Source organism: Brachypodium distachyon, chromosome 1 (assembly GCF_000005505.3).
Source record: "Brachypodium distachyon strain Bd21 chromosome 1, Brachypodium_distachyon_v3.0, whole genome shotgun sequence".
Classification (NCBI taxonomy): Eukaryota; Viridiplantae; Streptophyta; class Magnoliopsida; order Poales; family Poaceae; genus Brachypodium; species Brachypodium distachyon.
In genome coordinates, this window is record NC_016131.3 from 41,249,193 (window position 1) to 41,391,301 (window position 142,109).

At 48.7% G+C, this 142,109-nt stretch overlaps 8 protein-coding genes across 12 annotated transcripts; 3 read left to right on the forward strand and 5 right to left on the reverse strand.

Annotated features, from left to right (window-relative positions):
* Positions 1–45,068: 45,068 nt before the first annotated feature.
* LOC100825799 (UDP-glucose:2-hydroxyflavanone C-glucosyltransferase) lies at positions 45,069–46,706 on the reverse strand. Its single transcript, XM_003563896.4, has one exon. It carries the CDS (start codon positions 46,608–46,610, stop codon positions 45,192–45,194), a length of 1,419 nt encoding a protein of 472 aa, XP_003563944.1. The 5' UTR covers positions 46,611–46,706; the 3' UTR covers positions 45,069–45,191.
* Positions 46,707–47,022: 316 nt separating this feature from the next.
* Positions 47,023–49,174, reverse strand: LOC100827331. Of its 2 annotated transcripts, XR_729606.3 has the most exons (3): positions 48,665–49,174; positions 48,038–48,589; positions 47,023–47,833 (listed from the first exon to the last, which is right to left on the reverse strand). XR_729606.3 is itself a non-coding variant. In XM_010229453.3 (2 exons), the coding sequence occupies exons 1-2, from the start codon at positions 48,734–48,736 to the stop codon at positions 48,101–48,103; spliced, it is 561 nt and encodes a 186-aa protein (XP_010227755.1). In that variant the 5' UTR covers positions 48,737–49,174; the 3' UTR covers positions 47,035–48,100. The 2 variants fall into 2 exon arrangements, 1 of the variants encoding a protein (XP_010227755.1); XM_010229453.3 differs by having other exon boundaries at positions 47,035–48,589.
* A 2,894-nt stretch (positions 49,175–52,068) lies between these two features.
* Positions 52,069–54,059, forward strand: LOC100827632 (leucine-rich repeat receptor-like serine/threonine/tyrosine-protein kinase SOBIR1). The gene has a single exon (XM_003560755.3). It carries the CDS (start codon positions 52,179–52,181, stop codon positions 53,667–53,669), a length of 1,491 nt encoding a protein of 496 aa, XP_003560803.1. The 5' UTR covers positions 52,069–52,178; the 3' UTR covers positions 53,670–54,059.
* Positions 54,060–68,118: 14,059 nt separating this feature from the next.
* LOC100826114 lies at positions 68,119–71,125 on the reverse strand. The gene is made up of 3 exons (XM_003563897.4): positions 70,929–71,125; positions 68,585–68,776; positions 68,119–68,437 (listed from the first exon to the last, which is right to left on the reverse strand). The coding sequence occupies exons 1-3, from the start codon at positions 70,932–70,934 to the stop codon at positions 68,393–68,395; spliced, it is 243 nt and encodes an 80-aa protein (XP_003563945.1). The 5' UTR covers positions 70,935–71,125; the 3' UTR covers positions 68,119–68,392.
* A 17,961-nt stretch (positions 71,126–89,086) lies between these two features.
* On the forward strand, positions 89,087–103,054 carry LOC100826424 (sister chromatid cohesion protein PDS5 homolog A). Of its 4 annotated transcripts, none has more exons than XM_010229456.3 (33): positions 89,088–89,418; positions 91,735–91,938; positions 92,060–92,241; positions 92,908–93,034; positions 93,183–93,401; positions 93,721–93,937; positions 94,021–94,166; positions 94,265–94,410; positions 94,929–95,078; positions 95,178–95,226; positions 95,308–95,496; positions 95,817–95,999; positions 96,836–96,987; positions 97,089–97,215; positions 97,294–97,446; positions 97,524–97,589; positions 97,680–97,816; positions 97,900–98,017; positions 98,126–98,260; positions 98,339–98,538; positions 99,065–99,215; positions 99,318–99,458; positions 99,575–99,655; positions 99,746–100,291; positions 100,390–100,488; positions 100,630–100,703; positions 100,788–100,839; positions 101,279–101,365; positions 101,458–101,492; positions 101,999–102,064; positions 102,136–102,293; positions 102,393–102,532; positions 102,614–103,054. In XM_010229456.3, the coding sequence occupies exons 1-33, from the start codon at positions 89,329–89,331 to the stop codon at positions 102,647–102,649; spliced, it is 4,656 nt and encodes a 1,551-aa protein (XP_010227758.1). In that variant the 5' UTR covers positions 89,088–89,328; the 3' UTR covers positions 102,650–103,054. The 4 variants fall into 4 exon arrangements, with proteins under 4 accessions (XP_010227756.1, XP_010227757.1, XP_010227758.1 ...); XM_003563898.4 differs by having other exon boundaries at positions 100,393–100,488; XM_010229454.3 differs by having other exon boundaries at positions 89,087–89,418; positions 94,929–95,226.
* Positions 103,055–103,226: 172 nt separating this feature from the next.
* Positions 103,227–106,569, reverse strand: LOC100826736 (DNA oxidative demethylase ALKBH2). Its single transcript, XM_024455168.1, has 4 exons — positions 106,240–106,569; positions 104,047–104,163; positions 103,734–103,920; positions 103,227–103,637 (listed from the first exon to the last, which is right to left on the reverse strand). The coding sequence occupies exons 1-4, from the start codon at positions 106,471–106,473 to the stop codon at positions 103,438–103,440; spliced, it is 738 nt and encodes a 245-aa protein (XP_024310936.1). The 5' UTR covers positions 106,474–106,569; the 3' UTR covers positions 103,227–103,437.
* A 176-nt stretch (positions 106,570–106,745) lies between these two features.
* Positions 106,746–107,747, reverse strand: LOC112268901 (early nodulin-like protein 1). The gene is made up of 2 exons (XM_024455173.1): positions 107,487–107,747; positions 106,746–107,408 (listed from the first exon to the last, which is right to left on the reverse strand). Exons 1-2 carry the CDS (start codon positions 107,677–107,679, stop codon positions 106,969–106,971), a joined length of 633 nt encoding a protein of 210 aa, XP_024310941.1. The 5' UTR covers positions 107,680–107,747; the 3' UTR covers positions 106,746–106,968.
* Positions 107,748–123,773: 16,026 nt separating this feature from the next.
* On the forward strand, positions 123,774–124,457 carry LOC100828852 (nuclear transcription factor Y subunit B-8). The gene has a single exon (XM_010231570.1). The coding sequence runs from the start codon at positions 123,774–123,776 to the stop codon at positions 124,455–124,457; it is 684 nt and encodes a 227-aa protein (XP_010229872.1).
* The last annotated feature ends 17,652 nt before the right edge of the window (positions 124,458–142,109 follow it).

Here is a 142,109-nt window from a genome sequence, read left to right on the forward strand (position 1 = left end):
CATCCAATCGCATCCTTGCCCTGGCGCTGGATTGTGAACATTCTCTTCCAAAGACCCAGGTGTGGGTTTATACCAAGAAAGCATTCACACAGCGTCACAAAACACGCGATATGGAGCTAGGAGTTTGGAGAAAGATTATGAAGTTTGAGCCCGTAGGCCAAAAGCAAGCTATGAAGGAAATGATGGACTGGGAATGCTAAGCCGCGGGTCATGAAATCGTAATGCACCACTCGCTCTCCATGCATGGGCTAGGGATTACCTCCTAGCTGGGAAAACGCACATGCCCAAGCCGTGGGGACAGCAACCCTTCCTCTTGCATGCCGGACACCATCTCGCGATCCACGGAGGACAGCGGCCAAGCTTCCGCGCTCTTCTTGCTCTTCCCCATTTTTACTGGGTCGAAAGACGTTCTTGTCTGGGAACACGAAGGGTTTTGGCTATGGAAGCTAAAACCTTGGGCGCTTGAGCTCTGGGTGCGGGGAGGAAGAAGGGTTAAACTAATTTACCCTACCTCCGTTTTTTATCCTTACCTTGGCAAAAAATCTGGGACACACGATCTCGTTCATGGCCACGTGTTCCGCATCAGCCGGAATATGAAACGGCAAGGATGAAAATAACTGCTTACTTCGTGGGCGCGAGAATCAATGAGATCATCATTGTGTCTCGTTTACTACGCGAAGTGTGGTCATTTCTCTACTGACGCACGCCTACAGTGCGCCTGGCTGTCAGGCTAGTCTGTGTACCCAGTCACATCGGCTGACCAAATGGCTCTTCATCTCCAACAGGCATCAATGACGAAGTCTGACTTGAATCTCACGACTCGAAAATTATCTTTCATACAAGATGACGAAGTTTATCATAAATGTTGAAACTCGTTTTGAGTCTCGACTGTGAATACTAGGACTCTCATTCGAGTCGCTAACTAACCAGCTATTGCTTTATACTGGCTAAAGACTTCATACAGTCAGCTATTGTCTGTTCTTTACTTACAACAGTAAAACCAGAGTAATGACCCCGACACAAAACAGTCGATTTCATATGGTCGACTCAATTGAGTCGCATCAGCTGCGTCACCTCAGTTGTTTATACTCATTTGCATAACAGTAAGCCTCTTGGATTTCGTCCAAAGAACCTGGAGCCGCACCAGCTGCGCTGCTCTAGTAAACCCATGCTCATTGTATGAAGATAAACCTCATGGATCATTCCATCGAGCCCGAAATCGTACCAGCTGCGTATTTCAGCAAACCCATTCTCATTGCATGAAGATAAGACCCAAAAGTTCTCTATCGGGACTGGAATCGTACCAGCTAAGTTATTCCAGTCGAGTCTATACTCATTGTATGAAGGTAAGTCATAAAATTTAGGCCTGGATATGCATCGACTGCATCCCTCATGTAATAATACTCACTTAAGGGTCACTCCCTACAACCATGTTCATTACATGAAGATAAGACCCGCAGGCTTCCTATAGGGCCTGGAAGCGTATCAGCTGCGTATTTCTAGTACAATTAATCTTGACGAACGAGTCGAGTACTTAAAGCTGGAATTCGACTCTATAAGACCCCAGCAGGCTAAGTCGAAATTCGCCAATTGCCAGGTTCGAGCCCGGGGACTCGAATGGTGATGAAAGCTAATGTTTTATTCTCCCTAGAACGATTAACTGGGCTCGATTTCTCCAGTATCAAGGCATATTAAGCATATATCCTTATAACTCCTACTCATCACATTGTTCCGCTATTAAAATCATATTGTGAAATTGTTGCTTCACAGTATCATCTGTTCAGACATTTTTTGAGTCAAAATACTTCTCTTTCGAAGTACAAGTTCATAAAATGTCAAAGTCCACGGCACTATGCAACTGGCTTAACAGCAAAATAAGTTCATTCTTTACGGCAAAAGTTCCTGATCAAGTCTTCGACTCAACTAAGCACTTGGGGGCTACTCGGGGGCGGAGCTAGGTGGTGACTCTCTGGTGCACAGGCACCAGGGTCAGAAATAAAAATTAAGGCTAATTGTTGCAATTAGTAAGTGCACCGGGGATTAGCATGACGATTGCACCAGGGACCGGTCGCAGCCACCCGGGCAGCGAAGGCTCGAAGTATGGCTAGCGTCCACGCGGCCTGCGGCGGCTCGTAGGATGCAGGCTAGCCAGGGCACTCTGCCTAACTTCTCGTATCTCACATGTCGTTAGCGAGAGTGGGAACGACAGATGAATCAATTGACCCTGCCCGCGTGATTCTGGCCGCTATTTGCTAACTTTTTTTTCTTGTAAATTCCGCTCGGACAACAAATGCGGCCGCTGCCCCTGAGAACTCAATCGGAGATCCGGCTCGCGCAACAGATCACGGCGGCATGTGCGCCTTAGAACTCGATTTGAGGCTTGGAGCTGCTGCCGCGCTGCGATTCCAAGTCCATCAGGCGGCATCAGATTGTTGATTACTTCCTCAATGCAACAAAGCATGTCTCAATTTTAACTAAATTTAAATGCACATATACACTAAGTCATGTCTAAATATATTTAAATTTTGACAAACTTAATACATCTTTTGTTGGACGGAGGAAGTACTATTTTTCCCTGGTTCTTTGATTTGGTAAATTTAGTTCCTTTAACTAGTCTTCTTTGTTTCAAAAAAAATTTGATTTGATGTACAACGGTCCAATCATGAATTGTCACTAGTTCTACAGTGAACAAACATTTTTTTAGTTTGGTTTACCGATTTTCTTTGGTAATTGGTAAATAGCCGTATTATATTAGGTTTAAGTTTGGTTTGTGAATGAGACGAATCTTTGTTAAGTTGCCCATGTTTAAAGCCTCATAATCATCACTTCTTTGCTATTTCTCCCAAGTAAAATCGCTTGTTTGCTACTATATCCTACGCTTTTCCTTGTCTATTTGTGTGTGATCGTTAAAGCTGTGCACCAGGGTATTTTTTTCTCTAGCTTTGTCCTGGGGCTACTGACGTGGTTATGACTAACCACGTACTCGACTCGAGCATACCCGGTACAGCCCAGATGGGGCCCACAAGGAAGCCTACTACGACTTCAGGAGTCTACATGCCAAATCTTGTGACTCAAGACAAGAAAGATTAATTAGAACATATTCCCTCATTATAACCGACTTGAACTCTACTTTAGACCTGAGTTCTTGCATATATAAAGGATCAGGAGGGGGAGCCAAGAACACCCCAACTTAGATACAAGTCGCCTAGACACACTCGTCGACTCTGTGCATCTAGATTCTGCGGCACCCCATTGTAATCGACTCAGCAATACATATCCGACAAGAAAGACGTAGGGGTATTACCTCATCGAGGGTCCTGAATCTGGATAAAACGTGTCCCCTGTGTCCTTGTTAGCCGACGAGTTCACCAACACACACTCAAAATCTTTCCTTGATACAAGTCCATCAATATGGACATTGTCGAAGCCACATCTTCGTCATGCCAATTCTCAGACCTGCTGCCGTCCCCCCGTTCACCCGGATCCCTCAGTTGAGAGGGACGAGAACCCACTGGCGTCGTACGCGACGCGCTATGGTCGTGACGCGGCTGTTGCGGCGCGTCCTCAGCCCGCGACTGAACTCGCTTGCTAGCACGTGCGACATTGAGGTCGCCCGTGCGGTTGGCTTCGGCGCTCGGCGCCGCAGGTCCCCTCGGACGGTTGTCTGCCGACGCCCGAGCGGGTGGCGGTGGCAGCTGCGGTTGCTACTGATGATGATGTTGCTGATGCTGGGGGGACCCCTGGTCCCCGTGTGTCGTACCAGTGGCCCACGGGGCCCCACTGGCACAGGACGTGTGGGTCGCAACTGATGAGATCCTGCAAGGCCGCTTTCCTGGGAAGGGCGAACCCGGGAAGCTACCCGTTCGCTCCCCCGCAACTTGCCGGGCAACGGTACCAGGGCGCTCCCGGGTACCAGGGCTTCGGGGTCGCAGGTGGGGACGACGGAACAGTGCAGACAAGACCGCACAGTGGGCGCAGTGCATTTAATGCACCGATAGTAGTCACATCGGCAGGGCTAGTCTTGCTCAACAAGTCTAGAGCGGCTACCCTAGGAGCTGTTTTGCCTACAATGCACAGTGGCTTGGGCGCTGCAGGAAGCCCAGCGTGGATCTATAGTACGGATAGTTTTGTGGCAATGACACGCGTATAGAAAACGTGTCATGCTGCATGCATTGGCACCTGTGGTATCCACTTGACTATAAAAGAAGGACCAATGCCACCGGTCAAAGGGTTCCAGTTCGAACCCCAATTGGTAGTACCAAGGAGTATTGCTCCTGTTCATAGCAAAATCTCTTAGGAGAACAAGTAGCTCACCCGGGAACTCCCCGGGGCATCCTGTAAGAACACACACACATATCTCATGAATACAACACAAAGCAGGACGTAGGGTGTTACACCTTCGGGTGGCCCGAACCTGGGTAAACTCATGCGTCGACACTTCGTGTCTTTCGTCACGTCGGCGATTGCCGGAGCAATCGCCTCACCCTCCACCGAACCAAAAAAGGGGGTGTCCAACATCCCCAGTGTCAGAGTTTCGTGCTCCGACATCTGGCGCGCCGGGTAGGGGGGCCTGCAGAGAACTTTGGGTGACCGCCGGCGTCATCGCCTTCGCCATCGGCTTCTTCGTCGGTTTCTTCATCAGCGACATCGTCCACGACTAGATCGCCATGCCACCTAAGAGGCAGACGTCCCCGGGTCGACTTGCGCGACACGCTAGCCATGCACACTCGATCGCACGACGCCGCACATGGGTCGCAAGGCCAAGGGGACCAAGGGTCTCCTCAACAGCAGCATCAGAAGCAATCGCAGCTGCCACCGCCACCTCCTTGGGCGTCGATGGACAACCGTCCAAGGGGGCCTGCGGCGCCTAGCGCCGGAGCCAGTCGCACGGGAGACCTCAACGTCGCACGTGCCAGCCAGCGAGCTCACTCGCGGGCTGAGGACGAGTAGCGATACATGCGCCATGACCACAGAGCGTCGCGTGCGACGCCAACAGAGTCTTGGCCCTCACATCCGAGGGCACCGGGCGACCGGGCGGACGGCAACCGGTCGGAGAACCGGCAGCCTCCCACCCCTACCCTGGCGGAAGCCATCATCACCGCGCGTCTCCTAGTGCGCTACGAGCCACCACAAGACACGCCAGCGCACGACGCGTGGAGCGCGGAGCTGGATGCGCTCCTCGCGCTCGCTGCCCAACAGCCGTAAGGAGAGGGCGGCCCGGCCGGTTCGGTCAGGGGACAAAACCCGGGACGCGGACACGCGCCCCGCGTCTCGGGGCATGGAGAGCATCCTCCACCTTCGGGAGGACAAGGTGACGAGGATCCCGAGGACTACTCGGCCTCATCGCCGACCGTCATGCCAAGTGACGCGCGGGGCGTCCTGAACACCCGCCAACAAGAGGACCTCCGCTAGTGCTTGCAGTGCCGGCGCCGGCGCGAGGTGGAGCGCCAGCGTCCAGAGGAGCAGGAAGACGCTCCCATGGGCGCCAACGACGGCTGTGCCACATTCTCTCGCGAGCTGCGCCGGGTGACATGGCCCCGCAAGTTCCGAGCGCCAGCGCTCAGGACATACGACGGGACCTTGAATTCCAACGACTTCCTCCTGACCTACACGTTGGGCATGCACACCATCGGTGCTGACGACACTGGTCCTAAAAGGATCAGCGAGAACCTGGTTGCTCAACCTGCCCGTCGGGTCCATCGCCTCCTGGGCTGACCTGCGCGAGCAGTTTGTGAACGCGTTCCAGGGTGGCTACAAGCGCCCCGGAACCATGGCGGAGCTGCACACGGTGGTGCAGAAACCGGGGGAGACATTGCGGGACTTCACCAATAGGTTCTCCAACATCTCCTACTCCATCCCAGAGGCGGAAGCGGCCGCCATCATCAACACTTACGCCATCAACGTCCGTGACCCGAAGATGCGTGAGAAGTTGAACACGCACCGGATCAGGACCACAAGGGATCTCTTTGCTCTCGCGCACAAGTGCGTGATGGCCGAGGAAGGGCGCTTAGCGCCTGAGCTTGCTGCCAAGGCGGCGGCAAACCCACCCGAGGGCTCCGGAAAGAAGGGCTCCCGGAAGCGCGGCGGGAAGCAAGTGCTTGCCGCGGAACCGGGGGCTCCCCAGAGGCCCACCAAGAAGGCAGCGTTGGTGGGAGCATTGGGTAGCAAGCTAGCGGAGGCCGCACGCTGCCCCATCCACACCAACACCACCCACGACACGCAGGACTGCCGCACTCTCCAGACCATCAAGGAGAAGCGCGAGCAGCGCCACGAGGAGCGCCGTGCTGCCGGGGCCTGCTTCAACTGCAGGGATATCGGGCACCTCTCCCGAGATTGCCTGAACAACCCCCGCAACGGAGCGGGCCGGGGCGCAGCCAGCGGTGACAAGGGAGAACCCACGGGGGGTCGCGGTCAAGCCCGCGGTGGCAAGGACCATCCTTCCCAGGGACGCGAGAAGTCTCGCGGCGAATAGCGCTAGGACGACTGCAGTGACGACGCCGACGAGCCCGGCTTCCAGGAGCCCCGCGACATCGCCTGCATGCACGGCGGAGCATACGCTCTCACGTCTCACGTCGTCGTGAAGCGGCTCACGCGTGAGGTTTGCGCCCTCCTCTCCTGCGTGGAGGCGCAACAGCCGTTGAGGTGGTAGCACGTGCCGATCACCTTTAATTTGGACGATCATCCGATTCGTCCCTTGGGATCAGGGGTACAGTCCCTCGTGGTGTCACCAATCATACAATGTGACGGTGACCAAGGTTCTGGTGGACAACGGGGCAAGCCTTAACCTCCTGTCCGCCAAGTTGGTGGAGAAGCTTCAGCTGCCTCTGGAGCAGATGAAGCCCACCAACCCATTCCGGAGAATCAACCCCGGAGTGGTGCAGCCCATGGGGCGAATCACGCTCCTGGTGACCATCCGGTCTTGGGAGGCGTTCCAGACTGAGCACGTCGTTTTCTACATGGCTGACACCCCGTTACCATACAACGGGATTATTGGTCGACCGGCACTAATCAAGTTCATGGCAGCAACTCATTGCACCTATGGCGTGATGAAGATGCCGTCAACGTACGGTGTACTCTCCATCAAGTGCGACCTGAAGGACGCCGCTTGGTGCGTCGGCGAGGTCGTAAAGGCCTCCGCAGTGGCGGATTCCGGCGACTACGACGTAGTCGGGAGCAAGGATCCACTTGCAGGTGAACAGCCCGCACAAAAGAAGGCACGAGCCGCTTCCGGACAGGACCTGGGGGCAGCTACAGCTCCAACCCGCACGTGAGCAAGGGCATGAAGCTAAAGGAGGAGGGCATCAAGGTCAAGAAGGTGCCCCTGCATGCCGGCAACGAGGCGCGTACCGTTTCCACCGATGCGAGCCTCGGCGACAAATAGGAAAGCGCCACCATAGCCTTCCTCTAGGAGAATTCTGACATGTTCGCTTGGGAGCCGTCAGATTTTCCCGGAGTCCCCAGGGAGGTGATCGAGCACCGGCTGGCGGTGGGGCCAGATGCGCGGCCCGTCAAGCAGAATGTTCGCCGGCAAGCGCAGGAACGCAGGAACGCAAAGACTTCATCCAGCAAGAAGTGGAGAAGCTCAAGAACGCCAGGGCGATCAAGGAAGTGTTGTACCGTACTTGGTTAGCAAATCCTGTCATAGTCCCTAAGGTTGGGAATAAATTGCGCATGTGTGTAGATTTCACCGATCTCAATCGTGCATGTCCTAAGGACCCCTTCCCTATACCCCAGATCGATCAAATAATAGATTCCACAGCCGGTTGTGAGTCTTTATGCTTTCTGGATGCCTTCCGGCTACCATCAGATTAAGATGGCGGTTGAAGATGAGGAGAAAACAACGTTTATCACCCCAGTTGGCTGCTATTGTTATACATGCATGCCTTTCGGGCTAAAGAACGCGGGCTCGACATTTCAGCGCGCTCTGCGCAAGTGTTTGGGACCCCAGCAAGCCCGGAATATCGAGGCCTGCATGGACGATATCGTCTTCAAGTCGCAACGCAGGGACACGCTCGTCGGCGACCTGCAGGAGACATTCGATAATCTCCGCAGTATCAAACTCAAGCTTAACTCCGAGAAGTGCACGTTCGGCGTGGACTCAGGGCACCTGCTGGGCTTCTTGGTGTCTCACCGAGGAATCGAAGCCAACCCACAGAAGATCAAGGCAATCTAGAAGATGGAGGCACCCCACAAGGTTAGAGACGTCCAGCGCCTCAACGGTTGCATTGCGGCACTCGGGCATTTCATCTCAAGGCTGGGCGAGCGAGCCCTGCCTTTCTTCAAGGTGATGAGGAAGAAGGGCCCAATCAATTGGATCCCCGGGACTTGAAGCAGTACCTGAAGTCACTGCCAGTCCTCGTCGCCCCCAAGCCAGGCGAGCCGTTGCTGCTATACTTGGCAGCAACGGACCAGGTAGTGAGCTCCGTGCTCGTTACCGAGAGGGAAGAAAAAGTCCCGGGGGCTGAGACAGGGGAGCCGAGGGCTCCCGGCGAGCCGGAGGAACCCCTGGCTACCACCTCTGCCTCGGGAGCCGAGGGGCAGTCCACTCAGGCTGCCCCCCGCAAGCGCCTAGTGCAGCACCCTGTGTACTTCGTCAGCACGGTGTTGCGCGATGCCCGGGTACGGTATCCGCAGGTCCAGAAGCTTTTGCTTGGGATCCTGCTCGCTTCAGGCACACAGCATCACGGTGGTGTCGGGGTTCTGCCTGGAGCGGGCACTCGTCAACCGTGAAGCCACCGGAAGGGTGGCCGAGTGGAGAATCGAGCTGTCAGAGTTCGAGCTGCGCTTCATGAATACCAAAAGCATCAAGAGCGCCGCTCTCGCCGAATTTCTCACGGAGTGGACATCAACGGGCATAGAGGAAGAAGAGCCGGAAGCAAGACTTCCCAGCAAGTTGGACGAAGGGTACTGGGTTATGTACTTCGACTGCGCCTTTTGTCTGCAGGGCAACGAAGCCGGAGTGGTGATCGAGTCGCCCACTGGAGATCAACTCAAATTCATGATACAACTCGACTTCGCCAACTCCACCAACAACACAGTATTGTACGAAGGGCTGCTGGTTGGGCTACGCGCGGCAATCGCCCTCTACATCAAGCGCCTGGTTGTTCGCGGGGATTCACAACTCGTGATAAACCATGTGAACAAGGACTACGACTGCCCCCAGATGGCAGCGTACGTGGAGGAAGTGCGAAAGCTGGAGTCCAAGTTCAAGGGACTTCGGTTTGAGCACGTGAAGCACAAGGACAACTTTGTTGCGGATGAACTGTCCAAGTGGGCAGCGGAACGCAGCAAGGTGCCACCTAGAGTGTTCGTACAGAGGCAGTGGAAGCCCTCTGTCAATCCCAAGACGGTTGCTGGGGAAGCCCCTCCGGCAACCCAAGGAGACCCCGCAGTAGCAGGGAACCACCACCCTAGGGGGGCGGATATTGTTCGCTACCTCAGGGACGAGACCCTCCCGGAGAAAGACGTTGCCGCGGAGCGAGTGGCCCGGCAAGCCAAAATGTACGGTCTGGTGGATGGGGATCTCTACTGGAGGCGTCGTAAAGGAGTTGTGCTACTCTACGTGCCCCACGAAGAGGGGCGCACGCTGCTGGAGGATATCCATCGACGCACATGCTCGCACCATGTGGCCTCCAGGGCGCTAGCTGGGAAAGCATTCCGGCACGGCTTCTACTGGCCGACAGCATTAGCCAAGACCTGTGAAGCGTGCCAGTTTCATGCCGAGAAGAGCAACCAGCCAGCTCAAGCCCTGCAAGTCATCCCGTCCTCATGGCCGTTCGTGGTCTGGGGGCTGGACATCGTCGGGAAGGTTCCGAGAGCCGTTGGTGGCTACGACTACCTCCTCGTGGCCATCGACAAGTTCTCGAAATGGATTGAGGTGGAGCCTGTCTGAGCTGTCACAACACAGGTGGCAATCAAGTTTTTCAACGGCATTGTGTGCCGGTTTGGTGTGCCCAACGGCATCATCACCAATAACGGCACACAATGCACTAGTGCGGTGTTCCAAGCTTACTGCGAGGACATGGGCACTAAAATTCACTTTGCCTCCATTGCTCATCCGAGGAGCAATGGGCATGTGGAGCGCGCCAACGCAGAGGTACTCCGGACGCTCAAAATGAGAACCCTTGACAAGCTCAAGGGCCACGGGAAACACTGGGTTGAAAAACTCCAGCCCGTGCTGTGGTCGATACGGACCACACCAAGTTGGCGACGGGCCAAACTCCATTTGCCCTCGTCTTCGGGCCAGAAGCTGTGTTGCCCCTCAAGCTCAAGCATGGGTCACCTCGGGTACGTGCGTACGGCGACAAGAGCCAACACGCGCAGAAGATTGACGACCTTACCTTCATCGAGGGGATTCGATGCCGGGCTGTTGTGCGAGCTGTAGAATACCAGCAGGGGCTCCGACGTTATCACGACAGGAGAATCCGTCCCCGGAGGCTCGAGGTTGGAGACCTCGTCCTGCGCCAGATATAAAGAACGAAGGCCGGAACAAGTTGACTCCAAACTGGGAAGGCCCTTTCCGGGTTGTGCAGGTGACCAGACCGGAGACTGCCTGGCTGGAAACCGAAGAAGGCTTGCCGTTGCCCAATAGTTGGAACATTGCGCACCTACGCAAGTTCTACCCATGAAATGGTGGTGCCATACCCACGGGTGATGCTGCGGCAGCGTGCCTCTTTAAGCTAGTGTAGCCGGGCAAGGCCCGATTGTAATCCACTAGCACAAAGTTGAATAAAGATAAGTGTTGCTTGAGTAAGTATTATGCTTTACTGTTAATGTGTGCTTCTGTCTCCTGCTCTAGGTGCACAGAATTGCCTCCTCATCCTTGGCTGTGAGCAGGGGGCTGCCGGAACCCCGAAATCAAAGCTCGTTCCCAGGCCACCCCGGAACGAGGTCCAGCAGTTGGTGAACCCGTTCACAACGTGTTGCGTGCCTACACGGCACCATGGAATAGAAAAGATGCTCACACCCAAGCCTGAGGTCGACTCTTCTGTGCCCAGGGGCTGGGAGGCAGGAGGCTATCCAATTAGTGTCGTCTTTTTCGTGCATTTCAAAAAAAATTCTGGACATTGCAAAGGTCTAACATGCAGGATAGAAGCGGGGACAAAGGTGCACGGTGACGCTCGTGGAGCAGTCACGGGTGTCGTCGTCTTGCGGGTAAGTTGTACGTATATGGCAATCACTTCGAGGCTTGATGCGACTCTGAGACAGGGCCAGTGCCTCCACGCGTCAACCGGCGGTTTTGCACGTGTGGCGGCGAAGGCAGCGCTCTGGCTATTTAAAGACCGAAGCAAGCGCGGCACCAGCAACAGGCAAGAAAGCAAGAGATGTCACAGAGAGGCAATGGTGGTGCATCCCTCTGCGCTTGTCGCTGAGGGTGTTCCCACCATCGCGGCCCTGCCACACCTCTTATGGAAGGATAACAGAAATGGCAATGCAAGAGACGAGAGGGGTCGCGAAGACGCGGTGGGGGTGCATGCATCCGCGTGTGCCACCAGAGGGTGCACTGCCTCCGCGTCTTTGCCACGGCTCTCAACGAGGTGCTCCAAGAGCAAAGAGAACGGAAAGCTAAGTACTTTGTTTCGAGTCCTTAGTTCTTCCTTTAACCACACTGATTTGCTGAGGTAAGTTCAGTCCCCGTCTAGCCGGAGCGTGGGAAGGACGCCTGCTGGGGAGGACGCCCCCCACACGTGGCTCGCAGGTCCGTCCCGGAGGCGTGCGCGCTAGGGTACTTAACCCGCAGGCGGAGTGGCTAGCCGCTGCTGCTTGGCCCTAGGTTGGCACCGCGGGTCCGTCCCGGGTCCCTAGTCTGGTCAAGCACGTAGTTGGCAAGTCCCCGGATACGTAAGGTTAAAGCACGGGAAGGACAGAGCCCTTCCCCGGTAAGCTAGTCGTAGGCAGAAAAGAAAGTAAAATGGCATTGGATATAATAAAATTCAAACGAACAAGTTCACGGATAACATTCAAAGTGACAAAAAGGCTAACAGTAAGACGCCTCGGGCCAGTTGCAGGAATGCAAGCGAAAATGGGAAAAATGGAAAGTACAAGGGGCAACTACGCGGGGGTGCTTCCGGGGTGGCGGACTCGACAACGGGCATCTCCTCGGCAGCGGCCTCCTCCTCATCATCACCGGCACCAGCCTGCCCGTCATCCGCGCGACCATCTCATCGACGAAGTGGCTGACGGCATTGGCGTGCTCCTTGTTCTCCTCCGGCGACCAGTCGTTGAAGATGGTCTTGAAGGGGAACTCCGGGTAGGCCTGGTGGACCCTCGGCAGGATGGCGCCGGCAACCTGAGATGCGGCGACACTCACTTGCCGGTTCCCGAAGCTGCGGATGCGGTCCTCCACAACCGTCAGCCTCCCCACAAATTCCACGAAGATGGGGATGAGGTACGGACGTCGCTGCCGTCGATGGCTGCTGGGGGTATCCCCAGCTTCGCCAGAGACTCGTTCCCCGCCTCCGCCAACCTGTGGAGCAGAGCCGTGCTTTCTTGGCGCTGGCTCCCGACCTTCGCATGGTTGTGGCGGGCGATCTCGGTATCCGCCTTCTGGCTCCGGAGCTCGTCCTTCAGCCGGGAGATCTTCGACGTCTTCTTTGAGTTTCCTCGTCAAGCTGTCGAAGAACGTTCCTCGCAACGTCCAGCTCGCCCTTCAGGGCTGCGTTGGCATCGGTCGCGGCCTTGAGCTGCTCCTGGAATTCGCGTTCCCGGGTTTGGAGCTGCTCCTACAACTCCTTCTCCCGGGACACGGCTCGCGTCGCCGCGGCCTGAGCTGCCGTGGCCTGCTCCCCGAGTTGCTGGATCTCGGAGGAGTAGCTGGAAATGAGGCCGCTCTTCTTATCGAGGCGCTCCTAGAAGCCCCTGGTGCTCCCCCTCGGCGCGAAGGCGTGCCGCCTCCAGCGACTCGAGCGCCTGCTGGTGCTCCGCGTGCAGCTCCTGTAGCTGGTGCTGGATGAGCGCTTCTGGGACCGAGGGCTCGGATGCCTGGGCGCGGGCTTGCTGCGCCACCCGGATCTCCTCCTGGAGGCGCGCCAGCTCCTGCCGACGCTCCTCAACTTCCTCCCGCGCGCTGTCCAGCCGACCCTGGGCTGCCGAGAGCTGTTGGCGCAGCCTGTAGTAGCAGCTGATGAATCCCAGCTGCTGCCGCTTGATGTCCTCTATGATCTCGTGCCCTTGGTCGAAGATGCTGGGGTCCCAGTTCAGCGGACCCCAACCTGCGCCCGCGATCGCACCGGAACTCGAGGAGGCACTTGCGGCCACCGTTTGTGACCGCACCCCCTCCTCGGGTGCCAGCAAAGGCAAGCGCGCCCTTCCGCTTCCACCGGCCACGAGCTCGTCCCTTACCTCCGCCTGGGGGCTGGGTGGCCGCTTGCGGCTGGCCTCCGGTGCGGCGAGATTGAGGGGCTTAGACCCGGTGTCCGCTGCCTCCCCAGTTAACGCCGGGTCGGTGGTTTGGATGCCGGGAGAGCCCCCTCCGTCCCCGGTCTGTCCGATGGGGGTTTGCTTCACCGTCACCTCAGGGATGGCTTCCGCATCGGTCACGGTGCCCCCCCGGGGTGAGCTCTGCAGCCTCCGCTCCCGCGGTTGCGGCGGCAGGAGGAGCTGCAAGGAGAACTGTTAGAAAGAATGAAGCACAAGCCAAGTGAAAACGACAGGGAGGAATACTGCGGCAGGCGTGGCATACCTTGCGCAGTGTCCCCTCCCACTGCGTCGGTCGCCCCTTGGCGGTCGACGTCGATCGTTGCCAGGTCGCCCCGGGCAACGCTTCCCGGTCCTGGATAAGAGAGCAGAAAAAGTGTTAGGCGCTGAAAAGAAAAAGGGTACCCGATCAGGCTGCCGGGCGCACCTGCTCCCGAGGCCGCCGGCTTGCTTGTGGTCTGGGCGGCATCGCCCCCACCCGCTGCGGCCGCCGTCGCCGCGCCCCCCGTCCCAACCTGGGGGCTTCCCCCACTCGTGCTGGGGGCTGTGCGGGACTTCTTGCTCGAGGTTGCCAATGGAGAGCTCACCGGACCCCTCTTCCCCGCCGGCCTGAAGTAAGAGGAATTAGTCGTCGGGAAGATGCCAAGCGAAACAGGAAGCACAGGTTAAGGGAAAGGAACTTACTTCGCTGGGTTCAACACCAGCCAGCGGTCGGCGAAGATTCCCCCCACGGGAAGCGCCTTCCGTGCTGGCAGAGCGCTCCCGCTACCGCCCGAGCCCCCCACCGCTCCGGGGATTGAGCTCCGGGCCGGTGGGCTGCACCCGTGCTGGCTCCATTGCACGGCGGGCAGGCGGGACAGTGGCATGATGTCGTCGTCGTCGCTGTCCCCTTCCGCGAGGCTGTCGGCACCCTGGGACCCCTCGTCCTCGAAGGTGTCGGCGACCTCGCGGGAGGCGTCGTGGCCGGCGGACGCGCCTGTCGGCCCCTCGGAATCCCCGTCCGAGTCATCCGAGTCATCCTCACTCTCGCCCACCGGTTGCTTCCCGGTCCGGGCCTTTGGTCGTGGGGGAGGGCTGCTTGACAGGGTCCCCACCATGATGCCCCACTCGTTGCAAGGTCGGTAGTTGCTGGCTGCCGGGTTGGCGACGTTCGTGTGAAGCGCAATCACACTCGGAGGAAGCCTGGCGAAGGGGGAGTTGTCACCGGTGATCCCCCTGAGCCACGTACGGATCTGCTCCATCGTGAGCCCGCTTCGCTGCAGCCTCATCCAGTCGCTCTCCCCCGAGTAGGTCCAGACCGGGTGGGTTCAGTGCTGCAGCGGAGCAATGCGCCTCGCGATGAAGTTCCTGCCACGTCCAGATCCGTGAGCCCCGCACGCCGCAGCACCGCGATCTTGTCGCAGATCGGCGCAAGCTCGGCGTCTTGGGCGTCGCGGTCCCGCAAGTCGCGGAACTTCTCGGCAGCATGGTGGGCTTGGTGTAGGCCTCGTCGTGCTCCTCGATGTAAAGCCAGCACCAATCCGCGCACCACTCCGCCTCGATCTTCCGGTCCTCCGTGATGATGAACTCCGATTTGAGCCCGTCCCGGAACTGGAACGAGACCCCGGAAGACATCGCCTCGCCCTTCTCGACGAGAGGATAGTAGTAGGGGCGGAACAACGCCACGGACGGCATCACCCCCACGAACGCCTCACAGAGGTATTGGAAGACCAGCTTGAAGAAAGAAGTGGGGTGAATCTGCACCAGCTGCAAGCGGTACGCAGAGAGGATAGCATGGAGGAAAAGGGAGTGCGGCGGCACGAACCCGGAGGGGATGAACCTCACGAACAACAGGTAGTAGTGCTCGCCAGGATCCGACCCGACGGGCAGGCTGCGCGTCGGGCCGTGCTCGTTGTGCTTGGTGGCCACCGCCAGGCGCCGCTTCTCCACAGCCTCGCCGTTGTAGCCAAGCTTGAAGAACGCGAACCGAGCCTTCTTCTCCTTGTCCCTACGCTCTCGATCTGACATCTCCTTCTTGCCGCTCTTCTCTCCTTTGCTGCTGGCGCCCTTGGGACGTGCTGGGCCTTTGGGTGCCATTGGTGGAGGGAGGGAGGAGAAAGGTGGGGAGCTTCTCGGGGGTTGGAGCGCAAGGGGCTTGGGGGAGGCAACGGCAGGGGCAGTGGCAGAGGGGAGTCCTTGTGACACCGCCCCTGGGTGTTTATATCCGGCAGGCGGAATTGCAACGGACGCCCCCCTCGATCGGTAATCAAGTGCCCTAAAGATTTAGAGGAATCAAGACAACTTGCGCGACGTGGCCATAACTCCTTGTTCACAGAGGAATAGTGGGGCAAGAGATCGTGCGTCCGCCCCTACCGTTCCGATGGGAGGAGGCGTAACGGCGGCCTACGTGGCCAGGTTTCCAGCTCTGACATTCCCGGTGCCAGAGTTCCGTGCTCCGACACCATGACCTTGCGATGCTTGTGCGATGTCGTGGGATCTAGTGCGTATGGCGAGTGTGTCGCGCAAGCCGACACGGGGCTCGTCTGCTGTCGCACCAGTGGCACCCGGGGTACCACCGTTGCACGACGCGTGGGTCGCACCGCTGAGTTCCCGGGAGGATCTCACCCCGGGCGGCAACGTACAGGCTGCCCGGGAAGCTACCAGTCCGAAAGGGCTAGCGGGGCATTGGGGAATATTCCCGCCTGGGCACCTCCCGAGAAGGCACACGCCGGGAGGGGGTTTTCCCGGGCGCAGTTTCCCGCCGTGAGGGCAGGGCCGAGTGAGTAGAGCAACGACGCCACGTGGGCGCGCGACAGGTGCCCAGTGTGCAGTTTTGCCACGGCAAGGAGTGAGGTGCACAGCGCATTCAACGAAAAAGCAGTTCTCCATTGGTAGTAGCCCGAAGTAGCAAAGAGCACTTAGTCAAAAAAGAGACCACCCGGGGGCTTCCCCCAGCAACCTGTAAACAGCCAATTTCACAGTAATACAAGCTCAGACAAGCCGGACGTACGGTTTTACACCACAAGGTGGCCCGAACCTGGGTAAAAAGCGTGTGCATGTGTCCTTGATAGCGTTCTTGATGTGTTCTTACGCTTCGCATTGGCCCACTGCCGAACCTAAAAGGGGTGCCCGCGCATCGCCGGTGTCGGAGCCCCGCGCGATGACATCTGGCGCGCCAGGTAGGGGGCGCGTGAGGAGAGCTCGCCGGCGGCGACGTCTGCACCACCAACGGCTTCATCTTTCTCGACGACAGAGCCAGCCACCATGCCCCCCAAGCGGGGTGGTGACACGAAAATCGACCCGTGTGCGGCCCCAGCGGCGCACACGCGGTCGCACGACGTGCCACGTGCGTCACAGGAACAGGGTGATCCTGAGCCTGCCCGAGCGCAGCCATCACAGCTGCCACCGCCGCCTCCCGTCGGCAGATAGCCGGTCGAGCGGGCCGGCGGCTCCGAGCGCCAGAGCCAGCCGCGCGCGCGGTCACAACGCAGCCCGCGCCTTGCAGCGGGGTGGCCCGCAGGCCGACAAACCACAGCAGCGGCAGCAGCCGCACGAGGAGCAGGGCGCGGAACCGGCCGTTCCCAAACGGCAGGGTGCTATAAAGCTTTTGCTGTTGTAGCGAGACGGGAAAACACTTTGCTCCCCAGCCTTCGTCTTCCATCTTCTTCGCATCTTGCACCCAAAAGCTCTGCTAGCCCCCGCCCCCGCTCCCCACGGCGCCCCCCACCACAAGGAAAAGAAAGGAAGGGAAGGCCCCGAAGAGACCGGCGGCCAGCAAGAGCAAGGCGGCCACCAAGGCCGCCGCTGACAAGGACCAGAAGAAACGGGCGATGAGGGCCACGCTCGCCTTTTACCAGCCCGGTTACAATGCCGAGGCGCTGGCCAAGATTCGGCACGCCGTCGCCTCCGGGTTCAACGAGCACGAGGAGACCCTGATCTTCCCCACGGGCGCCGACCACCAGGAATGAAGCGACCGCCCCCGTAAAAGGGTTCGATCTCTGTGCTTTAGTGCTAGTCCCTGGATCGACTCACTAGCACACACAGTTTCAAGATGTAATATCATAGAACAAAGGTCTCAATATTACAACGTATCATCCAGAATATAAAAGGGTACTTACAATTCGCATAACCTCACGGGTTAGCTAGAAATAAAACAATTGTTTAGCAGCGGAAAACGGAAGATACAAGGGCACATCAACACCACGGTGAGAGCGTGTTGGAATGTAGAACGTACGTCTTACTCGTCGTCGGAGCTTCCTGCATCATTAGACGATGCAGCCACTAGGGTCAATACATTGAATGTATTGGCAAGATTCACTAGGAGTTATACCAGAGCCTACCAAATATATGCATAGTGTGGTAAAGTGGGGTTAAAGCTATTTGCATAAAAGCTTAGTAATTGAATCCTATCTTTTAATCAAATAGAATTTTATCACTATTGGACACGGGGTAGACACACCCATGCTCCTATTATCCTAGAGCACATTGATGTGGATTCATCAAGTGCCCCTACCCTGTTCAACCATTCATTTTATTTAAGAAGTTAGAATGAGTGAGACTTTCCTTACAGCTCCACATCTAGTCGCTCAAATTGTCCGTTGCCGGGGACACGGCTAAGTACTTAGTTTTGACGCTCTCGAGAGTTTGTACACATTCCCCACAAGAAACCGACGTGTTAATCCCTTGCTGTCCTCTGGGTAGAGTAGCAACGGCATCGATTACGAGATTTTCAGAGGTAATTCCCTAAACCACGAGAGAATCACCCTCCCCCTACATAGCTACCTCAGTACAATTCCTCGGGTCTAGGTTCATACAACTTACTCTTGTCTCGCCAGAGCCCATATAGCATTGTGGTTGTACTAGAAGCTTCTAAATAGGAAACTAGTCCAGTCTCGGTTACCCCAGGTGGCATTCCACATTTGCAACGTAGGCGCTCCCCGAATCCACGGGAGAGACGTCCATGGACGATCCATTCCTGAATCCACAGGAACTCGACTCAGAGGGACCCATAGAAATGGACCTGACGCCGCTAATCCTTAAAATCTTCAAAGCTGCCCACCCAGGACGGTTCATTTAATTAATTGTTTTGCCTTACATCTAATAAAATCATTTCATATCGCCAAAGGCATAACAATAAATAATGTAGTTATTTCCCCCACGATACTACCATAGCCTAGCATTTAACTACAATCGATGGCAATATGGTAGCAAGGTAATGGCGAGGGTAAACTAGACTACCTGAGATTTATAGCTAGCATACAAGTACGAGTAATATTCCTGATGCATCTAATGAAACATCTAGTGCATAGTAAAAATATTTAGGAGAATGATCAAAGTGAACTTGCCTTGTCCAAGGTTGTGGTAGTTCTCGCACTCTTCGCAACAACAATGATTACACTCCACACAATCTAAAATAAAAGGAACACACACAATAAACACAACATTCAATACAAAAACCATGCCATGATGCACATGCTATGCTGATGCACACAAAGGTTACTTCTAACGTACAAAGTTTTGTTTCTGTTTTGAAAAGGCTCTCAAAAGATTTGGACAGATTATACAACATCAAAGTGGTAATTAATATGCAAGAAACATGGATAGGGTTTAAAACAAAAGATTGTGCGGCTTTTGTAACATAGAGCAATATTTAACTTGCATGCCATGATTATACACAAAATAATTTGTTCTCTGGTCCTAATGGATAGAGAACAACTTTAAATAATTTTACAGCAAGATAACATGCTCAAAACTATTTTGAAACAATTCATTTGAAATTTGAACCATATTCAACCCTTCTGTAAATAGCTACTGTCTAAGTTGTTCAAAACTGAAAATAAACCATGCCAAAATATTCTACACGTTACGACGATTCCAGAAAGGTGCGGAACACAAATTTTGGACAAACGGTTTGAAAGATATAAAGGTTTGAAGTTGTAGGGTCTTTTCTGCAAAAGTGCATTATCCACTTCGGCCGAAAATAAAATAAAATAAAATAAATAAAAAACCCTGCCACGTGGCAGCGCGGGACTGGCCGGTTTCTAGGGTTCCAGCCGGCGGCGAGCTCGCCGGCGGCGGCGCGGGGCGGCGCGGGCAGGGGCGGCGCGGGCGAGCAGCAAGGGCGGCGCGTGCACGGCGGCGGCGGGCGGCGCGGGGCAGCGGGTCGCGCGGGCTGCGCGGAGGCGGCGCGCGGGCGGAGCGAGGTGGTGCAGGCGGCTATGCGGGCACGGACAGCGCGCGGAGGGCGGCGGGCGGCGCGGCGCACGGGCGCGGGCAGGGGTGCGGCCAGGCGGAGCGGAAGGCGGAGGCGGCGCGCGGACGGCGGCCGGCGCTGAGGAAGATGACCGGCGCGGCGGCCGGAGGCGACGGCGGCGGCCAAACGCCAAGGCGAGCGCGTCACGACGTTCGGGACGGGGAGAGGAGAGAGGCTAGGGGAGTGGCGCGGGAAGAACCTCACCGGAACGGCGGAGAAACGCGAAGAATGGCGGTGGCAGCAACAAACTCCGGCGAGCAATTACTTTCTAACCTGTGCGAAATTGAACGTGGGGTTTGGGGGAAGTGGAGGAGAAAAGCGAGGCCTTCGGGGTGACGCGCAAGGATTTGGAGAAAACGGCCTGAGCGCGGAGAAATCGGAGGTGGAGTCATGGGCAGTTCGCGGGCGTGCGTGGCCGAATTTTTCGGACGGAGGTTGAAGATGACGGGTGGGTCCCACCGGTCAGTGAGAGCGGGCGGCTCGGGCGGGCTGAGCCGGTCCGGTTCGGTCCGGTCCGGTCCGGTTTGACCGGGCCGGTCCGGTTCGGCCGGTTCGGTCGGTTTTCCTCGGTTTTTCCTTTTCTTTTATCTATTTTCTGTTTTCGAACCTCAAAATTGATTCGGAGCTCCAAATCACTCCAAATAAAATGCAACAAAATTTGTAAAATCATATTTTCATATGATCTAACTTTTGGAGCAAGAATTTTCTCAAAATAAAATATTTAAAAATATATTTGCATATAAAATGGCTTTTATGGCCCTTAGGCTATCGAATCAACTTATTTTTTTTCAAAATACTTTCAAAATCCAATTATGGGATAGCTTTATATATGCATTAAATCCCTTTTTATCACAATACCCTCATGGGTTAAAAATGCAAATAGTCAAGAGCAAGATCAAAGCCCAAAAACAAATAAAAGCATTTTTGCAAAAGGGTTTTCTGGGAAAACTTTAGGGTTTTGAAAGTGTTCAGATGCAAGGGTGACATGATGCTTATGATATGCAATGCATATGAAGAATTTTGAAAATTGGGATGTTACAAGGAAAATGACTTCCGGGTGTTCGGGCGCTTCATCCTCACCGGGTTGGTGCTGCCCTTCTCCCTGTTTCTCCATGCGCTCATGGAGTCGTATCAACTGCAGGTGGCGCAGCTCCACCCCACATCTCTCTACCTCCTCGCCACCTTCCAGTTCCTCTGCGAAGCATTCATCGGGGTAATGCCATCGGTGGCACTGTTCCCGCATTACTTCTACCCCCGAATCGATAACGCGAATGCGATGTCGTCGGGGGTGGTGTTCCGTGCCCGCGACCGGATGAAGTCCGAGTTCATCGTCCGGTCGGAGAAGAAGATCGAGAAGGAGTGGCGGTGCATCATCACCCGGTGCGTCGCGCCAATCAACCGGTGCTCCCAGCCTACGTGGATGTACACGGTGTCCGTGCATCATCACCCGGTGCGTCGCGCCAACCAACCTGCGCTCCCAGCCTGCGTGGATGTACACGGGGTCCGGGGATAGGACACGCCTCCATCGCGAGGGCGTGGACCTGGAATCCCTCCAGGGGTGGGTGAAAGGGATCTCCGGCGAGGACCTTCCCGCTACTGGGTTTCCGCCGGGGGTTATCTCCCTCCACGCCAGCGTTGCGGGGCTCAACGACATCGTCGCCTCCTTCCCGCCCTGCAACGAGTGGGGGTTGATGGACGACTCCCCCACTCAGACCCCGCGCGCTCCCCTGCCGGCACCTCGCGGGAAGCAGGAGCTTGAGGAGAGCGGGGGTGAGTCGGAGGTAAGCTGGCCGTCCCTCCGATCTTCGGACAATGAGGCGGGCCAGCCTGCCGCATCCCAGTTAGTCATCCCCGTGGACGATGATGAGGAGGACAGCGACGACGCGCCCCTGATCGTGTGAACATGAAGGGCGCACGCCGGTGGCCGTGGCTACCTCCACGGAGGCTGCAGCGGCTACCCGCTCCGCGGCCGCAACCGCCCTGGGGGCATCTGCCCGCACCTCAGCAGTAGCTGCCGTGACCACCCCGGCAACGACCGCCAGCGGCACCGTGGCGGCTACCTCAACAGTAGCTGCCGGGGCCGCAGCGTCAGCCACACCGGCGACGGCCTCGTCGTCGGTGCCTGCGGTGCCCCGGGCCGCGGCACCCCCACGGGCACCCACGGCCCCGCCTGCTCGGGGGGGTCTTCCGGGGCTTCGCGCTCCGGCGCAACCCCTGATAGGCCGATTCGTCGGCAAGCGCTAGCAAGAGGGGGAGAGACGACTCTCCGCCTGTCGCGCCGAGCCAGATGGCGCGCGCGGACGCCTGCAACGCTACCGACCCGGCCGACACAAGGGCCCGCGGCGCTGCCATCGCACCTGCCAGCGACCCAGCCCAAACGGAGGCGGCGCCGACAACGGGTACAGCTCCTTCCTGCCTCCTTTCCTGCATTTTCCAATTGTCAATTAATCACGTAACCGTACCTTCTGTTTGTAGGCGACGCTTCGCCCGTAGCAAACCTCCCGGAGACCCTCGCCGAGACGGAGGAGGGTGATGCTCCCCCCGCAAGCCCAGTGGCCCCGCAAGGTAACCATCCTGAGCCCCCGCATCTGTCTCCGGGCAATTCGTTTAGCTTCATGCTTCTCAACCTTCTTCCTATTGCAGGCCCAAGCACGCCCGCACCGGAAGCGGGCGCTACGGTGGTTGACCTCGACCCCAACGGCGAGGTTACGGGGATGGCGGAGGGCCAGAGGCAGCCCCCATGCCAAGCCCTGCTGCGCCGGCCGCAGCGGCCGCGGTGGCCGTCGCCGCCACAGGGACCACGTCCGGCGGCGCGCCCGCGGCCGTGGACGCCGCCGGCACGGATTCTGTCGCCACCCCACAGGGGGTTGCCCCTCCCGGGGGCGTGGCAACCTCATCAGCCCCGCAGTCCTCGGGCGCGGGAGAAGGGGACGTTGCCGAGGAGGAGCAACAGGACGCTCCGCCGCAAGCCTACGACCCCCCGCCCAGCTATACGGTAGCGGCGGGGGCCTCATCATCGTCGGCCTCTACCTTTGACACCGACCTCGGCGCCCTTGCCGGGGTGGCTTGGAATCCCATCACCTGAGATCCGAGCGTCTTCGACCGGGGGCACCGATTCCTCGACGCCGTCAAGGACGAGCAACTGGCCTTCGTCACCTCCTTTAACGAGGTGAGGGAGCACCACGTCATCGCCAAGAGCCAGCTTGGCGAGCTGCGGCAAGCCGTGGAGAAGGAGCGGCAAGAACTCTCCCGGCTGCGGGAGGAGACGCGCCTCGCCAAGGAGGTGGCGCGCCTCGCCCAGGAAGCCTTGGAGGATGCTACCACACCGGTCGTCTCGGTAGAGGAACTCCACTGGCTACTGGAGGCTCAGTGCGCCGAGCTCCAGGGAGCCCTGGATTCCCTGGTGGCGGCCCAGGCGGAAACCAAGAAGGAGCATGCTGAGGCGCTCGCTGCGGCCCAGGCCCGGATCGACGAGAAGAGTGATCTGATCACCAACTATCGCGGCGAGATCCAAGGCCTGCGCGTCAAGCTGGAGGTGCAGACCAAGGCCACCGAAAGCGCGGTGGACGCAGCGGCCCGGCATGAGGTCCCGCTCAACACCGCCAAGGACAAGGCTGCCCGGCTCGAGACCGACCTGGCCACTGTCCGGGACGAGTTCGCCAAGGCTGGCAAAGACAATGCGGCCAAGGCCGTGGAGCTCAAGACGCTGGCGAGCCGCCTCCGCAAGGCCAAGGAGGCTGCGCACAACGCCCGGCTCCACCACGGCACGCTGATCGGGCAGCGGCAGCACGAGACCGAGAAGCTGCTCAAGATCGCCTAGGCACTGCGCGACCTGCTGCCCAGGTTCGCGCTGCAGGCCGCGGAGGTGGACAGCACGGACGTCTCCACACTGATCCCGTTCTTCTCGACTTGGTGGGGAAGCTCGGGGCGCTCGACGTCTGGATCGCCAAGTTTGGCACCAACGAGGTTGCCAACTGCGCTCGGGAGGTTGCCGGGACGATCCTTCCGAGGGTGCACCTCCGGGACCCCGAGTTTCCCTTCGAGACACTGCTGGACGTCTGGTCGGACAGCGAGGACCAGCCCACCCACACTCAGGCGGTGAGTGGGTTCGTCGACGAGGTGGTCGAGCGGATGCAGCGGATGCCGGACCTCGAGCCGTCCCTGGAGCCCCTGGCGGAGGACGCCGGCAACTAGCTGCCGCAGCCCCCTGCTGGCTCTTGCTGCTTTTCTTGTTTATATTCCTTAGTTTTCGTCCTGCAAGTATGGTGCTTTGCGCCGTTTGAACAATTACACTTTCATTAGTTCATGTAATCTTTTGCTACTTAGTCAATCAATCAAGCTCTTTAGTTCTGCTTAATCCTTGTTCCTTGTTCCCGGGGCTGCCTCACGGGGTGGGATCCCTTCGCCCTTGTGTGTTGTGCTTTGTGTTGCCGGGGACTCGCGCGCCTCACCCTTGACCAGACCAAGGACCCAGGACGGACCGCAGTGCCGACCTGGGGTCAAGCAGCAGCGGCGAGCCACTCCACTTGCGGGGTAACTACTCCAAGCCATGCCCTCCCGGGACGGACCCGGAAGCCGCACGGGGAGCGCACTCCCCCCGCAAGTGTCCTTTTAACACCCCGGCCACACGCAGGTTTCGGGGCCACACTTAGCGAGGCAGCGTTCAGTTACGTTTAGTTCTCAAAGAATTTATCGTTCAGGTTCAAGCACTTACCTTTCCGGCAACCAAAGGAAACCCCGCAACAGTAAGGGTCCATGCTGCTGACATAGCGGCATGCATTGGCAGGGAGACCCTTCCTTGGGCGGTAGAAATCGCCCGCTACCTGAAGGGGGAGGCTCTCCCGGAAGACGACGTCGCCGCGGAACGAGTGGCTCGGCAAGCCAAGATGTACGCCGTGGTGGACGGGAACCTCTAGCGCAGGCGTGCAAATGGAGTCAAGCTCCTCTGCGTGCCCCAAGATGTAGGGCGCGCACTGTTGGAGGAGATACATCGAGGCACATGCTCCCACCATGTGGCCTCCCGGGCGCTGGCCGGCAAGGCGTTTCGCCACGGTTTTTACTGGCCCTCGGCCCTGGCCGACACGGAGCAGCTACTGAAGACGTGTAAGGCGTGCTAGTTCCACTCAAAGAAGAGCAACCAGCCGGCGCAGGCCCTGCAGGTCATCCCGTCCTCGTGGCCATTCGCGGTCTGGGGGCTGGACATCGTCGGCAAGCTGCCGAGAGCGGTCGGCGGCTACGAGTACTTGCTCGTGGCCATCGACAAGTTTTCCAAGTGGGTGGAAGTGGAACCAGTGCGGAAGGTGACCGCACAGGCGGCCATCAAGTTCTTCGAGAACACTGTGTGCCGGTTTGGTGTGCCTAACGGCATCATCACCGACAACGGTACGCAATTCACGAGCGCGGTGTTCCAGGCCTACTGCGAGGGCATGGGCACCAAGATACACTTCGCGCCTGTTGCTCACCCAAGGAGTAACGGGCAGGCGGAGCGAGCCAACGCGGAAGTGCTGCGGGGCCTCAAGACGAGAACCCTTGACAAGCTCAAAGGCCACGGGAAACGCTGGGTTGAAGAACTCCAGCCCGTGTTGTGGTCAATCAAGACCACACCTAGTCGGGCAACGGGCGAAACCCCTTTTGCCCTTGTCTACGGGACAGAAGCGGTGCTGCCCCTCGAGCTCAAGCACAGATCTCCCCGAGTACGCGCGTACGGCAACTCCAGCCAACACGAGCAAAGGGTTGACGATCTGAACTTCATCGAACAGCTTCGATGCCGGGCTGCTGTGCGAGCCGTGCGCTACCAGCAGGGACTCCGTCGTTATCACGACAGACGAGTCCGTCCCCGGGGGCTCGAGAACGGAGACCTTGTCCTGCGCCGGATACAAGGCACGGAGGCCGGGAACAAGTTGACTCCGAAATGGGTGGACCCCTTCCGGGTAGTACAGGTGACCAGACCGGGGGCTGTCCGGCTGGAAACCGAAGATGGCTTGCCGGTGCAAAATAGCTAGAATATTGAGCACTTGCGCAAGTTCTACCCGTGAAGCGGCAGAGCCCGACCCTCAGGTGATGCCGCTGATGCATACCTTTCGAACTAGTGTAGCCGGGCAACCCCCGTGTGTAAACCACTGGTTACTGTGAATAAAGATAAGTGCCATTTCCTGAATGTTTAGTTGCCTTGTTTATTTGCATGTTCCATTCACTACTATCTCCTGCCCTAGGTGCACGGAAGTGTCTTTCCATACTTGGTTGTGAGCAGGGGCCTGCTGGAGCCTCGAAAACATATACCCATTGCCGGATCGCTCCGGCACGGGACATGCAGTTGCCGGGCTTCCCGCAACGTGCATCACGCAGTCGCTGCGTCTGGGAATAAAGAGCTCACATCCAAGTTTGCCATCGACCCTTCCGTGCCCGGGGGCTGGGAGGCACGAGAGTTATCCATACTGCTGCTTTGTGTTCTTTCGTGAATTTCAAAAAATTTGCAGCATCTCGGGCTTGGTAAGAATCTAATGTGCAGGGTAAAGGCGGAATCCTGCGCACTGTAATGCCCGTGGACCGCCCACAGGTCGCAGCATGTAGCAACGCCTTGTGGTGCGGAGCGACCGCACCACGAGGGACTCGCCGCACTTCGAGGCTCCTGATTAAGGAGGAAGCCGCCACGTGTGCCACAGCAACTTGGCATGCAGAGTGGCAAGGACCGTACCGCACTCCAAGGGGTGGGGCACCACGTGTGCTGCCTTGAACCGGCGCGCGTGGTGGCAAGCCCCCCTCCTGCGCCTATAAAAGGAGCATCCCGGCCATGGAACGGCTCAGAGCGAAGCCAGGGAAAAGGCTGCAGAGGGGAGTGGAGCCGCAGAGGCGCAATGGTGGTGCATCCCAACAGCGCCAGGCGCTGACGGGTGCACTGCCATCGCGCCCTTGTCGCATCCCTCCACCAAGCCCACTCCGCAAGGTGCTGCATAGACACGGTGGTGGTGCATCCCACCCGCGCTCGGCGCGGGCGGATGCACTGCCGCCATGTCCTTGCCCCGCCTCCTCTAGCGAGCGGCTCCGGGGTGAGGGCTGCCGCGGAAGCACTGTGGGGGTGCATTCCATCAGCGCTCGACACTGACAGGTGCACGGCCACAGTGCTCCCGCTGCACCCCTCCAGAGGGTATCTCCACAAGGAGCGAGGGTTGCCGCGGAGACACTATGGTAGTGCATGCCATCGGCGCTCAGCGCCGACGGGTGCACTACCGTAGTGTCCCTGCCGCACCCCTCCAGAGGCGAGGGTCGTCACGAGGACGCTGTGATGGCGCCGGTGCCGTCGTTCGCCGTTCGTCATTCGCCGTTCGCTCCGGCCCACCACAGCGTCCCTGCTGTGTCCCTCAGGGCTTGGAGTATTTACCCGGCAACTGGAGTGGCTCGCCGCTGCTGCGTGACCCCAGGTCGGCACTGCGGGTCCGTCCCGGGTCCCTGGTCTGGTCAAGGGTGAGGCGCGCGAGTCCCCGTCAACAGAAAGCACAACACAAAAGGGCGAAGGGATCCCCCCCGCGAGGCAGCCCCGGGAACAAGGAACAAGGATTAAGCAGAACTAAAAAGCTTGATTGAGTAAGTAGCAAACGATTACATACTAATGAAAGTGTAATTGTTCAAATGGCGCAAAGCGCCATACTTGCAGGACGAAAACAAAGGAAGATAAACAAGAAAAGCAGCAAGGGCCGGCAGGGGGCTGCGGCAGCGAGTAGCCGGCGTCCTCCGCTGGGGCCTCCGGGGACGGCTCGGCATCCGGCTTCCGCTGCATCCGCTCGACCACCTCGTCGACGAACCCACTCACCGCCTGAGTTTGGGTGGGCTCGTCCTCGCTGTCCGACCAGGTGTCCAGCAGCGTCTCGAAGGGAAACTCCGGGTCCCGGAGGTGCACCCTCGGAAGGATCGTCCCGGCAACCTCCCGAGCGCAGTTGGCAACCTCATTAGTGCCAAACTTGGCGATCCAGACGTCGAGCGCCCCGAGCTTCCCCACCAAGTCGGAGAAGAACGGGATCAGCGTGGAGACGTCCGTGTTGTCCACCTCCGCGGCCTGCAGCTCGAACCTGGGCAGCAGGTCACGCAGTGCCTGGGCGATCTTGAGCAGCTTCTCGGTCTCCAGCTGCCGCTGCCCGATCAGCGTGCTGTGGTGGAGCCGGGCGTCGTGCTCAGCCTCCTTAGCCTTCCGGAGGCGCGCCAGCATCTCGAGCTCCGCGGCCTTGGCCGCATTGTTTTTGCCGGTCCTGGCGAGCTCCTCCGGGACAGTGGGCACCTCGGTCTCGAGCCGGGCCGCCTTGTCCTTGGCGGTGTTGAGCTGGACCTCATGCCGGGCCGCCGCGTCCACCGCGCTTTGGGTGGCCTTGGTCTGCACCTCCAGCTTGACGCGCAGGCCTTGGATCTCGCCGCGATAGTTGGCGATCAGATCGCTCTTCTCGTCGATCTGGGCCTGGGCCGTAGCGAGCACCTCAGCATGCTCCTTCTTGGTTTTCACCTGGGCCGCCACCAGGGAATCCAGGGCTCTCTGGAGCTCAGCGCACTGAGCCTCCAATTGCCGGTGGAGTTCCTCTTCCGAGACGACCGGTGTGGCAGCATCCTCCAAGGCTTCCTGGGCGAGGCACGTTCCTCCCACAGCCGAGAGAGTTCTTGCCGCTCCTTCTCCACGGCTTGCCGCAGCTCGCCAAGCTGGCTCTTGGCGATCGCGTGGTGCTCCCTCACCTCGTTGAAGGAGGTGACGAAGGCTAGTTGCTGGTCCTTGACGGCGTGGAGGAACCGGTGCCCCCGGTTGAAGATGCTCGGATCCCAGGTGATGGGATTCCAAGCCACCCCGGCAAGGGTGCCGAGGTCGATATCGAAGGTAGAGGCCGACGACGATGAGGCCCCAGCCGCTACCGTATAGCTGGGCGGGGGGTCGTCCGCTTGCGGCGGAGCATCCTGTCGCTCCTCCCCGGCAACGTCCCCCTCACCCGCGCCCGAGGACTGCAGGGCTGATGAGGTTGCCGCGCCCCCGGGAGGGGCCACCCCCTGCTGGGTGGCGACAGAATCCGCGTCGGCGGCGTCCACGGCCGCGGTCGCGCGGCCGAACGCTGTCCCTATGGCGGCGGCGGCCACCGCGGCCGCTGCGGCCGGCGCGGCCGCTGCGGCCGGCACAGCAGGGCTTAGCGTGGGGGCCGCCTCCGGCCCCTCCGTCGTCCCCGTAACCTCAACGTTGGGGTCGAGGTCAACACCGTAGCGCCCGCTTCCGGTGCGGGCACGCTTGGGCCTGCAACAGCAAGAAGGTTGAGAAGCATGAAGCTAAACGAATTGCCCGAAGACAGACGTGGGGGCTCAGGATGGTTACCTTGCGGGGCCACTGGGCTTGCGGGGGGAGCATCCCCCTCCTCCGCCGTCCCGGCGAGGGTCTCTGGGAGGTTTGCTGCGGGCAAAGCGTCGCCCGAACACCCGGAAGTTGTTTTCCTGGTGGTCGGCGCCCGCGGGGAAGATCAAGGTCTCCCCATGCTCGTTGAACCCGGAGGCGACGGCGCGCCGAATCTTGGCCAGCGCCTCGCCGTTGTAACCGGGCCGGTAGAAGGCGAGCGTGGCCCTCATCGCCCATTTCTTCTGGTCCTTGTCGGCGGCGGCCTTAGGGGCCGCCTTGCTCTTGCTGGCCGCCGGTCTCTTCGGGGCCTTCCCTTCCTTTCCCTTCCTTGTGGTGGGGGGTGCCATGGGGAGCGGGGGCGGGGGCTAGCAGAGCTTTTGGGCGCAAGATACGAAGAAGATGGGAGACGAAGGCTGGGGAGCAAAGTGTTTTCCCCTCTCGCTACAATAGTAAAAGCTTTATAGCACCTTGCCGTTTGGTAACGGCCGGTTCCGCACCCTACGGGCGCGCTGGGATAATAGCTAATCAAAAGGATATTGCGAAGACTGCCCTTAACTTCCCTGTTTAAGGGGGAGGTTACGGCGGAAATCACGCACCCACTACTCCGTCCGTAACAGCGGGGTACTTGGGACGGCGAAGAGACGCGGGCCCAAGGCGAGTCGGGCCCCACGCGTCGGTTGGGGCGTAGCCCGGCAACCGACCAGGGAAAAGTTCGTCCAGGAACAGGTGTTGCCGGCCCACGCACGGGGGCTACTGTCGCACCAGTGGCACCCGGGGTACCACCGTTGCACGACGCGTGGGTCGCACCGCTGAGTTCCCGGGAGGATCTCACCCCGGGCGGCAACGTACAGGCTGTCCAGCAAGCTACCAGCCCGGAAGGGCTAGCGAGGCTTTGGGGAATATTCCCGCCTGGGCACCTCCCGGGAAGGCACATGCCAGGAGGGGGTGTTCCCAGGCGCAAGTTCCCGCCGTGAGGGCAGGGCCGAGCGAGCAAAGCAGCAACGCCACGTGGGCGCGCGACAGGCGCCCAGTGTGCAGTTTCGCCAGGGCAAGGAGTGAGGCGCACGACGCATTTAATGAGCCGACAGGAGGGGCGTTACCCGTCTAGTCAGGCGAACAGTGGCTGTCCAGTCCTATTTTTTATGCCTTAGACCCCTAGCCGCGGGGTTGGCGCTCATGCATGCATGCCAGCGCGCCGAGGAGGAGCTGCCTAAGCTTCTTGCTCGCCACTTGTAAACCATGCACCGTGGCACCTGTGGTATCCCCTTGTTTATGAAAGGAGGACCCCCGCCAACGGTCAAAGGGTTCCTTTTTGGCTGGCGCATTCAACGAACAAGCAGTTCTCCATTGATAGTAGCCCAAAGTAGCAAAGAGCACTTAGCCAAAACAGAGACCACCCGGGGGCTTCCCCGGCAACCTGTAAACAGCCAATTTCATAGTGATACAAGCTCAGACAAGCAGGACGTAGGGTTTTACACTGCAAGGTGGCCCGAACCTGGGTAAAAAGCGTGTGCATGTGTCCTTGATAGCGTTCTTGATGTGTCCTTACGCTTCGCATTGGTCCCGCCGGCGTTCGCTGGAGCAATCCCCGTAGCCCACTGCCGAACCTAAAAGGGGGTGCCCGCGCATCCCCGGTGTCGGAGCCCCGGGCGACGACATCTGCCTTCTTGGGCGACATGGCGAGTTGATGAAGACGATGTCGCTGGTGACGAAGCCGATGACGCCGGCGGTCACCGAAGTTCTCTGCACGACCCCCTACCTGGCACGCCAGATGTCGGAGCATGGGTCTCCGGCACCGGGGATGTTGGACACCCACTTTTTGTTCGGTGGAGGGCGAGGAGAGCGCTCCGGCGATCGTTGGCGTGACCAAACACACGAAGTGTCGACAGATAGGTTTACCCAGGTTCGGGCCACCCGGAGGTGTAACACCCTACGTCCTGCTTTTAGTTATATTCATGAGTGAGAATGCTTTACATATCGCCCGGGGGGTCCCCGAGTTGACTACTTGTCCCTCTAAGGAACTCTGTTGTTCGAGTGAATGCAATGCTACTTGCTATCGAATAAAGACGGAACCCTTTGACCGGTGGCATTGGTCCTCCTTTTATAGACAAGGGGATACCGCACGTGCCAAGACAAGCAGCACGACACATTAACGCCGCACGTGTCATCGCCACATGATTTCTCCTACTGTAGATCCACGTTGGGCTTCATGCAGCGCCCAGGCCACTGTGTATGGTAAATAAAATGTATCCTAGGGTAGCCGCGTAGACTTGTTGAGCAAGACTAGCTCTGCCGATGTGACTCATGTCGACGCATTAATTGCACTGTGCCTGCTATCTCGCCTTGTCTCCACTGTTCCGCCGGCCCCACCTGCAAGCCCCAAAGCTCCAGCACTCAGGAGGCATCCCGGTACCGTTGCCTGGCTAGTTGAGGGGCCAGCGAGCTGGTAGCTTCCCGAGTTCGCCCTTCCCAGGGAGCCAGCCTAGCAAGGTCTCGTCAGTTGCGACCCATATCAGTGGGGCCCCGTGGGCCATTGGTACGACACCACCACTCCCCGGGCTTCTCCCAGCCGCCTGCCGGCCATCGTAGGAGGCGCCAAGCCGGCGGCGACCACGAGGCGGCCTGCAGGTGCTGCTGCTGCGGAGGCCATAGAAGGAGGCGGAGGCGGCCTGCAGGTCGAGGCGGCTGTGCGCGGCCACAGGAGGAGGCGGAGGCGGCGGTGCGCGGCCACGGGAGGAGGTTGAGGCGGCCTGCGGGTGCTGCTGCTGTGGAGGCCATGGGAGGAGGCGGAGGCGGCCTGCAGGTCGAGGCGGAGGCGCAGTGTGGCGGCCACGGGAGGCGGAGGCGGCTGCTGCTGCAGCGGCCATGCGAGGAGGAGGAAGCTGCGCCATCCACAGGAGGAAGAGATGCGGCACAGGGCAGTGCAGGTCAGCTCTCTTCCCCTACCATACGTGGATGCCTTTAATTTTGTTATAGTGCTTGTGCTTGTGTCATTCATAGAATAAATTCAGTGATACACACTACTGAAGCTAATTATAGACTCAAATATAAATGGGGCATTCAAATAAATTGCAAATCTGAGAAATACATAGCACCCACAATCATGTAAATTAGTTGAATTACATCAGCTTAGCCCATCATATCTACTCCTCGTCTGGCTTGAAGCGTTGCCAAATATGCTCTACCAAATCCTCCTTGAGACGCCGATGTGTCGATCGTTCACGAATTTCCTTATTTCTTTCAAGGACAGCAGTAAATCCATGAATTGGGCCATGGGCAAGTCCTCTTATTGGCTGTGCAAGCTTCACACTACACATTTTCAGGAAACAATTGCTTACCTAGAGTATTTAGAGCCTGCTCATGGCACTTCAGTTTTTCCTGACTGTAACCTGAAGTATCTTTGGCCAACGCATCCAGGTATGTTTGCATCTTGTTCAATTTCTTTCGCTCCACTGAGGCTTTTGCTGTTTGAACCAAAACTGCTGATCCTTTTCCAATACCATCATGAAACAACATGTCTTCAGATGGCTTGTCTTCAGGTTGCAGTGCACTCTTTCCTTTTGCTTTCCGCCTCTCTTTTGCCTTCTTTTGCCCCTCGAGACGCATCTCTTTGTTGGGTTCTACATATGTTTCTGGGTTGGAAGATGATCCATATGCACCTGATGCTGAGATCTTTGTTCTCTTGTTCTTCTCTACAGCAAATGTTTTTCCACTTGGATTGTTCCTTGAGTATGTCCCAGAAATCCTCAATTGTGAAAGGCTTACCATTGTTTTCCCCTTTGTACGACTCACGAGTTGTTTTCATGAGCATATCATCACATTGTCCACTGACATAAGTGCTTCTTGCTCTGGCATAAACACCATTGAAATGTGCAATGGCTTTATTGATAGTACTCCGGTGACTCCTCAATTGCTTGACACTCCTTTTTGTTTCATTTACAGGTCGGTTGCTGTTGAACTCTTCCGCTATTTGCCTCCAATAGTATTCTGCCTTCTTTCCATTGTCGTCAATGGAATCAACGGAATGTTTTATCCAGGAACTTCCAAGCCGCGTGTTCTCCTCATCTGTCCAATTGGTGATCACCACTTTCTTTCCATCTTCTTCACTACTATTCGATACATCTTCAACATGAGCAGGCTCTTCCCTTCCAGATTGTGGAGTGCTTACTTGTGATCCATATGACGATGTGTTTGTCTGGACCTCCAAACAGAAAAACTGGTCGAAGAAGTGACGATGATCCAGCTGCTGCATGGCTAAATACTCCGTGCGGTAAAAAAACCAGAGAGGGGTTGCTGAAGGAGATTGCGTCAAGCGCTGATAAGGAACCCTGGGAAAGGTTTCGTGATTTCTGGGTGGATGTATGGGGCGAAGGCGGCTATTTTGGCAAATTCGAGGACAACAGTAAGTAGCATACCCTCCCTAATGTGTTCTTTGATTTTCCTTTCCATCTATCCTACCGCAGTAACACGGTGACATGTGATTGATGTGATGCAGCTGCTATCCCCCCTATGCGTTACACCTTCTCTGATCCTGATTATGGCTACCCCATGGAGACGCTGCTCTTCTTTTCAGTCAAAGTTGTTAAAAATGACGAGAGTCTACACTGGCCACTCGATGTGTATGGGTTCGTTGCGGTACGCGATGTCTTGGATCGCAAACGCAACATGATCTTCTGCTGCGAAAGGGACAACTGCCAAACTATCAACCAGCAGGTTCGTCATTGGTGGTACCTGTCTCTTTTCCATAAATGTGAAAATCATTCCTTTTCTTGAGTTATGTTGTTGTTATGGCAACTATAGTTATGCCAACTATGGGTGTTTCAACAATCCTGAAACTTGGCTTGAAACCAAAATATTCTACAAAATCTTTTGCCCAATACGGTCATGGAAACTGGAAAGCATGGCCGATGGATGAGGATCCAGACCATATGAATAAGTAGTAAGTTCGGTGTTAAAAGAAGAATCGTAAGGCATATAGGCAACTGAGCATGCATGGACTGTTCCACTTCCATTTATGTTTCTTCCAACTTAGTAGAATATAATATATTGGTTACGTTCCACTCAATGTCTTGTTGTCGATGAATCAAACATTATTATTTACTATAAATTGTTGCATGGACCCATATCTAGTACTGACAGGTCCTACTCGTGCTGTTGCTGTGTCAGTAGATCCTTCGTACTTTGAGGTTAAGTTGAAAGTAAAGGGCGCTACTGAAACTGAGGATAGAGACTTTAGCCTTTTTGCTTCGACATACAGATCTGGTTCCATGGTCAGAACTTTCACTAGCAAGCTGAGCACGCTAGAGATGACCTTCCAGGAGATTCCGTACTCTGTCGAAGCGACGGTCAGTTTAAAAGTTATTGATGGTTCATGGCCAGATGGCTTTCGAGGTGAATTTAGCGCCAGGATTGACAGTGTGCCTGACATGAAATTCAGGTTGCTAGACTGTGGAGATGACAAATTACCAACTGATGTCGATGGCAAGATCCAGCTCACACGCAGGGTCGTCTCTGTTGAACTTAGGGGATTCCTGAGGGTTCCTGTCCTAGCACACCATGTGAATGGGAAACAAATTAAGAGGCGTGAAGCAATTTTTCAACCTAAGCGCTGTGGTATAAGCTCCAATTCTAAGCTTAAAGTTGGCTCCTGTAGCATGGAAATCACTGTCAGCTGGTCCCTTTTCACTTCTCTGCCGTAACTGAAGGCTAATGCTACTAGAGTCCCATCTGAATTTTTTGGTCGTTTTAGTTTCCTTTGGTTGGTACGGAGTAGCTGTCACTTTGAAGTGCTTATGCCATATTTAATAGAGTATCTTTTTGTATTTTTGCCTGTATGGACAAAGTTAGATTTTAATCGGTGCTGTGTTGGCTGAGTTCACAGTTACCTCCTATTGTCGTTTCTTAACTGGTATCACTAGTACAAAATAGGCTATATGCGACCCCTATCAGTGGCGGGTTTATAAAACCCGTCACAGATGGCCATCCATCAGTGGCGGGCAAAAAAAACCCGCTTCTGATGGCTCACATGTGAACTCAGAGAAAACCAAAAAACCCGCTACTGATGGTTTTCCCAGAGAAAATTTAAAAAATTCATAAAAAGTAAAAAAAAATATGAGTTTTTTTGGTAAAGTTGCATCTTGCCATGTCAAAAATTATAGTAGAGTGAACTTTAGACCCATTAAGCCATTAATCTAGGTTGAGATTATACAAGAGACATGATAAACACAAGCAAATAAAGAAAAATTTAGACCCATCAGTGTCAGGTCTGCAATTTGGCCCGCCACTAATGGACGAGTGGCTGGAAAATTGAAAAAAAAAACACGGATCCGTGTACTCACTCGTGATTGGCCGAGGAGAAACCATCTGGATTGATGACCTGGCCCTGTGGACCGTCTGGATCGATCCCACCTCCCCTCCTTTATCTCCCGAGCAGACAACCCTCCTCTCTCTCTCTCGTCTCTCCCCAGCCCCCTCCCCTCCCTATACTGTACCGAGCCAGCCCCATGGAGGCCGGCGCCATGGAGACCTTCTCCTCCTCTCTCACCCACCTCCTTCAGCCCTTCTCACATGGCCGCCTGGCCGCCCCCCACCTGCTCTCTCCCTAATTCCTATCTCACCCGAAGCCTTACCTCCACTCTCCTCTCTCACCCGCCTCGCCTTCCTCCCTCCTTCCATGGCGTCCGCCGGCTCGACCTCGGCGTCCCACTCCACAAGCTCGACCCCACCCTGACGGATCCGCCGCCAGCGAGGCCTCGCGCCGCCGGCCTCGACCCCACCACACCGGATCTGCCGCCGGCCTCAATCCGCCGGATCCACCGTGCCGAGCCCCCGCGTCGCCGGATCCGCAACGCCCTAGCCCGCGTGCTGTCGGATCCGCCTCCTCCGAGCCGCGGCGCCACCGGAAACGCCGCCCCCTAGCCCACCCGACACGAGCTCCGGTGCATGCCGTCGGCCTCTTCTCCGGCCGGATCCGGTTTCCCCTCTCAGGTGTGTACTCATTCCCTCTCTCTACTCTCTCTCTATCTCTCTATGTGTGTGTGTTTCTCGGTCTCTCTCTCACTCCTGCAGAGCCGGCGACGAGCAGCTCCGTCGGCGGCACCGGCGTCCTCCGACGTGCGTTTGGGGCGGGTCTGCAAGTTGGCCCGTATTTTATTTTTTGCTGAAATTTATTAGTGTCGGTTCTGTGTGCGCCCGCCACTGGTGGGTGCCCCCGCCTCTATCAGTGGCCAACTGCTAGTGGCGGTCGGGTGACACGACACTGATCCCTTTTTTTGTCCGCCAGAGATGGCCCTTTTTGTAGCAGTGTATATTACTATTTGTCCTTGTGAGACTAGCATAGAGGCATATCGTATGTTTTTGAATTGTTTTCTGTGTGACTAAAGTTAGATTTAATCAGTGGTGTGTTGGCTGACTATACTATATACTTCAATATCCTAATTAAGTGGTGCTTAATATGGGGCGAAAGTCTTTATGGATCCATGGTTCCTCTCCATGAGAGCGAGGGAGATCGATCTTTCTGTTATTTTATTTCCACATATGCCATAAGTTAGCCATGATAAAATAGTGTGTGTATTTTGAGTGTCTACTATTATGTCTTTGGTGAATTAGGCAATATATTGTCATGGGGCTAAGGACATAAAAGCTACTTTAATGCACTCCATGGAATTCCACTGTTAAACCGAGTAATCAGTCAATTGAGAAATTTTGTTCGGTCTCGGTTCTTAACTAAAATGACCAATGTTATTAACTAAAGCCAAGTGATCGACAAATGAAGGTGTTTGGCTTGTTAGTTGTTACTGCTCTCCCTTCAAACTGCTAGATACAGATTGAAGATCGAATCCGCAGCCTCAGACTCAGCTGACGAAGATCGAACCCACGGCTTTGTGTGTCACTAGGCTGAAAAACATAAGGGCGTCTACGATGGTTGATGAGGATGTCTTCTCTTATGTGTTCCGCGCCATTTAGAAAAGGAATTTTTATTTTCGTGCCCTCCATTGCTTAGTTCTACTCAGTTTTGTCCAAGGCTTAAAATGTTGTTTGCTTCTACACTTCGTTTTTTGGCAAATGCTCACAAATGTCCTCACAGCGGACCTGTTAACGGTCAAGGCCTTTGACCGTTACCTCCTGCTGGGTGGGGCCAACCTAGCTACTGACATGTTGGCTGAAGCAATAGGAAAATGATCCCTTTGACTGTAGAAAAAATAATTAATTTGCAAGTGGGTCCATCGTTGGAAAGAAAAATCAGGTGGCTTCTGGCGACTGCCTCGCCGCCGCTTTGCCATCGCCGGAGTTGCTCTCGTGCACGACACAGGCCCCAAGCACAAGGCCGCTTCACCCTGAGGTGACGCTGGAGCTTCTCATTGCTGAAATCTTGCTGGCCGCAGGCTCGTGCTGTTTGCGGTGGCGGAGGGTGACGCTAGGAGGCGGGGCGATACAGAGCACGGGAGAGGAAGGAAAGAGGGGCAAAAGAATGAGTCGGTCATCACGAATTTGACGGAGGCGTTGGAAGGGGTGGAGGAGCACTGCGCGAGCACCTTGATGCCGGTGGGTGGCAGGCAGAGAAGAGCAGCGACGCGGGGATGACTCGGACCATGCGAGGCTCGACGAGAATCACTGGAAGGTTCAGAGTGATCAGGTGGAGCTGAAGGAGATCTGCTCGGCGGCAGCAACCGGTAGGAGCTAAGGAAGAAGATGGTGACGCAGCGATTGGAGGCACTTTGGGTCGATTACATCTGCAGGAAGGATTCTCGAGCCGATGCGGGTCTCTTGGGCAAGGTGGCGAGGCTCATAGAGGACACTGGACATGACGGCGCAAAGCAGCGGCGCGCGAGCGTGCTCTAGACGGCACGAACGCCGTTTGCGTTCCGGCCAGAATAGAGCAGTAGAGGATGCGTGGCTTGCGGATATAGCTTCGGCATGTCTACGAGGTCGTGGCGGCAAGGTTTAGCGGCCGAGTTGAGAAGCGACGGTGTCGCGATGAACGACAAAAGGAGCGGCCAGGAAGATGAGCTGCTTCGGGATGAAGAATGTTAGCCGTGGCAAAAACAAGCAGGCAGCTGCAAACGCCAAGATAGAAAACAAAGCAGCATGAAACAACTCTCTGTCTAAAAGTGCACTAAGTTTATTTGCTACTCGATGGCATTATGAACAAACATATGAACTCTTTGTCTACAAGTGCACTAAGCAGCATGAAACGATTGTTGCCCCTTCATCCCTTCCTTTGGTCGCATGAAATGCACTCGTCTGCATATACGCAAGGTGCGGCCGCCATGCCGACGCCGCAAGGTGTTCGATGAAATGCGAGATGCCTACTTACATGACCCAAAACTGCAGCGCTCGGTATACCAATCCTCGCAGAAACCAAACACGTGCGTCCGAGCTTGTCCTCCGCGTCGGCGAGATGCCTACCTCCGGTGATGGCTCGGTCAGCCAGCCGCATGGAACGCGCTCGTCTGCATGTACGCAAGGTGCGACCACCACGCCACTGCCCCCAAGGTGTTCGATGAAATGGCCATGCTCTCGAATCATGTCAAATTTTGAAAACTCGTCACATGACTTTGTATGAAAGTTCATGCATAATTGGCCTTAATCCTCCATTGTAGTCTACTTAGTATGGAAGTTGAAAAAATTCAATTACCTATCTTATTTGGGGCACTTCGTTCACAAAAAATGTCAATTTTGACACCTAAACAAATTAAATTAAATATGTATAGCTTAAAATTAAAAACTTTACTTGGCAATATTGTTTAGAATGATAAGATCCATGCCTGTGCAAAATTTGGTGAGCAAATAAAAAAATGAGAGCCCTAAGATTCCTTCATTTGGCTTAGAACTCAATAAACTTCATACATGATAGGCCATTTTGTAAAGAGAATTTCTTCCATTATGTTTAATTTGAGCTTTATAAAAAATTTTATACAGTAGTACACATAAAAGGACTCCATGCAAAAGGATTTCAGTTTTTGATAATTTTATCATTTTCTAATATTTTTTTACAAATTGTAATCAAACTTGCAACCATGAATATTTGATGTTAGGGTTTGGTTCTTTCAACTTTATTTCCTCAGGGTAGGTACAATCATACTAGCACTACATAAAATGATTTTTTCCATATTGTTTGACCAATGTATGACACACTTATAGTTGAAATTTGAATTACTTAAGGTAAATGTTTAGAAATCCATTAAATACATTAAAAATATCACAACACCTCCAAAATTCATGAAAAATTGGCATTGCTACTAAATTATAATGTACTTAGTATTGAAGCTGAAAAACTGAAACTATCAATCTTATTTTTGGTACTTGTTTTATAAAACATATCAAATTTCATAACTAAAAAAATTAAATAAATAAATTATCACATAAAATTAAAAAATCTAGTTGGCAATGTTGTGTACAATTGTGAGACCCATGGTGCAAACTTTGGTAATGAAATGAGAAACTGAGACATCGATATGTCTAGGATTGCCTCCAAACCCCTCCAACACCCAGCTCCAGACCCCTCCAAACCCAGCTCCAAACCCCCAGCTCCACACTCCTCAAAACCCTGCTCCAAACCCTTCCAAATCCAGCTTCATTTACCCATCTCCCTTCTACCCTTCTTTCTCTCTTTCACTGCCAGTGGGCCTAGGGACCCACCGGGCAGCCTCTGTCCTCCCCTTCTTCCCCATCTCTTTCCTCTGCCACTACTTGCCATGGCTGGCACACACTGGCCACTCTGTTTTCCCTCTGCTGCGCCACGCCCGAACCGGTGCAAGAGCTCGCACGTCACGTTGCATCCGCATGTCACTCGTGGTCGGACGGGCGCGGCGAGCAGGGCGCAGCATACACGCGGGCTCACCCTTGCCCTCCCCATACTTGTGCGCTTGTCGTGGCATGGTGGTGCATGGGCGCGGCAAGACGTGCGCGGGCGCTCGCGAGTGTGTGGAGTACGGGCGTGGCACAGAATGCGTGTGCACATCCACGTGCCGCCGCGGTGCGTTGTCATGGCTAACCACCTTCCCGCGCCGCAAGAACTTGCCATCTAGCTCCACATTGCCCCTCTGAGTATTTCGGTGGGAGGAATCGACCAGGGGTGCAAGGATTCGCCACCGCCGTGCCGTCTTCCTCGACTCCATAGGGCCAGCGCCGCCACGCAGATCTCATTGTCTGGCGCGTTCAGCGTGAGACCAAATAGGTGGCGGGCAGGGAAAAGAGATACGGAAAAGCACGACCGCTAGGAGAGCATCTAGATGGCGTGAAGTCCATCACAAGATCCTTAACGAACGTAACGATGCCACGACAAGTAGAAGCTTGCCGGCGGCGGCCAGAGCCCATCAACATGGACAGGAAACCACGGTGCAGTAAATCGCTAGGGGAAAGAAGCATGAGGAAGAGCAGCTCACGTAGATCGTGAATAAGTATAATACCGTCGTCGATCGGTCGTTGTCTGGCCTGAATTTGGCAGAGAAGCTCTGGCGGCTATAGAGGAAGAAGAGGAGAACGGGCTCACTGTCATAGACCTCGGTCCAATTCCTTCCGCGTGTAACTAGAGGAGGACGAGGCACAGATTTTGACGCAGTCAAGTCGTCGTGGTTCTCTCAGAGGTGGCTCGTGCAGAGAGGAGGGAGAGATGAAACGAAAGGGGCGACATGGGGGCGCGGGCTCGGGGCGGCCCACGCGTGGGCGACTGCGCATGCAGAGAGGAGAGAAAGAGGAAAGGATAGGGGCGATGCAGGGGCGCGGGCTCGGGGCGGCCCACGCACGGACGACGGCGTGTGCAGAGAGGAGGGAGAGAGGAAAGGAGAGGGGCAACGCGGGGGCGCTGGCTCGGGGCGGCCAACGCGCGTCCAGCCGGTCAACGGCACGGATTCTCATGCGCGAGCAGGCAACGAAGGGCACACGGGTGCGAGCGCGTGCGCGGGAGGAGCAACGCGAGACGTTGCAGCGGCCGAACGGCCGGAGGAGGAAGAAGAAGGGATAGGGAGGCTGTCCAGTGGGTCAGATGGCGGCCCCACCCGTCAGATGCAAACAGTCAAAGAGCCTTGACCGTTAGCAGGTACGCCGTTAGGACAAAAGTGAGCATTTGTCAAATGAACGAAGTGTAGAAGTGAGCAACGTTTAGAGCCTTGGACAAAACTGAGCAGAACTAAGCAATGGAGGGCACGAAAATAAAAATTCCTTTAAAAAAAGAGAACAAAACGTGTTGTACAATAGGTCATCTCTTATTGTGATATCTTACAATTCATGCTTTAGATGAATAAGATTAAATAAATGTTAAGAAAATGTGAAATTTAGTACAATGAAATTTTTGCTTTATGTTTCTTGTGAAGAGATCATCTCTTAGCTAAGAGAAGGCTAATGCATTTTTCTCTCTTTCACATTAACAATCATCCTACGTGATATCGTAAACAAAAGACTGACGTCACCTCGTTGTGCACGCGCTAAGGGACAGAAGGGTGCCTAGGACTAAGGGTGGATGTATTAACCCGCATTGTTGTCTTTTTGCTTCGACCACTTTATCTTTCTGAAATATGCGTTGTCTGTCTTTTTGCTCTGCTTTCGACTCGTAAGTCACAAGCCGATACAAGGGAGGGAGAAGGCGGAGTTTCCTCGTCACCAGCAAGAGTTTTGCTCGGCTGGCCATCCGGTGAGCTCCATCTTCCTTTCTGTCGTGGGAAAATCACGACAAATGCTAAGTGATAATGGTTTTGTGAAATCTTCCAATCTGTTGATTGGTAAAAGGATTAGGAAGGTTTACTATAATTCTCGAAATAGCTCAATCCTTTTTTGCTAAGACTCGCATAAAAATATGCAGCTAAAGTGAGTAAAGCTAAAGCAACCGTACTATTTATTTGTGGGCGCTCCTAATTCCCCGTGGTGTTACGTTATGTAATCATAGGTGGTTTGGGGTGGAGCTTTGCGATCATAAAAATGATAATTCCTTCGTCCAACAAATGATGTCTTAACTTTGAATGAGTTTTAATGCATTTATACACTAAGTCATGTCTAGATACATCTAAATTTGAACAAACTTGAGACATCTTTTGTTGGACGGAGTGAGTAGGTTATTTCGGATTGGGGCACTCGGCAGCACCTTTGCAGCATGAGAGAACAACACCTAGTTGAATTTGCTTGGTACAGAGATTATCTGTAAAGTACTCTTCTAATTTTATTTTTTCCGCATAAACTTCTGAATGGCAACTCCTACTTTATCCATCACAACAGTGATCGTTAACAATCGGGATGATGTAGAAACTGTGTGTCTTATCCCTAAAATCTACTCTTTCAGATCTATAATAATTGTCGAGGATTTAGTACAATGGAAAAGTTGCCTTCTCTTTGCCTTCTCCTTCTTGCGAAGAGATCATTTCTTAGCTAAAAGAAGCCTAATGCATTTTTTTCGTTCGTCTCTCTTCCACATCAACAATTATCCTACGTGAAATCATTAAGAAAAGACTAATGTCACCTCATTGTACATGTCCTAAGAGGCAGAAGGGTGCCTAGGACTAGGGGTGGACGTATTAACCTGCATTGTCCTGACTTTTTGCTTTCGACCATTTTATCTTAAATCTGTGCTGCCAGTCCTTTTGCTCTGCTTTCAAACCGGAAGTCTCAATAGGATACGAGGGAGGGGGAGGGCGGGGAGGCGATTTTGATCTTGCCTCGTCACCGACGAGAGTTTTTCTCGACTTGTCATCCGATCAGCTCCACCTTCCTTTATGTTGTGGGAAAGTCACGACAAATGCTAAGCGATAATGGTTTTGTAAAATCTTCCAAGATTTTGATTGGTAAAAGGATTGGGGTTGGTTTAATCTATTTCTCGAAATAGCTCAATCCTTTTTTGCTAAGACCCCCATAAAATTTGCCGCTGACGTGAGTAAAGCTAAAGCAACAGTAGTATTTATATGTGGGCTAATTCCCCATGGGGTAACTCTGTAATCATAGGTGGATTGGGGTGGAGCTTTGCGATCAGAAAAATGATAGGTTATGTCGGATTGGGGCACTCGGCAACACCTTTGCAGCATGAGAGAACATCACCTGTAGTTGAATTTGGTACAGAGATTTTCTGTAAAGTGCTCTTCTAATTATTTTTTCCCCGGATAACCTTCAGAATGACACCTCCTACATTATCCGTCACAATGACCTGATCGTTAACAACCGTGTATTCTTATCTCTAAAATCTGCTCTCTCTGATTCATAATAGTTGTCGAGGATTTATTACAAAGTTAGTACCGTACAACTGCAGCAGATCTTTTCCCAACAAGAAACAATTTTTTTATTCCCTCTAACGGCCCTCAAATGCCCTGGCCTGGCATTCAGGTAGAAGAAAAACAGAAATTATTTCTTCTTCCATATTAAGCTTATCATTCGAGCATGGCATTTCCCTCTAAAAAGAAAGAAAAAAGAATCACGGAGAGGAGGAGGCAGAGCCGCAGAGAGATGTGGAGCGAGCGAGGGGTGCAATTTAATAGACAGTATTAGATTTTCGACACTTGTTATGGATGAGTAATATCAACTATCTTTTCTCAACAAACAAATTATTTCTTTATTCCATCGAAGAGCAACGCCAGCCGTCCCCCCCATTTCGCATCCGGCCTGCCACATTTTTGGACCATAAGGAGGGGCACCGGCGCAAAGTGAAAATTGGGGGCCTGCCGCATCCCAGCTGGGCACCCGATAAACTCGCAAAATTTCATCAAATTCGGCAAACATTCATCAAATTTAGGCGACATTTCATTAAACTTGCGATAATTTACATAATAATAAAAAAACTAGTCGTCCAGGTGGTCCATCCACGAGTCGCCCACGCTGTCGTCGTCGCCGCTGTCGTCGCCGGAGCTGTCGAAGTTGAATCCAGAGTCATCATCGGAGTCGATGACGATGACTCCCGGCTCCTGCTTCACCGGCACGAGACCGCCGCCTTCTGCGCCTCGGCCTTGGAGGCGTACCCGACTTGCGGGCGCCGCTCCTCCGCCTGCTGCTTCGCCTCCTCCCTGCTAGCGCGCTCGGCGGTGCACTGACCCGGGAACTCCTCCGTGCCGGAGTCGCCGCGGTGGTCGATGGCGGCGCTCTCGTACTCCGGAGGAGGCGCTGACCCGGGAACTCTTCCGCTTCGGCCGCCGTGTTATGGCCGATGAAGAACCCGGCTCATCTTGGATGAGCCGGCTGGGGGGGCGAGAGGACGAGGCGCCGGTGGAGGAGGGGGGAAGGAGCGCCAGTGGAGGAGGCTGCGGGGCGCCACCGTCGAGCTGGGGCTGGGTGCCGACGGCGATGTGGACGAGGACACCATCGATGGTGCGTCCCCGCCAGAAGGCACGCCGGCCTTCGATGTTGTTCCGCACCGTCGGGTGCGGAACATCTTGGACGGCCCGGTTGTGCTCATCGGCGAAGTAGTCAGCCCAGGCGGTGCCGGTCTCCCGGTCCCCCTCCGTCGACGTTTGCTGCGCCGGCGTGATGGCGACCCAGCGCTCCCAGATGCGCTGGCACAGGCGAGCGCCCGTCGGTACCAGTAGGACGGGCATGCCGCCCCGGTTGAGTTGCCAGCCGTGGGGCAGGCAAGGGTCCGGCGGCGAGAGGTAGCCTGCCGCCCGGATCACTTCCGCCTCGTCCCAGCGGAGCCACCGGCGCTCGTCCCAATGGGCCATGGCGTCGAGGTCGACGGAGAGAGAGGAGAGGAGGCGAGGGAGGAGACGGCCGAGGTGTGGCGAGGGAGGTCGACGGCGCTGCCTTTTATAGGCCATCGGGGGTGTGAACACGGCGGGAAACGGAGTTGGGAATGCACTGGGGCGCGCCGGGTGGAAGCCGACGGGACTGGGCGGCGGTTTGACCCGGCGACCACCATAAACTCGCGTGCAAAGCCGAGGCGAAGCCGGTGGCGATTAATGGCGAAGCCGTTGAGGGCAGTAAATGGACGCCAACAAGGCGGGCCCACGACATAAAACGCGACGCCAGCGCCCCTGCTCGCCTCCGGCTAAAAAAACAAATTGATGAGACCGGCTGGGTCGGGTTTTACGTGCCGCCCCCAAACCCGTTTAGGGGGCCTTTGGGGGGTGGGGTGGGGGGGGGGGGTGTTGCGAGTGGAGATGTTCCAACGGCCCTCAAATGCCCCTGGCATTCGTGTACAGCAAAGCTGTTTTTCTTCTTCCATTCAAGCAAGGCGTTTCCCCCTAAAAAGAAAAGAAAGAAAGAAAATCAACCACGGCGTATTTACTCACGCACTCTTCCATCCCGGCACCGTTGCGCGAATCGGGCCAAGTTCCGGTAGCTCGTGCCGCCGTCGGCGACTGCCTTGGCCGCGGCATCCCGTACGCTCACCGCCTTATTCCTCGCAATCTCATCCCCCATTACCGCCTTTACCTTCTCCGCGATACTCTCCCCGCTCACAACCCCCTCCTCCCCCTCCCAGCTCCACGAATCCACCCAGACGCCGAGCCCGCTGCGCGCGACCACGCCGGCGTTCACCCGCTGGTCCCCGAACCTCGGCCACGCCAGCACCGGCAAGCCGCCCGCCGCCGCCTCCGTGACCGAGTTCCAGCCGCAGTGGCTGATGAACAGCCCGACGGATTCCTGCTTCAGCACATCTTCCTGCTCCACCCAGCCCTTCGTCACCATGCCCCGGCCCTGCACGCGCTCCAGGAACCCTTCGCCGAGCAGCTCGCCGAGGTCGGCGTCGTCGTCTCTGTCCACGACGGTGCTCTTCACGACCCACAGGAACCGGTGGCCGCTTGCCTCGAGCCCGGCCGCGAGCTCCCTCAGCTGGTCCCTGGCTACGGCCTTGCGGCTGCCGAAGCTCACGTACACCACCGACCGCGCCGGCTGCGCCTCGAGCCACTGGATGTAATCGGCTCGATTGTTATTCCCCGCCGGAAAGCTCACGGGAGCGAGTGGCCCGACAGAGAACACGGGCGGGAAGAACCCGGCTGCAGAGACGGCGCCTTCGCGCAGAGCCGCGATGGCTTCCGGCTCGAACGCGTCGAAGGAGTTGACCAGGACGCCGTCGGATTTTGCGAGCTCGCGGCCGTTGGCGACGAACTGGCGCGTGAAGAGGTGTTTGGGGTCGTGCAGCGCCTGCGGGACGGAGGCCTTGGGGATTTGGTACACGCCGGGGATGTCCACGTCGCCCACGAGGCCGTTGCCGTTGGCGTCGAGGTAGGCCGGGAAGTGGACGCAGAGGGAGAGCATGGCGGCGGAGGCGGTGAAGAGCACGTAGCAGGGGAGCCGGAGCTGCTTGGCCACGGGTATGACCACGGAGGAAAGCGCGATGTCCGTGACGAGCGCCGTGGCGGAGGCGCGGGCGAGGAGCGGGCCGAGGAGTAGCGGCGCGGAGCGGCGCATGGCCTCGAAGCGGAGGAAGAAGGGGTCGGCGTTTGGGAACTCGGACGCGTCGAAGTCCGCGAGGTGGAATTCGAGCCGCCGGACGGCAGGGAACGCGCCGAAGAGCGCTTCGAGGTGGCTGGACTCCGCGGAGGAGACGGTGGGGAGCACGGTGACCAGCGAGACGTCGCAGCCGTGGGCGGAGGAGAGGGCTACGGCGAGGCGGCTGAACGGGACGAGGTGGCCCATCCCGGCGCTCGGGAGGAGCACCACGTGCGGCTGGCTGGTCGGGCCGTCGCCGGAGGTCGGCATCTCGCTGGCGTGAAGAGGGACGAGGTCGAACGTTCACGCTTTGGGCCGTGCAGAGTGAAGGAGGTAGCTGTGGCTTAATACTGGCAGATGATTGCGATGTGGCACTGGCTGGCTGGGATCTGCAGTCTGCACCACACGATCCAACAACCAGTTCACCGAGAAATTGCCAGTATGGGGAGCGCAGTAGGTGGAGCGTCTGGACAGAGAGTTCTGCACATCGATCGTCTGAGAAAAGAGAAGTCTCCACAGGAACAAGAAAGTAGCATCAGTGATTTTTTTTTTCGAGATAGGAATTGTTGTGTGCCAAGCAGCTCGAACTTCTGTCACCGGCTGCTACCGAATTCACCCTCGACTCTCGCAACGTAGCTTTCACGGTAAGTAAAACAGGGCACTGAAAAAAAAAGATGATACGGTTTTTTGTGCATTAAAATAAAAAAGCCATTTCAGACGATGTAAAATAGGACACTGATAAAAATCAAGATGATGTAAAATAGGGCGCCACACAATTTATTTTCTTCTCACATTTGCAAACATATATATGCAACAAACAACATGAGTATCAACAAATAAATCTAAATACATCAATCACAAATAGTACCGAATAGTTCGTTACAATTCACAGATAGTTCAAGTAGCCCACCAATGAGCATACGAAGACAAAGTTCAACACATACGACAACATAAGAGACAAAGTTCATCACATACAACAACATAATCTAGTGGCTTTCTTGGCCAAACCAAGACCCCCACTCTTCCATGAGATCGTTTTGAAGTTTGACATGTTGACCCTCATCTCGGATCTCTTCATAGGTTTCTGGAAATTTGGCCACTCAATCTTCATTTTTTTGAACACGCACGAGACGACCCATCAACTCATAGTAACTATAGTCCAAATCTTGCCCACGCTCGTCATCAACGATCATGTTATGCATGATCACACAAGCGGTCATGATGTACCAAAGAATCTCTTGGTCCCAAAACCGAGCAGGCCCTCTCACAATAGCAAATTGGGCTTGCAAAATTCCAAAAGCTCTCTCTACATCTTTCCTAGCCGCCGCTTGTGCACTATGAAAATTAACTTGATTCTTACCTTTGGGTTGTACAACCAGCTTCACAAAAGTTGCCCACTTCAGGTAGATCCCATCCGCAAGGTAGTATCCCATGTTGTATGTGTTTCCGTTTGCCTTAAACTCCACCGGCTTGGACTCATCCATGGATAACTTCTGAAAGAGTGGTGATCGTTGGAGAACATTGATGTCATTGCAAGAGCCGGGCATTCCAAAGAAAGCATGCCAAAACCAAGACTCATCCATGGATAACTTCTAGTATAATAGTGAAATCTTTTTTATGACCTTGAAATTGTCCATGCCATGCTGCAGGACAATTTTTCCACCTCCAATGCATGCAATCAATGGACCCAAGCATACCTGAAAACCCACGAGCCTTGTTGATCCCCAAGAGCCTCGCCGTGTCTTGAGCATTGGGAGCTCTCAAGTACTCTCTCCAAACACTCTCACAATTCCTACTGCAAAGCATTTGACACATTTGATGGCTTGGCTCTCACCCATTGCCAAATGATCATCAACAAGATCTGCCGGAATGCCATATGCCGTCATCCGCAATGCGGCAGTGACCTTTTGGTAGGTGCTATGGCCAAGCTCTCCGGCGCAATTCCTCCTTTGCTCAAAGAAACGATCATATTTCTTCACACTCTCGGCAATGTGTGCAAAAAACTTGGTGCCCATCCTAAACCGGCGGCGGAAGTACCTCTCAAGATAAATGGGGTTCTCCATGAAGTAGCTCCGCATCAACCGGTTGTGCGCATCAATCCTCTCCCTCCACAGCTTCTCATAGCCGAAGACGGAGCCACCGTGCTTCGGCCGCTTGTTCTTGTGCATGGCCAAGATTATAGCAATATCCTCCTCTTCGCACATGTCAAACTCGTCATCAGTTGACGAATCATCGAACAAGCCGCTCATCTGCAATGTCGGATCAATTGTTGGAAACTATTGCATCGAAACAAATTGAAAATACGAAGTCTTTCTGTCGAACACCTTGTGGGCGAGGTGGTGGACTACGGCAGCTGCGGACGGCAGAGGAGGACCGAGCGGGGAGCTCGTCGGCATCAGGCTTGTGGGCAAGGCGGTGGAGCGGCGGCACCAACGGTGGCGTCAATTTGTGGCAGAGGTGGACCGAGCGGGAGCTCGTCGGCGTCAGGCGGCGGTCGAGGCAAGGGAATGGATCGACGATGGTCGGGGAGGCGCAGGGCTCGACAAAGGGCACCAACAGGTTCACCTCCACAGCTCGCAGGACCAGGGCGGAGCGGCTGCGCAGAGCAGCGGGCACCGGAGGAGATCGGGACGGCGACGGCTTGGAGAAATAGATCGGCGGGGGAGGCTTGGGGCGGGAGGCGAAGCAGCTCGGGAAAGCGGGGTGGGACGGCGGCGCAGCGGCTCGAGGAAGCGGGGTGGAGCGGCGGCGGTGGCGGCGGCGCAGAGCAGCGGCGGTGTCGGGGAGATGAAGAAGGGATGAAGTTTCCTAGCGGTTGGTTCGTGCGATGGTGGGAGGAAGGATAGGGCAGCCCTATCCTATGATGCAAATATATATCACTTGGCTCAGTTTTTTGGGGCATGTCCTAAAATTATAGGGCACATGATAGCTATACATCATATGTTGGGGAGGCTTTTTTGATGTTTCGTGCCAAAAAATGATTTTTTAGCACAAGTCCTATTTTACATTATCTGTTGGAGATGCTCTAAGCAAGGAGCATTGGGGAGACAGAGACGAGGGATTGGGAAGGAAAGTTTGGGGGATGCCGGCCGTTGACACATTCCCCCTACCCTACCAAGGCCTTCCACGGTGTGTGGCATTTGCCGGTTCATAAAGATGAGGTGGCCATATATGCGCCGGTGCATAAGACGGTGGAGAGGGAGCAAACGAAACAATTCTATGCATCGAACCTTGTGCAAACTCAAGACATGCAAAAGTGTCAGTGAGTGAGAGGGAGAGAGATAGGTGGAAACTTATTTTCAATTTGTTTAATATACAATAGGCCCAGCATTTGCAGGATGGACCGGTGCATCACGTTGGAGCCCGAATGTTGAGTCGAAGCAAACTTTCTTGGGTCCATGCTTTTTCTATGAATCGATACAACGGGCTGGCATCGCAAACCGGATAACGGGCTCACAGGTCACAGCTGCCATGTTTGGTCTTGAGGCCGTACTTGGGTGCGGCCGGACGTTAAAGAATGGCCTAGCTGCTTTCAATACTGGGCCGGGAGTCGGGCCGGACGTTAAGATGTGCTCGGATCTTTTGACATTCATGCCAGGTGATTCTGAACAAAAAACAAAAAAAAAACATACGCGGCATGGAGGCAAATCTACTACTCCTACCTACTATTTAATTCTCAAAAGAAAACTAGTACCTACTGCTTCCTCCGTTACATATTAAATGACTTTCTATTATATGAATATAGATTTTTTGGACATAAATATATTCATATTTAGATAAATTTGAGCCACTTAATATGGGACGGAGGAAGTATTTGGTTTCGCTAGCGAGTTGCAATTCACGCACATGTTTTGTTTTCCGAAACGAGTTCAAGCACATATTCAGTCGCAGTTGTTCTGACTCGGCGCATTTCCTCGTTTCTTGCCGATGGAACAAAGCCAACGCTGTGGCAAGACTTTTCTTACCCATGCACTCAGATTGCCAACCATTTTTTTTTTGTTCTGAGCATAGTATCGCTTACCTATTTGGTTTCGCTAGCGAATTGCAATTCAAGCACATTTTTTTTCCGAAACAAATTCAAGCACATATTCAGTTGCAGCTGTTCTAACTCGCCGCATTTCCTCGTTTCTTGCTGATGGAACAGACCCAATGTTGTGGCAAGGTTTTCTAACCCATGCAGTTAGATTGCTTACCTTATTTTATTTTATTCTGGGCATATGATTTCTTACCAATCAGTTATGTTTTTCTTATCAAATAGCTATTCTCGCTAACAAGGCTAGAGCATAATTTCTTTAAGTCTGAATGCACCCTTCTAAATTGCTTGAACTTGCTTTGCCCCCACCCGATAAACATTGGGCGGCTTCATCTTGGGATTTTAGAGCTGACCCAAAATCATTGCTTGAACTTGCCTGCCTCCCACTCGATAAACATTGGGCGGTTTCATCTTGGGCTTTTAGAGCTAACCCAAAATCACGACCTAAGAGAAACAATGTCAGAGCTTGTTCATGTTTTCCTGAGTGTCGAAGGATTGCGGTTGGACACTTCATTGGACTCGGAATTGCTCCCCGGCTAATAAAAAACCGTCACCGCACTTGTGATGCGCTACATTCACCACCTGCTCGTGCATGGGAGGCGGGTGGGTCTCAACCTGATAACGACTCTAGGCCATTTGTGGAGCCTAGTTTTAGCTCTAGTACGTGCAACCTTGGAGTATATCCTCTAGTGTAACAAGCTATTGCTGCAGATCTCCGGGTAGTACTCACGGTGGGCACAAAAACCAAGGAAATCAAAACCGATCACCAGAGGAACCGGGGCCAAAGCTGACTGGAATGAAATCGAGCAACCGATTAAATCTCCGGTCAGCATACTTGAAGAACCGACGTTATTTCAGTTAGTTCAGTTCCTTCCCTCAGTTAAACAATCGAAGATGACTCAAGAACCAGAGTATTCATACCATCGGAAAAAAAAGACTTGCATCTGCATGCTGCATGTGTGTCTATCTATGTTTCAGTTGCGAAGGTTGAACTAAATCTGTTTCAGTTCTATTGTGTTACTGCAAAAGTATTGTTCGATTGGTTGGTCTGAAACCACAAACCGAAGTTTTGGTTATCAAAATTTCCAATGCAATTTTGGTCCCCAATCTTTAAGAACCGAAAAAAAAGAAGTTCATGAAAAACCAGAAAAACTGAATCGAACTTCGGATAGAACCGAACGCCCAAACAATGCTTGGCTTTGTTGCAGTCTTCAGAGGCCGGGAGTATACCCTTTTTTTCGGAAAAAAAAAAATGGGCAATGCAGCACCCCCACGGCACCGGGCACTGGATACTAATGCCCCGGCTTGACGCGATCGCTGCTAGTGGCAGTGGATAGCTAGCTCTCTCTATCTAAGCCAGCCGAGCAGGAGAAGGAGAAGGAGGGTGGAACGAAGAAAAATCTAAGGGTAGCGCAGGCCGCAGGCCAGGCGAGAAAAGAACAATTTTCTGTAAACAAGCCATTTGCTGCTGCAGATCTTTCCGGGGTACAACTGTCATTCCAATTCTTAACTCGCCGTGCTCGCCGGTTCTTGACTTGCTTCCAGTCAACGGTCGTCTTTCTCTTCCAATCAGACTCGGCGGGTCCGGATATGTCCCCTTCACACGAATCTGGCACGTCCATCCAGTCCGCAAACGCATCGCGGCCGTGCATTAATTCCACGCGGCAAATCCCCGACCCACCATTACTAATAGCTCCGCGCACTCCGTGCTCCACCCACCCCGTCTAAAATTCCACACTGCCACACACACACTCGCCAGGAATCTTCTTCCTCGCCAAATTAACAGAAGCTACACGTTTAATGCAATGGCGATAACGGCGAGCATGCGGAGCAAGCGTCCCCTCGTCTTCCTCGTTTCCGTCCTCCTCCTCGTCTCTGCCGTCCGGTGCTACGACGGCGGGCGCAACGGCGTCATGCGGTTCGCCATGGCGCGCCGCTCCCGCCTGGGAATCATCGGCCGGAACGCTCTCCACCGCCGCGCCACGATGCCGCACCGGTACATCCTCGCGGAGAAGAGCAATTCGACGGGAGCAAGCCAGAAAAACCACAGCTCCCCGGCGGCTTCGACCAACAACGCCACCTCGCCGCCGCCGGCACCCGAGCAGCAGGGCGGCCAGGGCAAGCGCCACCGCAGCCACAACAAGCACCGGGTGCGTAACTGGATCATCGGCTTCGTGGTGGGTTCCCTGGCAGGCGTCATCTCCGGGCTGGGCATGTCCGTGCTGTTCCGGCTAGCCCTCAACTGCATCCGCGGCCGGTACCGGAGCAAGTCCGGCACGGTGATCTTCACCCCGAAGCTGATCAAGCGGGCCGACCACCTGGCCTTCCTGGAGAAGGACGACATGCTTTCTTCCCTGGTCGTGATCGGGCGCGGCGGCTGCGGCGAGGTGTTCAAGGCGGCGCTGCCCTTGGACCCGGCGCGCGAGGGGGATCAGGAGCAAAAGTTCATCGCCATCAAGAAGATCAAGAAGCAGTTCGGCGACGGGCCCGGCCCAGCCAACCTGAGCGACGAGGAGAGCCGGCAGCTGGACAAGTGGACCCGGCAGATCCAGTCGGAGATCCGCACCGTGGGCCACATCCGGCACCGCAACCTGCTCCCGCTCGCGGCCCACGTGCCGCGGCCCGACTGCCACTACCTCGTCTACGAGTACATGAAGAACGGCAGCCTGCACAACGCGCTGAAGCCGGCGCCGGCGCCGGAGGAGACGGAGGAAGGGCGGGTGGTGCTGACGTGGCCGGCGAGGCTCCGGGTGGCGGTGGGGATCGCGGCGGGGCTGGAGTACCTGCACGAGTCGCAGCAGCCGCAGATCATCCACAGGGACCTGAAGCCGGCCAACATCCTGCTGGACGACGACATGGAGGCCCGGATCGCGGACTTCGGGCTGGCCAAGGCCATGCCCGACGCGCAGACGCACGTGACCACGTCGCACGTGGCGGGCACCATGGGGTACATCGCGCCCGAGTACCACCAGACGTACAAGTTCACGGCGAAATGCGACGTGTACAGCTTCGGGGTCATCCTGGCCGTGCTGGCCACGGGGAAGGAGCCCACGGACCAGTTCTTCGTCACGGAGGTGGACGAGGTCGGGCTCGTCAAGTGGCTCCGCCGGGTCGTGCAGTGCGGCGACTACGCCGAGGCCATCGACCCGGCCATCGCCGGGGCTGGGCACGAGGAGCAGATCCTCCTCGTGCTGCGCATCGCCGTATTCTGCACCGCCGACGAGCCCAAGGAACGGCCCGCCGCCAAGGACGTCCGCTGCATGCTCGCACAGATCAAGACTACGCCCAGTAGTTAATAATTACTCCGTAGCGTATTCGTGGTGCTACTGCTATAGTACTAGTATACAGCTCGGTGCATAATTAAGGGCGCAGTCGTCGTGAATTGATCACGCATAAGTAAGTGCATAGCCGGCCTGCTCTTCTCTGCGTGCTCGAGTAAGGCAGTCAGCTCTTGAACAAGCTTAGCTTTACTCCATATGCCATTCGTCAACAATTCGGTAATGCGTCAATATTGTGTGTTAGTTTGTAGAATTGTGTGGCAGTGCTGCTGCTGGTCAGCAAAGACCAATTCTGGGGCCTCGAAAGAGAGCCTGTGTACACGCGGCGTGCCGCGATCTCTCAATCGACCTTGGTTAATTAACAAGGTCAACGAGCACTTTATAGGAAAAGAAAACGGTTTTGCTATATCTAAGTTGTCTGATTGGGCTTTAAGATTTGAAACGGATGATAGAAAAGAAGGATAAAATGAGAGATCTAGATACTAATCCAACTCTCTCGTCAACTTAGATTTAAGTTTTTTCTTAAAAAATCAAACAATCTATTACTATCTTCGCTATTATCTTTACTACTCCTTAATTTACAGTTCCGTCAATCCATCGTCCCCTTCCCCGATCGATCTCGCTTGCCATACTATCGTCGATAGTACCGCCTGGACGGTCGATTTTCCATCGGTCCATCCCTGATCGCTCCCAGGCTCCCAGTCCCCACCTATCTCTCCCTCCCGAACCCTATCTCCCACGTCCGTCCCCTCGCCTGGCCTCCTCCCTGCATCCGTCTCTGCACCGCGCGCCTGCCTCGCCGCCACCCCCGCCTGGCCTTCTCCCCTTTTTTCTCCCCATCTCGGCCTCTACTATACCGCCGTTGGTGCCACCGGCCGCACCTCGACATCCCTGGCATCCCTCGCGCGCCCTCTGCCGCTCCTCCTCTCACACAAAGCAGCGGCGGATGACGAAGATGACCGCCGCCGCCGCTGCATGTTGGCCACCGTCGAGGCCGTGCTTGGCAGGTGGCGGCACTGGGTTGCTGGCCATCATCGGCGTTCCGAGCGTCCTCCACCGCTGGCTACTCTCCCCCTGGTCCGCCGCCTCGCCATTAGCCGTCCATCGTCCATCACCTCAAGGTAACTAACCCTATCAGCCTATCTCTACCTCCCTTCGGCTTCCTCCTCCATGTGCCCCTGACTTTAATGAGATTTCCTTTTCATCGATGGGCAGTCCACTAACCATGGTCTAGGCAGCACAACCGTGACCAACAGATACTGCTGATCGAGGATGATGGGTTTTCAAATCATGACATGTTGATGTGACTGTAACTAAGGGATTGCACAGGTATGCTTTGTAGTTCATACTATTATATCTCAGGTTGTTTCTCTCTGTTTTCATTGTTGCTGCTTAAACCATCGAATTATTGCAACTCACACACTAGGTCCTCATTGGAATATTTAGGAGTCGGAGAGTAACGTAACATTAGCATCAATATGTAGTATGCTGCAGGAATGGACATTCTAAATGGTGTAAGACACAATCGTGCATCGTAAATTATTTGTTCTCGCTCAACACTAATTTGTTGAAAAGGTAGAGATTTTGGAGATCTGTCTCTCTACTGTAGAATCAACTGTCGTCATTATCTTTGTGGTATCTTGTCGTACTCCTATTCCTTCTCACAGCCTCATGGATGAGGCCCCTTATGGAATGATACCGGTGTGCAAACATCAATGGTACCCTGTGTTTTTCTTGTGGTATATGGATCCTGTTGTTGGTCCAGTGATGGCTTTCCATCCTTGCAGGTTGAATGTGAAGAGCTTTCTCGAGTGATGATTTCTTAAAGAACCAAAATGCCTCACTTAGAAACGAAGCCAATCAGATTACAAAGAAATACTTCCTCCGTTCCTAAATACTTGTCGTGGTTTTAGTGCAAATTTGCACTAAAACCACGACAAGTATTAAGAACGGAGAGAGTACATGCCTGGTATTCCTTCTTAACTAAACAAAGGTACTTTGTGTTTTTCATTTAATTATACATCTGCTTTGCAGCTAGCAACTACTTTGGGTTGTTTGTTATAAAATATTTCAAGGAGGAAACACTATCTCATGGACTGATATGGACATGATCACCATGGATACGACCATTACAAACCTAATTATTGGAGTATTTAATAACAATTCTAATTAGGTGAATTCAATTATTAAATATGTTCAATAAGATGCCTGCATAATAAGATCGGACATGATCACCATGGATACGACCATTACAAACCTAATTATTGGAGTATTCAATAACAATTCTAATCAGGTGAATTCAATTATTAAATATGTTCAATATATTACTTGCAAAGAGGCAGAGCTACAATATTGTCTGATCTTATTATGCAGGCATCTTATTGAACTCTACAAGTCCAAAGTGAAAATGAAGCGTGATAGCCTGCAAAGGGAGATTCAAAGTGAAACCTATCAAGTCTACTTTCCAACAAATCAAACGGCACATGATTCGGAGCTTGCTAGAGAAAGATATCACGAATTAAAATTGAATCCGATTCGGGTCCGAGCTACCAGGAGACCCGAATTTGTTTTAATCACCCATGCCGCATCCAGAGTCCAAATTAAGCAAACAAGTATTTGTTGGAAAGATAATTTTGAGACCTTTCCAAAAGATCTGGCCCCACCAGAAGATTCGACGCGAGCTGACCGTGACGGACAAAACAAGCTGACGGATCTGTTTTTCTATTTCCTAAAGAGTTGTTGTTTTGTTAGGAAACTTAGAGATAGAGTTAGATTTCGGTCCCATGCCCAAGTTGGCCGAAAATCCATCTTCCTCCTCCTTTATATACCTCACGAGCCCCCTTAAGGAGCCTTGGGTTTTGATTAGATAAAGTTTAGCCATCTTTGCTACTTTCGTATAATCGCGAGTGTCGGTTAGACCATCTGTTTTACTGTTGTCAAGACTCCAACTTATCGTCTCGTTGAGACATTGGTTTGATATAGTATATTCACAATTTCAGATTGCATCCGCTATTTATCTTGTTCTTGCTTGTTCTTCGATTGCTTGCAGGAACAAAGACCTTCGTGGTCAGGTTGATCGTGCCCCCGCATGATCAATAATCCTCTGAAGTTGGTGTATCGATTGCTTAAGCGCTGCCTTCTAGGCCGTAGTCGGATCGTCAACGTCACCTTCTACCCAACTCGAGAGTTATCAATCTCATCAAAAGATCGGGCCACCCCCAGCCATATCACGTGGTATCAGAGCTTAAGGTTGCTCGGTGAGATTTTTCCAGTTTTTCCATAGTTTAGATATGTTTTACCTATAGTCCAGAAAAAACCGATAAAAAAAAGTAGGGATTAGTTACCTTCGTCCCTAAAACCAATCTGAGCCTTGCAATTTTCACATTAGTATTTGCATTGTTGAATCTTTGCTGCATTAATCGTGTCGAGTTGTTGGATTAGATTGGATCTTTTTCAGATTTTTTTCTACTAGATCGAACTTGCTTTTGGTTTTCTTGTTCTTCGTGTGAGGCAGGTTTCCTTCATCAATCTTCCGCCGCCAAACTTCCTGCCACACCACTGCCACGCCATAATCTTCCGCCACCACCATATCTTCCATCGAGTCCTACACCGAGTCCTTCCCCGAGTTCGAGTCCGAGTCCAATCAAGAGTGCTTTTGGGAAAGTGTTTCATAATAGATCGAATTTTGTTTAGAGATCAAGTAGTTTGGAAAGTTGGAAAAAAAAGAAAGGAAAAAAAAGGAAAGAAAGAACGAAAAAAACGAAACTAAAGAGAGAAAGAATCAGTTTCGGATCCACGTTGAGAGAATTTTAGTTTCGGTTGGGTTTGACCCGTGTTCAGTAAAACGGGCGTATCTTTTGCATACCAACTCGGATTTGGACGTTCTTCGACTCTTTGGAAAGCTCATGACGAGGCGCATCTGAAAATATCCAGGGTGATTCCCTGCACTTTAACCCCCAAATTCGGCTCCTAAGGTCGATTTTCGGAGTTTCCAAGTTTCTGCATCCGTTTTCCAGCGTCGCTGCAGCCAGTGTTTTTCCGTTATCTCCACCGTCCGGCCTCCGATTTGAGTGATCTTGAACTTGCTGGAAAGCTTGTTTCGATACGCTACTAACCCATATTTTTTCCATATTTTTCTGACGTTTTCTTACAGCACCCTTTGCTGTTCTGCGACAGCCCACGTGCAGTTTTCCGGTCTTTACTTCTTTTGCGTGAGTTTCTGGGGTTAAAAAAAAGAAAAAAAGAAGAAAAGAATAAGAAGCCAAACAGAAGGCCACAAAAAGAAAAAAAAAAGAAAAAAATCCCAAAGATTTACTTGATTTACCTTTATTTTGATCTTTCTATCCTACCTTTTTCAGTATCTAGGCTTAGATTGTTTATGTAATTCGTTCTTATCGACTCCAGCAGCTAGGACTAGCATTATTGAGCATTTTTTCAACTTTGCATTACTGGTTTGATTATTTGCTTTTCCTTACTACTCACGAAAGCCTCCAAGCTCCACAGATTCTACACCTAGGTTGGTTTGTTACCGAGGCATCGATACATTCAATCTTCGGAGGCTTGGTTACGCCGCTGGCCATCACCTTCCTGTTTTGCATTGTAAGAACTCGTAAGAACTTGAACTTTAGCTTGAGAGTTGAGCGACTTGTAACCACATCCTAGTAGTTGATAGGAACATATTCCTGCGATTTGTTTCTTGTCTTCTACTAACCATGACAGGATGATAACCTTGAGGGTGTCCCGATCTTTCGATGAGATACCTAATTATCGATTTGGAAGGAGGTGACGTTGACGATGCGACTACAACCTAGGAGGCAGTGCCTTAGCGATCGATACACCAACTCCCGAAGGTTATTGAGCGGGGGCACGATCAACCTGACCACGAAGGTCTTTGTTCCTGCAAGCAATCGAAGAACAAGCAAGAACAAGATGAAAAGCAATCTGAAATTGCGAATAGGAGATATGAAGGTTCACGAATCTGAATATTCAATATTGTTGGAGTCTTGATGACGGTAAAACAAGTGGTCTAACCGACACACGCGATTACACGAAAGTAGCAAAGGCTAAACTTTATCTAATCAAAACCCAAGGCTCCATGGGGGGGCTCATGGGGTATAAATAGGAGGGAAACTAGGTGGTTTTCGGACAGGCCCTTGAGGGACTCCGAAACGGCCTAGGAATCCTCCTAAAACACAACGAAAACATCTAAAAATTGGCTGGACCCTATTACATGGCCTTGGGCCCAATAAAGCAAGGTTATAACCCTCATCTTTGGCCCATAGATACCCATTGGAGGGGAATCCTCCACTTGGCCGAAATCCCATTGATGAAGAGGATGCGGCCTTCTTCTCATCTCTCGTTATGGCGGTTTCAATGTTCTGAAATCATCACTTGAGCTAGCTCCCGCCATCTTGCTGCCACATCCATGGTTTGCTGTCCAACGCTGATCCTTGAGGTCCAAGTTAGGTCCTTCATTCCTAAAACACATAAAAGAACCCATCTTAGGCAGCACCATATTCTCATTAATATTAAATGAAGTACCGAGGAACGAAAGTACCTGATAATTTAGTTGTCGTGCACGAGCTCTAGTAATTGGTCCATATATCTCCGGTACTTGAGGTGTAGGTGCTGTAGGGGCTGTGGTTGTATCATTAGTTGGGATGTCCTCATCACAGGACTTACACGAAGAATGGAAAGTAGGCCTATGCTATCAAGTGACCGACATGAGCGCTTTTCACCATATCCATCCTCCTCGTCTCTTGTTGACATTGGCAAGGCAAAAGTATATCACAATCCTTGTAATGCCAATAATTGTTTTGGAGCTTCCTTTGATGGAAATAATGATGCTAAAGCTTATATTTATTGGGAAATAGCTCTAATTGAACAATTCACATGCTTCCATGTACTAGATAGTCGTAAGGTCCAAATTGCTAGTAGTAAATTTCGTTTTGATGCATTATCTTGGTGGAGTGAGCTGGTTAGAGAAAAAAAAATACCTCACACGTGGATTGATATGAAGAAAATCATGAGAGAAAAATATGCTCCTCCAAGTTATGCTTATGAGTTGCGTTCCAAATTACGACGTTTGAATCAAGATGATAAAACTGTTGATGATTACTACCTTGAGTTCCAAATTTTAACATTGCGATCTGGTTTAGATGAAACCGAAGGAAGAAAAATGGATAGATTTTACTATGGGCTTAACTTTGAAATTTCTTATATGATTGAATATGGACAATACGACTCTATATTTTGTTTGCTTAATCTTGCTCGTGAAGTTGAGAGGAAATTACAGCGAAGGTCTACTACAAATGAGTCGAGCCCACAAGGTAATGATACAAAAGATTGTGTTGCTGAATTAAATTTTCCATGTGATCAAAGAGTTGAGCTATCAAGTGAATTTTCAGCACCATGTGACATAGATGATGCGCCTACTATTTTGATTGCACCTCCTGTTCCAATTAGTTTTTATAATGATCGGAGTGCACAAATTAATGTCAAAGACAATGAATCATGTGAGGAAATAGATATTCTTTCGGGAGAAACATGTGACGTAGATAAATTTGGTTTAGGTTGTGTCGAGTTAATTACACATGGAGTGATTGATAAGGATCCACCCATTAATTCTTTGTGTTACATTACACTTGATACACCTATGTATTTGTCACATGCAATGGATAAAGTGTCCGAGTTAAGAATTTCGAAATCTTTTACTGTCCATGGATACACTATTCATTTAATTGGACAACATGATGTGAACAATAACATTTTGGTGCATGAGATTTGCATTACTTGTGATAATTTTCCTGTCTTGGGAGAAAAGAAATTTTTGCACATGCTTAATCATTTTAATATGACCTCCAATATTTGTGTTCATTATTTGCCAAATAGTTGTTTACACGATTGTATGAATATTAGTGCTTTGACTTGCTCTAAATTTCAGCATCTTGTCGTAACTAATTTGGGTACCATTAATTATTATTCTCCAGTGTTGGGATGGTATAATGGTGAGCAGTGCAAACCAAATACAAGACATTGTTTCACTTATATATGCAAAAAAACATTTTGTCAATTTTCTTGCTGGAATGTTATTCATGATGATTGTTTGACTAATTATCTCATGAGATTTTGTTATAAAACATTAATTGTGCAAGAAAGGAGATGTATAAAGATGGATGACATATACATATACCATGCACATACTTTGTCTATTTTGTCAGTTTCTTTTCAGCACAAACGACGCCGAGGACGGCTTTCCTTTCAAGAAAGGGAGGATGATATGGACATGACCATGGATACGACCATTACAAACCTAATTATTGGAGTATTCAATAACAATTCTAATCAGGTGAATTCAATTATTAAATATGTTCAATATATTACTTGCAAAGAGGCAGAGCTACTATATTGTCTGATCTTATTATGCAGGCATCTTATTGAACTCTACAAGTCCAAAGTGAAGATGAAGTGTGATAGTCTGCTGATCGTCAACGTCAACTCCTACCCAAATCGAGAGTTATTAATCTCATCGAAAGATCGGTCCACCCCGACCCACATCATGGACACAACAAATGTATTAGTAAATTGGAAGCAAGAACACAAAAATAGCTAGAACACAAACATAGCCGGGGTGTTTGATACTTGATCTGATTTCGCAACTTCCTGCTCCCTCCGTCTCATATTAAGTGTCAAAATATTACATGTATTTAGACAATTTCTAGGCATAGATACATCCATATTTGGACAAATTTGGGACAGTTAATATGGGACGGAGGGAGTATTTATGTTTTCTACACCAATTATCTTATGTTACCGTGTATGTTGAATGCAATGTGATTATTTCCTTACAGCTTTGCTGGAACAGGCATTTAAAATCGGTCCATCTTCTCTTCTTGGGCAGTCTGCCATGCCTTCCGTGTTTGAGATGTTTGAAGGAGACATACATACCTGAAGATGTTATTTTTAGAAGATCCAAGGAGGCTCTATGCACCAGGTCAGATATATCACACTGTGAAAGAAAAATGTTCAGGTATCCTCTTAATTCTTGGAGATGTAGTCATGTAGCATTCTTTTAGATAGATGTTAGGCTATCTTTGGAACAATGTTGGAGGGAACAACTATGTAGATTCTCACGTGTAATCTGAAGTAAATTAATGTAATCCATCTGTCATGTTAATGTAAGCTAGAAGTTAGTTACATCTTGATAAGTTCTTGTGCTAATTAATTCCATTTTATGATAGTCCTTTGCAAAAAAAAATATCGTATGAAGATTATTAAGGTCGCACTATTTATTACACTACTGTTGACAAGAAACATATAAAGAGGTAAGGGCACCGACAAAGAGTTTAGAGTCTGATAATTATTTGTTAGATACGGAGGACTGATTGTGTCCATAACACAGCTATGCCGCCGCCTAACATGACTACATCTTCTTGCAATGGTCGTGCGCATGTGCGGTAGCAAGGTCCACACAATAGGTCGACTGCTATAGAATGGGTCGATGAATAAGGAAAAGAAGAGGGTGGAAAGACCTGCATTTTTAAGAGGCGCAAGCGAATGAGATATATCTAACTAGGAGAAACAGAACCAATGATGGCAAAAGATAGGAAGGAAGCAAGAGCATGACACCGGGTTTGATTTTGGTTTGATTCTCGGTCAACATACTTTTATTGGCCGCTATGTTTACAAAATAAAATGATCATGTGGTCAAAATGCCTATTCATTTTATTATTGTTCCATAACAACGCACGGACACTACACTAGTCTACTATTAAATTGCAGTTGATGGTGAGGACATGTTGCCCATACATCACCCCACCCAAACCCCACGTATGCTAAAAAAAACTAAAAACCTGAAGCGTTTTTTTTTCTTTTTTCCTCCCGTCTCTCTGTTGCCCACACCGTTTCCCCCGATATCTTCTCGTCCGGGTCCTCCCGTCTCCTTTTTCCCGTGGTTGAGATGAGATTGAGCCCGCTGCTGCCACTGGAGAAAGGCTCGAAGCCCCCAGCGAGTTCTGTCCTCCACGACCCCCTTGCATCTCCTCCTCCACGAGCCCCTTCGCGACGTCCTTGGCCCCCTCCTCTGTGAGCCCCTCAGTCGAACAGCAGTTCGAATATTAGAGCATCTCGAATGGCATCCCCCAAAGCTATCCCAAATGTCCTATTTGAGGGATATGGACATTTTGTTCCCAAAATCATCTCTCAATGGCATCCCCTAAACAGGCAAAATGCCATATTTGTCCGGACACATTCCCCAAACTTGCCCCAAATTTGGGAGAGATTTGGGGTGTCTGGACATTGTCCGGTGCTCTCTTTTGTCCGCCCTGGCCCCACAACAAGAGATGGGAAAAGGTGAAGAAAAAGTGAAAAGCACAGGAGAAAGGATAAAGAGAAGGAAAAGTTAATTTGGAAGAGAAATTTGGGGATGTGGTTGGGTGATGTGGGCGGACATGAGGAGGACACATGTCCACTTGCTCCCCCAAATGACCAAAAAAAGGACATTTTAGGACAAAATTTAGGGGATTCCATTGGAGTTGCTCTTACATAACCATCCCCCATGTACTCCCTAGCCGCCGTCCATCTCCTTCCTCTTCTCCGGCCGCCACCTATCTCCTTCCCATCCGCACATCCTCTATCTCCTCCACCTGGAGTCTCCTGCCATCTCATCAATCTCTCCTCTCTCCCCAGGAGCCGCCGACGGATGCATCAGGTCATCAGGCTCTGTCTTTGTCTCTGAAACCAACAAAATTATTTCCTCGGCTCCTCCGTCGAAACCACCAGACAGAGGGCTGGGTTAAGTGATGGGTTCGTTGCATGGAAAACAAAAAAATTCCTACGAGATGTGCGGAAGAAACCCAAAAACATATCTACTAGATGTAAGTAACGAGAGGGATTATGAGCATCATACCCTCGTAGACCACAAAGCGTTACGATCATGGGATCGTTGTTGGCGTAGTGGAACTTTCGATGAGATCAATCTCAGTGCAGAAACGACGGCACCTCCTTGCTATCCACACATTCAGCTTCACGTCGTCGCCTCCTTCTTGATCCAGCAAGCGAGGGGAAGAGGTCGATGAGATTCCAGCAGCACGACGGCGTGGTAGTGGCTATGGTGGAGAGCTCCGCGGGCAGAGTTTCGCTGCGCGCGAGAGAGGAGGAGGAGAAGGGGTTAGGGGAGAGAGATCCAGCTGAGGGTTTGGTGTGTTCTCTCCACCTGCCCCTCACCTCTATTTATATAGGGGGTGGTGGCCAGGTTTTGCCACTCCTCCAAGAAAGAGCTAGGGACGGCCAGGAGAGGGAAAGGAGTCCCGGGAGGACTCCCTCCCCACGAACTCCTCCCCCACGTACAGTGGAGTTGTTCCTCCCCTTTCCCCCTAATGGGCCTAGGGGATAACTAATTAGATTGCTCTAATTAATTATTATAGAGGCCCAATTAAATTCTCAGGAATATTCTGGAACATTTCAGAACCTTTTGAGAACTTCCAGAACCTTCTAGAACATTCCTGGACTATACCGGAAAATATCCCGAACTTTTCCGAAACCCTGAAACAGCTTTCCCATATATAATTCTTTATCTCCGGACCATTCCGAAGCTCTTCGTGATGTCCTGGATCCCATCCGAAACTCTGAATCATAATTCAATAGCACCATCTTTTATCTCATCAAACCCTAGCGACATTTAGCGATAAGTGTGTGACCCTACGGGTTCGAGGACATGTGGACATGACCGAGACACCTCTCCGATCAATAACCAATAGCGGGACCTGAATGTCCGTAATGGTTCCCACATATTCCACGAAGATCTCATCGGTTGAACCACGATGTCGAGGATTCAATTAATCTGGTATTCAATTCCCTTTGTCTCGCGATATATTACTTGCCCAAGATTTCATCGTCGGTATCACCATACCTAGTTCAATCTCGTTTCTGACAAGTTCTCTTTACTCGTACTGCAATATAATATCCTGTGACTAAACACATTAGTCACATGCTTGAAAGCTCATTAGGATGTTATATTACCGAGAGGGCCCAGAGATATCTCTCCGTCACATGGAGTGACAAATCCCACTTTTGATCCATACAACCCAACAAGCACCTTCCGAGATACCTGAAGAACACCTTTATGATCACCTGGTTACGAGATGACGGTTGATGTCCACAAAGTATTTTTCCGATACTAGGGAGTGGCACGATCTTATGGTCTAAGGAAATGATACTTGACATAATAAAAGCATTAGCAATTTAAACTTAAGTGACACGATCAAAAGCTATACTTAGGTTTGGGTCTGTCCATCACATTATTCTCCTAGTGATATGACCTCGTTATTAAATGACAACACATGTCTATGGTTAGGAAACCTTAACCATCTTTTAATCAACGAGTTAATCTAGTAGAGGCGTATTAGGGACACGGTATTTGTTTATTTATCCACACATGTATTTAGTTTCCTGTTAATACAATTATAACATGGATAACAAACATTTATCAAGAACAAGGAAATATGATAATAACATATTTATTATTGCCTCTAGGGCATGTCACATCATCACATCATTAATGTGTTCATACCTATTTAGTAAAAACTCATATTTTTTGCACATGCATGCAAGTTATTTCACATCAAGTTCCTACAATACAATTTCATCATATGTTTTCAATTTTGGATAATCTTTCGTTAACCCAATACTTGATTCTCTCAACATGCAAGCATGTCACATCATCACATCATTAATGTGTTCGCACCTATTTAGTAAATTCTCATATATTTTTCACATGCATGCAAATTATTTCACATCAAGTTTCTACAATACAATTTCATCATATGTTTTCAATTTTCGAAAATCTTTCATTGCTAAACAATTTGACTCAGGCATGTTAACTAAAAGTTTCCGCAACAACGTGCCGGGCATCATCTAGTTCTCTATAAAAATGAGTACCATGCTGTAGAAAATAAGTAGGGTTTACAATACTCATGGTTATAAATGGAAAAAGGAACACCGACAGTAATACAATGTAACATAGCGGTTTATGGATTTTCCAAAAGTTTTTTTTCTTGAAAACTAGGATAAGAAAATTTCCTTCGCATTAATCAGATATTAATTGAAAATCTCCTAAAAAAATGTTTTAATTGAATTAACACCAACTAGATGTACAATAACCTGGTTATAGAAGTAAAAAAACACCCACAGTACTACAAAGCAACCGAGTGGTTTTTTGGAGTTTTCAAAAGTTTTTTTTGTTGAAAAATTAGCACTAGATTATTTTGCATTAATCAAAGCTTAATTGAAAATTTAGTAAAAACAATTCCTTTAAAATTGAAGTAAAAGCAACTTGAATTTAAATTTGAGTTTTACTTATTCTTTTGGTTTGTTTTTATTTTATTTGGGTTCTGCATATTCAATATGCATCTTTAGATTTTACTAGTATTTTTCAAACTCGATTTGGTATTTAATTCAAGTTTATTTCATTTTCTAGCTTTTTTCTGTCTTGAGATGCCTGGCCCAAAACTAAGCAACTTAATGGTACCAATTTCATGTTATATAAATCACATATTAATAAACTAATCTTAATCAAAAATTTGTCACACAAAACATAATATGCCTATTATGGTATGGAACGGAGGGAATAGTAAAGTAATACTGTAAAAAAAATACTCCCTCCGATCCATATTACTTGTCTCAAATTTGCCCAAATATGAATGTATCTATATTTAGAAAACATTTAGATACATGTAATATTTCGACAAGTAATATCGGTCGGAGCCGGAGGGAGTACTAGTAATGCATCCAAAGTTCAGTTAAATAGGATGGGATGAAACAGAAGGCTTGGGGCTAATTAGTACCACATCGATGCGCATCCGGAAGCGTCGCCCAAGGTATAACTAAGTGACACCGTCAGAGAAGGCCAAACCTCCCGGTGCCCTGCACGGCATCTATCCCCATCGTATGTAACACATGTCCACTCACATCTCTCTTTGGCGAGTGGTCTCTCTCTCTCTCTCTCTCTCTCTCTGGTGAAGCGGCCCCTTGCGGAGAGATCCTGTTGCGCGTGTTGTTTGGCTGCCGCCGCCCTCGAGAGCAGCCCAGAGGTGGACAAGGCGGAGGAGCAGCATATTATGAAGGTGGCTAGATCTCCACCATCTTCCTCGCAGCCGACCTCCACCGTCGCGACCAACCCCCACCTCGTACTCCTCCCCAATCTATGGTACCACGAGGAAGGCTAGATTTTGTAGTTTTGTTTTTGGATTGTGTGGTTCCTTCTTTGAATTGAGAGCATGGGCAAGAAGAAAAATGCAAGAATTTTTTTCGAGTACCTTATTACTTTTGGTAGCTTCTAAAACTTGTTTGATCTATGTACTGTTATTGTGTCTTAATGCTTTACGCATGTATCTTGTTTCATGTGCTAATGTATGCAATAAAATTAACATGACTAAGTACTAAATTTTGTCGATGGTCATACTATGATTTTTTCCTGATATATGACGTACCGTAATGTACTTACAGAGGAGGTACTAAGTACTGAAAAGATAAGATAGAAGTTCGTACTATGATTTTCTTCCTGATACATGAGATTGATGTACACAATCTTGATATTTTTGCGGGATATTTAAAAACTGATAAGATACATGTCATGTATCGTAATGTACCTGACGCACTGAAATATGTACCATGAGTAAAGTTAGTACAAAAGAAAAAAAGTGGCCCTCTAAAATTTCATCTACAAAAGTTAAAAATATTTGATGGAAAAATTTGGAAAAGAAACAGGGTATGTGGGGGCATGACACAAAAAGTGAAGCAAAAGAAAGAAAAGCTGTGAGGGGTCACGTTGGAAAAAGTTGTGCCTGACACAAAGTAGCCCTTAATGTTTGGTAATAATCTCTCTCTTCAATTAAGAGAATAAGTGATGCACGTCTCAGCAGACTTCTAGGCAACATCCAGTGGCTGACGTGACGGAGGCAAATACTCCTCGATTTTAGCGGGAGAAGCTCGACGACGTGCTTGGGAGGCCTGTCGATTTTAGCCGAAAAGAGCTGTACCGGCCTGTCGCCGACGTGCTTGGGAGGCCGGCGCTGCCTCACCAACGGCCGCTCTGTCGACAACAGTAGCCAAGAGGTCAAGAATTTCTCGTCCATGTTCCTTTTTTTTCGAAAAAGAGGTTGAGACCCTTTTCAAAAACAGAAAGTATTGAGCATAAACGAGAATCGAGTTGCACCGTTCCTAAGGGAAGAGGGCAGTGTGTGCTAGGCCACTTAAAAACTAGTGCAGTACGGCGAAGCCGCGTCCAGCAACCATGCAAATTTTCCATGGGCAAAAATCGGAGGCGGGAATTGGAGATGTAGCAACAGGCCAGACCGGTTCATATCATCACTTAAATACTGCTCCCTCCGATCCTAAATTGTTGTCGAAATATTACATGTATCTAGACGTTTTTTAAGAACAGATACATCCATATTTGGGCAAATTTGAGTAAGAACTTAGGATCAGAGGAAGTACTCCACTATAGCACAAAAGCAGATCGATGGGGAAGACCAGAATTACAATCAGAAGTTCACTTATCCAAATGATGTCTGATAACCCTCACACCATACATACACACACTTCAGAGTTTTATGAGATAACCATCGTGATGGCCCAGAGAGCCTGGCTATCTCTACAAGTTCTTATGGATAGTATGTATATATAGCAAAATTAAAGGACCATACTTTCGCGACCATTTCTTCTGCTGACACTTGTCTTCCCCCTTAAGATTGTGTAGGACTGGGTGTCACACAGCAAAACCATTTCTTCTGCGCACGGAAAAATTGAGATTATGACGAATAACAAGGCAATCATCATCATCATCATAACACGTAAGAGATAAACAGCTAACACCATATTTTCGTGAGGTGTTAATCAAATAAGAGGCACTGTTCAGGAGTCAGGAAGGCACATACTGAGTTTGTCTTGGCGGCATAAGATTCCACCCTCTCAGTCCTTGTGTCTTTGCAAGGAGATTCAGTATCTTGTCCATTCCCAGCCTTTTTCTCATCTCTTGCTTTGTTGAATATAACCGTGAATCCATCAGCAGAAGCTGGGTCATTGACGTCCCATTCTCCAAACTTGGGTAAAGGGCGACCTGATTCCTCCTAAGAAAGTACCATTATCCATGTCAAAGGAAGTAACATATAAAAGTAATGAAAGAACAAGCCCTGCTGCTAAAATGTCAGTTAAACCCTAAAGTATGTTGATAGTATAAGAAAAGAAGCATCAACTATGACTACAGACTACATTATCAGATTGAGGAGAAAAGAAGGTTTGTGAAGCAACCATGAAACACAATCACTGGAAGTTGGAAAGAACTGACATTTCAATCATGTATTTTCTTACTATTCCTACATTTTCTAAGTGCAATGCAAAGAGCGATATGGTTATTATCTTTAGCTTCTTTCCTTTGGAACCCTGGGCATCTTTTTATGAATAACGAGCATAGACAAAATAAATTACCCAGAAAACAATGGATAAACAAATGAGAAATCATGCATTCAGCACACGAAACATGAACTCAGCATGAGAGTAAGTTCTTTTTTTCTGCAATGAACCACAATGCAAGCATTGGTAAATGATGTCAAATAGCGTCCGCAAAAAAAGTCAGTTCCAATCACAACCTGTTATTGAAGATTGAGAATTGAACACACCAATTAGGAAACACTTGGTACTTTTAACATGGTCCAGATATAAAATAAGAATTTGGTCCAATTATTGACCACTTTAACAGGGCGCTAGCTACAGGTGTTTCTTTTCCTTTACAAAAAGGCCAAAGCCTAGCTTATATTGAAAGCTAGAATATTGATTATCAGCCAGGGGATATCAGCTTACAAGCAACACAAACCACCAATATCAGGGAACACCAAACCAGAGAAACTACAGCACATGGCAGAAGATAACTGGAAATACAATCAAGATAGGCATGAATGATGACTAGTTAACATCAGATATGTATCAGCTGCCTTGTTGCAAAAGATAACTGGAACAACAATCAAGATAGGCATGATGACTAGTTAGGACCATACATGTATCAACTGCCTTGTTGAAGTGGATCGTTTCATTTAAAAACTTATGGAACAGGAATAGGACACACAGCCTAGATATAATTGATAAGCACCTGGCTGATGGTTGGATGCATCATGAGGATATTTTTGCTATACAATCAAGATAGGCATTTTTCAGTCTCCTGAACAAACCTATACATCACAACTGGCATGCTAAGAACAAAATAGGAGCATGTAAGTTCTGCTCTCACATGCAATCTGATATTCACAGCATACAGTCAACACACCTAGTGTGATTGAGACTGAGCAGTGAAGTTCAGTTATGGTCCATATTACAATATCCAAGGTTCAAGCTATGAACATGCAATTCATTCCCTAGTATCATGCTGCTAACAAGCTTATACAATCCACACTGCTAGTGTGATCACTGATCAGTAAAGTTTAGCTCTGGTATATTACAGTATCACAGGCTAAAGTTACAAGCAAACCATTTATTCGCTAGTATCATGTTCTTAGCAAGCTTCTTTTTCTTTATTTTTTACAATCAGAAAACAGCATTTTTCAGTTGCACTGGCTACACATAAAAGGCCAGTAGTTACCAAACATCAATGCAGCAAAGCGTATTCACTGATTGATTTGCTCAGACTTTGTCTATGAAACTGTTTGCGTTAAATGTTTTATAATTTGGCCCATCTAAACTGACAATGAACTTATCATACTTATGAACAACTAACAACCACCTTAGATCAACACATCCCATCTCAACGTCGGTTTCTACACAAAAAAATCATACCTATTGATAGGTCCACAAAGATGCTCCCATGATCAATCAATGAAAGGTCTCCAAATGGGAGCACCGATGATCGATTGATATATCAAGAATCATTTGGCTCGGGCTTATCTTTCTTCTTCCTTTCTTAATTCCTCAATATACATGATCGGTTTTTATTTATTGAGGTAAAGGTTGTTGAGTAAGGGTTTGAGGATTCGAGTCCGAACGAATTTCCTCCCTCCACCAAACCTAGGTTGCCAGACAAACTGCCAAGGATCGATCATCCCCAACCAGTACACGTCTGTCCCGTACCAGGTTCCCATGTCCTCCGCAATCCATACGATTCCCTCAATCAACAAACCAACCACGAAATATCCGAACAAAGAACTCGCTCGACTCGATCTAGGCACCAATCACGGAGCAAAATCGCCGGATAAAAATAAACAAACACAGGGCGCAGCAAAGAGCTCGACTTACCGACATGGATTGAGCGCGGCGGAGGTCCGATCCACCGGGGAGGGGAAAGTTCGCTGGTTGCGGGCGGGTGGGAGGGGAAAGGGACGGGGATAAGGGGCAGCAGCAGCGGCCGGGAGGGGAGGAGGCGACGAATCGGAGTGGAAAAGTAGCAGCGGTTGATTGATAGATTTATACTCCACCTAGAGAAGAGGGGGAGAAAGAAAGAATGAGAAAGAGAAACCCCCCAGAAGAGAGAAAAGATTTTTTTTTTTCTCCTCTCCAAAAGCAAGGGAAGAAAAAAAAAGCAGCGGCTCGGTTTTCGGGGCCTCGGTTTGGTTGGAGGGGAGGCGCATGTGAGCCAGCCGCGCGGCCAGTGGGGCCCGCGTGTTGGCGGGCGCGGTGGGTTTGCGCTGAGGTGGTGACGGCGCGGTGGGGGAGACAGAGTGGAAACGCACGAGGGAGTGGGAGGGGTGCCCAGCACGTCGGTGAGCTACGCTAGCTGGCACTTGGAATCTGGGGCAGCTTTCTTCTTTAACTTGGGATAAAACAAACCACAGCTTTGTTCGTCTTGTTCTGGCCTCGGCGTGAAAGACTTCTGATGGTTCGGTAGTCAGCTGCTACTTGACCACGAGTTTCATTGCTCAGTTCAAATTTTTTTAGATAAATTTGGTATATGCAACTGCAATTTTAGCGAGTTTAAAAAATGTCATTGCTCATCTTTCGGAAAATGCCCCTACAATTTATAGATTTTTCAAAGAATGCTACTCCGTTGGGTTGTAACATTTTTCAAAGGATGAAAATTGCAGTGGCGATTTTTGAATTTGCTAAATTAGCAGTGGCATATGTCAGATTAATTATTTTTTCTGACGCAAAGGTAGCAGCAACTAGAGGCCGCGATTGGCACTGGATTTTTCAGGTTGGTCGAGTGATCGGGCCAGCTAGTAATTTGAAAGAAGTCGAGCTGCATACTTAGTTAAAGCCGGGCAGGCTGTAGCCTCTTCTGTGCTAGCTAATGTCGAGCTGATTTCAGCGTTAGACTAGGTCAGACTCACGGGAAGGTGGTAGTTGACTAATTTTTTCTTTTCCTCAAACCTTCTCGTGCTTGTGCTTCGGGCACGCTAGGATTCCAGTAGATCTTCCCTGTTGCAGGCCTCTCTCGGTCTCGCCCCTCCTCCTCTCAAGTCTCCTGCTGTCTCGATGTGTGTGTCTAGTTGGTTTGATGCTCAAGTAGCCTAACTAATTCTTTTGGCATGACAAGGGATATAATTAGCTTACTTTTTGGCAAGTTGTTGTTGTTGTTTGGATTATAGCTATGTACCTGCCTTTCTTTTCTTCGCAATATAGGCATCCATTTGGTTTGCAACTAACTTGGCAGCACACACACGGCCACTTGGAATGGCAGTGATTGATTCTAGTCCTATTTACTTTGCACCATGAATCTATAAAAATGAGACAAGTATGTGATAATTTTATTACTTCATTTGCGTTGAAACGTTCGCATAATTCATGGTTATGCTACTTTTGGGGATATTTAAACACATTTATTATCTAAAATTGGAAATATATTATATATTCGAACTATGGTTCTATCAACAACAAAACGTCCACAAGAATCACACACCTATAGATGTTACAATCGGTTGTCTCCACAGTTCTACACCAAGGTATTTATATTCCCCGTACTTCCTCTCATGACGCTTTGGTAGGCTCTTTGGGTGCCCTGATCTTTCGATGAGAAGAACAACTACGATTTGGGCGGAAGTCGACGTTTACGACCCGACTACACTGAGCACACGGACGATGCGTCTTGTCAATCGCTACACCAATTCCCTGAGGTTATCGACGGAACCGAAGGAACCATCGACCTCAACACGAAGTTCTAATCCCTGCTAACAATCGAGAACAAGAAAGAATCGAGATAAGGCAATCTTAAATTGCGGATACAAATTTGAGGTACAATAGTCCCAAGGAGACACTAACAAGGTGGGGTTCCGCTAGCGGTCCTCCAGTAGGTCTAGCCGACACTACTGTGGATCCGAAATTGCAACAATGGCTAACTTTTACTAAACAAAACCCAACTAGCTAAGGGGGTGGTGGCTGCTCTTGTATAGAGTGGGAGGTGGATGAGTTACAAGGCCTTGGGCCCACACGGAGTCTTATCTTCCCACAACTTGAGTGGCTGCAGTTTCTCCTATTCTTGCCTGCCGGGCCGGGTTGCCCAAGGATGATGCGCTTGGCATGGTTGCTTTCCGGGACGGGGTGGCCGGGGATGATATGTTGGGCGTGGTTGCTTTTCCGGGCCGGGGCGCCCGGGGGTGGTGCTGCTTGCCGGGGCGGGATGCCCGAGGATGATGTTCTTGCCAGGACGGGGCGCCTGGAAGTGAGTGGTTGCCAGGACCCGGGGATGGAGTGAGGGGTCGTCGGGATCCGGGATGGTTGGTTGGCGCCCGGGGGACGATACTCTCTCCCATGACTTGGTCCTTTATTCCGAATCAAAATAAAAGCATCTGATTTAGGCAGCATCAAATTCTCATTTAGATTACCCATAGTACGAAGGAACGAAAGTACCTGACTGTTTAATTGACGGGCACAAGCCCTTGTAATTTGTCCGTGTGTCTCCGGTGCTTGAGGTGTAGGTGTTGTAGGGACTGCAGTTTTATTTGTAGGTGATGTCCTCATCATCCTCTGATTCATAAGAAGTGTCGCCCACTTAAACAAAATTTGTATTAACTTAGTACAAAACGGATGACACCTTTTATGAATTAAAGGGAGTACTATTTTAAAAAAAGAATCATGATGTGGTAAGACTTGATGCAATACTTTTTGCAGAATTGATTTCTACGTATTGCAAAAGGACAAATTAAGGGCGTTGTGCATTGGAAAGGTAGGATATGTTTTTTACAGTGTAATACGCAATTCAAATTTGCACAAATTGTGCAAGTTTGTGTGGTAATGCAAAAACGACATTGTTTTTAACAAATGGCTCTCTTATTCTCCCAGGCAGGTTATTTACATGTTGACTCCTCACCTTGTCTTTTTTTTTTTTGAGGGAAAGACTCCTCACCTTCTCGTTACTTCAGGAAGTGAAGGAACGGGAATTCACAAGGTAAGACTTTTAATCTTGCCCATTTAGACACACACTAGGCCTCTTTAAAAAATTCAACCCAGATCGAGCAATCAAGGTTGTTCCCCTAACAATGGAATTATATTTTTCTAGAAACACCTCCTGAATATTTTTTTTTGTCGTAGAATAATTGTATTGCATCTCAGAATAATATTTCTTTTTAAAAGAAATGTCTTGTGCTGTGTAGTACCATATATAACACATCCAAGAGCATCTACACTCCTCTCTTCTAGCTAGCTCAGTTTGTATTTGTATCTCGTTATGCAGAGGTTGGATATGAACTTTTGTGGTTGTATAGGCTTGATGAAACATTAGTTTGAGTAAAATTTCCATTATCAAAAAACAAATATACTCCCTCAAATCCAAATTAATTGTCACAGTTTTGTCTAGATACGCATATCCCTACCCACTGAAACGCGTTTAGATACATGAATATCTGGACAAAGTTGTGACAATTAATTTGTATCGAAGAGGGTGTCTGCAATGGCTCATTGATGCGCCAAATTTGCTTTGTATACGTTAAAACTATTGGATACAATCGTGTGTGAGTACGGACTTTCCCATAATTTAGAGATTTTACGTACCCCTGTACTGCTAAGAGATCGGGAAGCAACATATAAATATGCATCATTGATTTGATAAGGGTAGGATAGACATTTCTCATTAAAAGAATTAAGGGTTTTTCCTTTTTTACGTGAATAACAATTCCTAATGAGCTTGGCTGAAGTCCATTTGCTCTCATCATCTAGCTCCCTACACGTATGAGGACGGGATGTTGTTCATTGCGCCGCCAGCTGCTCGACTCATGTCGGTCGCCGGACTCAGCTGCCCCGATCGTCATTGAGCGCTTGGCGAGACCGACAACCTTAATTAGGCTCTCGCTGACCTCGTCGGCAAGCAACGTACCACCGGCGGGAGCCATTATCTACCTCCCGGCAAGACCAACACCTTGGGTCGGGAAAAAGAGAGGGGATGGGTGACGATAAAGTAGCGTGAGCTGTTTGGGCCGTGCGGGAGCGGGACATGGCTTAATTAGATGTTCCGAAAGTACCTTTACGCCGCTCTATTCAACCTGGCGGTGCCATATGCTACTATTTTTATTCTAGCAGTACTGGACCGTTGGATCTTCAACAATCAATGGATGGCTGATATTCAATATGGGATATCATAAAAGAGCTGTAATTGTACATCTAATAAACAGAAGCATTGGCTTCTTTTAAAAAAAATGAAAAGACTAGGTCATAAATCAAATTACATGTTCAGTCACGAGATTCTAAGTCCAAAATATACAGCCTCGAATCGAATATAAAACAATACGTGTGCACAGATATTGGAAAAAAATCAGCGCAGTTATACAAGGTATCACATGATCAAATCCTGGTAATCTCAATAAACACACATGGACACAGGACAATGTGGTCGGTGTGTTTAGAACATCTCCAAGGGACTACCCAAAATTATCCCAAATGTCCTCTTATAGCAAACATTTGGTTAGCTATGCAACTGGATACAAACTGCAGGTTGAGGAGCGAATATTTGGCTATTACATCATCGATCCTCCGGCGCCGAATGTCAACTCCCTCCGGTATTCTCTTGGATATGACAGCTCTGCTTGGTCCACATGTGGTTGGAAATACTACTTATGAAGGAAATTAAACAAGACGAAAGCAACTGCTATTAAGAAAATTAAGCAAACTATGGCACTCCTCATCGTGTCCGATTGTCCCGTTCACATCGGCTTAAAATACCAATCTCCCCAGGTTTGGAGTAGAAGCAACATCATCAGTGCAACGTAGTGCTGATGTCCATGTCAGTTGACTTCTTCTTCGCGCCGAGCTCTAGAGCACCAGCGTCCACGTCATCCGTCCGGAGAGAATCAATGAAGTGGGCCTACTGGATATACATAATTTTCTCTCTCGAAAAAGGCCCCAGAGAGACCGATACACGAGGTTTAGCTGGATGCAGCTAGCGCTGCGTGTCTGCTTCTGTCCTTTTCATTTAGCGTCACGGACTGTCGAGGGTACGTGGCACCCGGTGACACCGTGAACTCGAGCTGCTGAGCGCCACGCCAGCTGCCGAACTGAGTTTTTTTTTAGCGTAACTGTTGAACAGATTTTTTCTGTTTTGTGAGCACGCTGAATGGATAATCAACCAGGTTCTCTAGTTAGCATGCTGGCTCATGCACTCCCTCCTTTGATTTGCTAAGCAAACTAATCTTTTCTAAAATGCTACCTATATTAGTTTTTTTTCTATCTTATTTGTTTTCTCTTGGTTGCAAGACTGCTTCACTGATATATACTCACTCCGTCCCATATTAAGTGACTTTCTATTACATGTATCTATACGCTTTTTAGACATAGATACATCCATATTTGGACAAATTTGAGTCAATATGGGACGGAGAAAGTAGATAGATAAAGATAGATGAAAAAATAAAGGCTCTATATGATATTTATGTCTTGGCCCATGAAAGCTTGCTGAGATCCATCTAACTAAACAGTTGTTGAGATCCACTCTTGTTCAATTTATTGGGCCAGCCCAACTTAGTATACAATTATATTGACATTCAGGGACTCCTAACCTTTTAGTGCCCGATGCTCTTACCTTTGTGCGTCAATTAGTTGTCAACACTATTGTTGGGCACTCTTAATAAAGTCTAGTCTTTCCAGTTTAAAAAATAAAAAAGAAAACTACTCCGATATTTGTTGCCAAACTCCTAATGCACGGTCACACGCTTGGACAATGGTGTTTATGCATATTTATCCAAATGTACCATCGCAATTATCAGATTATTTTCAATATTTGTCGCACTGGCGACACAGTGGTTGCACCTAATAATTAATACTCTGTAGTCCCAACGTCACTCCTGGCAGCTCTTCAGGATTCAAGACTGTTCCCACAGACCAACACATGTCTTTCTAACTTTGTGGTTCCTTTCGGATGGGCTCCTGAAAAAAAAAAGATATATCTTATTGATATGAGTATTCTATTAATCCTTTTAAGCCATAGGGCAGTATGTCACATACTCCCTCCGATTCATAATAAGTGTCGGCGATTTAGTACAAAACTTGTAAAGTTGTGGGTCTATTTTTGTGTCGTCAATGAATCTGACAATGAAAGTGGCTCATAAATGGAATCAAAGTTTAACCTACAATTTCTATTAAAACTTTCAACTTTTGTGTTTAATGCACTTATCGGTTTCATCTCTGTTACTACACGCATGCAAATTCATGCTTCCACAGAAGCGGGCCGGGAGATCCAAATAAGTATTCATGTTACAACGAACATGAATACATTTCCTTATTATACCTCCCTTTGGAAAAAAATAAGTATATGTTCACCTTTTCATGTCAGAGAAACATGTTTGTGTCTTTTATCTAGAGAATTGAATGTTTCTGCTCGAGGCATGAAATTAATATATTTTCTTTATGATGCGTTTAAAAGACACAAATAAGGAAAATACACTTATTATCGAGTGTAACTACTCCCACATCACATATACTACCATGTGGCACTATATGTGCTACTTTATCATTTTTAATATACTCATAGACTATTCTTAAGGTACTTCAAAGCGAACTACATGAAAAAAAAATACAAGTTGGCGCATGGTTTTTAGTATAGTTTATAAATACCTGAATATGTGTACATATGATCAATAATATTCGTAATACTTACAAATGGTATATATATACTACATGCAAAGTACTATATACTCCCTGTGTACTCCATACCACGCTCTCCATCTCCCCACGACGCCATATACTCCCTAAATTAAACCATCATGGAGGTAACTACATCCGGTAGCATGAACTTCACCGATTAGATAAATATATGCCACACAACTTGAAGATTATTCACTCATCTACTCATCATTTTTCTTCTTACATGATAAAAAACATCTTGCTACTATTTCTCTCGTTCTTCAACAATGCTTCGCCCTCGTCCTACTTTTTTTTTTTGCCGTGAAGGGCAGGAGCTCTGCCATGCAATATTAGAAAGGGAAAACCAAGTATATGTACATGCGACCGAGATCGAAAGAAGAAAAAAAGCCAAAGACGAAACAGAGAAAGACTATCCCAACAGACCAAACGCAACTGGCCGGTAGGACGGACAGAAAAAACCGAAGAACCACAAGAAACCTCACGGCACGGTCAAGCAAGCCTATGGGTATCAATTGCGTCACGGGCAAGCGACGCGACAACAAAAGCAGGAGCTGCCACGGTCTGGAAGATACGGCGGTTGCGCTCCTTCCAAATGTTCCACATGATGTAAATGACCACCCCATTAAAATATTGTCTTCTTTCTTTGTCAATCGTCTTGGAGGCCTTGCCACACTCAAAACCTAACATTGTATTATGCTACTCATTTCGTCACCCCGACGCGCCACTCTCCTAGGAGCCACTGCCAATATGCCTCCAAATTCTGATGAAGAACTAGCTATAGCCCTGTCTTATGGGGACCATGTTAAGAAATGTATATTGCAATAATTTCTTCACTATATTTTTCCTCTTTTTTGTTGGAAATACTTAAATTCGATTTATAGATAACCCCTAGGCCTACTAACGAGTAAAGTTGTGAACGTTGGAAACACTTAAATTTATTTTGGTACCTAGCCATTGCAGTAGAAAGTTAAAGCTCTCCAAAAGGAGTGGTTTTCTTGGAAAGAAGAGGGCAAATTAATACTCGAAAGAAGATGATAATGGGAAAGACCTAATTCGATAGGTTTCTTATTTAGCCATGATATGATACCCAACCAATTGTAAAGCTTACACCGCTTTGGTATGCAATGTTTTTTCTTGGATAACAAACGGTCAATTGAAAAAGGTTCTCATAATATAATAAGTTTACATATATGTTACAGTTTGTATTGGCCCACATGGTCCCGAAGATATCCAACAAAGCACTATTCATTGTGAATGAAGTCATCGTTGCCCTACACATCCACTGCTGGTATTTCAGGCCTTTTCAATTCAAAGGTTTTAGGAGGTGGCACTGATAATCTAACTAAGGAACAGGGGACAACCCATTGGAATTTTTCTCTTTTTCAAGATAGTTCGATTTTAAAGGTGTAAAACCGAACAAATATGATCTTTGTTCCATTACAATATCATCAAGAACAAGAGAAATAATTAATATCCTATTTGGAAATTTCAATTGAAATACCCTTTATTAGTGTCTTAGGTGGAAATGCTATTTTTTTTTGCCTATTTTGATGATCTACCATACATAAATAAAAAACAAAAATCACAATGGTCACCGCGCGATGAACGCTACCGAGGCATGCGTGCATGTAACTTTTCATGCTAATTTTTAAATAATATGATTTTTTTAATCATTTTCAAAAATAATACGCGTTTTAAAAAAAATTTAAAAATAATACGACCTCGGCCAGGCCGAGGCCGATTGGGCCAGGCCAACTGCAGGCCGCTTGCGCCCGGGCTGCCTGACTTGCGCCCGAGCGGCTTGGGCCAGGCCGACTGGGCTGTCGGCTTCGCCTGGGCCGACTGGAGCCGACCGCGCGCTGGCCCGCGCGCCTTTTCTCTTTTTCCCTTTATTCCTTCCCTTCTGCCTCCCCAGGCCGAGCCCGAGCAACCCAGCGCCCAGCTCGCCCTTCCCTTCTGTTGTTGCTGTTCTCTTCCTCCTCCTCAAAACTGCCCCCAATTTCTAGCCAAAATTAGTGAGATTTGTTCCCGTTTAACCCCACAAAACTGCATCCCCTTACTATTTAGCACCCAATGACACCTTGATCTACTCTTTTCGTTGAACATTTTGAGCTAATTTCGTGTTCCTAAGTTTGGGCAATGGTGGTGGTTTGGAAGAGTTTGGAGGTGGTGGTGGTGCTCATCCGGTGACCATGAGGCTGCTTGAGGTTGGGGTTCGCACGCTTCAAGGGTAAATCCTAATCTCTCACGTATTTATCCTATAATGTATATGTTTATGAGGATATGTGTATACGTATATATAGAAGTATGTTTTAGCGTTTGGTGGTGCTCATTATTTTGGACAACTGTTAATGTCGTACTGCTTAGTATTTGATGCATCTAAATATTATGGCCGGGAGTAATATGTTTTGATAGAATAGATTTTTTTTATGCCGTACTGCTTAGTATTTGACGCGTATTAATATTTTTAATATGCTGTACTGCTTAGTATTTGACGCGTATTAATATTTTTAATATGCCGTACTGCTTAGTATTTGACGCGTCTAAACATTTTTAATATGCCGTACTTGTGATTATTTGACGCGTACTAATATTTTTAATATGCCGTACTGCTTAGTATTTGACGCGTCTAAACATTTTCAATATGCCGTACTGCTAAGTATTTGACGCGTCATAATATTTTTTATATGCCGTACTGGTTAGTATTTGACGCGTATTAATATTTTTAAGATGCCGTGCTGCTTAGTATTTGACGCGTCTAAACATTTTTAATATGCCGTACTGGTTAGTATTTGACACGTATTAATATTTTTAATATGCCGTATTGCTTAGTATTTGACGCGTATTAATATTTTTAATATGCCGTACTGGTTAGTATTTGACACGTAATAATATTTTTAATATACCGTACTGGTTAGTATTTGACGCGTATTAATATTTTTTATATGCCGTACTGGTTAGTATTTGACGCGTATTAATATTTTTAATATGCCGTACTGCTTAGTATTTGACGCGTATTAATATTTTTTTATATGCCGTACGGCTTACTAATTGACGCGTCTAAACATTTTTTTAGGCATCAGAGATGTCCGGTGTAGTGAAGTTTGTTTTTTACTACGGTTCCAGTACTGTCTTAACAACCGAGCATGGAGCTGATCTGAGTCAGTTTAAGTATGTGGAGTTGGATCTAACGGCCCCTCAAACATGGACGTTTAGTCAGCTGCAGGAATGGTTGGTAGGATGTTTAGCGGTCAATCCTAAAACATACACCGTCCGTGTGCAAGCATTGTGGACCAAGTCAAGTTCAAATATTTTCTGGGTTTTGAGGCCGATAGACCGGACATCAAGTGGGTGCACTGGTTAGAAAGTTGCAAGAAAAAGGGAACTACACCTGTCGCCTTAATCCAGGTTGTCGCTCATGAGACCAATCCAGCTGAAGGCGAGGGTGAATCAAGTTATGACTTGTCCAATGCAAACTCTGTGTCGAATGCTGGAGGTGGTGGTTATGAATCAGGCCAGAGCTCCGGGGCAGTAGGAGAGGATGAGTACACTGGCGAGGCAGATGCGGACGAAGAAGATGGTCACTTGCAGAACGAGATGGAGAATGAAGATACAGATGGTCGTAGTTCTTATGACGATGAGTCTCATGAGTCGGACGAAGGGGAGGTGCCGATTCCTGCATCATGGAATCAACACTTCTCTTCAGCTATGACCGTGAACGATGGGCATGACTCTGCATGGCAATATCATCAGAACAACATTGCGAAGGGTGCCAAATTTCCTGACAAGAAACATCTGCAGTATGCCATAGTTGCTTGGACAATGTCCATGCAAAGGGTTTTCAAAACAACAGTCTCTTCACAAAAATATCTGACAATGGAGTGCGAACAAATAGATTGTCCCGGGAGGGTGCATGGCTATGTTCCTAAGTATGACACAGATTGGGATGTGAGTGACTTGGTGTTGCACACATGTGTCATTCCCAGTATCCCTCAAGACCATCGTAACCTCTCGTCGACGCTTCTTGCTAGGTTGCTTTACACGGAGATAGTGGAGAGCAAAGCAATGGAAGTGAAGGCCATCATGCATAAGGTCAGGGTAAGGTTTAAGTACAACATTTCGTATGGCAAGGCTTGGAGGGCTAAGCAGAGGGCTCTTGAGGAAAGATTTGGTTCGTTTTTGGACTCGTACGACTCTGTTGTCCGCCTCCTCCATACACTGCAAGCCCGTAATCCAGGCACCTATGTCGACATCCAACACTTCGTGCACCCAGAGTATCCGACTGTGAGGGTGCCGCAACGACTGTTCTTCACTTTCGGTGTATGCGTCCAAACTTTCCGTCATTGTTGACCGGTGTTATGAGTAGATGGCACTTTTCTCACTGGCAAATACAGGGGGCAGATCTTGACCGCCATTGGTCAAGAAGGCAACAATCAAATCGTTCCGCTCGCATTTGCTTTCGTGGAGGGTGAGAACACTGAAAGTTGGTTATGGTTTTTCAGGCAGCTCAAGAGAGCAATTGTGCATGATAAGCCGAATGTGTGCATCCTTCATGACAGACATGCAGGAATACTCAGTGCGATAAGGACACTGACAAACCCTGGGCCTGATGAACAGACTCCATGGCAGGACATGCAGAGTCGTTGGTGCATGCGGCATTTGGGGGCCAACTTCTTCTCGCAGTTCAGGAACAAGTCACTTATGAATCTATTCAAGAAACTCTGCAAACAGAACCAACAATGGAAGTACACTAGGATACGTGGTTATCTTGATGAGTTCACGAAGAAACATTTTAGGGAGATGACAGCGGCACGAAACGCGGCGGTAGCAGCACATGTAGCAGCAGTGGCTGCACAGACAGCAGTTGGAACAGGACCATCTGAGGAAGAACCTGTTGGGCTTTGTGACTTGCCAGGGTTTGACCCACCCGGCACTAGGAGAAGGGTTGGGAGGCAGATTAAAAACTTCCAGCAGTGGATAGAGCACGAGCCTCTGGAGCGGTGGTCTTTGCTGCACGACACACATGGCGCTAGGTACAGCGTCATGACTACTAACCTGGCAGAGACATACAACTTTGTCCTGAGGGGAAATAGGGCTTTACCACTTACAGCCATCGTCGAGGGTATTTTCCATGGCACGGTGAAGTATTTCAGAGAAAGACGCCAGAGAGCTGAAATGCATATCATGAACAACCCAAATACACCGTACTGTGAAAAGATTTTGAAGTACATGGATGAGAAGATGAAAAAAGCTAGGTCGCATACTGTCGTCGCCATCGGTAATCAAGAACACAGGTTTGAGGTGCGCTTGCCAACTGACAAGTTCGGCGTTGGAAATGAATTGAGGACACAGGAGGTGAAGATTGGAAATGAAACGTGGCCCACGTGTGAGTGCACCTGCAACAAACCAAAGTTGCTTCACCTTTTTTGCTCACATGTACTTGCTGCTTGCGGGCAGCTAGGGATGGAAGCAATCTCATTTGTGTCTCCCTATTACCTGAAAGAGTCTGTGCTTAGCACATGGACGGGTGAGATGCTAGGGTTTCGTGCAATGGGCAATTTCAACAAAGTAACCCCTGGTGAAAGGCGGTACATCCCAGACCCCGGGCTACTGCGGACAGGCACAGGCAGACGCCCGTCCAGGCGCATCCGAAATGATATGGATGAATCTGAAGCCGGAGGACCGTCACGACAATGTTTTCTATGCAACCATTTTGGCCACAGGGACACTTATTGTCCAACTTTCGGTACTGGTGGAGCTACTGCCCGTGGAAGAGGCAGATGTGGATGACGAGGGAGAGGAAGAAACTAGGCTTATCATGCATATGTGAAACTATGTGTTAATTTGTACCCTATGTTTTAATTTGTACAATATGTGGAACTATGTGTTAATTTGTACTCCGTGAAACTATGTATTAATTTGTACTCTATGTGGAACTAAGTTTTATTTTGTACTCCGTGAAACTAAGTGTTAATTTGTGCCTATGTTTTAATTTGTACTCTGTGTGGAACTGTGTGTTAATTTTTACGCTTTGTTCAACTATGTTTTAATATGTACTCTCAGTTTAACTATGCTTAATTTTAATTTGTATGTCTAACTATGTTTATAAAATGTTGCAGGCACAAAATGGAGAGAGTATCATTGCTATCTCCAGAGATTGAGAGTAAGCATCGGGCTGCTCGATTGGTGGCGCATCCTGGGAGTGTCGAGCCCCTTGTCACGCACACTCCTAAGGAAAAATTGGATGATACACCCTGCCTGGATTCAGCGGTATTTATTCAATCATCCCTTGCATGTCCATTTTATTTATTCACCCCTTGCATGTACATTTCATTCAATAATCCCTTGCATTTACATTTTATTTATTCATCCCTTGCATGCCCACTTTATTTATGCAGTTTGAAGTGGGCTGGCCTTTTACCTTTCGCACGACTTGTTGAGGCAACTCGTGCGGAAATGGTAGAGGGTGAGCGACGAGGCTTCAACTCTACACGGGTACAAATTGACCACTCACTGCTGAGCTGCTTAGTGGACAGATGGAGGCCCGAGACACACACGTTTCACTTTCGCTGGGGAGAGATGGCTCCTACTCTCCAGGATGTGTCGATGCTACTGGGACTACCATTGGTGGGTGATCCCATAGGACCGTTGCAGGCACCGGCTGATTGGCAAGAGGGTATGGCACTACGCTTTCAAGGTATGTGTTAATTCGTGCCCTGTGTTTTAATTTGTTTGTATTCTATGTGGAACTATGTGTTAATTTGTGCCCTACGTTTTTAAGGTATTCTTGCCGGAGCTGAGCCACTCACCTCGGAGGCTCACGGACCTAAGCTAGATCGGTTGCTCAATTACCAGGTTAGATCGATGTGTTTTAAGTTAATATATCTAACTCATATACTTGCATGGGTTTACTAACACTTGGTTTTTGTTGCATGCAGATTCAGAAGTTTGGGTATCCAGAGACCCAAATGACTGAGCCTCAGATCACTCGGAGCCTTGAGGCATATATAATGTGGCTTCTCAGGAAGGTGATGTTCACCGAGAACCACGTCACCACCATTAGCACACGCTACATCCCTATTGCAGTGGAGATCGCGAATGCAATTTGTGGTGACGACATCACATAGAGGAGTTGGGGTTCGGCCGTCTTAGCGGCTACGTACCGAGGTATGTGCAACGCTTGTCAGCTTGCGTCGCCCAAGTCAGCCCTGCTTGGATGTCCTTTATTGTTGCAGCTCTGGTTGTGGGAGAGGTTTTCTATCAGCCGACCAGACGTTACGGGTGATCACCCTAACCCTGAGCAGGAGTTGTTTGACTTAGAACACATCGATCTGCCTACTTTCGCGACAATTTGGACACGTAGCAAGGTATGTCGAATGTGAAATTCATACATTAGTTTACATAAACCATGCATGAAGCTAACTTCTTTTTTTACAGAGACGCTTTGCACACGATCAGGTCAGGAATTGCTACCCATCATTCAACGAGCAGTTCGACGTGTTGCACTCTGAGGCGGTTGTCTGGGAGCCGTACACACAGGACGCCATCGAGGATAGATACCCTGGCGGGATGTCCACGGTCTGCACGAGAGATTACGCTTAATAGATGACAAAATCAAAGATCATCTTCGATGTCTGCGTGGAGGAGATGGCCCAGCAGAGGGTCATGAGGCAGTTTGGGGCACGCCAATTGGTTGTTCCTCCACCGACGGAGGATCCACTTTCACAGGTTGTCCACAGGTATCTGCAGTTCTCCAATTTATGATTGTCGTCCAGAATTGTCCAGAATTTATTGTTCAACTTTCTATTGCGATCTCAGGTTTAACAGGAAGGGAAGTACCAGGACCCAGACTCAGTGGCTGCAGAGGGTTCAGTCGTACGTCACAGAGTGGGAGACTGCGACGACACGGGTTTGGCCATTGGAGGCCTTTGATCTCGATCTATTCAAGGGATATTTGCAGAGGTACATGAAAGCTACCCGATTGACCATCATTCAGCACTCTCACCCTCAGGAGATAGCCGAGCCGAGTTTGCAAGATATGTACCCTAGCCAGTCTACTTCAGGCTCTAGACAGCATGCGGTAAGTATCTTCTCTTAACATAATGCATGTGTTTGTTACGTACTTTGCCATATATATGTAATACTCTTCGTGCCAATTGCAGGCTCAGTTGACACAGGATTTACAGGCCGAGTTCGCTGCGTATGGACGTTCGCTTTCGACCGGTCCACTTCTACTACCACGGGAGCCGCACCAGTCCTGGCTTAGACGAATGGAGGAGAAGCTACACTCTGTTTACGCGGCTATCACGTGCACCCTCACTTCCGACGTCGTTCACCACCAGGCGTCCGTACGGCCCCCTCGTCACTCCACGCACCAGCAGCGGCCACGTCAGCAGGAAGCACCGCACCCCCGACACCACCCGCGTCCACGTCTACCAGAGCAGTCGACGCCCAGGCGACCTCCTCCTGAGCAGGCCGGAGGTTCGTCGTGGCACCAACCGCAGTCTTCTTTCGACTATTGGCACCAGCAGCAGCCCTCTTTTGAGGCTGGAGGTTCGGCGTGGCACCAACAGCAACCCTCTTTTGAGGCTGGAGGTTCGTCGTGGCAGCACCAGCAGAGTCTCGGGATGAACTTCGAGTTTCGTCCACAGACCCAGCCACAGGGTATGTATATTTCTATCTATTGTGTTCGTTACCATGACTGCTACACAATTGTAATGCTAAGTACTTTCACACATGCAGGAGCCTACGGGCATCAGTCATCGTTGTCCGAATCCTCGTGGGGTAGTGAGTAGGATCACGCTCAAGGAGAGGACTATTCTGTCCAACACAGCTGGATGTTCAGTACTCCACCACCAGACCCCACACAGGAGGATACACAATATCGTGAGGATGGGTCCGTGATTCCTTAGCGCAACGTAGTGCCACTTCATAGGTATGGCTGGACCACGCCATAGGCACCCCCGGAACGCCGTCCCAGACGTCATGCCTGATATTTGGATGTAAGTCCTATGTATGAGACATATTTCTACCTATGTATGAGAGAGATATGTTACTAATTTTCGCATTCTTATTCAAGTTACATTTGCATATAAACAACGGCAGGAATTAAATACATATGCAATAGAAAGACTGAAATTAAAACTGACAACTTAAAATAAACGGGAAACGATGGCGGTAAAAGGAGGCGGTAAACGGTGGCGCAAAAATGAGGCGGGAAACGATGGCGGGAAAACGAGGCGGGAAACGGTGGCGCGAAAAGGAGGCAGGAAAAAGAGGAGGGAAACGGTGGCGGGAGAATGAGTTTGAGAGCCTATAAATACCTCATCTCCGGTAGTCATCCAAGCATCCTTCCCACTACTGTTTTTTCCAATATTTCAGTGTCCCCAAATGAGTTTGCCTTGCTCGGACCAGGGCAAGAGGCCGAGGAGGATGAAAGATGCGATGTTGCCTCGGGGGGTGGAACATCTCAGGTGTTGGTGCGGCAATCTATGCAAGATGAAGTAGGTGACAGATTTTTCAGATAAGCTGGGCATGAGGTTTTTCATGTGCGCGAACTATGAGTATGAACCACCTGTCCCGGTTTTGCCGTACGACAAGCCTCCGGTAAGCACATTTAGGTGTTCTAAAACATGTTTTTTTGTGTCATATCAGATTTGTAACAGTAGGCTTTTTTGTAGTCTTCTCCGCCCCTATGCATGTGGTATCGTTGGATTGACACAGAGATGCCGGATTAGGCGGTGGAAGAGATCAAAACAAGGTTCCGAAATGCATGGCAGCGTTTCCATGCGGAGAAGTGTGCGGAAAAAGCTGCAGCCCAGGAGAAAGAGGAGCAAGAGAGAGAGATGAAAGAGCATAGGAAGGAACAACGTCGTTGGATTGACGAAGCACTAAGGAAAAACAGGGAGAAAGCGCTTGAGATGCAAGAGGAAGAACGAAGGCGCAAGGATGCTCGTGAGGCAGAAAGGGAGAGGCAAAGAGAAAGGGCCGCCGTGGCAAAGGCTGTAGAAGAACGTGGCGATACGAGCGGAAAATGGCTTAAGTGGACTCAGTAGTGCTTGTGTTTTTATGTATTTACTATCTTTAATTATGTCCAATTGCGGTATTACCAATGTATGTTAATTTACTCGTGCCTTAGTTCCGTAACCAGCACATTATCGATGTATGTTAATTTATCCAAATATCAAGTCTTTCAGTTCAAACAAACCGCAAAGAATCGACACAGAAATTGTCCAGCAATTTCTCGATATATGTTACTCTTTATCCAAGTTGTCAAGTCTTTAAGTTCAAAAAACCGCAAGGATTCGAGACAAAAATGGGCCTCGGCCGTGTATGCGTTGATCATGCAACGAACTAGCGGCGAAGACTAATTACTTCCAATCGGATTCGGCGTGTTACTTTGATTCATGTTGTCGAGTATTTTAGTTTAGAAGACCAGAAGGATCCGAAGAAAAATATGGAATTACTTCGAATCGGGCCAGGAAAAAATGAATTGAATCTAGTCGGCCTGAGCGAAGCCAACTGGGCTTCAGTCGGCCTGGGTCAGGCCGACCGGCGCGTGGGGCCCCCGCGGGCTACACAGGCGGCTTGCAGTCGGCCTGGCCAGGCCGACTGGGCCCAATCGGCCTCGCCCAGGCCTGCCCAGGCCGATGCCATATTATTTTTTAAATTTTTTAAAGACGCGTATTATTTTTAAAAATGATTAAAAAAATCGTATTATTTAAATTTTTTTAGCACATTTCATAGCAGAGAAGAGGAGTAGCTCCTGATGTGCGCTCGAGTTTTTGGCCGATGGTAGGCTTCCCGCGCATGTCTACCTTTTTACCGTGAGTACTTTTCATAGCAAAGATCCACTGAACTAGTGTCAAAAGAAGTTCTTAGACAAAAAAAACTACTCACGGTAAAAAGTACGGAGTAGAAGAGATCCACTGAACTTCCCGCGCATCTCGCAGTGGGTAGACTTCAGAAATTTGAGAGCAGTATAATTCCTCCGTGCGTGGAAAGATGAGGAGCGGGCGCACTGGATCAGTGGTGTCCATCTGACAGCGTTGGCGCAGCGTTTGCTACCTGCGAGTAGTTACAAAACAACACAAGAGTTTACGTATATGGGGGCAGGCATCCAATCTGAACAACCAACCCCGAGACCCGCTGCTGTTGTAGTTGTAGGCCTTCCCTTCTGTCCCGAAAACCACCCGCAAAAACTCACCCCCACTGTCGCCGGACTCACGACCATCCACTGACAGGTCGACCAGACGCAGAGTAGGACCCATGCCTCGGCGGCACATTTCATGAAGCAGCAAAGCTCCGAAGCGTCGCATAGCATCCGAGGCACGTGAGCTTTCTAAACGGTAGGAGGAGCGTGGTATACCAGCAGGCTTTGCTGCCTGGACGACGCCGAGACCCAAACCCGATCCCCAAAACTGAGAGCATTTCGCTCACGAGCTCTCCGCCTCCGGCCTCTCTCCTCCTCCCCACACCAATTTCGAAACAGCGAGAGCCAAAAGAGGCAGACGCGGAACCCTTCCCTCTCAGATTAGACCCAGGAGGAGCGCGAGGAGGGGAGAGAGAGCTTGGGTGTCGAAACCCTCGCCGGTGCGCCAATTCGCCGCCCGATTCGGCGAGGTGGCTGGAGATGGAAACCGCGGAGCAGCTCAGGGAGCTCGGGGAGAAGCTCGGGTCGGAGCTGCCGGCCTCGGCCGACGCCGTCGCCAAGCTCCTCGAGGTGAGATGGGCACCTGCCGAACCTTTTACGCTTGCTTTCGTCGTGGAGGGCTGATGTTCGGGTTGGTTTGGGTGGATCTGTAGTCCTGGTGCCAATTCGGCAGGTTTAGGGTTTAGGGTGGAGGTGGCGGGTCTCGGCGTGCGAATTAGGGGTTTCGTTGCTGGATTTGGATGGTCTAGGTTGTATTGAGCGGCTAGTAGGTTTCAGAAGGAGCAAATTTTCTGCTAGGGCTGGGTAATGAGGAAGAAATGAGAGTAAAGCGGTTAGGTTTTGGTGAAATTTTGTCTGGAGGCGGGGTAACTGCCATAATTGCTGGTATGCATGGTGCGGTCTGCTTGTTTAAGGTGAAATTATTTGGTTTCAGCTGGGACAAACCGTGACTGAAGCTTGGGTGTGGCGATGAATTGGGGGGTTGCCATTGGAGCCATTTGGCTCACTTTCTACTGTGCCGCTCGAGGGATTTCCAAGGATTAATATTTATGGTGTTTTAGTGGTCCAAACAGGCGTTAGCGGTTGCTTCGGTTATACTTGACAAGTGATAGAAGCTACCCCCTCCGATCATAATAACTGTCGGGATTAGTACAAATTTGTACTATCTTTGTACTAAATCCCCGACACTTATTATTGATCGGAGGGAGTAATAAAACTAGGTTTTGGTCTGCTGGTTTTTATTTTGGTTGTTCACGTGAACTGTTCTATACCTACGTCATGCTGCATGGAAGCTCTCCAATGAGGATAATGTTTCTATGCTTGTTTTGTCGGCACCCGTGACCTTGAATGCTTTCTTTATATGCTATTTTTGATCTCGTAATTTGGCATACAATGTTTTTAGAATAAAATTAATGTCAGTCCTGTCCTTGGATCCTACCTTATAGAACCCGCCACATGCAACACCAGTGCATTAATTCGATCCCGACAACTTTCCTTGTTGGAGTAACATCAAGTGCGACCTAGCAATTTGTTCTTTGGTAGTTAGGTACATGTTTCTTGTTTCTTAATTTTGAGCTGATCATTGCCTCAGCGAGGAAAACTTTGCAGCAAATCTTGCCCCTAAATTCTAGATCCTCTGCTCTATATGTACTAGTGTTGGTAGCTCTATGTTAGGGTTTAATATGTGTTTAGGATGTGTATACGCATATAAAGATGGATTGTGGGTAATTCAATCTCCTTTGCTGCTTTCTGATGCCAAAAAGTTTGGTAGTGAATAGCATCCGTGAAATCGGTGAAAGAAGCTCCAAAGATTTGAACTTTTTGGTGATAAATAGTATAATTTGCTGGTCCTGGTTAGATCTTCTGATTTAGATTTGATTTATGGACTTTTCATCTTAACCCAGCCATAACTGTCCTAACTGAAGGATGCTTTTGTTTCTTTATGACGAACATGGCTTTCGAAGTGTTAATGCTTGTCCATAAGGACTAGGGCCAGTTTGGTAGGTCTAAAATGCAGGTCTTTTTGGACCACTATTGTTCCTCAGGTTCTTTAGCTAGGATCTGAAACCTAGCAACTGAAGTTGAATAGTTAGGTATTGGGGAGTGATATCCTGTAACTTCCGGACTTGCTTAGGTCGTACTGCTACCTGTAGCCATCCTGCAATTGTCACACTGCCAAAACAAGCATGTAACGACCAGTGCAATATTGGCCTGCAAGCAGTTAGGACTGAAACAGCTAACCAGGATTCAGATAAAATGAAATTAAATTACAGCTTATGTTTTAAATAATCACCAATACGGTTGTGTAATCTCTGATATACTAGTCAAATGTCCATCACACAAGTCTTTGTAGAATGAGAGCCTAACAAATTATATCTTACCTTAATTTAGGTTTCTAGCTTTCGTGTTCTGTGGTCTGTGCCAATTTCCTGGAGCTTTGCAGTAATAGCCCCTGAATAAATGCTGGTAGGATGTAAGTGCAAGCTCTGTGGAATAACGTGTCTTTACATACAACCTATTACCCATTATGGTTTCTCTCGCGGAACAAATTTACTTGATTATGGGGAACAAGTCTTAAAGCTCAAAACAGACCCTATTTCTACTAGGAGGAAAAAAGGAACTATGGTGGCATCATCAGTAATGAAGAATGATCAAGTGTCTTCAGAGTTAATCGTCTTCCTTGTATTACAGGAGCATCTTGATTTAACTGTTTAGTTTTGACACGATCTCTCAACATCAAGCATTTTAAATTTTGCTTATTACCTGTTTACAGTCATATTTTCTTTCCTAGCACTACCTGTTTAATGCTACGGCCATATTACCTCTTTGCTTGAAATCCTTCCTATGTAAGCTTTGGATATGCTGCTAACACTAATTTTACTGCAGCAAGCTGCGGAAGGTCTACATGTAATAGAGCAGTCACCAGGGTCCTCAGTGATGAGAACTATCCAACCATGTCTAAATGCAGTTGCCAGAGAAGAATTGCTGAAACATCAGGATGAAGATGTCAAAGTTCTCTTAGCAACCTGCTTCTGTGAAATTACAAGAATAACCGCACCTGAAGCTCCCTACAGCGATGATGTTTTAAGGGTAACATACTAACTGTTGTCAAGAGTGCTTACAAGAAGCACATTATCAAATATGACTGATTTTACAACCTTATTCAGCATTTGAACACTCCTTTTCTTTTCTTTTCTTTTCTTTCTTGCAGACCATATTTCATCTGATTGTGGGTACATTTAGTGGACTCATTGATGTGCATAGCCATTCCTATGTCAGGAGAGTTGCTATTTTGGAAACAGTTGCAAGATACAGGGCCTGCGTTGTGATGCTAGACCTTGAATGTAATGACCTCATCACTGACATGTTCCGAACTTTTTTACAAATTGCCAGGTAATTCTGCTGTGCCATCTAAACCAAGTTTTGTAGGATACCTTGTGTTATGTAAGACTACTGCACTCCGATTAGTTTTTGCATTTTGTGCATGATCATGCTCACGGAGATTACCTCTTAAGTTCTCAAGAAATTCTATGTAGTAGACACATGCATCATGATCAATCATTTGATTAGTTAATTCAATTGATTTATGTTCGGTACATTTTTCTTATTTTGCACAAAGTTAGGGATTATAATGAAACAAGTGTTTAAATAACTCAGGCTATAAAGAACACATGCACATTTAGCTCGTATTGTGTTAAACCAAAAACATATTTCCAGCCAAAATGGTTTACTAGTAGTGCTGCCAAGTGACTTAATTATATTAGTTTTGGTGGAAGTGTACATGCTAGTACTTAATTATATTACTTAGGTGAAAGTGCACATGCTACAGAGTAATTATATTAATTTTTATGGAAGTGTGCATGCTCTGGTTATACAGTTTAGTGGTCAGAGCCCGTGAAGGTGCTCTGGACATCTCGTGACCCACTTAAACAAGTATATGGGCACAAATCTGCAAGTTTGTAGATTAGGGACCTATTGACCGGACCAGACAAGTTTAGGGACCCACAGTGTATTGTACTCTTTCATTTACCTATTGTGTTTTTGACTCTTTTGATGCAGTGACAATCATGACGCAAATATTGCGAAGTCCATGCAGACAATAATGGCCCATATTATAGATGAGAGTGAGGATATACATGAAAGCCTTCTACATGTACTCTTATCAGCTTTGGGCCGGAGAAAAACTGTGAGTGCCTTTTATTTTTATGTCTTTTTGGGCCGATTTTGTAATCTATAAGATAGACTGTTGCCAGCTTCTTCTTGTACTGTTCTAATTGATTCTTATTATTCATGTCCTTCTGTAAAATTATAATTCTGCAACATATAATTGCTAGGGTATTTCTTTCTCCGCACGCAAGCTTGCTCGCAGTGTTATAGAGCATTCTGCAGGAAAACTCGAACCATACATAAAGAAGTTTCTCACCTCATCCTTGGCTGGGGACAACAGTTCTTCAAATGGCCACATTGATCACCATGAAGTCATATTTGATGTGTATCAGTGTGCTCCAAAGGTTCTTAAAGTGGTGGTGCCTTATATAACTGGGGAACTACTGGTATGATCTATCTTCTGATTATCAGTTTTATACCGAAGTACATATAGACTGAGTGACTCTGCATAATTTTGGAGCATAAAGTATCTTCTATTTTTCTAGAAAATCAATCAACATAATAGAAGTTCCATGCATCTTCGTTTAAGTGACTAATTTTCTTACTCCCTCCGATCCATATTAATTGTCGAAATATTACATGTATCTAGACGCTTTTTAGGCATAGATACATCCATATCTGGGAAAATTTGAGACAATTAATATGGGTCGGAGGGAGTAGATGGTTCTGCCTTGTTAATTTAAGTCTATTTTTGTCATTGTATAGGCAGACCAGGCAGAAATGCGGTCTAAATCGGTGGACTTCCTTGGGGAACTTTTTTCTTTACCTGGAGTTCCTATCTTGGAATCTTTTAAGCCTCTTTTCATTGAGTTCCTGAAGAGATTGACTGACAGAGTAGTAGAAATCCGTGTTTCCATGATTGAGCATTTGAAGGAATGTCTACTGTCAAACCATTCCAGACCGGAAGCTCCAGAGATAACCAGTAAGTAGCCACATAATAACTATTAGGTATCTTTGGAAGGAGCAACAGGTGGTTCTTGCACTGATGTTTGGCTCCTTTGGCAGAGGCACTTTGTGATAGATTGTTGGATTATGAAGAAAATGTACGAAAGCAAGTTGTGGCTGCTCTTTGTGATGTAGCTTGCCATTCATTTGGTGCGGTTCCAGTTGAAACTATCAAACTAGTTGCCGACCGTGTCCGTGATAAATCAGTTAGTTTTTCTTTGCTCCTTCTATGACCTTCAATTTTTTTTCCATATGATTTAATCTGTGACTGACTGAAATGGGTTTATTTCTGAAAAAAACTCAGATTTCTGTGAAGTGCTACACCATGGAGAGACTGGCTGATATCTACAGGCTGTATTGTCTGAAGGGGTCTGATAGCTCAACTAATTCTTCTGATTTTGAATGGATACCTGGAAAAATATTAAGATGTCTTTATGACAAAGATTTTAGGTAATTTCACTGAATATTCTTGAGGCTGGTATTCTTCACAACTATGCAACACAAAAACACACAAGATTCAACTTATGGATAGATGTACTGCCTTGTGATTATACTCTCTCATTGTGTGTGCTTTGCATATTCGGCATATCTTGCCAGTCTTATCTTACTTAATATGTCTAGATATTACTTTTGCAATGTGTTATGGTATTCTACTTCGCTTGAAATCTTCTTTGTAGCACTGGGTATATTGTTCTGTCATTCACATGAGCCTTTCTTGGACAATGTATAGAATCATGGGCAACATTTCTGTTGTGTATCTGTTCACATCTTGTCCAACGTCTGTCTGATGGTGAAACGCTGATGTAAACTCATATGCTTGCTATCCTGCATGGAAACCAGTTGTCTACTGTCACCTTTTTTTCCCCACTAAGACCAAGATATTATAATTAGGTGATTGTGTGATATTGAAGTAACAGCGTGAGCCTACAAGATGATGCCCACATGGTTATTTTGTTTGTTTGGTGCAGGCCAGAGTCAATTGAATCAATTTTATCTGGTTCATTATTCCCACCAGAGTTTCCAACAAAGGAAAGAGTGCAACATTGGGTAACTGCTGTCGCACATTTTGATAAAGTTGAGATGAAAGCTCTTGAACAGATCTTACTGCAAAAGCAAAGGTTCGATAAGTCATTTAATTTGATAATTGCTCTCCCTTTTCTTTTCTTTTCTTTTCATTCTAGAAATGTTTTGATATTTTGCATGGCGATCAATTTCAGACTACAACAAGAAATGCTCAAGTACATTGGCCTTCGGGAAACACGCCAGGTTTGTAATTCTTTACTGGAAGCACTGCATAGCTACTGTTTGATAAATAACTTTGCATTACTTATTCCTCTTGTGATGCAGGAGGATGCCCCTGATGTGCAAAAAAGAATCGTAGCATGTTTTCGGAGCATGTCCCGTTTGTTCAGTGATGCAACAAAGGCTGAGGAGAACTTGAACATGCTTCATCAGCTAAACGATGCCAATATCTGGAAAATATTCACAAGCTTGCTTGATTGCTCAACAACGTTCAACAAAGCTTGGTCCATTCGGGTACCTACTATTTGGCTTATAATCATTTTCTTTCTTAGTTGAGATATTAGAATAGTATAAAAACCAGGCTAGTAAAAATATACACCTCTTGCTCATTTTTCACTTGAATTTCTACTCCTTGTGATTCTATTTGTGTCGTTCACTGCTGCATATATATGGAGATGGTTGGCCGATACTGGTTAAATAGTAGTATTCACTACTAACTGCTGGCTCGTATAAATTCTCCATATGCGCAAACTTGGTCATGGTAACTAGACCGTTTTAATCGGTTTTCTGATGTGCCATAATTTAAACAATCTTAATTTACTTGTAATCTCCAGGTTGATTTGCTTAAGAAGCTTGGTGAAGAACATGCACTACATGATTTCGTGAGCACACTATCGATGCGATGTTCATATTTACTTGTGAACAAGGAATATGCTAAAGAGATCCTTTCTGAAGCTTCTGAACAAAAATCTGCTGGGAATTCAAAACTCATCTCATCATGCATGAATCTTCTGACGGTATACTTTGCTGAAGCACTGTTTTTGTTCATGATGCAACATTTTGGTCATTTTATTCCTGCTGTCATGGAAGTAAAACAACTTCTTCAGGAGTTGTCTGCATGTGATGTGTGTTACTTACATATTCTACTCAAGGGTGAACAGTTGTGGAAATGGGTTAAACAATTGTTCCTTTCAGGAGACTCCTGTTTAAAACCGTGATGTCCATTCGTTAGCTGTAATCTGATGTTTATAGTTAAAGCAACCCGTATGGCAGCTCTGCAAATTAATTTTAATAGCTTTGAAATAGGCTAAGAGGGTAGGCATGTAACTGTTACATACTTGTATCAGAAAAAGAGGCAAGCTTTGAATTACCTTCTATCTTCTGTTGTTCCATACATGTTGTGGTTCTCTGTAAAATGGCGTAGTACATCTTGCTTATTGATGAAAGGGTCTTGTACAGATGGACAAATCATAAAATTTACACTGATGAACTGAATGAGCGCAGAATGTTCCGGTGCAATATTATTTACTTAGATGCCATTGTCCAGTTTGAATTTTTGATTGGCCTGCCTCGGGGGGTTAAAGGCAAGGACTGGCATTGACTGAAACCTCTTATAACACACATTGCCTAGATAGCCTCTTAAGAATTAGATTGATATAGATGAAGCCAATGACATGAGACACGGACGACTGAGAAATGTTTAGACATCGAGCAGTTCAGTTTAGACACTGAGCTAATTAACAATTACTACTAGATTACTGATGTTTTTCTCAATCCTTTGTGTGCCCATTCTTTCCATCAAACTCTATTGGGGGTGTCCAGTCCTCATTCCATTTTAATTTACTCATTGCAGGCAATATCTAGTTTCTTCCCTTCACTTTTGTCTGGACTTGAAGAAGATATCATCGAACTTCTTAAGGAGGATAATGAACTGCTTAAAGAGGGTATTGCCCATGTTTTGTCGAAAGCTGGTGGCAACATTCGTGAACAACTGGCCTCATCAAGGTGCAGCTGCTTGAAAGATCTTCATTTTTTTTGGTACTTAACTTTGCAGCTTCACTGCTAACTAAGATTATGGAACTAAGTTGCTCTAGCTTCTATTTCAGCTCTGTTGCCCTTCTATTAGAGCGGCTATGTTTAGAGGGAACACGGAGGCAGGCTAAATACTCTGTGCATGCTTTGGCTGCCATCACAAAAGATGATGGTCTGATGGCACTATCTGTTCTCTACAAGGTACGAATTTGCTCGAGCTGTTTACTTCTTACTATATATTTGAGATATTTGATTTGCGTCGCATTTTTAACTTTGTAGAGGCTTGTGGATTTGCTGGAGGAGAAGAAAGTTCATTTACCTTCTATCTTGCAATCTTTGGGGTGCATAGCTCAGATAGCAATGCCAATATTTGAAACAAGGGGGGAAGAGATAATAAATTTCATAACGAAAAAAATTCTTGAGTGCAGTGATGTAAGGCTTACCATCCTTAAATTTTTCTCTGATTTTCATTTCAATAAATTTTATCATAATTCTAAGTGCATCACCAGGATATGGTTGAAGTTTCTGCTGACAAGTCTGAATGGGGTGATAGTTCATATAGTTGTTTGCTAAAGGTTAGTGAAAATATTTTATTCATGGTCTTCACTCCAATAATCAATGTCCTTTCACTTCTAGTTATTCTCTTCTGGTATTTTTGTCTGTAGATTTATGGCATTAAAACTTTGGTGAAGAGCTGTCTACCTTGTAAAGATGCTCAAGCAGATTCTGGATTAGAAAAATTAATGGGCATCCTTAAAAATATTCTTACGTATGGTGATATTTCCCCAGACATGATTTCAAGGTACTAAAGGCGACATGCCTTTTTATGTTAATGGAGTCATTCTGTGGTATATAGTGTTATTTCTCATTGCTCCATACTTGCAGTGCTAGTGATAAGGCCCATTTGAGGCTGGCAGCAGCAAAATCTGTTCTTCGCTTATCCAGACAATGGGACCATAAAGTGCCTGTTGATGTTTTTTATCTGACTCTGAGGATATCACAGGTATATTTTGGAGTACTGTGGCTTAGCTGGCTTTCCTGTCATTCCTTTCATTTGGTTCACTTGTCTGCACCATATTCTTGGGAGATTTATAGTTTTGTTCATCTCTAGGATGATTTTCCTCAGATGAGGAAATTGTTCCTCAGTAAAGTACATCAATATATCAAGGAGAGGGTTTTGGACGCAAAATATGCCTGTGCCTTCTTATTAGGCGTGGATGATTATCGTGCGCCACAGTATGAAGAGGTTCGTATTTTAAACACGATTATCAATTGATTTCCACCACCTCACTGATTCTAATATGTATATCTTTTCTTTTCACAGTTTAAGCACAACCTGATTGAAGTGGCACAAATATGCCAACAAGTTAAGATGCGTCAACTATCTGTCCAAGCAGATGTGAATTCGCTCACAGCTTACCCAGAATATATAATTTCATATTTGGTTCATGTCCTTGCTCATGATCCTTCATGCCCTACCGTTGAGGAATACGAGGATGTCAACGCATTTGGTCCAATTTACTGGTATTTGATAATAGTAGCTCTTATGATATTATTCTTTGCTAGTTATCGCGGGGTATACATAGTAATGCATAAATTCATATTTGCTTGATGGCCTGACATTACAGAATGAGAATATCAAATCGTTTGGTCAATTTTACTGATACATGAAAATTGTTACTAGTTACTTATGACATCATTTTTTTCGCATTTTTAGCATTGTAATATCATTCTGTTTTCTTCATAGATTGCTTGATCATTGCACAATGTAATGTTTCAGTCAGAGAAATTAGATAGTCAACGCTAAAATGCCCTTCATAGTAGTGAAAGATTTGCTCAAGGGTGTGGTAATAAATATTAATCTGGTTTGATTCCAATGGTGTATTTATGGCTAATAATGTATCGGTGTCCTGGCTGACTCTAGTCTGTTTTGCATGTAACACTGTGCTGATACGAATGAAATGAAAACAATAATGATATTTTGTTGCATATTTCTTATTAAGATTCTTGTACCCATGCATATGCATATTTATGAAAGAGCTCCTTCCAGGCGATTGCATCTGCTTCTTTCAACTCTCCTTGGAGAAGAAGGTTCGCAGTATAGTGTACCTGGTATGAAAAAGGAAAGCTTCATGACAACAATATCTATATTCAGAAGCATCAAATGTTCCGAAGACGTAGTTGATGTAAATAAGACCAAGGCAAGGAAGTATTTGTATGATTTGTACATTCGTTTTCCTGTACTGTAATCAGTTTGCTATCTGTGTAACTGTTGTCTTAAATTCAAGATATGTTGTTTGCAGACTCTACATGCTATATGCGATCTTGGTATTCTTATTGCAAAGAGGTTGTGTCAAGACGAGATAAATATATCAGAAAATCAAACAGTTCCATTGCCTGCTCAACTTTATGTGCCAGTTAAGGACCAAGATGAAAGCTCAGTGGTATGTGTTATAATAAATCATGAAGCAAGCTGTTTGCTTAATAATCATTTATAGTACCACACATCAAAATTCTTGCCTTTTCTCCGTACGCTCAATAATTTTCTGTTATTTTTTAGGAGGGTGATGGGAAGATGTGGTTGGGATGTGAGAATGTGCTGACCCATTTTGAGGCTCTTATGACAGCAAACACCGCTGAGGTACACAATGCACATTTAACTATCCATATTTTTGCTCCAGTTCAATTGCCTGCTGGATCCTGAGTCCTCTAGAGTTTTATGTTCTTCCAGGTTGAATCACCTGAAGGTAAGATGCTCATAGATGAGACTGATGAATTTGGCAATGAAATCCCTCTAGGGAAAATTGTCCAAATTCTTAAATCTCGAGGAGCAAAAAAGGCAGGGAGAAAACAAAATGCAGCATCTAGTTCAGTAAATGCTGGAAAAGATGATGATGTCTTGGGATTGGTAAGAGAAATAAACTTAGACAACGAAGAAAATTCAGGAGAATTGGTAAAGAGCAAAACAAATAAGCAGCAGATGGATACGAAAGAAAGCACCGAGAAGTCAGTAGATTTTTCAACACCAAAACGCAAACGATCAGTTTCTAAGAGTAGACCACACCCAGCAAAAGACAATGATGAGATTTTAGTAAATTCTGTCAACACAGAAAAAACTAATAACTCTTTGGAAAGCAAGTTGAAGAAGGAGAAAAGCAGAGCTGAGTCAACTGAGACAGACTTGATAGCATCGCCTGCCAGTACTAAAACCCCTGCATCCAAAGGGAAAAAGAGCGCTAAGAAATCCCATGCCGAAGTCTTGCATAGCAGTGCAAAGGTAATTTCCTTGCATCTCAATGGTGTTTATTATGTATGTACAGGACCTGCTGGTAAAATTCTGGTTCTAATTTGCCATTTTTTGTTGAACTCTCCAAGAAGTCTGCTGATGAGAGTACAATGGGAGCTGCTGAACTGGGTAGTCAAAACGGGTCCTTCAGAAGACAGAAGCCAAGATTGGCGTCTGGTTTAGCAAAGGTAATGTCCAAGGTTTATAGAAGCATCGTAAATAGATTCACTGGAAGTATGCGCATGTTCAAGTTGAAGTGTCAAGTTAATACAAGCTTAAGTGGAAGTATACTTCTAGTGTCTGTACTAATAAATGATCAATGCCTGCAGTGCTCAACGGTTGACTCAAGCAGTACCGACTTGGTAGGACATAAAATAAAAGTTTGGTGGCCTTTGGATAAGAAGTAAGTTCCCTGTTTTTTTTAATTCTGAACATTTGTCATCATCTAATTTTTGAAGGTGACTTAAATATTGTTTTTTGTCATCAGATTTTATGAAGGTTTTGTGAAGTCATATAATTCAGCAAAGAAACTACATACAGTAAGATCCCCTGGAGGCACATTTTTTCCTTTTATAAAGAATGGTGCTTTAATTATTATCAATATGATGTATTTGTGTTTGATTCAGTTTCACTGTTACAGTTATCATCATTGAAAAACAAAGGATGGTTTTGCATTTTATCATGTAGGCTGTTCAATGAAATTTGCTGAGGGTATCTGTAATGCGACGACTGTTCGCACTCTGCCTGGCGTTGTTTGTGAACTGATAATTGTGTAAAAGGGTTATTGTGTTAGACATATTGATACGGAATGCTCATTGCTCACAAACCCAAAATAAAAACTTTTTAGTTCTTCTGCACATCAATCACCTAACCAACATCACAGCATGCAATGATTGTATCATTGATAATTTTTGTTCAGGCTGGTAAGAAATTGTAATTTCCTGAGTATAGTATATATGAATATGCTTCTCTTCATAGGTGTTATACGATGACGGGGAGGTTGAGGAGCTTAACATGACCAAAGAAAAGTGGAGAATGATTGAAAGTAATGGTTCACCAATGAAGGTAGAGTATTGCCAATTCTTTCCTACAAAATTGTCTCTTTAACCTTGAAGATTATGTTAAGCTCATTGTAGTTCACTGATTGTTTGCAACAGCAAAAGAAGGATCATCCAGGGACAATTCAAGGACGGTAAGTCAGAAGTTCCTCTTCAAGTCTATTGTATGGTAAACTGCTCCAGAAAATAATTCAGTAAAGGATCATTGAGGTTGCACAAAGCATCAAAATATAATGAATAACCTGGGAATTAAGAAATTACACTCTACCTATATTTACTGTATGGTAAACCGTTGTCGGACATCTAAGGAAATAATTCAGTAAAGGATCTGAGGTTGAGGCACAAAGAATATAGCCTAAGAATTAAGAAATCACACTATCTTTATTTCTCAGCTAGCCCAGAAATATAATACTATCATGTGATTAAGAGGGTGCCTAACAAGTAACAATGTACCACATTTCAATCTTCATAATATTTGGCAACTTCTGTTTAAATTTTTAGATGCAAAGGTTTCTAGTCAGAATAGTGTTATGAACTTATTGTACCTCTCATTCATTGGATGCTTCACAATACAAAAGTATAACTCAGATGAAATAATTTACTTTGTTTACCGCCTGATCCAACGGAATACACCTTACAGAGCACATGACATGAGAACTACCAGCAGCAGGAAAGCTCCACCTAACCAACATAAGTCAGCAAAGAGGCAAGTCCATATCTAACTCCCAGACTTAAGGACCTTGGTGCAATTTTTTCTAATTAATCCATCTTTTGTAGGCCATCACCTCTAACGACGAGAGGGAAACCAAAAGGGTTGCCAGAAAGCAAACGTAGAAAGACAGCAGGAGGTAACAAGGCTGTTGAAGTTAGCAATGCTGGTTCAGACTCATCCAGTTCTCTTGCTCACTCAGATCACGACGAAGATGTAAAATCCGGTATGCTTATTGAGTTAACGGGTCTGTTATCCTTAGTCAATAGTATGTGTGCCATTCCTTCATAAATCAGCTTAGTGCGTGACTGTTCTATTATCCCAGATGGCCATAAGGAGAAAGAGGTAGCAGTTAGCTCAGCTCAGAAGAAAAGAACAGTGAAAGAATCCAAAGTGGAGCTGAAAGAGGAGAAACCTGATGGCAACAGTTTAAGCAGCAAGGAGGAATCTGACGATGAAACACTTGTAAGCACAAGCCTATCTTCAACACTGGAGCTCTAATATTTACAAATAATGATTCTCTATTGTTGTCTGTTGAATCTGCAGAGTGTCTGGAAAAAACGCACATCACAGGCAACATAGGCTTGCTTTTTCTCAAGTTGACAGTGCCCTTTAGGATGCAGATTTCACAGGCAGTCGGTTGGGAATGTGGATATCTCATTAGTTGACCCTTGCAATTGACAGTTGTAATGTAGAAAATGTTCTTTGCCGATAGCAACAGTTTAGTATAGAGGAGCAGCGGGATAGGATTTGCTCTGTTAATGTTATTAGAAGCTGGACCTTGTCGCCAACTTAGCCAAGGGCAATCGTGCTTATCCTTGAGGGTCGGAGGTTATGTAACATATCTGGTTAGCATTCTTTTGCAGGAAATAACTCTTGTAGACATGTTGTACAACAATAAACCATTGTCCTAGGTTGTATAACTAGCGTGTGGCACCTGTTTCAGAGACCGTTATTCCAAAGATACAGATTTTGCAAATAGAAGGACATGGAGTGTTTGTTTGGACTCCACAGTAATAATGTGTGAAGCTTTGTTTGGAAAGAGATTATGTGTGACGAATTCAATTTTGTTTACTGAACAATACGTTAGGAGTGTTGATGATTTGTGAATCCAGATTAGGAAAACCCAAAATCCTAAACGCCCCCAAAAGCAGCGTCATTTTCACATGGTCCAGTAAGCTTGATTCAGTTTCTATGCCGAGGGTTGCACAGTTCTGTCGGTGGAGGAAAAAATGGTTCGCACATACACAACATGCCATTTGGTATAGGTAGAACACGGTACCCACGCGAATGCCATGTTCGACACATTTACATAACTACAGAACTTGAGGGACCAAGCAAAGCGGCGAACAGTACCATTGTTTATGCAATTACGCTAGCACACGCCTGAAAGTGAGATTGATCCTTGGCGACTGTGCTTTAGCGCGCTTCGGCAGCGAGTGCTGCCAATCCCGCTGGGTGTAGCCTCTCATGACGAGCAACGAGCCATGCTTCAGGAGAAAAGAATGCTGCTGAGGGGTGCTACTGACCTTGGGTCGCTTCCGAGCAGCTTCTCGGGATCCACTGGCAGCTGGCAGGATGATTTAACACGAATCAATTTTAGACTAGAGGACTCCAGCCAGCTTTTGAGCTTTCCTTTACTTGCTGTGCAAAATATATACAGTACCTTGTGATTTTGCAGGCTTCTTTCGCAGCAAGAAATCGCGCTCGCATCCGAATGTGACAGATGCTATCTCCGGGGTAGGTCCGTAGAGCGGCTCATCATCAGCGTGCCATGAGACGTAGTCTGAACCGGCGTTGTATCTGTTCAGGAGCAAGCTGTTGAAATTGCTCCCTGGGAGGGCATCATGGACCTAACCAACATACATGGATCAAGGTCGAAAATGCAAATTCCAGCTGGTTTCTGATTACATATACGTACGGAGTAGTAATGCAAATAATCATCTAATTTTTTAAAACATGCAAATTAATCATCTTACCGCTTTCAAGATATTCTTGAGAACAGGGAATTCGTCCCAAGTATGTGCATGAGGTTGATGACCGCTATACTTCAAATCTGTTAGCCCTTGGTCTGCCACATAGCAAGTTTCTCTGGGCTGCAGATTTGTGTAAAATGGATCAAACATTTGGGTTAGAAGCTTCACGAGAATCGCCAATGCGACTGTTGTCATTGAAGGGGAAAAACATTACTATACTGCTTGCCATTCAATACCCAAATTAAGCATGGACCAATGTAGGTAGGACCATACTGATGATCAAGATGAAGCTATTTCTTCCAAATCTAGAAGATTACCGCATACTACTGTAGGAAATATGCCCTAGAGGCAATAATAAATATGTTATTATCATATTTTCTTGTTCTTGATAAATGTTTTTATCCATGCTATAATTGTATTAACAAGAAACTAAATAACTGTGTGGATAAATAAACAAATACCGTGTCCCTAATACGCCTCTACTAGATTAGCTCGTTGATTAATAGATGGTTAAGGTTTCCTAACCATAGACATGTGTTGTCATTTAATAACGAGGTCATATCATTAAGAGAATGATGTGATGGACAGATCCAAATCTAAGCATAGCTTTTGATCGTGCCACTTAAGTTTAAATTGTTAATGCTTTTATTATGTTAAGTACCATTTCCTTATACCATGAGATCATGCCACTCCCTAGTATCGGAAGAATACTTTGTAGACATCAACCGTCATCTCGTAACTGAGTGATCATAAAGGTGTTCTTCAGGTATCTCGGAAGGTGCTTGTTGGGTTGTATGGATCAAGAGTGAGATTTGTCACTCCACGTGACGGAGAGATATCTCTGGGCCCTCTAGGTAATATAACATCGTAATGAGCTTGCAAGCATGTGACTAATGTGTTTAGTCACAGGATATTATATTGCACTACGAGTAAAGAGAACTTGCCGGTAATGAGATTGAATTAGGTATGGTGATACCGACGATCAAATCTCGGGCAAGTAATATATCGCGAGACAAAGGGAATTGAATACCGGATTAATTGAATCCTCGACATCGTGGTTCAACCGATGAGATCTTCGTGGAATATGTGGAAACCATTATCGACATCTAGGTCCCGCTATTGGTTATTGATCGGAGAGGTGTCTCGGTCATGTCCACATGTTCTCGAACCCGTAGGGTCACACACTTAACGCTTAATGTCGCTAGGGTTCGATGAGATAATAAATGGTGATATCGAATATTGATTCGGAGTCTCGGATGGGATCCAGGACATCACGAGGAGCTTCGGAATGGTCCGAAGATAAAGAATTATATATGGGAAAGCTATTTCAGGGTTTCGGAAAAGTTTGGGATATTTTCCGGTATCGACCGGGAATGTTCTAGAAGGTTCCGGAAGTTCTCAAAAGGTTCTGGAATGTTTCAGAATATTCCTGAGAATTTAATCAGGCCATTATAGTAATTAATTAGAGCAATCTAATTAGTTATCCCCTAATGGGCCTAGGGGGAAAGGGGAGGAACAACTCCACCATACGGTGAAGAACCGTACGTGGGGGAGGAGTTCGTGTTCGTGGGGAGGGAGTCCTCCCGGGACTCCTTTCCCTCCCCTGGCCGGCCCTAGCTCTTTCTTGGAGGAGGGGCAAATCCTGGCCACCACCCCCTGTATAAATAGAGGTGAGGGGCAGGGAGAGCTAACACATCAAGCCCTCAACTGGATCTCTCTCCCTTGAGCCCCTCTCCTCCTCCTCTCTCGTGCGCAGCGAAACTTTGCCCGCGGAGCTCTCGACCATAGTTACTACCACGCCGTCGTGCTGCTGGAATCTCATCGACCTCTTTCCCTCGCTTGTTGGATCAAGAAGGAGGAGACGACGTGAAGCTGAACATGTGGATAGCAAGGAGGTGCCGTCGTTTCTGCACCGAGATTGATCTCATCGAAAGTTTCACTACGCCAACAACGATCCCGTGATCGTAACGCTTTATGGTCTACGAGGGTATGATGCTCATAATCTCTCTCGTTACTTACATCACCTAGTAGGTTGGGTTTTTTTCGCACATCTCGTAGCAATTTTTTTGTTTTTCATGCGACGAACCCATCAACTGCTCCCCACACCTTTTTTCTCTCCCCAAATAACAACAGCGCTACGAATTTGAAGAGAAGGATCAGAATTGGAATGAGTGAGGGAATTGAAATGGCGCCTACCTGGAGGGCGGAGCGGCCGAAGACGCGGATGGTGGGGCGCGTCCACGGGATGCCCTTGTCGAGGAGTTCGAACCACTCCCACGCCTTCTCCCGCTCCACGAACCGCGGGATGTGCAACACCTCGCTCCCGCCGCCCAGGTTCAGCACCTCACGCCGGGGCTCCGGCTTGCTTCCTTGAGCCTCGCCGGAGTCGGTTTTTGGGTTAGATCCGAACAGCCGGAGCAGCGAAGCCATGGGTGATGCGGTGCGGCAGGAAACGAAGCGGCGGCGGACGGAGACGGTGGCAAGGAAAAGCTTTGCGAAGGCGGCGAGCCAGAGTGGAGAAATGTCACTGTGAAGGCGAATTTCGAGAGTACGTAAACTGCCCAATGGACACGGATACACGGACAGATCGAAGGACAACATGCAGTCCATCATTTCACTACAAAAAAAAAGTTCCACTCGAGCCGCAAAAAACGGCCGCAACAGTCAGACAAGAAGGCGAAACGAATCAAATTAGACTGAAATTTGCAATAAAAACGAATTACTTGATAACTGACTACACAAAACATTGATCAAGTCACTCCCTAGTCTCTACCAGCAAGCAAACACACACAAAAAAAAAAAGAGAACACATCAAGATACATGACGACTGACTAACACAATCGAACAGACTTTGTTCACCTTCACCTAACTTCCTCTGCATATGTATGCAAAATGATAGAGTAGGCAATGGCCCCAGGAGATCCCTCATGCAACATAGAGCATCATGGCTGCTCCCAGAGCGACGCCAACGGCGTGACGATGGCCAACCAAAGGCGCGTGCACGCCGCTGGTCTTCCCGTCGCCTGCCTTTCCGCCCGGCGGCCGCAGCACCGCCCCTGACCCCCCAGGCGTCGTCGAGTTGAACGCAGCGCCGGGAGAAAGGGCGGGGGCTGCAGCAGTCGGGGAGCTCGCGCCGTGTTGGTCGTCGTCGTCGTCCCTCTCCCGCGCCATGACGCGCACGGTGAGCCTCTGCCCTGCGTCGCAGTGGCCCGGCGAGCCGCTGATGAAGTAGAGGAAGCCGCTCCGCTCCAGCCGGAACCTCCCCTCGCCGCCCTCCAGCCGCAGCGCCGGCTTCTCCGCGCTGCACAGCTTGTAGTCCTCGCGTGACACCACCAGCACCGAGTCGTTCGTCGCGTACCTGAAATCTGCACGCAGCAAAGTTAATTATTCCAGAACCGACTCGTTCTTTCTTGGCCGGAATCGCTAATACAGTAAGTGCTTACAGAGTAAGTCTCCGACGTGGAAGCGGTTCCTGGTGGCCCAGTGGTTGTACGTCTCGGCGTCGCTGGCCGCCGGCTGCCTCCAGCCCCGCTGCTCGCCGCCGACGGTGAACACATGCGGCGATGCGGAATCGGCGACGGCGCCAGCGATCACAAGAGCGCAGGCGACAACAGTGGAGAGCAGGACGCGCGCCATGGTCTGCCGCCGCTCGATCGCCCTCTCGGTTGAGCGCAAGAGCTCTTATCGGGCAGCGATTAATTCTTCGTTGTTTGGATCGGTCTCTGTTTACGAGCTCTGTGCGGGGCCTCTCTCTATATATATTGTCGGGTAGAGGATCGAGTACGTAGTGAGGGAAGTGGCGCCGGCAGAGTGGGCAGCGGTTCCGCGCCGATCGATGGAGACGTGGCCGTTGATGGTCGTGGACGTGAGGAATTTGGACGACTGGTAAACAGTGTGCATTCGGGTGCGCGGCGGTTGGGTCCAAGGAGCCGAGTGCAGGGGTTTGACGGAAAGAAAATGGCTACACGACCGCGACCCTTTCCTAGATCGCTGAAATTGAGGGAAATAATATTGCAGTTTTTGTAGAACCAGAATGAAATACAATAAAAAATTCATTTATATCTCACTCCAGTTTTAATTCAGTTTCTCCGTTCCAAAATAAAGTGAAACATTAATATATTTTGAAAATTAGTGAAACCAGAATGAAATGTAAATAAAATTAGGAATATTTTCCTAAAATTTCACGATGGTTTTTTTAATTAAATTTCAGTAACAATGATCGTCAAAGCACAAGATTATTTTGTGGTTTTATAAAATTTTGCCAAATCATGTCACATACAATTTATTTCCAAGGTTATATAAAAAAATCAACTAGTCCCATGGATTTGTTTTTTGAGCTTTGACTACTATAAGAGCTGTAGGCCGGAATATATTGTCATTGAACAATCAAAGCACAAGTTTAGTTGACGTTGAAAGGGAGAGCAGATCCGGGTGTTTTGTGGGCTAGAACAAATCAAATTCAAGAACTCATGATGAAGACATGCATCAATAAGGTGGGATTGAGGTAGAGGTGGAAACAAAACATAACGGCAACTCCTAGGGAGTCAGGTTGGATTCGAGAGGATATGGTGACGATCTGGTGGTGGTCTGGGTGGGGGCATGGCTGTCGGAGAAGAACCGGTTGGCAACAATCGTTGGAGCAGAGGGAGACGATAGGGCATCTAGAATGGCATTGGCAACCATGTTGGTGCGGTTGAGGGAGTTGATGTAGGGTCTTGGGACGACCTCCTGACTGGAGAACCACAACAGATCTGGATGAGGAGGGGGCAATAATGGTGATCGAAGGGGGTGGCGGCGACTGATAATAGGTTATGACCAATTAGTGCAGAGTGTTTCCGGAGATGTTCGCAGCAAAAGAGTGGAGGGACCAATCTCATCCACTGAAACAAGAGAGAATGGATGCGGCTCGCAAGCGAACAAAAGGTGGTGGCACACTGAGGAGGAAGACGAGCAAGGGAAATTGAGGTCAAAGAGGTGGAGGGCCGAGGTTAAGGATTGTGTGGTTAATTTTATAGGCGGCGCGATGAGGATCAGTCACTATATGCCCGCGTTATTTGTGGTTATCACAGAAAACCCGTCTGTGCTCTAAATTTAGGCAAGAGTTGCCTTTGGTGATTAGAGTTATCACACTACGGGAAAACCGGCCTTTGCCGGCGGCTTTCTATCGGGCCGCCGGCAAAGAGGCCCTATGCCCTGGGCGGCAGAAAAGCCCACGGCATAGGGTCGGCCGCCGGCAAATATTCTGAAAAGCCGTCGGCAAAGGGCGGCCGCCGGCAAAGAGACCCTGCACGTGGGCCCGCTTGCGAGGTTAACGGCGGGCGAAATGGCCGACGGTGGGAGAAAAAAAACTATCGGCCGCCGGCAAAGAGATTCGTTTTTCTCGCGACAATCCGTTCAAATTTGGACGCGCGCGCACGAATTAAAAAAAAGAGGAAATAGCCCTTTGCCGGCGGCCCCGAGATAAGACCACCAGCAAAGGCCAGTTTTTTTCCCAAATGTCCCCCGTTCGAATTGAACCGAAGGAAAAAAAAAGAAATTAACCCTTTGCTGGTGGCCGGGCCGCCGGCAAAGGTGGTTTTGCCGAAGGCCCACATAATAGCCGCCGACAAAAGCTTTTTTTTCCTTTTTTGTTTGTTTGTGATGTAAATCAACCATATTGTAAACACATAGAGCAATATATATTGTTGTTTATATTGAACCCAATTTGCACTCATAAAATAAAGAAAACTAATTACTCATTGCCGGCAGCCGTGAGTTAATTGGTTACGATCGGTTCATCGACGCATGAAATGACGAAACATTAAATGGTTTCCCGGCTTTCCCCTTGTGCATGGTGTGCCATGTATATGTAAATGAAGGGTGTGTTAATGGTAAAATCAAATCGATAGCCCTAATGTGACACTTCCTTTGCAAACAATACTAGCGAATGGGCATGAATGTTCCACACTTGAGGGGAAAAGTCTCAATTCAGACCGACGGGACATAATTTAGTCGGTCCATGGGGTAGATGTTTGCATTTTCATGTTGACATGTCGTAATACAACACTATGATATAGTAAAGTGACATGAAAACCCAAGTTTTGGTGAAAAGCTAGTAACAAAACACTAAGGAACATTCAAACCCAAGCCCTAGAGTGAGGAAAACATGGAATTCGGACCAAGGGAGAAGAATTCTATGAAGACTTGGGGTAGATTTTTTGTTTTACATGTGCCCATGTGGCAATAGAACACTAAGTAATAGAAAAACATTAGGAAAACCAATGTTTTGGTGAAAAGCTACCCCGTAGACGCCACGAGGCCCGCAGGAGGGGGCGATGCCTCAAATCACACGACGGATGGTCTAGAAAACTTGAAATCTTGGATGATGTCATAAAATGGGTACATGGAGATGGTGTTAAGAGGAAAACACAATCCAAGCATTTTAGGTTGCACTTCCTTCACAAACTAGACTAACCCGTACGAACGTTCCGGACTTAGGGGGGGAAGTCGCAATTCAGACGGACGGAGCAGAATCCTTAGATGACTTGGGTAGATTTTTTTTTTCATGTCCCCATGAGCTAGTACAACACAAACGTAGAGTAAAGTGACTTGAGAACACAAGTTTTGGTGAAAAGCTACCCCGTAGACGCCACGAGGCCCGCAGGAGGGGGCGATGCCTCAAATCACACGACGGATGGTTTTTTGTTTTACATGTGCCCATGTGGAAATAGAACACTAAGTAATAGAAAAACATCAGGAAAACCAATGTTTTGGTGAAAAGCTACCCCGTAGACGCTAGGAGGCCCGCAGGAGGGGCGATGCCTCAAATCACACGATGGATGGTCTAGAGAACTTGAAATCTTGGATGATGTCATCAAATGGGTACATAGAGATGGTGTTAAGAGGAAAACACAATCCAAGAATCTGAGGTTGCACTTCCTTCACAAACTGGACTTTCCCGCATGAACATTCCGGACTAAGGGGGGAAAAGTCGCAATACGGACGGACGGAGCAGAATCCTTTGAGGACTTGGGTAGCTTTTTGGTTTTTCATGTCCCCATGTGCTAGTACAACACAAAGGTATAGAGTAAAGTGACTTGAGAACGCAAGTTTTGGTGAAAAGCTAGCCCGGAGAAAACCGGAGGCCCGCAGGAGAGGGCGATGCCTGAAATCACACGACGAATGATCCAGAGAACTTGAAATCTTGGATGATGTCATCAAATGGGTTCATAAAGATGGTGTTAAGATGAAAACACAATCCAAGTATCTGAGGTTGCACTTTCTTCACAAACTAGACCAACCCGCATGGAAGTTCCAGACTTAGGGGGGAAAAGTCGCAATTCGGACGGACGGATATTTTTGGTTTTTCATGTTCATCCTAATAGAACAAAAATGAAGTCTAAACTGACAGGAAAACCCCAATGTTTTGTGAATAAATAAAGTAAAAACTGGAAAAAAAAGTGAACTGAGCCTAACTCAAGTGGTCTGGTTCCTTGTGGTGGAACCAGTCTACCCAGGTTTAAGTCCTAGACTTGACATGGGTGTCACATTTCCCTGGATTATTCTAGGATTTAACCGGCTCTATTCTTTCAGTGGTGGGTGACGTACCCGTCATCAGTGAGGCGCCTGTGGTGACTTCGTCAATCTCTCAAGATCTGCCGGCCCAGTCTTTCAAAGGTGCTCATAGGGGTAGGGTGTGCGTGTCTGCGTTCTTAGGGGTGAGTGTACGCACGTGTTGTGAGCGTCTGCGTTTGTACTGTGTTTCTCAAAGAAAAAGGAAAAAGAATGTAAAAATTCTTTGCCCGCGGCTTTTTGTGGGGCCGCCGGCAAAGGGCGCTTAAAAAAACAAAAACCCCCGCCCCCCCTTTCTCTCTCTCTCTCTCTCTCTCTCTCTCGCTCACCCCTCTCTCCGGCGCCCGCGCCCGACCGCCGCCGCCGCCGCCATCCGCCGCCCCCGCCCCTCGCCCCCCGGCCGGATCCGCCCAGATCCGGCCTCCCCCTCCCTCTCCCTGCCGGCCGCGCCTCCCTCCTCGCCGCCCCCGCCTCCCCCCCTCCCCTACCGCCCCCGCCTCCCCGGCACCCTGCCCCACCCCGCCGCTTGCCCTCCTCTCCTCCCTCCTCCACCCCGCCCCACCCCGCCGCCTCCTGGCCTCCTCTCCTCTCGCCACCCTGCCCCACCCCGCCGCCTCCCCCCTTCCTCCCCCATCGCCGGCCTCCCCTCCTCCCCTCTCCCCTGCCTCCACCCTCCCTCCCCACCGGCCCCGCCTCCCCCCACCGCCGGCCGATCTAAGGTATTTTTTCTTTTTTTTTTGCATATAAAATGTATAGTAGCTTATTTGTGTACAAAGCTTTAGTTTGTATGCATATATACAAAGCTATAGTTTGTATACAAAGCTTTAGTTTGTATGCAAAGCTTTTATTTTAGTTTGTATAGTTTGTATAGTTTGTATGCAAAGCTTTAGTTTGTATGCATATATACGAAGCTATAGTTTGTATACAAAGCTTTAGTTTGTATGCAAAGCTTTTATTTTAGTTTGTATAGTTTGTATGCAAAGCTTTGGTTTGTATGCATATATATAGTAGCTTATTTGTATAATTTGTATGCAAAGCTATAGTTTGGATGCATATATATAGTAGCTTAATTTGTATAGTTTGTATGCATAACTATAGTTTGGATGCATATATATAGTAGCTTAATTTGTATAGTTTGTATGCATAACTATAGTTTGTATGCATATATGCTTGGATGAAAATGTGCATGCATGTATGCTTGTATGCTTATAAAATGTTCATGCTCATGCATCTATGCTTATAAAATGTATGCTTCTTTGTGAATGTGCATGCACGTATGCTTGTATGCTTATAAAATGTTCATGCTCATGTAGGTGACATCGACCTCGACCTCAACCTCGACTACTTCGTCTACGGTGTAGCTTGGTGAGCATCTCCCTCTATCTCGCCTTCCCCTTTTGCTCTGTCCCGGCCATCGAGCCGATGACACTTGTAGTTTAAATGTCAAAGTCGCGTAACCCTATGCGTCTCCCGTCCGAAAGGGTTATGTAAGCGTAACTCTTTCGGATTGTCCACGTTTTTTGGACAGCCCGAGGGTGTGTAGATTGGGTTCGTTTCCGTGCTCTAGTCCGGTCCGAGACGTGATTTCAGCAGCATCTCCCCGTTGTTCTCCGGATGCACATTCTCTTGGCTTGTTGTCGAGACGTGTATTTGGAGAACAAAGGGAAGGTGCTGCCGAAATTTCGTCTCGGAGCGGACTGGAGCACGGAAACGGCCCAATCTACACACCGTCGGGTGGGATTAGGACCTATCCTTACCTATTAGTGCAATAGTTCAGCACATGCCCTTTTCAGTGAACAAATAAAATATGTGACGTAATTAATTTGACAAAACTAATTACTTGTGTTGCTAGTTGTGTTATTAAACCGTGTATCCCTTTGGTGTCATGTGGTATCCGAAAATAGCAGAGAATGGCTGATCATCGGTGGATGTACAATGGCCGCCGTAGTCGGACACACCGGGATGATGATTGGATGAAAAACATGGCAGATTTCTTGGAGGTTGCATTTGCTAGAGGAGAAGAACGTGCTTGGTGCCCTTGCAGTCGTTGCAATAAGAAGACACGACACACAAAGGATGAGATGGATTTATTTTATTTGGGTGGTCTACTGGTCCAAAGCATTGATAATTCAGCAAATGCAATTTAGGGTTTTAAACAAATTGCAAAGGCTAGGGTTTAAACCCTAAAATGAGGTTTTGTTGGCTTCAGCCAAATAAATTAATTCAAAATATTTAATACTCTGTCCCATTGGACAGAGGACAATAAAACAAATTTTTGGGCACTGGTTTCATTCAAAAAGGACTTTTAAATAATTAGTTATGATTTAAATGGCATTAAACCCGGCGCTAGGGTTCCGGCGAGGAGATTTCGGCGAGCGGCGGGGAGCGGCGGCGGGCGGTTCCGACGACGGGGCGGCTCGGGGAGGTCACGGGGAGGCACGGCACGGCTCGGCGGTGCAGCTAGCGCGGTCGGCGCGGCGAACCGAGGTCGTGGGCGTCTCCTAGGTCGAAGACGAGGTGGCGGCGCGGGCGGCGGAGCTCCGGCGAGCTTCGGGCGCGACGGGGGCGGCGCTACGGAGCACGGAAAAAAGAACGGGGCGCGTCAGCTTGACCGCGAGGGACAGAGAAGAAGAGAGAGGGAGGCGGCTTCGGGGATGGCTCACCGGAACTTCGTCGGCGAGAGAAAAACGGCGGCGGGCGACGGCGAGCAACTGCAAGAAATCCCGGCGGTGTGGTCGCGCGATTGACTGGGGAAGCAAGGGGAAAGAAGAGAGGAGGTCGCGGGGTTTAAATGGACGCGCTCGGCGCTACAAAAGGAAGGACGGGACGAGGAGATTGCGGCGGCGAAAACGGCAGGCGGCGCGGCAGACGCGGGTGCCTTCCAAACGAGGAAGACAACCCTGACAGGCGGGCCCCGCCTGTCAGCGGCTCGGTGCGGGCGCGCGCGTGGACCGGGCCGGTCGGTTCGGTTCGGGCGCGCGGAACTTGGCTGGTTCGGCCCATTTTGGCCGGGCCGGTCCGGTTTCCTCTTTTTTTTTCTTTTAGCCCTTTTCTTTTTTTGTTTTTCTTATTTCTTTGATATCTTTTGATTTTGAACTCTAAATTGGTCCAAATAAATTCCAGAAAATTTGTAAAATCATGTTGTACCATGATAAAACTTTTGGGAGTAGTTTCCCCTCAAAATAAAATATATAAAAATACATTTTCCCTATAAATGCCTTTAGGGCTATATATCTATTTAAATAAAATACTTTTTCAACTCCAAATAATTATCCAAAAATTATGGGATAGCTTATATATGCATTAAACCCCTTTTATACATAAAACCTATTGGTTTGAAGATCCAAAGCTCAAATGGGTGTAAACCCTAGGGTCATGGGGCCAGCTCCTCGTCCTTCTGGTCGTGGAGCGTCCAGTTGTCAAAGCCCTTCGGAGGCCCGAGGGGCTCCTCGTGGAACTCCTGGAGCTCGTCGGTGCAAACCCAGCACCAGTCGCGGTGCCACTCGTGCTTGATCTTTTTCTTCCCCAGCTCGATGAACTCCGACTTGATCCTGTCGCGGAATCGGAACACTACCCCGAGGACAGGGGAGCCTTCTTCTCCACCCTCGGGTAGTAGTAGTGGCGGAATAATGCCAACAACGGCATCACCCCGACGAACGCTTCACAAAGGTGTTGGAAGACAGCCAGTGTGAATAACGACATGGGGTGAAACTGCAGCATGATGAGCCGTAGGTCTCCATGATGGCTGAAAGGAAGTAGGAGTGCGGCAGCACGAACCCGGCAAGTATGAACCTCCCAAAGATCCGGAAGTACTGCCCATCGCGCTCCGCACCGACGGGGAGAATCCGTGTCGGTCCGTACTCGTTGTGCTTGGTGGCCAGCACCAAGACCAGCTTGTCGACCCCCTCGCCGTTGTACCGGGGGGGGGGGGGGGGAAGGCGAACTTAGCTCGCATTTCCTCATCCTTCTCGGCGCTGTCTGACGGCTCCTTCTTGCCGGCCTTATCGTGCTTTTCCCCTTTGTCCCTGAAAACCGCCACTAGTGAGTGCTACAAGGCTTAGGGATTTCCCAAATCTTGTCCCATCCACCAGTGGCGGTGATTTTTGTGAAACCCGCCACTGGAAATGATTTCAGAATGCACTATTATATTCCTATTATATTCTCTGCGTTCCCCAAAAATATAGAAGTTGTACTTTTGGGTGTATAATAATACTGTTTGTTTCCAATACAAGTTTTAGACATTAATTAATTGTATTTCATACAAATTTGTGATGATGTGTGGCTTTGCTGCTAATTTAATTCCATAAAATTCAATTTTCATCGAAATGAGCTCAAACTTTGCATGGGAACACCTCTAAGTCTAATGAAGCCACATGGAGAAAATCAAGCTCAAAGTTGTTTTAATGTGACAATTAGGACCTTGGCTTAGAAGGTATCAGAGATATCTACGTAGATGATCCCAGAATGGTATTCTTATGGGCTTCATTTGGAATTTTGACACCAAACTTTATATGCAGGCATATTTTTGTGTGATAAGCTTCCGTGCCAAACATTAGACCATTATGAGCAATTTTCTAATTTATAACAATTTTTAACCACAGTAAACACTACAAAAGCATACATATTTCATTTTCAGCAATGCATTTAGCATTCAAAACTTTAGTGAGACAAGAAATTATTATTATACACTTGAAAGTACAGGTACTATAATTTTCAGACAGACACAAAATATAATAAGAATATAATACTAAATCCAAAATAGTCACCAGTGGCGGGTAGTTCTCAGATCCCCGCTACTAGCGTGTGGAACAGGGGTGTGAAGAACCCTCACTTTTGTTCCTACTACTAGTGGCGATTGTTGTTTAGTGCCCGCCACTGGTGAGCACCAATGGCGGGTATCCTTAAGAACGGCCACTGGTGGTCTCATTTAGCAATGGCGGGTATATGCTGATACCCGCCACTGGTGATTTTGTCTATATATATAGGACTTGCTGGACTTGGTGAAAATTTGTATTCGAGATGCGCGTCTTTCCCAGACCAGCAGCGCTCACTTCCTAACCTACGGCGAAGCCCTGCCTGACTATGCTGCCACCGTCGCAAACCCTAGCCGCCGCGATGTCTTCGTAGGGGACGTCGGGGAAGACGACCCGCCGCGGCAAGGTGCAGGCGCCGTCGGCCTCGGTCGCTGGATCTGGCGGCCCCGTGAGGAGGGGACGCAACCGGAGCTCTGCCGCGACCCCCGCTCCCGCCGACCCTGTCACCCCCACGGCCGCGACCCCCGCGGCCGCCGACCTTGCCCCGACCGCCGCCGCCGCCACCATGCCCGCCGCACCGACTCCTCCACCGGCTGACGAAGCCCTTGCCCCGATGAGTCAAATTAGGTTAAATTAGGGTTAAATTAGGTTCAATTAGGGTTGAATCTTGTTTTTTACGGTCCAATTAGGGTTAAATCATGTTGTTTATGTTTAGTTATGGTTTAAATATTGTTGTTTATGTTTATTTCTATAGTTAATTAGAGGTGAATCTTGCTATTTTTTTTAATTAGGGTTGAATCTTGCTGTTTATGTTTAGTTAGGGTTTAAATATTGTTGTTTATGTTTAGTTCTATAGTTAATTAGGGTTGAATCTTGCTGTTTTTTTAATTAGGGTTGAATCTTGCTGTTTATGTTTAGTTAGGGTTTAAATATTGTTGTTTATGTTTAGTTCTATAATTAACTAGGGTTGAATCTTGATGTTTATGTTTAATTAGGGTTTAAACATTGTTGTTTATGTTTAGTTCTATCCATTTAGGGTTTATATTGCTGTTTATGGTTAAGTATTGATGTTATTGTTGTTTTTGGTTAAATGATACATGCATGTGATCCCGACCATCGTGTCGGTTGATATGAGCAATGTGGGCCCGGCCATCGTGCCGGGTCATTGAGATGGGTCCGGCCATTGTGCTGAGAGGGTATATGTGGGTGGGAAATTTTTTTATGCAGGTATAAAATACGGGTAGACTCATTTGTTGTTTTACATCAATGGTCATGCCGAAATTTTCCGTTTTTTTTTAAATTACTTTTATAAGTGTTCGATAGGAACCTTAGGCTCACGTTGAAGAGGTGCATGAGCAGCCACCGGTTGTGGAGGGAGAAGTCTGAGAAGAAGTGGGGGCATTTACCTCGGGGGCATCTTCCTCAGGCTCGGAAATTGCCATGAGCGATGGCTTCGAGCACGGCGAAGAAGGAGCCGAGGAGCAGCTGTTCCTTGAAGGAGTCGAGGAGCCCCAGGGTGTGACGTCTCAGGCTACGGCGTCGACCACTCAGTCGAAGTCCAAGCGGGGGACGAACAAGGTGCCGTCGGAGTCGTCGGAGTCGTGGGTCGTCAGCAAGCTCAATAAAGAAAGCTACCCAGAGGAACCGGTGGAGGCTGCAGAAAAATTCTCCAACACATGCAACGCCATCGTAAGGGGACGTGCTCGGATCTATCAAAGATGGAGCGACGTCCCTGAAGCTGTGAAGCAGGACCGTTATGAGGTGGCATGGAAGCAGTTCGTGCTTGCCAGTGATGAGAACCGCTCACGGTTGGAGTGGCGGATGCGCTAAGTCATGAGGAAGGGCCAGAGCACGTGGCAATATAACTGCAGGAAGCTCATCGGCAAAGACTGGAAGACTGTGGTTAACAAGCACTGGAAGGGGACCTCGGAGGAGGACTGGGAGAGGTTCAAGGTGTGGGTCAGGTCCCCTGAATTCAAGGCCAACCAAAAATGGTACAAGGAGGTTCGTGAGAAAAGGCCCTTCGACCACCGCCTCGGCAGTCGTGGACGCCCCGGAAAGGAGAAGGTGTGGGCGAAGGAGGACGCCGCATTGGACAAAGCCGGGATACAACCGAGGGTCCCAACTTTGCTTCACGGTGAGCGCTCCAGCAAATGGTTGCGGTCGTCCATGACCGCAAATTAGTGGGCGGGCCTGGAGCCTATGTCAGAGAAGCAAGAGGCTACACTCGTAAGGCCTCGTCCAGCATCTTCTTTTATCGGTTGGGCTTCTTATACTCACATATAAGATTAACACCGAGCATGTTGTTTTTTGTATACAGCGTGCAATGGCAGAGTGGGAGTCGGATGGCTCCCACTCGTCTATCAACCAACAGTGGGATGATGCCATCAGCTACGCTCTGCAACGAAATGAGCACGGGGGCCATATGCGAGGTGTCGGTTCCGGGCCCTTCCGCAGGCAGATGGAGAAAGAGCAAGGTTCCCGAAAACGCAGAAGGGCGGCCAGCAAAAAACAGAGCTTAGAGGAATTGGATGAGAAGATCCGGGTGTTGGCAAAGGAGGAGCTCAGGAAGCTCATGCGGCATGCAAGGGACCAGCGTGATGTCGACAATTTCATCGATCACGGTGTTTTCCTGCCGGCGCCCATCCAACCAACCCCACCCACACCGGATCCTTCCCCGCTGGGGAATAAGAGCACCTCATGCTCCGGCACTGAGTGCCAGCTTGACCTGCTTGGGCCACCAGACGAGAACCTCACGGTAAGCGTCTTCGCGCGGTATGAAAAATAGTGAAATACCACTATCATGCTCCAATCTATTACTGATGTTGCCATGTTTGTCATGCGCAGAAGGGCATCAAATGCCGAGTACACATGCCAACGGTGGGGAATCCTCTGGGCGCGCACGGGTTGCTGATGCCACGTACGGCCATGGTAAACCACGTGACCCTGCGAGACGACATGGTCAGGGTGCAGGTGGACTCCTTGCTCAAGGGCTTTGAGGACGAACCGGTCCCTTATCCTCCGCACGAAGAGGCGACGACCCTAAGGGATTGCATCAACTTCTTCATCATCTGGCCTAGGAGGTTGGTGGTCCTCGCTACGGAGCCTTCTCCGTCTCCATCTCCATCGCCGCGCCTCGGTCCGTCTCCACCCGCCCGACGCCTGACGTCTCCGTCGCTGCTTGGCGCCTCACCCGGTCCTTTGGACTACGAGCCCGCAGAAGGAGACTTCTCACCTGCGGCGGAGTGCAGCGACGACAATGAAGGCCAAAATCCTCCGTCGCCGCCCAAACCCGAAGCCCCAAAGCCATCAATACCAAGACCCGTCCCTCCGAGAGTCGCAGCAGCATCAGCCCCATTGGAGCCCCGTCCAAGTGCCCATCTGGGATGCAGGTCCCCCATAAATTGGACAATTCCGATTTCCTGAGACGCAGGAAAAACAAGAGGGGACAGGCGGCAAGGCAAGGAAGGGCTCCTCCAAGGATGGAAAAGAGTCGTCTTCTTCAGGAAGACAACCAAAGACCACGCCGCAGATAGAAGGGATTTGGGAAGAGCGACCAGACATTCTGAAGATGCCCACCCACCCCCGTGTTGGAGATAGATTGCCTGATGGATCTTATTTCGTGGACATGCGAGTCTTCCCAATTTTTGTTGTTCCACCCCGGACAACCGATGGTGTCCCCGGATGACCTGTATCGCCTGCCACGGGAGATGCAAGAGCTCCATGAAAAATACATGAATGTGGCATCATCAGGCGCAGACCTAACAAATCTGGAAATTAGGGTTCGAGTGCCAAAGCATTATGGTTTCTTCGACTCCAATACGGGGGAAATCTAGAGGGAAAATGACGTTACCTTCGGCATTGACTTCCTCGACTTGTTTCACCGCTTCAACCGCAAGTGTCTCGACAACGCCAAATTAAGACTGTTGTGTGTACACTACACGATGGAGGCCTATAGGGTGAAGCAATATGGCATGGCCGTCGTCGACCCCCTTCTCTTCAACACCACTTTGCTTGGTCCAGACCCATTGTTGGCCGAAAGTAGAAGGTTGGCGATTGAATACCTCACTCAATTCATGTTAAAGCACCAAGACCGCCGTTTTATATTGATATTGTACCATCTACAGTAAGTGGTTTTCAATTCGCGTGAATACATATATACATCTTTTTCCGTCGGAAGACTTGCTTGTTATATTATTTGGCTAATACAATGTGCGTCCTTTTGTGAAACAGCGGCCATTGGATGACAATCGCCATCTGCCTCGATCTTGGAGGGGTCACATATTTTGATCCACTACGACGCAAGGAGAATGAACCACAACGCGACTGGGACCCGATCAAAAATGTCATCGACTCAGCCTATCGCAACACGGTGAAATGGTACGCGATGCCTGGCTTCAGCCGCAATCCTGACGCTCCCCTCAATCACACTTTTAGGTTCCCCTGCGAGCAACAGGCTTAAGCATCCGTCTACTGTGGTTACTACTGCACGCACACTATTCAGCAGTTCATCAATGACTTCCAACCGAAGGGGAAGAAGACCTTCGAAGAAGTGAGGAATTTCTTTCTGGCCAACGCCGAGTTATGGCACAACTCAAAAATTCTCATGTACGAGATCCAGAAGGACATTGGAGAAATCCTCAACAAGGAACTCCTCAAAACGAGCGGGGATTACTACAACGGCGGGATTGTCGCCAAAAGTGGTTAATTTGTGGTGAACACTCTTATATGTGGCTCATTCTTTCAAACACTTTGTATACATGCATGTGACTTGAATGTTTAACTCGTCTGGAACTTTGTAATATATTTGCTGCTATTCTGTTTCTGCTATTTTCTGCTATTTTGTAATATATTTCCTGCTATTTTCTGTGCTACAAAAATATTTATTTTTATACATAATTTTTTTTTGGGAAAAAATAGTACCAGTGGCGGTTATAAACCGCCGCCACTGAACATATAGTAGTGGCGGTTAGGCACCACCGCCACTGGAAACGGTTTCAGTGGCGGCGGCCATAGACCGTCACTGGAAATGTCCAGTGGCGGGTACTGCGCCCGCCACTGCTGTACTCCACGCACTTTTTCGGTGGTGCCGGAGGGATTTGCAGTGGCGGTTTGTAGGTCTTCGGTGGCAGGTATTTTACCTGCCATTGGTGAGCTCCGTGCGGCACTGGCGGGTATTTTACCCGCCACTGTTGCTAAAACCTCCAGTGACGCAGAGTTGGTGGCGAGCGTGGTCACCGCCACCAACCCCATTTTTTGACCGCCACTGGAGGGATTTTCTGGAGTAGTGTTTAGCAGCAGAGATGTACTCGATCTGTCTGATTTAAGAGTGCATGTACACGTCTAAAGTTTTAATTTTGATCATCAATTACCAATAATATGTTGATTGTGTGGCATAAAAACTATACCATCAGAGTCTTTTTCAATACGAAATTAATAGTAGACTTTTTATGGCACACAACAAAAATAGTATTAGTCTACTTAGTGGTTGAAGTTACACATAGCCAGAACATATCTTCATGCTCACTAAAACTGGACGGACGGAGTAAGTGGCAGCGGTCAGGAACTACGCGCCAGAAGAACGACCCCAGATGGCTCAATTAGCTTAGCTAGACGGTGCTATACCTTACCTCAGGTATATGACTGTCTAGAGACACATTAGCTTGTCTACATGGTCGATGTATGCTGAAAATAATCATATTGGAAAAAATAAGTATTAAATATTATATCTTTTCAATTTAGAAGAGGACAAATGGACAGCTAGCTCATTACTAGCTCATTTCGTAAGCCCTTCCCTAGCCACCAAATACTCATGAGGGTGTTTGCGGTTTACGACCTCACTTGCTTGGCATATGTGGACTGGTTTGCATACAGTAAACCCCGAGGGCCTAAGGAATAACACTCGGCAAAGTTATCGGCCCTCGGCAGAGCTGTTTCCCGGTAGATTGCTTATGTTGAAGTTCAACTTTAACCACTAGCACAAATACTATGTGTGTTGTGTGCCAGAAACAATGCACTATTAAATTTGTATTAAAAAAGACAATGATGGCTGGCATAGTTTTTATGCGCCATAATCTACAAATTATCGGTAATTGATGATCTTGATGATCAAAATAAAAACTTTAGATGTGTGTATGCACTCTAAAATCAGACTGCTATAAATTAAAGTTTTTAAATGAGTTGTCAATATATTCGACATCTTTGGCCAAAACTAAAAAGACTAGCAAAGTTGGATCCCATATGAATGGCTCCCAAGGGTTACATTCACGTCTAATTATCTTTTGTGATTAATGTTTATATTGATCGACCATCTAGGCAAGGCCATGTCTGGACAGAATCTGGGTTCTTCGTTCGTGTTCGACACCGTCAATGCCAGGAGGCATGGCTATATTGAACATTTCATAGTCCAGGAGATGCACCGGTGGTGGTTGTAGTTGTTGTTGCGTGTCGTCGTTCGCTTTGGCTTTTTGTTTTCTTGTTTCCTTTTTTTTGGCTATGTGCATCCTCGATATCTCGGTTGTTCTTGACATTGTGTTGTTGCAGAGGCTATAGGTGTACTTGATATCTTTTTGATATTAATAATATTACTCTTTATCGAAAAAAATGTCTGTCAATAGCGGACTAGCGGAGGCCACTTAGCTAGTTACTCTCTCCGTGGCTACTGAATCCAAACGAGTCCAAATTTGTCACTCAAGTAAAGCAGTAAAACGCAAACAACCACATTATTATTTTAGATGGTGGCCTGGGAGGGGGGGGGGGTGTTTATGAAATGAGGTAATGATTATTTAATATTTATCTTTTTCCTATCTGTGATTAATCTATACATTTATTGACAATATATGCAAGACCATTTCTGACGGAAAATGTAAGTCTCTACTAGCGTGAACCGTCGTATCGCGGGGCTACTTAGCAGGTTACTTGCTGGCCACTGAATGCAAGCCAGCTAGCAGTGGCAGAGCTAGACGAGAATGTCTTTCTGAACCGCAGCGGTGCGATGGGGGTCAGGGGGATCGGCAGCAGCGTGCGGTCAAGGTGGGCCTGGGCCCTTGGTGTTCTAATGCGGCGCTTTTGCAGAGAGAACGAGAAGCTCGTAAACTAATCTCTTGCGAGTATTGCAAGCTACAGGGGTCAGAGAACATGTTTTACCCTAAATTTTTCAGACTAGGTATTAATTAAAAAAAATTGATACCTAAGCCCCCCTCACCTCTACATAGCTCCGCCAGTGCAAGCCAGTCCACATTTTTTCCTCTTGTAAATTGATATATACATGGACCATAAACACAAGGTAAATGTGGTTCTAGACTACCTGCACGAGGTAAGGCATAGCACCGTAAGCTATCTGTCTATTTAACACAGGTGACTAGCTAGCACCTTCCCATGGAGAACAACGGCGAGGTTCCCAACACCGGAGCGCCTTCTCTCTCCATGGATAACAACGGCGGTGCTCCCAACACCGGAGCAGCTGAAGCAGCATCAGCCGAGGAGGTGCTGCCGGTGGTGGAGGTCCGGGAGCAGGACCGGCTGATGCCGATCGCGAACGTGACCCGCATCATGCGGCGCGTGCTTCCTCCCCATGCCAAGATCTCCGACAACGCCAAGGAGCTGATCCAGGAGAGCACGTCCGAGTTCATCAGCTTCCTCACGGGCGAGGCCAATGAGCGGTGCCTGAAAAACCGCCGCAAGATCCTCACCGCCGAGGACATCCTCTGGGCCATGGACAATCTCGGCTTCGACGACTACGTCCAGCCCTTCACGGCCTACCTGCAGCGCATGCGCGACATCGAGAACAACAACGGCGTCTGCGTCGTCAACAATCCTCTTGCCGCTGCCGCCGGGCCAAGGGCGCCGGCGCCGGTGCTGCCGCTCGTGCCTGTGTCTGTTGCCGCGGCAGCCCAGGGGCTGATGCAGATGCAGCGTGGTGCCATGTACGCGCCGCGGCCACCAGCCCCGGTGCAGCAGCAGGGGTATGCCATCGGCGCCATGCCATTGCAGGTCCGCGCGCCGGCGCCGGTCGTAGGCGGCCAACAGGGGAGCGTCTTGGGTGGAAAGCGCCCCGTTGGGGACGGGGAAGGCAGCAGCCGCGGAGATGTTGGGGACGAGGCAAGCTAGAACAGGGCCCTTAATTTTTCTTTTTTCTTTTTTTTGGGGGGGGGGGGGGGGGTGGGGTGGGGGGGCAGGCTGAACTTACTTCTGAAATTCAAACTCCCAATGCTAATGTTAACAAGGGCCACAATGACGACACTAACAATGTTGAGACTAGCCTGCCGAAATTGATTGGGTCCAATCAATCTTTGTAATAATAGTGATTACATATATAGAAATATATTTCTATCATAAGGGCTTTTTGAAATATGGAGTCTAATTTCATATTTAGCACCGAGGCCTCAAATTTCTAGGGTACGGCCAAAAGCGCCCCCATGGAGGGGAATGATGTCCAAGGATGCCGTCGTAGCCGGTTGGGAACAAGGTCGGTGCTAGGTTTTCGTCTGGAGCTCACTTCTCGTGTTGCGATTCCAGTCAAAAAAGCTAACCACCATTAATTACTAACCGACAACTTGTCACCTTTAAGTCGCATGCATGCTCGGAAGCTCTCACGTCACCTCCATCAACCGTGCCAACCCCTGCGGACATCAACCCTAGCATCACCAATACAATGCCATTTCACTGCCCGCAAGCCTTGACTACAGATCCGTATGGATACCCCTAGATCTGAATTCTGCCAATGCCGCGTGCCACCGTGCCGCGACTATCATGGTTACATGCATGCCGCCCCACCTGGCATGCTGAGACACTAACAACGACCACCGAGGCAGCTGCGAGCAAGCTGCTACCGTGACCACGAACCTGGTTCGCCAACCCAACTTCTTGATGCGTAACTGTCGTTGCCCCATTGGATGGTGCACCAGCTCACGGCTACGAGAGATCCCAAACCACCTTCGGTAGGGAGGGCAACCACCACCGCCTCGACAGAGGCCGACTGTGCTAGGGTTCACACCGAGCTAGCATATGAATTATCACTTATTCTGTTCGACCGGTTTGAATTACTTACTTATATTTGCTAGGATAGGGCACGTATTATTTACGACATGTATATCGCTTCCATTGTGTGGAAACTAATTAATTTGTGCCAACCACACTTAACGTTACCCATGACCCTATCTTCTATAAATTATGCCATATGGCCATGAATGGCATAGCACAATTGCATAAGGGAAAACAGAGGTCGAGAGAGAGAGTCAGAGATGGAAGGACGAAGTCAAGCAAACGGCAACAACGCAAGAGAAGGTAAAACTAATATCAAGGGGACTCTGTAACAAAAGTTACCTCTTCTAAAGTTCTTTGTTTCTGTTATTACATTGTTATATTTATATATATTATATATGAATTTGCCGAAATCCATGAAACATTGTTTTCAAGCATTACCTCAGCAGTTGTTCGGTCCCGGCGTAATTTGAAAGTGTTTTTTATTCAAAAAAAGTATTTATGTTCTTTTCACTTTAGTGGTTTTTTTTTCTTATAGGATTGCAAACTTGTACTTGATTCCAATTGAAAGACAAAGTTCCAAGGAATCACATGGCTCATGAAAAAAGAATTACTATGTTGGTCTCGTACGTAGTGCAAAAAAAAAACAGTTGTTTTATTAGAGCCCCACTGTGATTGGAACTCACACGCACAGTGGGATGTGAGACACCTTTTTGACAGCGGGATGTGTGAAAGATCTGAAATAACCGATATATAACTCAGGTTATTTTCAAAACACCATTGGATTCCCAATTTAATTCTTAAAAATGCATGCATTTGCAACATGGCAATGTTTACCTTAGTGACCATGTGGAAATTGTTCTCCGCTCTCCCTTCATAACATCCAAATTAATCAATAGTTATTATCAAAAAATAATTCCTATTTGTTACATCTGATTCCTGCTGTCCCGTTGAGAGATTACGAAAACAACAAAATTATTTTCTTGTGGGTCAGGCAATTCCACTAGGACGACGTTGCCGACGAGCAACCTGAGGGACATCATGGACGTACTGGAGGAGAGCGTTGAGCAGTCCCTGCCCGCGGAGCCAAAAAAGATGACCCTTGAAGGCGACGGCGTCCTCGACGACATGGAAGAACTCGGCATCGACGACTATGTGCAGCCCCTCAGAGATTACCTCCGCCTGTACTACGAGCTCCAGGACCTTGTGAGACGTGACGACCGTCAGCCTGCACCACCGCCACCGGCTGCCGCTGTTAAAACGGTGCAGATGCCACCGCCACCACCTCCACAGCAGTCCGGAGCTGCAGACGCACGCACCTCTCGAATGCCACCTGCTTCTGCTGCTTCCCCTGCCCGTGACGATGAGTGAACGAGCTCTTGTTGATCTATGAGAATTTCAGTGAGGAGGATATTGTAAACCTTGCATAACTATAGCAGTGCACTGTGTTGGTGCCATGATGAGAATATATGTTTTTTTTTCACCAATCATTGAAGTAAAGGTAATTGGGTGGGAGATATTTCGAACCTGGCAAGCGCGTTCAGTTTAGTATGAGATCATGAAATTTGCAATTAAATGATGCGTAAACTTGCATGGTTTGCAGGTCATCTTGCCCAAAAGTCAGCAATGTGAGCCGTCATGCTGGCACACTATTTCTTACAGAATCCCCATCTCCCCTACCAAATTTATCTTACTATCTCATGTAGAAGCCCTCCAAAATAGCAAAACCTCATAAGAGAAGAGTAGACGCACAAGTCAAAATAACCTCGTAGGTTCTGAAAAATAGCATAAATCATTGTCCCTAAATGGCGATTACTTTTGAGCCACGAGTTCGATGAACATTCTTGACAGTGGTGGAATTTTCCACAGCGTGTATAGAGAAACAGGGTATCGGCACTTCGTAATCGGACATTGTTGGACATGGTTCGGTCGATGATTAGTCGGTCAGATCTATCATTGTCATATTGGGTGCTTTTTGAACTACATCGTTCACACTAAATAAAGTACCATATAAATATGTAGATAAGACACCATATGAGATATGAACCGAGAAGAGTCACTATTTTCCTTTTATAAAGATGTGAGGTCGTGAAGCATTTGTCGAGTGAATCTGTCGGACAAGCTCACACCCAAGTCAAATAAGTGCTTTTCGTGGGATATCCAAGGGAGACCTTGGGTGTTACTTAAGATTTGCTATGTTGGGAAGTATGATGAGCGTATCCTGATTCTGGAATACTTAGTAGGCATTAAATTAGGACTTGGTTGTGCTTTTGTCCTTAAGTGGGCAACTGTAACAATTAGGTTCAGGATAATTCAAGGTACAATCGGTCACCTGGTTCTATGAAAAGGTGATCCCCTGATTCATGAGAAAGAAATTGGATGCGCTAACCATTTTTGGTTGGCATATATAAAAGTTGCCCTGGATTCCAGAAGTTCATAGTACTAAGGTTGATTATCAAGTCCACTTTTGGATAATTTCGCATAAGTCTGTTGCTATATGTCCGTATGATGCAATTTTTTTGATAATTCAGACTCACATCCTGGTTCCGGTGATTTACCAAGTCTGATGGACTTTTGCATCATACAAACATATATCCAATTCCATTGGTTTTCCAGGTCCACTTTTGGATAATTCAAAATATTTTTGGATAATCAATCGAAATGCATAGATATAAGGGTTAATTGGATATATCAATTTTGACATTTCTCATGCTTTGATGATTTCGAGAAATGCCACCGCAGTTCTCATCCTTTGAAAAATGTCACTGCAGTGACATTTTTCAACCCATTGTAGTGGCATTTTTCAAAGAAGCGGCAGATTTGCAATGGCATTTTTCAAAAGATGAAAACTGCAATAGTATTTTTCAAAATTGCTAAAATTGCAGTCGCATATATCAAATTAACCCTAGTTATAATGGCATAGGTCCGCACGTGGTTGGCATACATGAAACTGGTTTTTTTTCAAGATTCCTAAAAAAGCAGCTTTACCATTTTAGATAATCAACTGTACTTGCATCAATGAAATTTTACATCATACAAACTTAAAGGTCGGGCCAGTGCACCAAGCTCCTTCTGTCTGCGCAGGACGATGCTGGGGAATGTGGCGAGGCATTTCAGGTTAACGAATGATGTGAGGGACTCATGTCCAAGTAGGTATGTGAAATGCATTAGAGGTTTGATTCCTCTCAAGGTTTCGAGCAAAAGTCAGGTAAACCACCGTTCAAGACCAACCACACTGTTGACTTGATTTTCCAAAAGATTGAATTGATAACTCCTAGGGAATGCTATGCTTCGCTGTACAATGCCTTGGGACAAAATTGTGGAAAGAAAGCCTACTCGTTAGTTTCGTTTTCCCCCGGCGCGGAGAATAACATGTTGACAACTCACCTGTTTGGAGTTTTCCTATATACTAAAGTCACTGGTGCCCTTTTTCTTCTAAACTAACTGCTCCCCCCTTTTTAGTTGAGTAGGACCCGACAATGAAGATTAGTGATGTCTGTTTCAACTTCTCTAGAGTCTCCGGTATCATAGCCGAGATACCGACCAGTTCTCCACCCATATGCATGGGTATGAAACGTCAAAAGTATGGAAAATAGGATAAGGTAGCAGCAAGACAAGCCGTTTAATAGGTGTATGCAGCTGAGGCATCTTAACGATTGAACCCCGTAACGGAGACCGCTTAGTGGGTTACCCGTTGGCTCTTGTGGCAATGAAAACCAATCAATGGTACTGGGCACTTAATTAAGTGAAGGAGTGAACCACAAATAACCACATTTTTGTTTCTGTGGGAGGCACAAGTGTTGGAGCTCACAACTCACAAATACAAGAGACACAAATATTTTTGACGACCAGCTGCCTCACACAGCCAGCCTTTTCTTCCTTCTCTATTCTCTTCTCTTAACTCAATAAACATGCTGCTTACAACCCTTTAAATAGAACACGCGCACGCGCAACCGGATGTTTAACTAATTCCAGCTAGCTTTGTGCCGTACTAATCCTCTTCTCTCCCTGGAATCGCTCCAGTGCATAAGGATAAGCCAAAGCAGTTCACGTGCTCAACTAGCTAGGTAACAACTCCTCGCATGCAGCTCCAACTAAATTGAACAGTTCTAAAGCTACTAACGTAACTTGACTACCAAATTGCTGAACGAATCACTCGGCAACAAATCATCGCCTTAAGCCATCCATGCATGCTGCCGGCCGCATATCACGTTGCTGCATCGCACAGCACCGGCACCTTAGCTTCACACCTGACATGCCTGCAGTTTCACACCGCCGGTATCTCACCGCCTCGCATCACACGATGTCTCTGTCATCTTGCCTCCATGTCGCATTGCACGACATCGAGCATCTCGCCTCGCATGTCTCGGTAGAAGACTTCATCGGCTTCGTACGTCTCACAAGTACGCCTTGCCAATCTATCATTTACCTAACTACATGCATACGAAAATAAAAACATGCGGATACAAATCAATATTAAGGCTAACAACAAGTGGGCACGACCCAGACTGCTGCGTGCCACACACTACTACAGAAAACCCCTTCCGTGATCCCCTCCAGTGGCGGTTAAAACGGACCAAAAAATACACCGCCACCGGAGGCGTCTCAGGCCATCCACGAGCAACACCTTTGGCGGTGATAACCACCAGTGTCGGTGATTCTTGTCCCGAAACAAGTCACCGTCACTGGTGGTCCATCACCAGTGCCGGTGATAACCACCGCCACTGGAACTGCTCATGGAAACCCTAACAACCACCAGTGGCGGCCAGAAAAAAGAACCGCCACGCTGGTGGACCTCCCGATACATGATGATACTACTCAGTCTCAGTGACCTTCCCTGAACCCCTTGTGGACCGCCCAATCATTAGTTTAGTATTCAACCGGAACGAGAACTCACTGAGCACTGAGTAGTGAGTAGTAACCACCGGTAGGTGGGGCGGCCAAATCCTTTTTATGTTGGTCGAAACACATGTAAACTATCGAGGTGGGACTAAATGGGGGAAACTGGTGTGAGAGAGCCAGTGGCGGGCCTCCTTTAACCCGCCATTGGGGAGCCCTCCAGTGGCGGTTTAGTTTTCCGCCTGCCATTGGAACTCTTAGGGGAAATGCCGATAGTTGCGTGGCGGTTTAACCGGACACCCGCCATTGGTGCCCTTCCTACATATAGATATTGTGCGAGCCCGCAGCTGGTCGAGCTCGCTCGTCTTTCTGGACCAACTGCGGCTCTCTCCTCACTGGCGCCGATGAAGCCCTGCCAAAATTGATGGCGGCGGCCGGCAGGTAGCTCTCCAGCCCTTCTCCTCCCTCTTCCTCTCCCTTCTTCCTCCTCCTATTCTTCAATTTGGCAAAATCTCCATTAATGGCGCCGTGGCCGCCAGCAGGAAATTCGCCCCCGATCTCTCTCTAGCGGCTCCCCCGGTCTACCCCCGCTCTCTCTATGGCTCTCCCGCACCATAGCTCTGCCCTCCTCCCCCCCCCCCCCCGGATTGCCCTCTCGTTCGCTTTAATTTGCTCTGGCCCGGGAGCTCTCTCTCTCTCTCTCTCTCTAGCTCTCACTCTTTCGCTTTAATTATAAGTGTTGGATAGGAACCTCAGGCTCGTGTTGAAGAGGAACCAAGGCAGTACCTTGTAATCACACCGTGGGATTTGAGAGATAAGAGAAATAAAGAAAAAGAGGCACGACAGGTGCCTCTGGCCAAATAAAATTCCGATCGCGTGCGTCTTTATGTGTTTGATCTTTGGGCAAACCCAACATTTGGTATCAGAGCAAGGTCCATGATTTGAAGACACGCTTGCCTCGGGGAGGTGATGTGCTAGCGCCTCGGGGCGGGCAACGGTGGCGGAGCAGCGTCCGTGGATCAGATCGGGCAATCGGTGGCTGTGCACGAAGCAGTGTTCAGCGGATCGGATCAAATAGTCGTCGCAGTGGGCCGATCTTCTAGTAACGGGAAATCATAATACTGATCGTCGGAAAGTACTCGGCATCAGGGCAGACTGTCGTCGGCAGGGTCGTTGACTATCCGTGATGAGGGTTGTGGTGCTGAGGTGCGGTACCGAGGAATCTCGTCAAGATCGTCTTCGAGGAGTTATGTGTGTCCAAGTGCTCGTCTGTGTGGGACTCTGTTGCAGCGTAAGTGTATCACGGTCGAAGGGCTGTCCGGTGAGGTGTATCACTAAGGGCGAAGGACGTGCGTGCAGATAAGGTGGCGGGTGGTCATCTGTGTGTCCCGGCGAGAAGATGAAGCTCAAGAGTATTGTGAGGCGGTAACCAGTGATGAGTCTCTTTAGTGAGGCCATGTTCCCTGTATGAGACTATGTGAGTAGTCGCGTGTGGATATTTTGCACTAGGAGTGGACGGTGTTGCCACAGGGTGTACGGTGTAGTGCACAAGGTTAGCGTGGCTGGGAGTCAAGATCATACGTTGAGCTGAGTTGGCGCATCGTGAAGCTGCGGTGAGTCAAGATCAGGGGGAGCACAGAAGACAAGTCAAGATTAGGGGGAGATTGTTAGGATTAATCTTGAGTTTGAGTCTAATTAGGTTTCGTTGTTTCCTAGTTCTATTCGTTAGGGCTTGTTGCGTGTATACGAGTCCGTGTAGGTCTTTGTTAGTCCTAATCCGTGTGGTATTGTGTAGCTAGCTTGGTTCTGTGTATATATATATAGAGAGAGAGAGAGACCAAGGGAGTACCTTGTAATCAGACCGTGGGATTTGAGAGATAAGAGAAATAAAGAAAGAGAGGCACAACAGGTGCCTCTGGCCAAATAAATTCCGATCGAGTGCGTCTTCATGTGTTTGATCTTTGGGCAAACCCAACAAGGATGGTGAGCACGGGAAAGAAAGAGCCAAGGAAGGAGCCCAGGGTGCGACTGCCGATGAAGAAGTGCCTAAGGTAGGAGCCCAGGGTGCAACGTCTCAGGCTACGACGTCGACTACCAAGTCGAAGTCCAAACGGGGGGCGAACAAGGTGACGTCGGAGTCGTTCGTCATCACCAAGCTTAATAAAGAAAACTACCCGGATGAACCGGAGTAGGCGGGAGAAAAATTCGCCAGCACATGCAACGGCATCGTACGGGGACACGCTCGGATCTATCAAAGATGGGGCGACGTCCCGGAAGATGTGAAGCAGGACTGTTACGAGGCGGCATTCAAGCGGTTCGTGCCTACCAAGGATGAGATCTGCGAATGGTTGTTCGGGCAGATGCACTTTGTCATGAGGAAGGGCCAGAGCACGTGGCAATATAACTGCAAGAAGCTCTTGGGCAAAGACTTGAGGATGGAGGTTAACAAGCACTAGAAGGGGATCTCAGAGGAGGACTGGGAGAGGTTCAAGGTGTTTGTCAGGTCCCTTGAATTCAAGGCCTCCCAAAAATGTTACAAGGGGTTTCGTGAGAAAAGGCATTTCGACCACCGCCTCGGCAGTCGTGGACGCCACGAATAGGAGATGGTGTGGGCGAAGGAGGACGCCGCATTGGAGAAAGCCGGGATACAGCCTAGGGTCCCAACGTTACGCCGCGGTGAGCGCTCCACCAAATGGCTGCGGTCGTCCATGACCGAAATCAGTGGGCGGGCCTGGAGCCTATGACAGCGAAACATGAGGCTGCACTCGTAAGGTCTCGTCCTGACATCTTTTTTTATCGGTTGGGCTTCTTAAACTCACATATAAGATTAACATCGAGCATGTTGTTTTTTGTATACAGGGTGCAATGGCAGAGTGGGAGTCAGATGCTTCCCACTCGTCTATGAACCAAGAGTGGGATGATGGCATCAGCTACGCTCAACAACGAAACGAGCACGGGGGCCATATGCGAGGTGTCGGTGACGGGCCCTTTCACAGAAAGCTGGCGAAAGAGCAAGATTCCCGGAAATGCGAAAGGCCGGCCGGCAAAGAACAGAGCTTAGAGCAATTAGAAGAGAAGATAAGGGTGTTGGCGAGGGAGGAGTTCAGGAAGCTGATGCAGAATGCAAGGGACCATCGTGACGTTGAAAACTTCATTGATCACGGTGTTTTTCCGCTGGCGCCCATCCAACCAACCCCACCCACCCCGGATCCTTCCCTGCTGGCGAATAAGAGCACCTCATGCTCCGGCACCGAGTTACAGCTTGACACTCTTGGGCCACCCGACGAGAACCTCACGGTAAGCGTCTTCGCGTGTATCAAAAATAGTGAAGTGTCACTTTCATGCTCCAATCTATTAATGATGTTGCCATGTTTGTCAGAAATGCCAGATACACATGCTGATGGTGGCTTGCTGATGCCGCGTCAGGCCGTGGTGCACCACGTGACCCTGCGAGACGACATGTTCAGGGTGTAGGTGGACTCCGTGCTCAAGGGCTTCGAGGACGAACCGGTCCCTTATCCTCCGCACGAAGAGGAGACGACCCTAAGGGATTGCTTCAACTCCTATGTCACCTGGCCTAGGAGGTTGCTGGTCCACGCTACGGAGCCTTCTCCGTCTCCATCTCCGTCACCTCGCCTCGGTCCGTCCCCACCTGCCCGGTGCCTGGCGTCTTCGTCGTCGCTTGGCGCCTCACCCGGTCCTGCGGACTACGAGCCCGCAGCACGAGACTACTCACCTATGGCGGAGTGCAGCAACAACAATGCAGACCAAAATCCTCCCTTGCCGCCCAGACCCCAAGCCCCGAAGCCATCCATAACAAGACCCGTCCCTCGGAGACCCGCAGCAGCATTGGCCTCGTTGGAGCCCCGTCCAAGTGCCCCATCTGGGATGCAGGTCCCCCATAAAACGGACAATTCCGATTTCCTGAGACGCAGGAAAGACAAGATGGGACAGGCGGCAAGGCAAGCAAGGACTCCTCCAAGGAGGGGAAAGAGTCGTCTTCAACGGGAAGAAAACGAAAGGCCGTGCCACCGATAGAAGGGATTTGGGAAGAGCGACCGGACATTCTGGAGATGCCTACTCACCCATGTGTTGGAGATAGATTGCCTGATGGATCTTATTTCGTCGACAGGCGATTCTCCCAGTTTTTGTTGATCCACCCTGGACAACCGATGGTGTGCCAGGAAGGCCTGTATCGCCTTCCACGGGATATGCAAGAGCTGCATGAAAAATACATGAATATAGCACCAACAGGCTTAGACCTAACAAATCTGGAAATTAGGATTCGAGTGCGAAAGCATTATGGCTTCTTCGACTACAATGCGGGGGAAATCCAGAAGGAAGATGACGTTACCTTCGGCGCGGACTTCCTCGACTTGTTTCACCTCTTCAACCGCAAGTGCCTCGACAACGCCATATTAAGATTGTGGTGTGTACACTACACGAGGGAGGCCTTTAGGCTCTCGCAATATGGCGTAGCCATCGCCGATCCCCTTCTTTTCAACGCTACTTTTCTTGGTTCAGACCCATTGTTGGACGGAAGTAGAAGGTTGGCGATTGAAGACCTCACTCAATTCATGCTGAAACACCAAGACCGCCGTTATATATTGTTATTGTACTATGTACGGTAAGTTGTTTTCAATTCGCGTGAATACATACATCTTTTTCCGTCGGGAGAGTTGCTTGTTATATTTTTTGTGTAACATCCCAATTTTTAAAATTCTTCATATGCATTGCATATCATAAGCATCATGTCACCCTTGCATCTGAACACTTTCAAAACCCTAAAGTTTTCCCAGAAAACCCTTTTGCAAAAATGCTTTTATTTGGTTTTGGGCTTTGATCTTGCTCTTGACTATTTGCATTTTTAACCCATGAGGGTATCGTGGTAAAAAGGGATTTAATGCATATATAGAGCTATCCCATAATTGGCTTTTGAAAGTATTTTGAAAAATAATTTGTTTTGATAACCTAAGGGCCCTAAAAGCCATTTTATAGGCAAATGTATTTTTAAATATTTTATTTTGAGAAAATTCTTGCTCCAAAAGTTAGATCATATGAAAATATGATTTTACAAATTTTGTTGCATTTTATTTGGAGTGATTTGGAGCTCCGAATCAATTTTGAGGTTCAAAAACAGAAAATAGATAAAAGAAAAGGAAAAACCGAGGAAAACCGGACCGAACCGGTCAAACCTGACCGGACCGGATCGAACCGAACCGGCCCAGCCCGAACCGGCCGGCCACCCTCACTGACCGGTGGGACCCACGCGTCATCTTCAACCTCCGTCCGAAAAATCCGGCCACGCACGCCCGCGAACTGCCCACGACTCCACCTCCGATTTCTCCGCGCTCAGGCCGTTTTCTCCAAATCCTTGCGTGTCACCCCGAAGGCCTCGCTTTTCTCCTCCACTTCCCCCAAACCCCACGTCCAATTTCGCACCGGTTAGAAAGTAATTGCTCGCCGGAGTTCGTTGCTGCCACCGCCGTTCTTCGCGTTTCGCCGCCGTTCCGGTGAGGTTCTTCCCGCGCCACTCCCCTAGTCTCTCTCCTCTCCCCGTCCCGAACGCCGTGACGCGCTCGCCTTTGCGTTTGGCCGCCGCCGCCGCCTCCGGCCGCCCGCGCTGGCCGTCTTCCCCAACGCCGGCCGCCGCCCGTGCTCCGCTCGCACCCGCGCTCCGCTCGCGCCCGTGCTGCTCAGCTGCGCCTCGAGCCCCCCACCGCGCCGCCGCGCGCGCCGCCCCCGCCGCTCGCCGCGCGCCCGCGCGACCTGCTCGCGCCGCCTGCCCGCGCTCGCGCACCCGCCGCCCGCGCCGTGCCCGCGCGACCTGCTCGCGCCGCCTGCCCGCGCCTGCGCACCCGCCGCGTCCTGCGCCCGCGCTGCCCGCGCTCCGCCCCGCGCCCCTGCGCCGCCCGCCGCCGCGCCGCCGCCCCGCGCCGCCTGCCCGCGCCGCCGCCGGCGAGCTCGCCCGCCGGCCGGAACCCTAGAACCGGGCCAGTCAGGTTTCGCCACGTGGCAAGTTTTTGTTTTGTTTTTTTTTATTTTTATTCGGCCAAAGTGGATAATACACTTTTGCAGAAAAGACCCTACAACTTCAAACCTTTATATCTTTCAAACCGTTTGTCCAAAATCTGTGTTCCGCACCTTTCTGGAATCGTCGTAACGTGTAGAATATTTTGGCACTGTTTAATTTCAGTTTTGAACAAATTAGTCAGAAGCAATTTACAGATTGGTTGAATAGAGTTTAAATTTCAAATGAATTGTTTCAAAATAGATTTGAGCATGTTATCTTGCTGTAAAATTATTTAAAGTTGTTCTCTATCCATTAGGACCAGAGAAGAAATTATTTTGTGTATAATCATGGCATACAAGTTAAATAATGCTCTATGTTGCAAGAGCCGCACAATCTTTTGTTTTAAACCCTATTCATGTATCATGCATATTAATTACCACTTTGATGTTGTATAATCTGTCCAAATCTTTTGAGAGCCTTTTCAAAACAGAAACAAAACTTTGTACGTTAGAAGTAACCTTTGTGTGCATCAGCATAGCATATGCATCATGGCATGGTTTTTGTATTGTATGTTGTGTTTATGGTGTGTGTTCCTTTTATTTTAGATTGTGTGGAGTGTAATCATTGTTGTTGCGAAGAGTGCGAGAACTACCACAACCTTGGACAAGGCAAGTTCACTTTGATCATATCCCATTATAATTGTGGTTTTAAAATACTTATGCATCAGTGTTGTTGGTAGAGATGCATTGATAGGACTATTACTCGTACCTCTATGCTAGCTATAAATCCCAAGTAGTATAGTTTACCCTCGCCATTACCTTGCTACCAAATTGCCATCGATTGTAGTTTGAATGCTAAGCTATGGTAGTATCGTGGGGGAAATAACTACATTATGATATTGTTATGCCTTTGGCTATATGAAATGTTTTGTTAGATGTAAGGCAAAACAACTAATTCAATGAACCATCCTGGGTGGGCTGCTTTGAGGATTTTGAGGATTAGCGGCGTCAGGTCCATTTCTATGGGTCCCTCTGAGTCGAGTTCCTGTGGATTCAGGAATGGATCGTCCATGGACGTCTCTCCCGTGGATTCGGGGAGCGCCTACGTTGCAAATGTGGAATGCCACCTGGGGTAACTGAGACTGGACTAGTTTCCTATTTAGAAGCTTCTAGTACAACCACAATGCTATATGGGCTCTGGCGAGACAAGAGTAAGTTGTATGAACCTAGACCCGAGGAATTGTACTGAGGTAGCCGTGTAGGGGGAGCGTGATTCTCTCGTGGTTTAGGGAATTACCTCTGAAAATCTCGTAATCGATGCCGTTGCTACTCTACCCTGAGGACAGCAAGGGATTAACACGTCGGTTTCTTGTGGGGAATGTGTACAAACTCTCGAGAGCGTCAAAACTAAGTACTTAGCCGTGTCCCCGGCAATGGACAATTTGAGCGACTAGATGTGGAGCTGTAAGGAAAGTCTCACTCATTCCAATTTCTTAAATAAAATGAATGGTTTGAACAGGGTAGGAGCACTTGAAGAATCCACTTCAATGTACTCTAGGTTAATAGGAGCATGGGTGTGTCTACCCCGTGTCCATTAGTTAACATTATTATAACATTCCTTTGTAGTAGGATAATTTATGTTCTGCTTCCACGCAAACAGCCTGAACTCCACCTTGCCAAATACTGCATATACTTGGTAGGTTCTGATATAACTCCTAGTGAATCTTGCCAATACATTCAATGTATTGACCCTAGTGGCTGCATTGTTTAATGATGCAGGAAGCTCCGACGACGAGTAAGATGTACGTTCTACTTGTTTGGGTTACGGGCCTACATTCCAACACGCTCTCACCGTGGTGTTGATGTGCCCTTGTATCTTCCGTTTTCCGCTGTTAAACAGTTGTTTTATTTCCAGTTAACCTGTGAGGTTATGCGAGTTGTAAGTACCCTTTTATATTCTGGATGATACGTTGTAATATTGAGATCTTTGTTCTATGATACTACATCTTGAAACTGTGTGTGCTAGTGAGTCGATCCAGGGACTAGCACTAAAGCACAGAGATCGAACCCTTTTACGGGGGCGGTCGCTTCATTTTGGCTCATAGACTAGCTCTAATTAAGCTATCTGTCTATTTGCTGTGAAAATAAAAAGAGCTATCTATCTATTTAACACACGCCCATGGTCTGAGCAGAAGCGCACATCACTCCCCACACTCTCCCAGTCCCCACTCCCCACAGTCCATCCACAAAGCCCTAAAGGAGAACGTGACTAGCACCTTAATTCTCCGTGGAGAACAACGGCGGCGTTACCAACACCGGAGCACCTTCTGTGTCCATGGAGAACAACGGCGGCGGCGTTCCCAACACCGGAGCACCTGCAGCAGCAGCAGTCGAGGTGCTGGTGGTGGAGGTCTCGGAGCAGGACCGGCTGATGCCGCTTGCGAACGTGAACCGCATCATGCGGCGCATGCTCCCTCCCCACGCCCAGATCTCCGACGACGCCAAGGAGCTGGTCCAGGAGTGCGCGTTTGAGTTCATCAGCTTTGTCACAGGCGAGGCCCACGAGCGGTGCCACGACGAGTGCCACAAGACCATCAGCACTACGTGAAGCGATTCTCCTTCACTAAGGGTTTGATCTCTGTGCTTACTGTGCTAGTCCCTGGATCGACTCACTAGCACACACAGTTTCATGATGAAATATATAGAAGCAAAGGTCAAAGTACTTTATTACATCGCATCATCCAGAATTTAATAGTACTTACAACCTCGCATGACCTCTGGGGCCAGCATAAAACAAATACTGTTTCAACATCATAAAACAATATTTCAAAATACTGCAGCGGAAAAGGGTAGAACATAAGGGCCACACTACTCCAAGGTGAGAACATGTTAGAATGTAAGCACATGACCCATGACAAAACGACGAACCTCACTCATCGTCGGATCCACCTGCATTATTAATTGCAGCCACTACGTGGTCAATACATTTGAATGTATTGGCAAGCTCACTAGAATTATAAAGGACCTACCAAGTACATGCATAGTTTGGCTAAGTGGGGTTTGGCTATTTTGCATAAAGGCATCATTATTCAAATCCTATCATTTTTAGATAAATAGCTTTGAATTCTATTGGACACGGGGTAGAAACACCCATGCTCCTATTAACCTAGGCACATTGAGTAGAAACATCAACGCTCCTACCCAGTTCAAACCATTCATTTTATTAGGAAATTAGAATGAGTGAGACTTTCCTTACAGCCCCAATATCCAGTTGCTCATAATTGTCCGTAACCGGGGACATGGCTAAGTACTTAGTTTGACACTCTCGAGAGGTGGTACACTTTACCCACAAGAAATCGACGTGTTAATCCTTTGCTGTCTTGAGGGTAGAGTAGCAACGGCATCGACTACAGGAATTTTCAGAACATAATCCCCAGACCACCTGAGGGACGCACCCCCACCTACACTGCTACATACCGATGTCCCCTCGAATCCGGGTTCATATTTCTTACATCCATCCTGGCAGAGCCCATAATACCATGTGGTTGTATTGGAAGCTACTAAACAGGAAACTAGTCCAGTCTCTGGTTACCCCGGGTGGCATCCCACATTGTGACGCAGGCGCTCCCTGAATCGCACGGGGAGACGACCATGGACGCTCCCGAATCACGCGGAGAGACGACTCAGCGGGCCCCATAGAAATGGACCTAACGTCACGACATCCGAAAACTCAAAGTAGCCCACCCAGGACGGTTCATTGAGTTACTTGTTTTGCCATACACTAGGAAAATCATATTGTAATTCAACAGTATCACATAACAATACCACCCTCGTATATTATCATAGCATAGTCTCTCACTACTACGATGGCAATTGGTGGTGAAGTCATGGCAAAGGTATCCTATAGTACTAGGACAGATCATAGCTAGCATAGATACAATAATAATCCTGACAATGCAAGTAATAAAATCTAGTGCATAATAAAATAATGGGTAAATGATCAAAGTGAACTTGCCTTGATAATAGTTGGTATTCAAACACTCTTCATAGTCACACAGTTCGCTCTCCGGGAAAACTATACAATCAAGCAAACATACACATACATAAACACACCATACAAGCAAAAGAATATGTATGTCATGATGCAATGCAAAACATGTGACATGAGTTTGGTTTATTTTATTTGGGTGGTCTACTGATCCAATGCCTTGAGAATTAAACACATGTAATTAGGGTTTTAAAAAAAAAGCAAAAGCTAGGGTTTAAACCCTAAAATGAGGTTTTATCTGCATCTGCAAAATAATTTAATTCAAAAAATTTATTTATCTGTCCCATTGGACAGTGGACAATAAAACAAAATTTTGGGCACTGGTTTCTTTCAAAAAGCACTTCTAGATAATTAGTTATGATTTAAATGGCATAAAACTCTAATGTGTAATTTGAATGTGATTCAAGTATTCAAAATTGAATTTGAACAGTGCAAAAAGATTCTACATTTCCTAAGGATTCCAAAAAGGTGTGGATCATTAAATTTGGCCAAACAGATTTAAAGTTATGATCATTTGAAGTTACAGGGGCCTATCTGTAAAAGTGCCTTTTAATTAATTCGGGGAAAAAATTACATTTTTATTTTATAACTCGGGTGCCACGTGGCGCATTCCTATTCGTTGGTACCGGTTCGGTTTAAGTGAATAAGGACGATCTAATCTACACCGTTGGAGATGGATGGACGGATGAGATCGATCGGGGGAGCTCACCGGCGGGTTAGGGTTTCGGCGGCGGCGTCCGGCGGCGGCGCGGGGTGCTCGGGCGACGTGGGCGCGACGGGGAAGCGACCGGGAGGCGCGGCGCGGCACGGCGGAGACGGGGGCGCGGTCGGCGGCGCTCGGGGACGGCGTGGGCGGCGCCTAGGACGAGGAAGACGCGACGGCGCGGGGCGGCTCCGGCGAGGGATTCCGGCGGCCTGGCGGCGTGCGAGCGAGGGCAACCGGGGGGGAAAAAGAGAGGGGGTCGCGGGGATTATAAAGACGTGCTCGGGGATGAAAATGGAAGGCCGGAGGAGGAGATTGCGGCGGCGGGCGCGTGGGGACGGCGGCCGGAAATCGCGGCGGCGGCGTGGCCGCTTTCCTTCCGGGGAAGAAGCCCCTGACAGGTGGGCCCCACCTGTCAGCGGGTGCGGGCGCGCGCGGGCGGCCGGGCTGGCGGGGCCGGTCGGGCGCGGTCGGACTGGGCCGGTTCGGCCCAAAGTGGCCGGGCCGGTCCGGTTTAACTTTTTTTTTCTTTTAGACCTTTTCTTTTTCTGTTTTTCTCATTTCTTTGATATCTTTTGAGTTTGAACTCCAAATTGGTCCAAATAAATCCCAATTTTTTTCTAAAATCATATTCTACCATGATACACTTTTGGAAGTAGTTTCTCTTCAAAATAAAATATGTAAAAATACATTTGCCCTATAAATGCCTTTAGGGCCATATATCTATTTAAATAAAATACTTTTTCAACTCTAAATAATTGTCCAAAAATTATGGGATAGCTTATATATGCATTAAACCCCTTTTATATATAAACCTTAATGGTTTGAAGATCCAAAGCTCAAATAGGTGTAAACAAATTCTTTGAAAGCCTTTTGTGATTCAAATTTGAATTCAAACATGCAATTGTGGCATGATGCTCATGGATGCAATGCACATGTAAAGGTTTGAAATTTTGGGATGTTACACTACGGGAGAAACCGTCTTTGCCGGAGGCCAGGGGCTTTTTTTCGGGGCCGCCGGCAAAGCCCATCGGCACGGAGATCCACTAGCATAGGATTCTTTGCCGGCAGCTTTCTCACGGGTCCGGCGGCGAAGCCTTTGCCGGCGGCCGAAACGACGGCCTCCGGCAAAGAAAAGGAGATCACGGCCGGTGGTGCCATTAACGGCTGGGCCCAC

What these genes read in the sequence shown, in the direction of transcription:
- LOC100825799 (XM_003563896.4), bottom strand. Translation starts at nt 46,610, where the DNA reads ATGCCGACCTCCGGCGACGGCCCGACCAGCCAGCCGCACGTGGTGCTC.
- LOC100827331 (XM_010229453.3), bottom strand. Translation starts at nt 48,736, where the DNA reads ATGCCGACGAGCTCCCCGCTCGGTCCTCCTCTGCCGTCCGCAGCTGCC. An exon ending in TCCACCACCTCGCCCACAAG is followed by an intron (nt 48,590 to 48,664) that starts GTGTTCGACAGA and finishes CCGACATTGCAG; the next exon opens with ATGAGCGGCTTGTTCGATGA.
- LOC100827632 (XM_003560755.3), top strand. Translation starts at nt 52,179, where the DNA reads ATGGCGATAACGGCGAGCATGCGGAGCAAGCGTCCCCTCGTCTTCCTC.
- LOC100826114 (XM_003563897.4), bottom strand. An exon ending in ATGCCGCCAAGACAAACTCA is followed by an intron (nt 68,438 to 68,584) that starts GTATGTGCCTTC and finishes TTCCGTGCGCAG; the next exon opens with AAGAAATGGTTTTGCTGTGT.
- LOC100826424 (XM_010229454.3), top strand. Translation starts at nt 89,329, where the DNA reads ATGGAAACCGCGGAGCAGCTCAGGGAGCTCGGGGAGAAGCTCGGGTCG. An exon ending in GAACAACTGGCCTCATCAAG is followed by an intron (nt 96,988 to 97,088) that starts GTGCAGCTGCTT and finishes CTTCTATTTCAG; the next exon opens with CTCTGTTGCCCTTCTATTAG. An exon ending in AAATTCTTGAGTGCAGTGAT is followed by an intron (nt 97,447 to 97,523) that starts GTAAGGCTTACC and finishes GTGCATCACCAG; the next exon opens with GATATGGTTGAAGTTTCTGC.
- LOC100826736 (XM_024455168.1), bottom strand. Translation starts at nt 106,473, where the DNA reads ATGGCTTCGCTGCTCCGGCTGTTCGGATCTAACCCAAAAACCGACTCC. An exon ending in TCGGCCGCTCCGCCCTCCAG is followed by an intron (nt 104,164 to 106,239) that starts GTAGGCGCCATT and finishes ACAAATCTGCAG; the next exon opens with CCCAGAGAAACTTGCTATGT. An exon ending in TCAAGAATATCTTGAAAGCG is followed by an intron (nt 103,921 to 104,046) that starts GTAAGATGATTA and finishes TATGTTGGTTAG; the next exon opens with GTCCATGATGCCCTCCCAGG.
- LOC112268901 (XM_024455173.1), bottom strand. Translation starts at nt 107,679, where the DNA reads ATGGCGCGCGTCCTGCTCTCCACTGTTGTCGCCTGCGCTCTTGTGATC. An exon ending in CCACGTCGGAGACTTACTCT is followed by an intron (nt 107,409 to 107,486) that starts GTAAGCACTTAC and finishes TGCTGCGTGCAG; the next exon opens with ATTTCAGGTACGCGACGAAC.
- LOC100828852 (XM_010231570.1), top strand. Translation starts at nt 123,774, where the DNA reads ATGGATAACAACGGCGGTGCTCCCAACACCGGAGCAGCTGAAGCAGCA.